The sequence below is a fragment of the Oncorhynchus gorbuscha genome, linkage group LG21 (genome assembly GCF_021184085.1).
Source record: "Oncorhynchus gorbuscha isolate QuinsamMale2020 ecotype Even-year linkage group LG21, OgorEven_v1.0, whole genome shotgun sequence".
Taxonomy (NCBI): Eukaryota; Metazoa; Chordata; class Actinopteri; order Salmoniformes; family Salmonidae; genus Oncorhynchus; species Oncorhynchus gorbuscha.
Genome location: NC_060193.1, coordinates 30,080,453 through 30,224,631, shown reverse-complemented (window position 1 = coordinate 30,224,631; position 144,179 = coordinate 30,080,453). Strand labels below are relative to the sequence as shown.

At 43.4% G+C, this 144,179-nt stretch overlaps 1 protein-coding gene and 1 pseudogene across 12 annotated transcripts; both read left to right on the top strand.

Moving 5' to 3' along the window:
* The first annotated feature begins 7,920 nt into the window (after positions 1-7,920).
* LOC124008282 lies at positions 7,921-25,061 on the top strand (annotated as a pseudogene).
* An 11,438-nt stretch (positions 25,062-36,499) lies between these two features.
* Positions 36,500-142,475, top strand: LOC124008153 (calcium/calmodulin-dependent protein kinase type II delta chain). 12 transcript variants are annotated; one of them, XM_046319197.1, is made up of 20 exons: positions 36,500-36,833; positions 37,865-37,959; positions 92,490-92,549; positions 97,045-97,099; positions 105,615-105,680; positions 107,422-107,494; positions 113,983-114,085; positions 124,278-124,361; positions 126,008-126,102; positions 126,863-126,985; positions 127,128-127,211; positions 127,465-127,507; positions 129,339-129,376; positions 132,122-132,175; positions 133,546-133,593; positions 134,592-134,640; positions 140,709-140,784; positions 140,924-141,018; positions 141,126-141,372; positions 141,776-142,475. In XM_046319197.1, the coding sequence occupies exons 1-19, from the start codon at positions 36,772-36,774 to the stop codon at positions 141,359-141,361; spliced, it is 1,539 nt and encodes a 512-aa protein (XP_046175153.1). In that variant the 5' UTR covers positions 36,500-36,771; the 3' UTR covers positions 141,362-141,372; positions 141,776-142,475. The 12 variants fall into 12 exon arrangements, with proteins under 12 accessions (XP_046175153.1, XP_046175151.1, XP_046175152.1 ...); XM_046319195.1 differs by having other exon boundaries at positions 129,336-129,376; XM_046319196.1 differs by lacking the exon at positions 107,422-107,494 and adding an exon at positions 106,473-106,545.
* Positions 142,476-144,179: the final 1,704 nt, after the last annotated feature.

The window sequence follows — 144,179 nt, the reverse complement described above, 5'->3', positions numbered from 1 at the left end:
AACCAGTCAACTTGGTTTAGGATATTGGGTATTATTTCGACAGGTTGGTGATTTTAGTTTTGAGCTTTGAGTTCCCGAGACAGCATGTGACATAATGAACCAATGGAGTCTATGTGTGTTAGGGCGTGTAGCAATCCTACCTGTTTTTTCCAACACAAGAGCCCTGTTCTCTGCCCAATGTCTGTCCGGATATGCTAAGAGGTCAAAGGTCAAATTTGGCCAAACGGTCCTCCAATCCGACCACAGTGAGCTTCTCCCTGAAGCTACTGAATCGTCTCGCTCTTCTCCCCTTCCTCTCCTCCTCATCTTTCACTCATTTGCCCTGTCTTTTTCCGTCCGTATCGTCCTCACTGACTTGGTCAGATTCTTATCGCCTTCCTCCCTCACACCTTCTCTTGATGTGAGATTACAAACCAGACATTACATGACTTAATATCATCTTTGGCTTGTCGTTTGCTGGTGGAAACGCCGTACTCTTGTTTTTTCCGGCTGTGCTTATTGCTCCAGCAGCATTTGCGACGCAATCGCCTCAGCTGTGTTGTGTGTTGGGGAGAGGAGAGGAGGCGAAGACAAAGACGAGATGAGGGAGATGAAACAACTGAACCTGTAAACCTTAGATCAGATAACACCGGCATGGGTGTCCACTTAGCAGGCATGCCTTTCCCTCAACACCTAGTACCTGGGGGGGCAGCCAGACTGTCTGGAGAGAAACAGGCTATATTTCTAAACGTTGCAGTCCGTCCTTTTCTTCGCCGTGATCAGCACTCTCGTAAGGTGTCAAGCCACGTCCCTTTCTGCTGCCATCTCTGTGTCCATCTTCCTTGCTGCACCCCGAATAAATCTTGTTTTAATAAAGCTGAATGAAATAGAGTGAGTCTATTGGGGAAATAACTACCTCACCGTTGGCTTTTTAAAAGTCATGGAACACTGATCTTTATTTCAGCAATTGAATTTGTATTGGAAAAAAAGGCTGACGACGCTCGATTTTGGCTGTCTTGACAAAGACTCCATTGCAAGTCGCACCTCCGGGTCCCCCCCTTTCTCTCCGTCAACCTCTTGGTGACAGGTGAGACTTTTCGTGCGTTTGTTCTCGTCCACCACCGTAGCAACACGAGCACAGCCAAAACAGTGATTCTATCAGGGAAGGGAACTAAGCATGCCTGGATTCACCAGAGCACGAGCAAAGGAGACCTTTACATTCAGCCGCGTCGGTGCGTTGTCTCGTCTGTGCTGGGGCATGTCTGACATGCTAACAAAGCAATGGGGAGTTGGCTGGGACAGCAGCCCAACGATAGAGGCGATAAAACAAGCATCATTTCCTCATTGCGTCTCATTAAAACACCCTTTACTGAGTTGGTCTACACCCTCTCACATTATAATATCATAGTCATATTGACAACGCCATGCGGAAATAATGACATTGTAAGAGCTCGGACAATCCATATCCCAAGTTTACCACCGTTTCCACTTGATTGTCTGCTCCTGACTAGAACAGTACACTTCTCAAGTTCTCCCCCTTTTCAAATGGAGATGATTGGCGCATTTGGCGGACACAAAGCTCACAAAAAGGCTCGTTTTCGCCCAGTCGGGCCCTTTAAAACACAGGAGCAGGAGCTGGCTGATGATTTGTACTGAGAGGAAAGAAACTACATTTTTCCTGTTGTTTAAACCTGCGTTCATTGGGAACCATGCAGCGCCTGTAGCTCCTTATAACCGTAGCGCTCTGCGATTGGATTTGCCAGCCATTTGGAATGGATAACCCGCGGGGTCACAGGGGTCGCCTGTCTACGCAGTCAAGAGATCAGCTGACTGACTCATTATATTCATCGGAGGGGTAGATAAGTGATTTCCAGATGGTCAGGTCGGCCACTCGATCGGACCCCCGTCGCGTGTGATGAAGGTGCACTCTGTTGAGGTGGAAAGGGTTCGGAGGAATAAAGCTGCGTCACATGTCACAGACTAGCATTGACACTCTTTTAAACCTGTCCCAGAGACTGAGCTTAAGTCACTGAGATCTGGGCTGTGCTCAAAACCTCCATATCAGTTTTTTGTTCACTCCTATTATCATGCCTGAGATCAGGGATGGCTTAACAATGTAGAAGAATCAGCTACAGCACAATAGAATAGTTATCTACAGCACAATAGAAGAATCAGCTACAGCACAATATAATAGTTATCTACAGCACAATAGAATAGTTATCTACAGCACAATATAATAGTTATCTACAGCACAATAGAATAGTTATCTACAGCACACTATAATAGTTATCTACAGCACACTATAACAGTTATCTACAGCACAATATAATAGTTATCTACAGCACAATAGAAGAATCAGCTACAGCACAATAGAAGAATCAGCTACAGCACAATAGAATAGTTATCTACAGCACAATAGAAGAATCAGCTACAGCACAATAGAATAGTTATCTACAGCACAATATAATAGTTATCTACAGCACAATAGAATAGTTATCTACAGCACAATAGAAGAATCAGCTACAGCACAATAGAATAGTTATCTACAGCACAATAGAATAGTTATCTACAGCACAATAGAATAGTTATCTACAGCACAATAGAAGAATCAGCTACAGCACAATAGAATAGTTATCTACAGCACAATATAATAGTTATCTACAGCACAATAGAAGAATCAGCTACAGCACAATATAATAGTTATCTACAGCACAATAGAATAGTTATCTACAGCACAATAGAATAGTTATCTACAGCACAATATAATAGTTATCTACAGCACAATATAATAGTTATCTACAGCACAATAGAAGAATCAGCTACAGCACAATAGAATAGTTATCTACAGCACAATAGAATAGTTATCTACAGCACACTATAATAATTATCTACAGCACAATAGAATAGTTATCTACAGCACAATATAATAGTTATCTACAGCACAATAGAAGAATCAGCTACAGCACAATAGAATAGTTATCTACAGCACAATAGAATAGTTATCTACAGCACACTATAATAGTTATCTACAGCACAATAGAATAGTTATCTACAGCACAATATAATAGTTATCTACAGCACAATAGAAGAATCAGCTACAGCACAATAGAATAGTTATCTACAGCACACTATAATAGTTATCTACAGCACAATAGAAGAATCAGCTACAGCACAATAGAATAGTTATCTACAGCACACTATAATAGTTATCTACAGCACACTATAATAGTTATCTACAGCACACTATAATAGTTATCTACAGCACAATAGAAGAATCAGCTACAGCACAATAGAATAGTTATCTACAGCACACTATAACAGTTATCTACAGCACACTATAATAGTTATCTACAGCACACTATAATAGTTATCTACAGCACAATAGAAGAATCAGCTACAGCACAATAGAATAGTTATCTACAGCACACTATAACAGTTATCTACAGCACAATATAATAGTTATCTACAGCACAATAGAAGAATCAGCTACAGCACAATAGAAGAATCAGCTACAGCACAATAGAATAGTTATCTACAGCACAATAGAAGAATCAGCTACAGCACAATAGAAGAATCAGCTACAGCACAATAGAATAGTTATCTACAGCACAATAGAAGAATCAGCTACAGCACAATAGAATAGTTATCTACAGCACAATATAATAGTTATCTACAGCACAATAGAATAGTTATCTACAGCACAATAGAAGAATCAGCTACAGCACAATAGAATAGTTATCTACAGCACAATAGAATAGTTATCTACAGCACAATAGAATAGTTATTTACAGCACAATAGAAGAATCAGCAACAGCACAATAGAATAGTTATCTACAGCACAATAGAAGAATCAGCTACAGCACAATAGAAGAATCAGCTACAGCACAATAGAATAGTTATCTACAGCACAATAGAATAGTTCTCAGCACCATAAAATAGTTATCTACGGCACCATAGAATAGTTATCTACAGCACAATAGAATAGTTATCTACAGCACAATAGAAGAATCAGCTACAGAACAATAGAATAGTTATCTACAGCACAATAGAATAGTTCTCAGCACCATAAAAGAGTTATCTACGGCACCATAGAAGAGTTATCTATGGCACATACAGTATGGGAGCAGGCTACATAGATAGTTTCACATTCCCTTCAAATCGGCAGATCAGTGATATACACCGAGTGTATATTTCCATGACATAGACTGGTGAATCCAGGTGAAAGCTATGATTCCTTATTGATGTTAAATCCACATCAATCATTGTAGATGAAGACAGGTTAAAGGAGTATTTCTAAGCATTGAGACATGGATTGTGTATGTGTGCCATTCAGAGGATGAATAGGCAAGACACAATATTGAAGTGCCTTTATGGTAGTCGGTGCAAGGCGCACCGCTTTGTGTCAAGAATGCTTCTAGGTTTTTCACGCTCAACAGTTTCCCGTGTGTATCAAGAATGGTCCACCACCCAAAGGATCTCCAGCCAACATGGGCCAGCATCCTTGTGGAATGCTTTCGACACCTTGTAACCCATTAGGACTCCCACTTGCCACATTGGTATTTCCCCCTAACCCAATCTGACATGTCTGACACAATTACAGTGCTGTCGGGTGGGTGCCTTAGATCATGTGGATCCTGCTCAGTCATTGGCTGGCCTATCGGTGACTTCAATGTCAACACCTTGGAGACAACGTGGAGATTGGTCTCCTCTGTACTACTAACAAAACGGGTCATTTCAGTGTCAAAACATTTTGAGTGTATGGAAATATTAACACACTGTACCTGTGCAATGTGGCCATAGGCGTTGCAGCCCTCTATAAGCAGGAAGTCACGTGTAAATGTCTATAATAGTGGGCACAGAGAGTGATCACAAAGTTGGCTGGTCGATTACAGAAACTTCCACAAATCAAAAGACTTTTCCTCTTCCCCTCCCTACGCCTTGTAAAATGAGTCACCTCAAAAATGAGGCAATTACGCAGGAAGACAGCTCAGTGGGAATGTGCTGAGAGGTTGGTTCCTGGAACAGAGACATTGGGTTGGCAGTCCCCGGCGTCTGCTAGTGTCAGTTTGGGGTGGTCTACATGCATGGGCATTTGCACTTTAAAGAGAGGATGATGTTGTTTTCAATGATCCACTCATCCACCCACTTTTGAGAGGTCAGAACTATGAAGGAGGGCCTATGACCTCATGCTGAGTCACATTACTCATCGACCGACCGGACCCACCCACGATGGTGATGCAATGGCACAGGATGCAAGGAGTGTGTGTGTGTGTGTGTGTGTGTGTGTGTGTGTGTGTGTGTGTGTGTGTGTGTGTGTGTGTGTGTGTGTGTGTGTGTGTGTGTGTGTGTGTGTGTGTGTGTGTGTGTGTGTGTGTGTGTGTGTGTGTGTGTGTGTGTGTGTGTGTGTGTGTACAGAAAAATCCCTTGGCTTTGGAAGATTGGAGAATTTTGCAAGTCTTCTTTCCAAAGAATTAGTTTCACAGCGATTTTAAGACTCCAGGGGTTTAACCTTAATGACAAGGGGATTTATCCCCCTCTCATCGACATTTAGTACACATGACGGCTCTGACGACTTCATTCTTAGCCTCTGGTCAAGTTCAGTAACACGCAACATTTAGTTTTTGGAACAAAATGAAATGGACTTTTGCCTGTGTGTCTGTCCAAGTTAGAGGTCTTCAATGGGCCTAGGGTTTTCTCACCCAGACCCCATTTGACCTGTAGTCCATGGTGACAGAGGAAACAGTCAGATATACAGAGAGCGTACACGGTCTCCTGTTCAGGTACATCTGAGAGCGGGTACAGTCACAGTTTGTGCTTCATTACATTCAAACTTGGATTGGTAGACATTCTGGAGTCATTCTCCTAGTTGGTGTCGGTCAACCTTGTTTGCAGAGCAGAAAATGAATTCACGTCGCAGACACCTTCTCACTTGGTCATTATGTGGGTCCATGAATTAATGCTCACTGGATCATAGAAAGTCCCCGTCTGTTTGAGTGACCTTTATTTGCACACAGGCACAAAAACACACTCTACACAACCACACCCCTCCTCCCCAGACACCTCAACTCGCAACTTTTTATATGAGACTCAGTGAGAATCATAACACTAAGCAGTGGTGTAATTACTTTTTTTTTGGGGGGGGGGGTGTATCTGTCTAGGTCCAAAAGGCTTCTTAACAGCTTCTACCCCCAAGCCATAAGACTCTTAAATGGGTACTCGGACTATTTGCATTGTCCCTACCCCACCCCCATTTTTACACTGCTGCTACTCTGTTTGTTATCCATGCATAGTCACTTTACTTGTGCATATTACCCACAAGACACTAGGATGTACCCAAACAAAAGAGCGAGGGTAAACCTCGTAGAACGACACGGGATGAGACCCGTAATACACAATGCACAAAACACACAGCACAGGCTGCGCAAACGCATAGATACTCACATGACCATCGGACATGGGAACAATAATTGACAGCCCAATGGGGAAACAAAGGGCACATTTATACAAACACAATCAGTGACATCCGACCTCCGGAACTGGTTAACAGAATGAGCAGCAGTACCGGGGGAATCCGTGACACAGTACAGGAAAATGGTCCAATTTATCAAGAAAACATCCCTGGTAACTGCCTCTGATCTGGTGGACTCATTAAACACACATGCTTCATTTGTAAATTATGTCTGAGTGTTGGAGATAGCCCCTGGCTGTCCATAAATTCAACAAACAAAAGAATAGTGTCGTCTCGTTTGGTTAATATAAGGAATTAGAAATGATGTATTCATTTACTTTTGATACTTAAGTATATTTAAAGCCAAATACTTTTTTACTTTTACTCAAGTACTATTTCACTGCTTGACTTTCACTTTTACTTGAGTCATTTTCTATTAAGGTATCTTTACTTTTACTCAAGTATGACAATACAGTACTTTTCCCACCACTTATACTACGATTACTTCCGTAGTACTGCTTGGTTTAACCAACTGCTTATTCCCCCTCAGAAAATGAACGAGATAACGTCAGAGAAAGGATTCATTCAGCTGAGGTTAAGTCTACTCCTAAATTGGGAGAGGTAGCCTAGTTCATCATGAGCCATAAGGTAAGCCAGAGGGGAAAAAATACAATACGATAATCAAGCAGTAGGACACATGTGTTCCTGTATGTTGGACTAACAGGAAGTTTTAGCCTTCAGACTAGATTAGTGGTTGAATTATTAAAAAAAAATGTTTTTAAATGATCTTCAAATGAAAAAGCTGTCCTTATCTCTGCGAGTTATTGCCTTCCATAAATAAATGGCATATCTAGACATCAGAGCGTTGGTTGAAGTCTTCATTATGGAATGCTTCCAACTGTTATGTTTTAAAAATGTTAAAATGAAAATACAGACCACGTACGTTTTTCCTCCATTTGCAATAGATGATTATTTATCTCCCCAACACTGTTATTACAAACGTTTTGACTGTCTCCAGGGGCAGACCATACAGTCATTCAGTGCTTTTGTTCTGAATCTATGGACACGACAGTCATTGGTTTTAAATGTTACATTGCCATACTGGCTGGCAATGTTCTTATCCCTTGTATGCTAGCTAGCCAACAACGGCTAATTTACAGTCTAATCAAAAAGTGCAGCCAGAATAACAGCAAAGTAGCTTCATTTGCATGAACTGTTTTCTATTTGGATACATCCATAACAATGAGCTAATGATTCAAGATTTTTTAAATGCTTTTTATAGTGGAGATCAAGTTTATAAATTGCCTGGCTGGGCTGATAAAACAGTGGATTGCGTGATCAGACGGAACAGTGCAAATGGGCATTTCAACGTCATAGATTTAGCCATCGGAAATTTGTGGAATGCGGTTTAAACCAATCAGCATTCAGGATTATACCCACCCGTTGTATAATCCACACTGTCACAACCCAATCAATAGGTTGATCCAAATGCTCTTTGTACTCCCCCATCCATTTAAATGTGTGGACTTTGATGGTGGAGCGCACACACACAGCCCCTACAGCTGCCAGCGGTTGTTTCTAAAACAGACTCATTGCTGAGAGAGAAGGACCTGTCAAATCTCTCACGTCCTAGAAGAAACACAAGTGAGGTTCGCGATTGATGCAACACAGTTTTAAGTGAAGAGTGAAGTTGATTCAACGGTTTTGGTAAGAGGAGCCACGTTTCAAACGAGGAATAGAGCATTCCGACGGGAAGATGTTTTGCGTGGCAGAACTTTGGATGAACGTTTTAATGGTGGGGACTTCAAACACGCGTGTTGCAGCATTTGAAAGGACTGGACTGCTATTCTCGTCGGCTACTGAACACGAACGTTGTCATCGGGCTAGAGTATGAGAGTAGGCCATTGAGGACAATGCTAACACAATTTCCAAGGGCTGCTACACCGGGACATGTGCAACGCTCCACCGCATTCGCTCGTTGTCCACCATGACAACCACTGCCAATAACTTTGTTGCAATGTAGCAAACCAACGATCGCTTAATTATATATATATATATTTTTTTTTACTCAAGACTAACACAATGATTCGAGTGGTTTGGTTTTTGATGCAGTGTAAACGTCGGGGATGAAGATGGTTATCTTCAGTGTCCTGGCGAGTTTATTCGCGTTTACTTCACTGACATGTGGTTATCAGATGTCGTGGGGAAATTGGAATGGCAATTCGCAGAACCGAGTGAGTAATCGTGACAAGACCACTCAACCACACATAATTTTCATCCTGGTTGATGACCAGGGCTTCCGGGATGTGGGCTACCATGGGTCCGAGATCAAAACCCCAACTCTGGACAGGCTGGCAGCGCAGGGAGTGAAACTGGAGAATTACTATGTGCAGCCTCTCTGTAGCCCTTCCAGGAGTCAATTGATGACTGGCAGGTGAGTTGAACCTCCTGTCTCGTGGGTATTCAGTTGTGGTCAGTCAACCTGGTCTTAGAGCATTTCGTATTATTCTGTACGTAAATCCGAGATGCTTCATTTAGTATGACACAGTATGTTACATTTCGTATGGTATGTATTCAATTGTGGATGTCCATTACCCATTTCGTATGATATTTTATGAATTTGAAAAAATGTCCAATCTGTTATGAATTTGCAAAACATACAATAATTTTAGCTGGCTAACGTTAGCAAGGCTAGCGGTTAGGGTTGAGTTTAGGAGTTAGGTTAAAGCGTTAGGGGAAGGTTTAGTTAACATGCACCGTCTTTGCAAAGTAGTAAGTAGTTGCTAAAATTATAAAGTTGCCTGTGGTGAGATTCAACCTCACAACCTTTGGGTTGATAGATGTTCGGTTAGGATGTTCGGTTAGGGAAAGGGTTAGGTAGTGCTAAGTAGTTTTTTTACATTTGATTTATTTGACCTTTTATTTAACCAGGTAAAGTTCTCATTTACAACTGCGACCTGGCCAAGATAAAGCAAAGCATTGCGACACAAACAACAACAGAGTTACAAATGGAATAAACAAACGTACAGTCAATAACACAATAGAAAAGTCTATATACAGTGTGTGCAAATGTAGTAGGATTAGGGAGGTATGGCAATAAATAGGCCATAGTGGAGAAATAATTACAATTTAGCAATTAAACACTGGAGTGATAGATGTGCAGAAGATGAATGTGCAAGTAGAGATACTGGGGTGCAAAGTTGGGTAGTTGGGTGGGCTATTTACAGATGGGCTATGTACAGGTGCAATGATCTGTAAGCTGCTCTGACAGCTGATGCTTAAAGTTAAGGAGGGAGATATGTCTCCAACTTCAGCTATTTTTGCAATTCGTTCCAGTCATTGGCAGCAGAGAACTGGAAGGAAAGGCGGCCAAATGAGGAATTGGCTTTGGGGTGACCAGTGAAATATACCTGCTGGTGCGTGAAATAGGAAGCCGGTCCTAGAAACCTAGGTATTTGTAGTTGTCCACATATTCTAAGTAAGAACCGTCCAGAGTAGTGATGCTAAACGGGCAGGCAGTGATTGGTTGAAGAGCATGCATTTTAGTTTTACTTTCATTTAAGAGCAGTTTGAGGCCACGGATGGGGAGTTGTAATGGCATTGAAGCTCGTCTGGAGGGTTGTTAACATAGTGTCCAAAGAAGGGCCAGAAGTATACAGAATGGTGTCGTCTGTGTAGAGGTGGATCAGAGAATCACCAGCAGCAAGAGCGACGACATTGATGTATACAGAGAAAAGAGTCAGCCTGAGAATTGAATCCTGTGGCACCCCCATAGACTGCCAGAGGTCCGGACAACAGGCCCTCCGATTTGACACACTGAACTCTGTCATTTGAGAAACCAAGGCTGTTGAGTCTGCCGATAAGAATGCGGTGGTTGACAGTCGAAAGCTTTGGCCAGGTCGATGAATAAGGCTGCACAGTATTGTCTTTTATCGATGGTGGTTATGATATTGTTTAGGACCTTGAGCATGGCTGAGGTGCACCCATTACCAGCTCGGAAACCAGATTGCATAGCGGAGATGGTACGGTGATATTCGAAATGGTCGGTGATCTGTTTGGCTTTCCAAGACCTTAGAAAGGCAGGGTAGGATAGATATAGGTCTGTAACAGTTTGGGTCTAGAGTGTCTACCCCTTTGAAGAGGGGGATGACCTCGGCAGCTTTCCAATCTTTGGGAATCTCAGATGATACCAAAGAGAGGTTGAACAGGCTAGTAATAGGGGTTGCAACAATTGCGGCAGATACCTTTAGAAAGAGAGGGTCCAGATTGTCTAGCCCGGCTGATTTGTAGGGGTCCAGATTTTGCAGCTCTTTCAGAACATCAGCTGTCTCGATTTGGGTGAAGGAGAAATGGGGGAGGCTTGGGCAAGTTGCTGTGGGGGGTACAGAGCTGTTGGTAGGGGTAGCCAAGTGGAAAGTTGCAAAGTATCTAACTAACTCATTTCAGTGTCCTGTATGTATGTTTACTATGTTATGTCTAATCTATGAGACCAGGCTGGGCCTATGCACTGAGTGTGTTAAAGTGTTATAAAGTCAAGAGGTGACCATTCCACCTGCATCCCAGGGGAAGGGGGGTTATTGTCTTCTTCAGACTGATTTACTTATTTCCACTAATTAGCCTGCCCTATATATGCGAGGTGATCAATAGTCAAAATGAATTGTGCATGGGAGGCTTAATTGTTGGCTAACTTGCTCGAGACTAAGGTCCATTGGAGCGTTATGACTGTGTTTCACTGGAGCATAATAGAAGAGCCCTTGGAAGTATCCCACGTCTGCATGCAAGCGCAATGTGACTTGAAAGGCTATGCAGACAGACTTCAGTTACGGTGTGTTCTCAAGACACCCAAATGCATGCAACCGCACACAATATAAAGTGCAACAATGACTGCTTTGAATCGGCTGTTTCACTCACTCACTCACTCACTCACTCACTCACTCACTCACTCACTCACTCACTCACTCACTCACTCACTCACTCACTCACTCACTCTCACACACCTGGTTCCTCTCTAGGTTTCTTCCTAGGTCCCTGCACCTCTAAGGAGTTTTTCCTAGCCACTAGCTCTTCTAAATCTGCACTGCTTGCCCTTTTTCTTGTTGAAGGCCCGGTTTCTTTTATAAGCACCTTGTGACAACTGCTGATGTAAGAAGGGCTTTATAAAATACATTTGATTGCTTCAAGATCCACATTTCAAAATGCCCAATTGAGTGCTGGAGAACAAAGATGCACAGTAACAACTTAACTGTCTGCAAGTGGAGCCGCTATAGCAACCGTCTGGGTCCACAGAGGAAAACGCTACAGATGCAGTGCATTTGGAAAGTACTGAGACCCCGTGACTTTTTCCACATTGTGTTACGTTACTTATTCCTAAATGTGTTTTCTCGTCAATCTACACACAATACCCCATAATGACAAAGCCAAAACAGGTTTTTTAGACATTTTTGCAAATCATTTAAAAATAAATACCTTATTTACACAAGTATTCAGACCCTTTGCTGTGGGATTTGATCTCAGGCGCATCCTGTTTCCCTTGATCATCCTTGAGATGTTTCTACAACTTGATTGGAGTCCACCTGTGGTAAATTCAATTGATTGGACATGACTTGGAAAGGCACACACCTGTCTATAGAAAGGTCCCACAGTTGACAGTGCATGTCAGAGTAAAAACCAAGCCATGAGGTCAAATCAATTGTCCTTGGAGCTCCGAGACAGGATATTGTGAAGGCACAGATCTGGGAAAGTGTACCAAAACATTTCTGCAGCATTGAAGGTCCCCAAGAACACTGTGCTCTCCATCATTCTTAAATGGAAGAAGTTTGGAACCACCAAGACTCTTCCTAGAGCTGGCTGCTTGGCCAAACTGAGAAATCGGGGGAGAAGGGTCTTGGTCAGGGAGGTGACCAAGAACCCAATGGTCACTCTGACAGAGTTCCTGTGTGGAGATGGGACAACCATCTCTGCAGCACTCCACCAATCAGGCCTTTATGGTAGAGTGGCTAGACCACTCCTCAGTGAAATGCACACGACAGCCTGCTTGGAGTTTACCAAAAGTCACCTAAAGACTCTCAGACCATGAGAAACAAGATTCTCTGGTCTGATGAAACCAAAATGATACTCTTTGGCCTGAATGCCAAGCGTCACGTCTGGAGGAAACCTGGCACCATCCCTACGGTGAAGCATGGTGGTGGCAGCATCATGCTGTGGAATGTTTTTAGTGGCTGGGAGATCAGTCAGGATTGAGTGAAAGATGAACGGAGCAAAGTACACAGAGATCCTTGATGAAAACCAGAGAACTCAGGACCTCAGACTGGGGCGAATGTTCACATTCTAACAGGAAAACGACCCTAAGCACACAGCCAAGAGTGACTTCGGGACAAGTCTTTGAATGTCCTTGAGTGGCCCAGCCAGAGCCTGGACATGAACCCAATCAAACATCTCTGGAGAGACGTGAAAATAGCTGTGCAGTGACGCTCCCCATCCAACCTGACCGAGCTTTGAGAGGATCTGCAGAGAAGAATTGGGAAAAACTCCCCAAATACAGGCGTGCCAAGCTTGTAGCGTCATACCCAAGACCACTCGAGTCTAACCGCTGCCAAAGGTGCTTCAACAAGGTACTGAGTAAAGGGTCCGAGTACTTATGTAAATGTGATAGTTCAGTTGCGCCTATAGTGTCTGCCTGGGCACCTATTCTGGCAAATTGTGTAAAAAAAGTGTCTCCCATGTTGCCCACTCCACCCACCCCCGTTGTACATATGGAAATGTCGGGGTGTATATACTGTTGTTACCAGGCTACTCCTGAAAGGATGATAGCAATAGTGGTGGTGTTTTAAAAAAAAAAAAAAATAATCTATGTTTTGAAACTGAACAGTGTCCTCCAAAGAGGAGATTAAGGGCCCTTTGTGTGTGTGTGTTTTACTAATGGATAGAAATGTGAGGAGAGCTACGGTACTGCTATGTGCTGTATATTGGAGGGACCAGACTGGATTTCCCTTCCATGCCTTTGCGGTGGGATTTCAGCAGATGTCTGTCCCATGATCCATTCTATAGGGCCGTTAAAATGTCAAGATGTCAATGCTTTTCCCCTTTTGTGGCCTGCAATATAGTAACTTGAATATCGTGCTGAAAGGGCGGTTGTTGTGATCTCTAAACTTTTGCTCGCCGCTTAGGGTCCCTTTTTTGAGGCGTACTTGTTTTTTGGGGGGTTTTGGGCTGGTTGGCGTGGCAATCAACGGAATCTGACGCTCAATTTAAATTCCAGTTGTTATTGTTGCGCCCCAATTGTAAACCACAGCTAAACACCAGAGGGCTGTAGTTTGAATTATTATTTTTTTTTCCAACGGTCTCTAGATGGACAGGTTGTCTTGCCTCGTAAATATTAAGTTCTACCCAGGGGACTGACAGGTCAAAATATCCAGATATCCCGGGGCATGTTGACATGTATGGTAATGAAGAACAAGTCGAGGTAATATCAGCCATTTCCTCCTCCCTTTTCCCTCCCCCCATGGCACCGCCACTGACTGGGCATTGCAGGGACGAGGTGAGTGCGTTATTCTGGTGAGAAATAAATATATTACCATGTGTTTCGTCTGCTGTGTTTGCGTAGTAAGAGCTGTTGTTGAGCCTTTTCGGTGGAAGGATTGTCTGAAGAAAATAATCTCGCATGAAGGCTGATGAAGCCTCTTTCTGGACTGTGTTAGCACTCTCCATTTCAATGTGCTTTTTAGTCCAGGAGTAGGCCTGCACAAACGTCACAATCTCTCTAAACCCCGCTGGGCCCCCACCTACTACCATGCCCACACACTATCATTCCGGTCACTGGTCCTGAAAAGAGAAGCGATCGTTGTGATGGTGACAATGGTCTTTTGAGTCGTGAGGGCTTTCCAGAATCGACTCAATCCACTCGGCTTGTTGTGCAGGATTAGAGATGGCCAGGTCAAATGTTGTCTGTCCCACTCAACCACTCTCCCTTTTGCTTTTAATGCAACACGTGGATACCAGAGAGAGGCCCAGACTTGATCCTTCACACACAAGCGCCCACTGTCTTCTGGCCTCAGGTCCTTCATTTGCAGAGATCAGGTGGTGGCAGCATGCAAGACACTGAAATCGCAGCTTTCTTTAAAAATGTATTTCTGTCTTCACCTCATTAAACTCCATTTAAAATTGTAAAGGCCCTCCTGTGGGCCATGAGGCTGAGAGGGAGAAACTGCAGTTTTAAAGCGAATTTCCTGCAGTACTACACATTTTGCCATGTCTTGCGCTATCTGAGTGACTCAAACATTATAATAAAATCAACAGGGTCCCCATACCATGACAGAAATACCCCTGAATGCATAATTTTAATTTTTGATTTTTGATTCTCCCTGACTGTCGAGCTTTCATTTCAACCTGGTCTCAGAGCATTTTTGTATATTCTGTGTGTAAATTCGAGACACTCCATTTAGTATGGTATGTTACGAATTACAATTTGTATTATATGTTGTGAATTCTAGCTAGCTGGCTAACATTAGCTAGGCTATGGGTTAAGGTTAGGTTAGAGGGTTAGCTAAAAGTGTTAGGGGAAGGGTTAGTGAACATGCTAAGTAGTTGCAAAGTAGCAAAAAATGTGTTAAGTAGTAGTAGCTAAAATGCTAAAGTTGTCCGTGTTGTGATTCAAACTCACGACTTTTGTCCCACCTCTCCACATTCACATTATACGCCCACCCTGATCAACCACCATGTTTATGCCTTAAGTAACCATCTGTCTTATGTTACGCTTGCTATGGTTACATATCATACTAATTTGAGTGTTTCAGATATTTACATCTAGTCTGAGACCAGCCTGTTTTATTTAGTTGATTGTTAGTTCTCTTATACATACTTTTATATAAGTTTACACTCAGAAAATATTCCATCCCAAAATGATATATATATATTTTCTACTGTTTGGACATAGGCGGCCTAAAAATACCCTTAAGCGACCTGCTCAATATGGGGTCAGTAATGGAGAAGAGATGGAGACAGACAAGTGAACCCCATTTGTGCTGCTGCTGTTCGTACAAAGGTAAAGCCCCCCCCAGTGACAGGTGCTGCATAACAAATTGCTACGGCAGCTCTGAATCGAAGCACCTCGACCTCTTCAGTTGAGCATTTGCCTCCCAAGTTCAACAACAGCCCTCGACTTATAGGGCTCTTCAAACCCCATGAACTCTCACTCTACTACTCAGTAATTCACTCCTGGGAAAGTGAGGAGTTGTACCAAGGAAAGGGCATAGGTTGCATTGACCTGGCAGCGGTTATGGCATTCCTTATTAAAGTCTAAGAATGTGGACTATGTCTGTGGAAATGCGTATGAGACTGGCTGGTGCTCAAGACCAGGTTCTCTGAAATAACTTAACCGCCTTGTCTAGCAGATAGGATAGGACATTTTTCTGAAAGTTTTGTAAACACACCCGGTAGTATCAAAGATGTGCGTATTTCACAGCTTGAGAGACATGACGACAAAACGTGTCCGGACAGAGCTGATGTGTGGCCTCTGTCAAAGGTGTTTAGTACACGGATGTGGAATTAGGCATTCATAAAAGACAACTGATTGAATTTTTGCCAGAACTTTGGAAACTTCACAACCTCGCAGCTGTTTGTCAGGTAGTGTTAAAATGGACTTGAATTATGTCTCGTTGCTGTAGTCTACATTCACTATTACATTCTCAGACGCTCCTTTTTATAAAGATTTACGTGACTAGTCTGAATAAAAACTATTGAGAAAATAGCCAGAATACCCCCCCCCCCCTCTATCTCCCGAAACGCTTTCTTTTCTCTCTCACACACCTATCAGTTCCTCTCTTTCTACTTCCCACGGGGGATGACTCCGGTGGAATCGGCGTAAAGCTACATTCTGTTTAGCTATCAAAGGCCCACATCGCCGATGAACCTCCATCCATCAACAAACAAATGATCAGGAATGTGCCCCACAGTGGCTTCTGGGTTGCGTGGAGGACATCACCAATGGATAAAGGCAGCTTCACAAAACCAAACACTGTGCTGTCTTGGTGTCAAGGCGCTGTAAGTTGTAACTCTAACAAACCGCGGGCAGAGCCGTGGTTTATTTGCACAGAGCTACTCTTTTTTTTTTTTTTTTTTTTTCTTTTTTTCTCCCCTTTTTGCCCTCTCACCCGTCAAGTTTCACCTTCCACTTCTCCAGACCCCATGCAGAGACTGTCCACAGTCACCCAGCTTCCCCTCTCACTCACCCATCCCCATGTCGCTTCACTGAGCTGTTGCGCTCTCTTTGTACATCTCGCTCTCCTTCACCCTGTACCCTCACTCTTGTTGCACCTTCTACCCTTTCCTTCACCCTGTACACTCACTCCATCCCAGCACACTGGGTTGCAGAGTGACTGCATACTGGGTCGCTTGACGAAGTGAACCTGTGCATATGTGAAGCAAGGTCAACGTGTGAATAAGGGAATGACGGTTTAAGGGAGGGTCTGGATAAGAGCTTGGGAATCTATAGTGTTTTGAGTCCTGGATGGGTTAAAGAGGACGAGTGCCAAAGAGGGCGCAGCAGAAGTGCGATTGAAGGGGCGGTCCAGTCGGATCAAGTCGAAAGGGAGGAAGGGGAATAAGCGAGGGAACCCACACCGCTCCAAGGCTAAATTTCATTAGCTTTCGAGAGCCGAGGAGAGGCTGCTTATTCAAACCATATGTGGGGAGGACGTGGAACAGTTCCGAGGGGTTGGCACATGGAGCCGGGCCCGGGCCCAGGCCCAGGGATAGTGATGGTTTGAAACCTGGTATAGGCCTAGAACCCAGTGGTTGTGTAGCCTAGTAGTGGTATCCCCGTTGTGCCTTGTGGGATTCTGTGATTGCAAGCTGCACTTGTTGAGTTTTAATGGCTTGTTGTGATTTGTTGGTCCAGTGGCCCAGCGGTTGTGTACAAATAAACCAGGGTGATAGATGGTGTGATTTACAATGGGTGTTTTGCGATTGTGGCTGTAGTGTAATTTGGTTGATATGGACTTAAAGTAGGGAAGAACCATGAGCTCGTGCCATAAGATGTTAATGAGGGTCTGTAAACGGGCTGTATGCGACAGGGTGGGAGGCACATTGAATACGCTCACTACACCAGTCATTATAAAAAAAAAAAATGTACGGGCCCATAAAGACTAGAAAGCAGAAATGTCCTTCAACCACTCAAGACCCACACAAATTCAAGGCCAATGACCCATTCCCTTGAAATGCCATAGATATAGACCAGGATACTTTTGAATTCCAGTCCACGTCAAGAGCTTTTGTTTTAGATGACTGATCTGTTTTAGGGATGAGAGACTGCGTAGCGTGACATTCTCATTACACGCCTGTAACCTTTTGGTATGTGAGCACCAGCATCCCATAGGACTCTCTGGAGGGTTAGGATTATATGGTGAATTCACACACTCTCTCTCATACGTAGATGAATTCGTGCAGTCACACGCATACGCACTCACAGAAACACACATGCGCTCACACACACACACTTGCTCTCTTTCACACGGCACACTCTACCTTTCGGATGAACACATAAGAGACTCTTATATTATACACACACACACAGCGCTGACGTGCATCTGTCCTTTTTCGAACTGTGTTGTTGCATTGTGATTTTGTGTGGCTTTAAAAATCCGCAGAAAAATATGCCCTCAGGGAGACATTGTCCCTTCCTCTCAATCCCAGATTTCAATCCTTGGCTTTTTAATACGAAGCTGGACAAATAAAAACAAATGAAGTTTGAAGGAATGGAAAATCTAATCTTATACGCCAGTGGAATGTATACAAGCTGGTCCACGTCTGGCTGAGAATGAAGATAATGGAGCAGAAAACCTTCCAGAAACGGCACGTTTTTTAATAGACATTTATGGGCAAATGAAGAGTAAACATGGACGTATAATTGCTTGTGAAAAGCGCTAAACGGAGAGATGGCATATAGATGGAAACTAAAGTTTTCTCTGCACATTTATTATCTGCAGTTGTGAAGTCTTGAGTTCACTTCAACGTATGTCACTGACTATATAATGGCAATTGGGGTTCAGATTCAGCTCTAGTCAAAGCCTACGCGTTCGGCGCCAAGTTCCACCATGGACCACCAAAAGAGCTTGCTTGATTGTCTCTCTGGTCTCTACCCAAAGACAGATGTTGCTTTTCCCTTGGCTTATTTTTTTCCATCACTATATTAGTTAATTTGATCCATATTGGATCCAGTTAATGATCGCCCGGGGCAACAATGCCTCTATCCACCCCAGTGTGTTTTGTTGTGGCGATTTTGAGAGGCCCCTACTCAGACCACTAACTGGTGAGACGTGATCATCCCAGACCCACGTGAAAGCAACACACAATCTGGTTGTCATCCCAGATCCCGTAGTAGTGCCCCACTGAATGGTCATTTCTATCCTCATAGATGAATTCTGATTCACTAACATGTTAAATCTTACATCTTAAAGTTTATATAGCATTTTAAACTGCCCACTTCACTTGTTTGCGGCAGGTAGCCTAGTGGGGTGGCAGGTAGCCTAGTTGTTCGAGCGTTTGGACTAGTAACTGAAAGGTTGCAAGAGCGAATCCCCGAGCTGATAAGGTAAAAATCTGTCGTTCTGCTCCTGAACAAGGCAGTGTTTCCACTGTCAGTTAAGAATTTGTTCTTAACTGACTTGTCTAGTTAAATAAAGGTAAAATAAAATACTTTAAAAAAATATTTAAAAAATAATCCTAGGAGCCACTCAGACCTACGTAGGTCTTTCTTGCAGTCAGAATGACCTAGTGGCGTGTTTGTTAAATGTTTTTATACTTGTACATACTTTTATACTTAACAGTTTTGTGATGTGTAATATTGGGACGCCCTATATCTGACATGGTACAGGCGTCTTCCTTTTTTTGTAAGCCCATAACCGTGTGTGAGGTGTACACTCCCGTTTCAAAGTAAATGTGTTTTAAGACTACCAAGAACAACTCTTGTGTGACCCTGATTTTTAGCCCACTGCAGTAAAAGGTTAACCCAGCCTTCTCCTTTGAAAAGACACTAGAGGATCTTTAGGTTTTGGATGCCAGATGTTGGGTGTATATACTCTACTTATGACTCTATCCCTGCGTGTTGCATGTAACTCCACTACAGTCTGCTGGCGATGGGACCAAACAACAACACTGCCAGCAGCACACTGGCTACAGATGTCAATTCAACGTCTGGTCCATGTAGGTTCAACGTAATTGAATTGAAATGACGTGGAAATGGCGCTGATTCACCTGGTGTGTGTGTGTGTGTGTGTGTGTGCCCAGTGGGAGGTGTGTTGTGAACGACATTTTTTACTACCGTAGCGACTGTGCAGCGTTCATTGAGACACATCTGCCATGCAGTGAATTGTAGGAGGAGGAGAAGGAGCTGTTCAGTTCTTCAGTAAGATGGTCCTCCCACCTGAATGACTCCTGAGGCATAGAATACTGTATGGTAGGGAGTTCTGGACTGCCAGAGAGACTACGCCATTACCCTCTCCCGAGGTCCATTAGCAAAACCATGTTCTGTCATTTTAGCATACAAACAAGCACACAGACATACGCACACACGCATGCACAAATAAGCTTACAAACATGCGCACAAAGCGGCTTTACACATACAAACACAGCTTGTGCACACACACACACCAATCATTATGCCATTTTGCAAACTGTTCAGCTTGTGTCTGACCGTTTTAATATTGTGTGACAGTATTAAGTGAATTACATGTACCTCAGGGAATAACCAATTAAGTCTAAAACCTCTTCGAACGTCCCTGTGTTTCATCAACTCAACAGCATTTCTAACTTTCAGTTTCTCAAGGGAATTATTAGCCAGTTTCCCTAAAACTTAGGCTAGTCCATGTTTTTTAAATTATTAAAGTTAAATCTAGGGCAAGGTGTCACTGTAGTGTGTACTCCACAGTATTTGCACTTCCAAGATGCAGTATGCAAAAAAACGCATGCAAAGACCTGTACAGGGCTATGTCCAAGTGTGAATAAGCGAGTTTTTTTTTGGGGGGGGGGGGGGCCGTGGAAAAGTTTAAAAATCAACTCCTGCCGCTTTAACCTGCAGATCCTACACATCGTAAACCTAGCCCAAACTGAACCAGGAGCACCGACCAATGACTTCAAGCGTAGGACGATGACCAGCCAAGCTGTGCTGTGTGGAGGGGATCGCGTGCGTACATGTACATACTCTGTGTAAGCATGGGTTGTTTTTGTGTGAGGGGAGGTATAATTCCACATGAAAAGCATAGATTTGGATCCCCAGGAGTGACTCTGCACAGAGAGCTGCAGTGCTTGCAATACCGCTGTGAAAAGTATAGACCCTGCTAAGGAAGCCTTAGGTTCGATTGTCCACCTCCTGGCTTCCTTCTGGCCAAAGCCTCCTTTTTTTTTTCAAAGTGCACACCAACTTCTTATTTTCTCTACCTCGCCTTAGTGAGTGGTTGCCTAAGTGAGTGGTTGCCTTAGTGAGTGGTTGCCTGTTTTGCCATTGGCAGCAGGAGAGAGGGATGAGAGCGAAGTAAAGGACGATGATGGATTTGAAGTAGCCTGGCTTTCTCCGTCCAAAAGCAGCACAGGAGAGTCGGACGTAATTACTACCGAGACCGGCTCCAATGTCCCAGGCTGCTTCGCTTTCTGAGCCAAGACGGGCCGTCACCTCGAGACATTGGAGGACCCGCTTTTAAAAAAAGACTAGCTTTGTAGCTCCCGGGGTCGAGCATGGGTAACCTCGCCAGGAATCAGTCACTATGTCATTGTACATGAAGGTAGGTGCAGCTTTTGACTTCACGTTACTAACAGAATATTGCCTTCCTTGATTACATTCCCGAGACTTAAGTGCTCAATTTTAAAACCAAATGTTTGCAGTATTTACATGGTCTGATATGACGAAACCGACCTTATTCCCACTGCCAAATACAATCACCGACTGGTTTTAGGTACTCGCGAAGCACAAAGAGATGCTTTCAGAATAAGACGTGTGTACATAGGCAGTAGCTGTGTCAACAAATACTGCACACACAGTAACTTTTGGTTTGTCTGGGGTTTGATCGTTACCACTAGGGGAACTATTACCTCTGGACTTTTTGATTGTTTACTATTTCCTTGCTCATGACAATAGGCAGGTGGTCCTTTTTCGGGAACTCCGGTCTGTTCTACACAAAGCCTCTTGTCACTCTCATAACACCGGCCTCGTGGAGACACCAAGGCAAAGTCTACACAATTCGTCTCTTTCTTTTCCGTCTCGATCGTTGCCAAAATGGCCGTCGCAATATAGAAAGTTAGGAACATCGTTAGTTTCAGGTCACAACTCTCGTTTCCTGGCTTGCCTTGACTCTTGAATGATGGGTTTTCCGTGTTGACACTCTTCGCCCCCAGATACCCACCACTATTACCACGACATCCTCTGGCATATTGCTCTTGGGCATCTCCTGTCAAGCATCACTATGTTCTCTGGTTGCCGGCCTGTGTTAGCCCAAGCAGTCAACTGTCATTTTAAACCTGTCCATTGTAATTACAATTAGATTGCATAATGTGTGTAATCTGTTACGCAAAGCTGTTTTCTGTGCTGTCTCATTGCATTTAAATGGCCTGTGAAAGGATTCATTGTTGTTTTAGAAACTTGAACTGCATGAACTTTTAAATGGATTTACCAGAACCTTGGGAGAGTTTGGTTTAGTTTATTGGAAATGTATACAGTAGCGTGTTGAAATTGTCCAAATATTCTCATCCAATATAGCCTATTATCCCTATGCGGAGCAATTTGTGTGCACATCATATGCCATGAAACTCCTTTACAATTCAAGCGTAGAAAAAAGTGGAGGTAGGAAATGTCCAAACACCACAGCAGAGTCATGGCGGCGTATGTATGAACCTGTCATAACATAATACTGCAACTATATATTATATTCAGATGTAAATGTAAGCAAACGCTTTATGATGTGTGACTTGTTTTGGATACTCTGGCCAGCCAGATGAGGATGGTATTTTTTTTAAAACACTGGTTCTTAATGTTTAGATAAACTAGAAGTGTTTCCTAGCCACTGTCGCCTTGGCTTTCTCTTTGTGGAAAAAAAAGTCATAGATAAGATTTGATTGGTTGATTTGACTAACACCATTTCTTCTGTGTCCCATGCAGGTATCAGATCCACACGGGCCTCCAGCACTCGGTCATCCGGCCCACCCAGGCCAACTGTCTGCCCCTGGAGAACGTCACACTACCACAAAAACTCCAGCAGGCGGGCTACTCCACCCACATGGTGGGCAAGTGGCACCTGGGCTTCTACAAACGCGGCTGCATGCCCACCCAGCGTGGCTTCGACACCTTCTTTGGGTCCCTGCTGGGTAGCGGTGATTACTATAGCCATTATAAATGTGACGGTCCTGGCATGTGTGGCTATGATCTATATGAAGGGGAGGAGGCGGCCTGGGAACAAGATAGGGGCCAATACTCAACCCTGATGTTCACCCAAAAAGCTGTGGACATCCTGGCTCACCACAACCCTCAAAAACCCTTATTCCTCTACTTGGCCTTTCAGGCGGTCCACTCCCCGCTACAGGTGCCCGCTCTCTACCTGGAGCGCTACAAGTCCATCCCTAACTTACATCGTCGCAAGTACGCCGCCATGGTGTCCTGCCTGGACGAGGCCATCCACAACCTCACGCTGGCGCTAAAGCGCTACGGTTTCTATGACGATACAGTGATAGTGTATTCGTCAGACAACGGGGGCCAGCCCATGGCCGGGGGCAACAACTGGCCACTGAGGGGGAGCAAGGCAACTTACTGGGAGGGGGGGCATCCGGGCCGTAGGCTTCGTCCATAGTCCCCTGCTTGTAAACAAGGGGACCCAATGTCGGGCGTTGATTCACATCACAGACTGGTTCCCCACCCTGGTGTCCTTGGGGGAGGGGACTCTGGACGAAGACCTCAACCTGGACGGGTACGACGTGTGGGAGGCCATCAGCGAGGGCCGTCCGTCCCCCCCGACAGGACATCCTACACAACATTGACCCTATCTACACTAAGGCCAAGAATGGATCCTGGAAGGCCGGCTACGGCCTCTGGAACACGGCCATCCGTGCCGCCCTCCGGGTCGGTCACTGGAAGCTCCTTACTGGGGTGCCGGGCTACAGCGACTGGGTCCCTCCGCAGACGTTCTCCAGTCAACTTCTGACCAACCGCTGGCATAACGAACGCATCCGCTGGGACCGAGGAAAGTCCATCTGGCTGTTCAACATCACAGCAGACCCCTATGAACGAGTGGACCTGTCACTACACTACCCACACATAGTGAAGAAGATGCTATTGAGGCTAGCACAGTACAATAGGACGGCCATCCCGGTGCGCTACCCGGCTAAAGACTCCCGCTCCAACCCTAACTTTAACGGAGGGGTTTGGGGACCCTGGTACAAGGAGGAAGAGGATGAAGACGATAGGGAGACTAACCTCTTCACTAACTACCTGGCCAAGAAGAGACGGAAGAAGAAAGCGAAGAAGAGGAAGCTCTGAAAAGAAAGGGGGAGGATTAGACTTTTTTTATTGTTGTGACTTTTTGTGTGAAAGACTTTTAGATGGTCAGATCTCAGGGATTGACACACAATCTGTCTTAAAGGATTGTCCTGCTCAGTGATTTGAAGACTTGAATGGACTGGTGCTTGGATAGTATGGGAAATCAATGGACAAATGGACATAGATTTGCCTCCGAGTAGGCTAAAAGTAGGCTTTATGGAAAATACCCACTTTAAATCACTACTGTCAGACCCAACACCTATGACCTCATGACTATGGGTTAAGGCCTTTAAAAGAATGTTTGTTTTTCTGGTTTTTATTGCATGCTTGAAATCCTGTGACATTCAGATTGTTAATAGATTCATTACATTTCATCAGAGAAAATAAATATAGAATTAATCTTTACAGACAGCGTCATATATTTTGGGTGAAATAAAAAGAAACAAATAAACAAAACAGTTATTAGCTGTTGATTGCAGTGTTTTCAAGAATATGAAAATGTAGGATTTATATCTTGCAGTCGGTCTGAACCTTAGAATAATGTATGTTCTCCCCCCTTATGTCTGTCTGCTGTGGCTCCAGTTCAACTTGAATGTAAAACAAACTAGCTAACGAAAATTTAAAGACCACGATGCAATTTTTTTTTCCATTTGTCTCATTCTGCCACGGAGTCTTTTCTCATCTTTCTCTCTCCGTACTTCCACGTCTCTCCCTTGCGCCATCTCTTGCTCACTTTTTGTCGCTTGATTTCTCTCGCTCTCAATGACAAATTTATCAGTCCCAATTTTGCAGCAGTAACTTTGTTTTGTGTGACAGGAAAGTTTTCTATGTCTGCTGCACATAGTCACTGCAGCCGATGGCATGTGGCTACATACCTTTTTTATTTATTTTAGTGGAAAATACTATAAAGTTGAACTTGGTCCAGTGTGCCAGATTCAACTCATTTGTTGCTTGCCTTGAAGCGCCAGATTCATCAGTCGGTGTTGAACAGTAAAACATAAATGCCATAAATGGAAACAAAACACATGGTTTTGGGCAAAGAAATGTAACTTGCAACCATTTAAGTCAAACAGTATTTTAATTTGATTTTCTGTTGCTTGACGCTGTCAATAAACATACTTTTAAAAAAAATATATATATATGTATGTGGACAGAGCTGCCCTGCTCAACTAAGTGCTGTTATTGTGAAGTGGAAACGTCTAGGATCATAAGTCGCGACGTGGTAGGCCACACGAGCTCACAGAACAGGGCTGCTGAAGCACAAAACGCTTTTTAAAAAATCGTCTGTCCTTCGTTGCAACACTCACTCCCGAGTTCCAAACTGCCTCTGGAAGCAACAGCGACATAACTGTTCGTCCGGGAGCTTCATGAAATGGGTTTCCATGGCCGAGCAGCCACACACAAGCCTAAGATCACCATGTGCAATGCTGGAGTGGTGTAAAGCTCGCCGCCGTTGGACTCTGGAAACGCGTTCTCTGAAGTGATTAATTACGCTTCACCATCTGGCAGTCCGTCAGACAGATCTGGGTTTGGAGGATGCCAGGAGAATGCTATCTGCCTGAATGCATAATGCCAACTGTAGTTTGATGAAGGAGGAATAATGGTCTGGGGCTGTTTTTCATGGTTTGGGCCCCTTAGTTCCAGTGAAGGGAAGTCTTAACGCTACAACATGCAATGATGTTCTAGACGATTCTGTGCTTCCAACTTTGTGGCAACCGTTTGGGGAAGGCCCTTTCCTGTTTCACCATGACACTGCCCCCGTTCACAAAGCGAAGTCCATACAGAAACGGTTTGTCAAGATTGGTGTGGAAGAACTTGACTGGCCTACACAGAGCCACGACCTCAACCCCATTGAACAACTTTGGGATGAATTGAAACGCTGACTGCGAGCCAGGCTTAATCGCCCAACATCAGTGCCCGATCTCACTAATGTTATTTTGGCTGAATGGAAGCAAGTCCCCGCAGCAATGTTCCCACATCTAGAGGAAAGCCTTCCCAGAATAGTGAAGGCTGTTATAGCAGCAAAGGGGGGACGAACTCCATATTATTGCCCGTGATTTTGGAATGAGATGTTCGATGAGTGGGTGTCCACATATTTTTGGCAATGCAGTGTATGTACATATGCACGAAAGCACACTTTGTGATGAGGTACGCACGCCAATGTTTAAAGCACAAAATAGCTGCTATAACTTTGATTGGCCCATAAAATACTAATAAAACAGTCATTTAATGATGTGAAATGGCCCTAATGATGGATCCCTCTACAAAATGTATTTCTATAAAAGTGTGCTGTTATATGTTGCTCTTTACATGAATTTAACATGGTTGTATTAATGTTAGCCAAAGTGCTTGGTGCTATTAGTCATGGCCCTATTACTGAGTAAAGAGACTCATTTCTGTAGCTTTTTATTTTATTTTCCTAATTAATTTAAAATGTCTTTCTGTTTTGAAACATGAATGCTACGATACTGTCCAAATGACAAAGTAAAATACCGGTATTTAAAGCCTAGCTCAGAAAGGTCATAAGTCTCATTCCAACCAACCAACCAGCTCCAGAAGCATGATCCTTCCACACTCCTGCATGGTTCCCCAGCCAGACAGAGGGGCTCACCACTGGAACCCTCCCCAGGGCCTGATGCACTCTTCCCTCATACATAACACCCCGACTCCCCGCCCCCCAACTCAATCCGTGCCTTGTGCCAGCCAAGCCATGACCTCAGGCTACACCACATTAACCCCCTTCTATTGTGGATTTACCGGCGCTAACCGACTGAGCCGAAATAAAGATGGTTCCCCATGACTGTAGACCACTTTAAATCCCCAGCAGGTGAAGAAGTAATCTTGTTATTTATGCCGTGGATCCTTGGCCTCTGGTTCATATAGATGGTTGTCTAGTGAATAGTTTTGACTCATGGGAACCAACTTTTACAATGAAGACTTTTTATCCATATACACTCGGATGGATCCCATGGGTTTAGAAGGCTGCCAGTGTAGAGGTAACAGGTTAAACACAGCCTCACTGACAAAAAGCTTCTATATTAAAGGATCTTGATCCCAACACTTTTTTTTCTCCAGCAATTTCCCTTAATTTTGAGAAACTTAACACAACCAGCAATTGAATTGCCTGATCCTCTTTATGCAGTACAGGTGCTCTGACAAAAACATGAACACATGCTCCAAAAACACCCAAATACGTCCTTTTAGAAATGCAAATGCTCTCAGTACAGTGATGCAGGTCTTTACATGTTGTACTCGTGAAATTATGTCATGCCTAATGATTCGAGCCATTTCCCGTTCTCAGTGTAGCCTGCTACTACAGGTAACTGCCAAAATAAAGGAAACGCCAACATAAAGTGTCTTAATAGGGCGTTGGGCCGCCACGAGCCACCAGAACATCTTCAATGTGTCTTGGCATAGATTCTACAAGTGTCTGGAACTTCCTGTGTGGAAGCACCTGCTTTCAATATACTTTGTATCCCTCGTTTACTCAAGTGTTTCCTTTATTTTGGCAGTTCCTTGTAGAGCGGTATTGCCTGAGTCGCACACAATTGAATATAACGTTGCGGATAAAGTTAGGAATGACAAGATTTCATGAATACAACATCTAAAGAACTGCATCACTATACTAAGGGTATTTGCATTTCTAAAAGGATGTATTTGGGTGTTTTTTGTTGTTTTGTTGAGCTCCCATACTGCAAGATGAGGAATTGAATTGCTGGTTGGGGGTAAGCTCCTCAAACAAGTGAAACCGCAAAAAAAGTGTCTGGACCATTCTATAACATTCCATTTACATATAAAAAAAATAATTTGGCTGTAAAAAAGCTAAATTCGCCTTTTAAAGAGCCACTGAACACGCTGGTTGGTACGTGTGTTTTTCTGTTGCTCATTAGAAAAACGTAATTTCAGTCCTTGAAGTGTTTATCCCCTCTGAGACATTGCAGACTCCTGTTTCACTTCCTCAAAATCTCCCGAATGAATCTTAAGATAACTCAAGAAATCTGTAAATAACTTTGACCTTTAATCCGGGAAGGTTTTATTTTCGCAATCTTACATCGAAGTAAAATGTTTTGTGCAGCGATTCTCAAGTTTAAAAAAAATGGGTAACGTGTAAACAAAGTCGGAGCTGCTGGGCATGTCTGTCTCACTGTCTGCTATTGGATAGAGAGCAATCACTGCAGCTGTTCACCCCATTTTAGTGGGAAAATGGACATCGTCAAATCAAAACCCTACCTTAAATGTCCGTTGTAACGCACAAATGTTCCAAACTCCGTTTTAGACGAGACAAATTTTATGACCAAAATTATCCTATTTACACTTTGTAGTCCATTTTGACAGAATACCCGTTGCTGACTCATAATTAACGAGTTAGAAACAGTTTGTTGCTTTTTAAAGGCAGTCACACTTTTTTAACAGAAGTGAGAGGGGGAGGTTAGTGCATTGTGGGTAGGCTAATATTGGTGCACATGAGAATTTCAAGAAGCTCCCCTGGAACCCCCTCGAACTCATTTGCCAGTGAAACAGTTTAATCCATAACTCTCTTCTGTCTTTCTCTCTCCTGCTCTCTCTCTCTATCTCTCCTGCTCTCTCTCTCTCTCTCCTGCTCTCTCTCTCTCTCCATATTTTCTTGTGATTCTTGGTAATAAATTCCTTCTTTTGGGGACAAAACTGTGGGTACAATACTTCCCGTAACCGAGTTAGGTAAAGTGATACATCAACTCAAGAGGATGCTCATAACTCCTTGATAAACAGCCCATTAGCACCCATTTGGAATAATATAAAAGGTTCAAAACAATCAGTAATACACAGAACTGGGTAAAGTGTTGTAATATGTCATTGTGGTAGCTTTTCATTCAGCACTCGTGTGAACAGCCACGCCTTCGCAGTATGTATGGTATGAGTTTCCGCCTGATCAAGGTGCAAATGAGTCGAATAATGTCTAGCTGACGGGATGGGAAAGCCGGATCGGCTGCCAACGACTACATCTGAACACGACGACTCGGCTAAGATCCTGTTCTGAACCATTTCTCTCTCTACCAGTGATGAAAGAGGATACAGATCATGTCCAAGCAGGAGAAAATACAGAGATGGTAACAATAATCCATGTGAAATCCTAAAAACGCAACCAGAAAACGACAAACGTGTTTGTCACCCTTGCAAAATGCACGCCCACAGAAAACACTGCACGTGTCTTGCACTTCCAAATCTCTTGGCAGGAAGGTCACATTCCAATCAGGAGAAGTCATGGAGTCCTATGGCCACCACCCCCACTCATATTTGTCAATGGTGTAATGTGGCGCCAGGAATTGACCTTGAGGTCAGTGATTGATGTGTCAGGATGTTACATCCTTTGCCTGTGGGAACAGAAGCAGCTGTGCTTTGTTATGATGTTATGATGTAGGAACACACGCAGTCGCACACACACACTGCTTGTCATACCTGGTGCTCGCAAAACGGTGGTAATGCAACATAATGCAACATACACAGCTTATGAGTTTAAGTCCCTTTTTGTAGAGATGTGGGAGTTAGTGTGTGCTCACGTGTTTTCCTGTCTATAGAATGTGTGTGCGTGCGTCTGCGTGTTTCTGTGTGTATGGACTTATGTGTGAGTGTGTGGGGGAAAACCCTCTTCTCTCACTGTGTTGCGATGGACAGATTCTGTTGGCTGGGAGTTCCTTTCCAGCCCCAGAAAGTAGACATGGGGATTTCCTGTAATGTGCAATTTCACTCGTGCACAACTGGAACTGTTCTTGGCAGCCATTAGCTGCATGTGCTCTCTTTCTCCACCCCCCCCCGCCCCTCTCCTGTTTCTCTCTATACCCCATCCTCTCCCATGCCAACTTTCCCCGTCGTTTTCTTTCGCTCTTTGCCCATCTTTCCTCTCTCTCTCTGTTTCTCCTGCCTGCAACCTAGTTTTGTCTGTCCTTCTCACCTCACGTGTCAGTGTCTGTCCCCTGCTCCCCCTCTTTCTCTCTTCCTTGTCAACTCTTCTGTCTTTCCATAGTCTACCCTCACTCCCTTTCTCCCTTTTCTCCCGTTCTAACACAGGTCCAGGCCTGTGGTGGTGTTAGCCCTCTAGCTGTGCTGTCAGCTTTAACCCAACCTCTCTCTCCGTTGATGTCATGAGTGACCCCTTTTTAACCCTAGCCGTCCCTTGACTGTGGCCACTACCCATAGCTGACAATGAGAGGCAAGTCTAAGGGTGGAACAGGCATGTTTCTCAGGTTGAAGGGCAGAATGGAAAACATTATTTCTCTTGCCAAATGACCAATGCTGTAACCTGGGATGGTTGATGATTCACCGGTTTATCCTTCTTTCATCAATCACATGCAGTTTATAAATCAAACACTGACAGTACTACATGTCCATACAGAAATTATCCAAGTCAGAGACACAAAGTCATTCACATTGCAATTGTTCTTGAATTCATCTCCCCATCCAAATTAAGTGTATGAGATCACTCTCTACCGTTTGTTTCTCTGTCTGTATCAAACAGGAAAGCAGGCTGAGCCCTGGCAGGGAGGTTTTCACACCTTTGTCTATATGACTCTGAAAAGAGGAGTACTCTCTCTCTCTCACTCAACTAGGCTTTAATGGTTCTCAGAGAAAGCAGTCGTTTTAATCATCCTTTTTGAGCACACCCTCTATTCACTGACAATCCACGGGAGGATGAGACAACGTTTAACAAATAAATGCATTAAGAGAGTGTGTGCATAGAGGGCATGTGCACTGTACTGCATGTGGAGGGTGCCTAAAGAGCCTGGTCCACCAGGGAGTGCGATGCACCCCACAGCTCTCTAGGTCCTTCTGGAGGCGAGGGCACAGCTGTGGTGTGTCAGCCCCAGCCAGAATCGACATCGCAGGCCATTCCTACCGACTGTCCACCCTTCACCGTTCAGACGAAAACCACTCGGGAGTCTCGTTGCCCCCCCGAGGGCTCCGACCACAGTTTATTTGGCAGCCGAGGTTTCCTACAGATGAAGGTCCTAACTTGGGGGATAGAGGGAGAGATGGGGTAGGAGAGAAAGGAAGAGGGTGAGAGGGAGAAAGAGAGAGGGGAAAGAAAGCGGGAGAGAGAAAGAGAAGAAGAAGGGAGGAAAAGGGAAAAGTGGAGTGGCAGCCCTCCAAAGATATTAGAAGTATGGGTGGCAGGATGGAGGGAACAATCGCTTCCTCATCGTTCCTCCCACATTACACCATTCAGCTGTTCACATCCCTGGCTGTGTCCCAGCGGTTTCCTTTCCTCTCCCCTCTCTCTCCTTTCCTCTCCTTTCCTCTCCCCTCCTCTCCTTTCCCTTTCCTTTCCTCTCTCTCCTTTCCTCTCTCTCTCCTTTCCTCTCCTCTCCTCTCTCTCCTTTCCTCTCCTCCCTCTCTCTCATTTCCTCTCCTCTCTCTCTCTCATTTCTCTCTCTCTCTCTCTCTCTCTCTCTCTCTCTCCTTTCCTCTCTCTCTCCTTTCCTCTCCTCTCTCTCCTTTCCTCTCCCCTCTCTCTCTCCTTTCCTCTCCCCTCTCTCTCCTTTCTCTCTCCTCTCTCTCTCCTTTCCTCTCCCCTCTCTCTCTCTCCTTTCCTCTCCCCTCTCTCTCTCCTTTCCTCTCCCCTCTCTCTCTCCTTTCCTCTCCTCTCTTTCAGAAACACTGATGGGTGAATGGACTGGATAGGTTTCCACCATGAATGAATTAATGTATCCATGATCCTCCACAGATCAGTGATCATGATTAGAGCCATGAGTTTTTTTCTGACCAGGTACCCTGACCAGGAAATACTCTGAACCCTCTAAACCCAACTATAGTTGTAGGCTACCAATTATAAGGCTTTTGGTTTTCCCAGGGTTCTTCTCATGGTATTAGGTGAATGAGGTTGAGTTTCCCCTTTAAACGAGCACTTGGAATCTGATCCAACGACATGAGTTAAAGGAAAATATTGGGAATGCTAGTATACCGCACTAGTGGGCTGAAATGCCTCTCGTGATCTCTCTTCTCTATTCTTTCCACTCCAAATACGTTTTTTTTTTGCAACGAGGAGACCTAGGTTCAATCCCTTCTGGGCTCTAGTGGTCTTTTGTTGACCTTCACACTAAAACAGATGGAAAGATAAGAAGAGCTACGATTCTTTGTGAAGTCCATGTGTGGAGAAGAAATGAAGAGAAATGTGCTGTTAATTAAATGTAATGTCAATTGAAATTTCCTTTTAGATCGTGCATATTAAGATAGGATCATACTGTGTGAGACCACCTTGGAGAATAGAGGGTTTGTTTTTTTAAACGGCAAACTGTCAATCATAATCAAAACTGGCGACTCCGCATAGGATGTTTTGTAGAGTGTGTATAAATATGTCTCAGTTACCTCTTATCTCTGTCAACATATACGTCTCTCTCTTGCCCAAATCATTCTTTAACAAATTATTCACATCCCTTCCTCATATGGTCAGTGCCTGACATTCTGGTCAGTTTCGTGTGTGTGTGTGTGTGTGTGTGTGTGTGTGTGTGTGTGTGTGTGTGTGTGTGTGTGTGTGTGTGTGTGTGTGTGTGTGTGTGTGTGTGTGTGTGTGTGTGACAGTTTACTGGGCATGAAATGTAATGTGGTCGGTTTTGATCACACAGGACACAACCATAATCAGGCAATCGAGCAGTGAAGTCTAGACTGAGCAGTGAGACATGGGGCAGGGCAACGTGCATGCATCTTCCTTACAGATCCACAAGAGGGCGGTGTAAGTCCAAAAATCTTTAGGCCAGTACAGACACCTCAGTCATTCGTAACATGTATAGCTGTGGGTACGCAGACCCACGAGCCACTGCGGCCTCTCATGACGAGTTCCGTTTTTTGCCCATCCTGGTTCTAGTGTTTAGTGCCACTGACCATGGCAGAGATCTGTATATAATGACGAGATGTTCATATCTCCGGCCTAACAATGGGAGTCGTTGTCCCAAAGGAAGGAAGGCAGGCGACAAGCTTAGGTCTGTATATTAAACCCTGACTTGCACTCCTCCCACTTTTCCGTTTTTCTCATCCTAGAAAGTCAATAAAACCACAATAAATACTAATTTAAATATACACAAATAACTTTTAGGCTGCATTTAGACAGGCAGCCCAATTCTGATATGTGTTTCACTAATTGGTATTTTGACCAATTAGATCAGCCCCCTGAAAAATATCTGATGTGATTGGTCAAAAGACCAATTAGAATGGAAAAGATTAGAATTGGGCTGGCTGCCTGTCTAAATGCAGCCAAATATTGTTGAGGTTGTTGAATGACTGTTCAACTGTATGCATAAGTAATGAATGCCAATGAATATCATGAAGGTCAGGGGCGTCATGCACCCCGAAAATCTGAGGAGGCACAAAGTATGTGAGGATGGCTGGGGGGTGGGCTGGAGGGGGGCTGGTCTGGAACCTTGAGAATTTTGCATTTATATTTCAAACATCTGAAACATATTTTTTTCCTAAAATCTAGAGCCATAATCATTATGTTTAATTCTATATATTAAACAAAAAAAGTTCTGCATATCTAAGCATACCTTTTGATCTGTCTGTATCCTCCTGATTTGTTTGGTATTTTTTAAATGAATAAATATGCTTCTCTTTGCTAACATCTGGGTAAATGATTGACAAGAATGTGAGTCTTATTCAGTACATTTAGTCATTTCTTGCTGTTCTAAAGTCTACCAACCTTGCAAGCAGGTATGCCAGCAGGTATGCCAGCAGGTATGCCAGCAGGTATACCAGCAGGTATGCCAGCTAAGATCATTAGACAAGCTAGCTACTCTAACTTCATTGATCACCTGAAATGTCTTCTTGGCAGCTAGTTATGAGGTTGGGAACCTATCTGGGTTAGCTAGCCAACTTCATAAATTTGCTACAGATGTAGGATCTTAATTTGATCACCCTGTTGCAAGTTAACTTGTAGTGTATTTGTGTTTTAAAAAGGTTTCTGACATTTTTAAAATGTCCACATTGAAATTACAGACTTGACTTTCCCTTACAAAAAATGTCCATGAATTATAATCCACATAATAAATCACATTTGCTATTATTGCAGGATTATTTTCCTGCTGTAGCAAACTGGCTTAAATAAAAACAAAACAATTTCAGGACATCTGTGGGGGTTACGTGCCCCTGTGCCCCCTAAGGGCATGACACCTCTGTTGGAGGTGCTTGTACCCAATGGAACCTTTGTGCGTGATGCACGCTGATACAATATGTTGCACAATCAACATGTGTTTCAATTCTCCTATTAACAGGATTTTGGATTTAAAAACGTTAATTCATTCATTAATTCATTCATTCACAAGAGCTAAAAACAACTTCAGTGATAAAAAATGTTCCGACACCCTATTGGTTCCTGGATTAGAGTAGCCTAGACTAGATTATTGGCTAAAAGCGGTTCATGTGATATACACCCAATTAACAGCAGGTGCAAAGTAAACCTCATAATGCTCAACCATGTTCTCCTGGTTTAATTTGTCCAAAAGGCTTCAGAGAGATGACGTGCAGGAGCTTGCAGGGATTTGTAGTCTTGCATGATGTCTACTTTGTTTCATTTTTTTACCCCATTTTTCAGGATATCCAATTACGATCTTTTCTTTTTGCTGCAACTCCCCAACGGGCTCGGGAGAGACTAAAGTCGAGTCATGCATCCTCAGAAACATGGCCCGCCAAACCGCGCTTCTTAACACCTGCCCACTTAACCTGGAAGCCAGCTGCACCAATGTGTCGGAGGAAACACTGTTCAACTGACGACCAAAGTCAGCCTGCAGGCGCCTGGCGTGCAGGAGTCACTAGAGCATGATGAGCCAAGTAAAGCCACCCCCGGCCAAATCCTCCGCTAACCCGGACGATGCTGGGCCAATTATGGGACTCCCAGTCACGACCGGTTGTGACACAGCCTGGGATCAAACCCGGGTCTATAGTGACGCCTCAAACACTGCCATATGCAGTGCCTTAGACCGCTGCACCACTCAGGAGGCCTCATGATGTCTATTTTGATGCTAATTAGCATTTTTTAATCTGAGAGTAAATAGAGCTGAATGTATTGATAAGTCACCTTGTCCGAGAAAGATTTACATGGTTATCAAAATGTCACACCAAGGGTAAACCTACACGAAACAATCTCCTATGGGAAAATGTATGTTGGGGGGAAAAAAACGATTGGAACCATTTCCCTGTTTGACCACTAGGTTTTATGGGTATTATGACACCTTCACTGTGGGGCTATATAAGGTAGGGGTGTCAAATTCATTCCACAGAGGGCCTAGTGTCTGCAGGTTTTGGTTTGTCCTTCGCTGAATGAGTTTGACGTGATTTTAGAGTTCAGCCAAGCGTAGGCTGAAGTGGTATAAAGCTCGCCGCTAATGGACTCTGGAGCAGTGGAAACGCATTCCCAGGAATGATTAATCATGCTTCCCCATCTGGCAGTCCGACGGACGAATCTGGGTTTGGCGGATGCCAGGAGAACGCTACCTGCCCAAGTGCATATTGCCAACTGTAAATTTTGGTGGAGGAGGAATAATGGTCTGGGGCTGTTTTTCATGGACCGGGCTAAGCCCCTTCGTTCTAGTGAAGGGAAATCTTAACACGACAGCATACAATTACATTTTAGATGATTCTGTGCTTCCAATTTTGTGGCATCCGTTTGGGGAAGCCTCCTGATTTGGCACAGTGGTCTAAGGCACTAGCTGTGCCACTAGAGATCCTGGTTCGAGTCCAGGCTCTGTCGCAGCCAGCCGTGACCAGGAGACCCATGGGGCGGCACACAATTGGCCCAGCATTGTCCGGGTTAGGGGAGGGTTTGGCCGGCAGGGATGTCCTTGTCCCATTGCGCTCTAGCGACTCCTGTGGCGGACCGGTTGCTTGCACAATGACACGGTCACCATGTGTACAATGTTTCCTCTGACACATTGGTGTGGCTGGCTTCTGGGTTAAGCGGGCATTGTGTCAAGAAGCAAGGTGGCTTGGTTGGGTCGTGTTTGTTTCAGAGGACACATGGCTCTTGACCTTCTCTTCTCCCGAGTCTGTAAGGGAGTTGCAGCGATGAGACATGACTAACTACCAGTTGGATAACATGAAATTGGGGAGAAAAAGGGGTATAAATAAATAAAAATCATATATAGGGGAAAGGCTTTTTCCTGTTTCAGCATGACAATGTCCCTGTGCACAAAGCGATGTCCATACAGAAATGGTTTGTCAAGATCGGTGTGGAAGAACTTGACTGGCCTGCACAGAGTTCTGACCTCAAACACCTTTTGGGATTAATTGGAATGCAGACTACGAGCAAGGACTAATCACCCAACATCAGTGCCCGACCTCACTAATGCTCTTGTGGCTGAATGGAATCAAGTCCCCCCAGCAATGTTCCAACATCTAGTGGAGCGCAGCAAAGGGGGGGACCAACTCCATATCAGTTCCCATGGTTTTGGAATGAGATGTTCGATGGGCAGGTGTCCACATACCTTTGGTCATGTAGTGTCTATAGGCCTCTGTACCCTCCATGGGGGTCCGTGGTTACAGCTAGGGGGAGGCGTTGTACAGTGGTCACACAACCAGGAAGAGCTTGATAGAAAAAGTCTCGCAGCCTAAGTGAAGTGTCAGTAGGCAGGCACAGAGAACAGCAGGTCTCGACGTCCCTGACAACCCCTAAACTCCCGTGCCAATAACCATTCTTGGATTCGGAAACGGAGCTGGAAGAGTAAATGTATTTGAAGTTTAAAGCTTATTTTGTGAATTTGGTTTATCGTTTGAGCTAGAATATTGTCAATTTGAAACACAGCAGAGAAACTCGAGTGGCTTTTGAGGTTTTACAGTCCTAACCTACAAGAGACAGTCTTCCCTATCCTTTGCCATGGCTTCGACAACCTGTACCAGATTTACCGACGAGTATAATCTATACGAAGAGCTGGGAAAGTAAGTATTACAATGTTTAAAAAAATACATTTTTTAAGCCATCTTGATTGCGTTATGTTTAAGTACTGACGCTCTAAACGATTGGTTCTTAATAAGATTACCTGTTACCTGCGTGGTGCACAGAAACGGCGCCTACTGTATTTACAAGTTGTCTTTAAATAATTATCCTAAACCTGTCCTCTCTATAAGCGTTTAAAAAAATGTATTTTTAATTCGGTTTAATGTTTACGTAGTATTTCAATAGCTCTTGGCAAGTCCCCGCCCTTTCAGTGGAGTAACCATTGTAGTAAGGGCGTTGAAATTCCCAAGTGGTGCGTTTTCGTTTATAAAGGGTAGCGCCTCCAAGTTTATCGAAATACCTTTCTTCAGAAGCAATGTCATCCTCAGCTCTCAGCTAAATGAAAGTGCCCATGTAAATGTGACCTATTGATCCGCTCTTTATTATTATTGCCCAATGCCCACGTGTCATTATGCTGTTCTTGCAGTTGTTGTCAACACATTGATATTAATGATGGTTTATTGAAAGTCCAAGGGTCACCGTTTTAAATTGGCAACAGCCCTCTGTCCCTGTGTGACTGAGAAGATGCCCTTGGCATTATTGACTAGACTGCCCTACTGTACCAGCGCAGGGCGCCTTTGCAGGGGTGGGGACAATTATGTCACTAGCACTTTCTCTGTCTTCAGTGCTATTTTCAGCGACGTGTCAAGAAGTGGTGCGAGGCTCCAGTGCTTGTAGTCTATTTTTCTTTCTTTGGCATTACATGTGCTGGATTATATGCAATTCTTCTCAAATTTGACTAGTTACCCAGGGATCCACGGGGCACCTTTTTTTTTGTCTCACCTGTTTAAAACGATAGAAACAAATGTTTTGATTTGTCACCACTGCCTTTTTTATGTCTCAATAAATGACCATTTTAAAGTCAAGTCAATCAGCTTATTAAGTGTAGCGTAACAGTTAATTATTACCGCACAGGTGATATAGGGATAGAGCCATTGTTTGAGTACTCATCTGTTTTTATGTTTTCCTAAAGGGGAGCTTTCTCCATAGTGAAAAGATGCATGAGGATCTCCAGCGGACAGGAGTATGCTGCCAAAATCATCAACACCAAGAAGCTATCTGCTCGGGGTAGGTGCCTCTACCATGTCTTTGCAGTCTCTGTTGAAAACCACTGAATATCCCAACAACTCCCTGTTGTGTCAAAAGTTTTCAGTGAGATGCATGGGTGGTGGCTTTTGCCTGGTATTTATCTTCAAATTACACGGGAACATGGTACATACGTGGTATGCAAGCGTTTCCCAAAAACGTTGTCCCCGGGACACCAAGGGATGCACTTTTATTTTATTTTTTTACACAGATTCAAATGATCAAAGCTTGATGATTAGTTGATTATTTTAATCAATTGTGTAGTGCTAGGGGCGAAAACCAAGACGTGCACCCCTTGGGGTCCCGAGGACCGAGTTTAGGAAGCCCTGTGGTATGTAGTTGCAGAGAAGCACCCATTGTTGCCACATATTTCTCAGTAAATACCAGAGCTGGGACCAAGTCACACTCATTTGAGTCAAGGTCGGAGTCTCAAGTCAAGTCCCAAGTAGAACGGGTCAAATCGAGCCAAGTCCAAGTCGTACATTATAAAAGCAAGTCGAGTCACTAGTTTTCTTCAAATCAAGTGTATAAAAAAAAATCTATACATGCTAAGACTTCGTCAACTACAAATCTGTGTATTTATTTTGGCTACTAGACACCGCTCTTTTCATTATTTTGCCCTCAACACATTTTGATCATGCAATTTGTAAAAAATGAGGGACTTTGTAGCAGTCGTAAGGGCATGAAATCCGCAGTAGGCAAGGCAGGTTGACGTGCGCAGAGTCTAGATTTATTTACAGGTCTTGGTGATCCAATGGTGAAAACACCATATCATACAGAATATGCATTTAGATTCTCCAAATGTACACGGGCAACAGCCAAAAGAAATAGCCTCTGTATCAGGCAGGCTTCACCTGTCCTATCTAAACACACAGGTAGAGAGCAAGGCTGCACAGCCTCCCCTTGAGAAACCAAATCAGACCTTTCTAACAGGATTACAAACGGGTACATATAAGCAATTGGCCACTCGCAGGACCATACAAGTAACCAAATGGCAATTACAACCAATAAACTGGTTCTACAATGTCCCCCCCCTAAAGGCAATTTCCACAGTCATTGTTACATTGGTACATTCATCTTAATCAGACTTAATGATTATTAATGCTATTTCATCACCATTCATACATGGAACAATCATTTTCTCTTATTCAACGTTCTGACCCCAAAGCCCTCCTATTACGCACCACCAGAATGAGAAACGCAGGACACATGGAACTCTGACATAACCCGGGAAACATGAACAAAGGAAACACACGTTGAGTTAAATGAACAGAACTTAAGTCTTGCGAACGTTCATTGCGCCCTTGAGGGTAAGATCTGGTCCATTTTAAAGGTATCAAACATGAAACAGAAATATCTGTGTTGCAATAAACGGTACGGGATGGAATGTTGAAACGCTAGCAACTATTGTAGGATTAGATGGGATATAGATTGACCAAATATGCATTTAAACGTGTGAAAGCAAGAGCAAACATTTCAACAATAAGAGTTTGGAGAGCGCAAGTGGAGACACGTGTCTGTGGTGCGTCCTGGCCACAGTAATAATTAAATTTGAACAACAAATTCCAAATGTAAGCTTCATAAGTAAATCATCAATTTCAAGCAATTTTGACATACCAAAAGACCAGTAGGCCTATTGTAGTAATTGTTGCTTGATGCCTCATTGCTGGTGAGCTTGCAAGTAATGCAAAGATCTTTATAACTAACCCAAGATAGATCAGAGCCTGTTGTTTCCAATGAATCCTTAGTGGGCAGAACAAACAAAGGAGGTGGGCAGAGCCAAGCGCGAGCTAGTAAGATACAATTGGCACATTCTAGCATTTAACTCAATTCGTCCTTGCACTTCTTCTAAACAACTGAAGTTTTAGAAACTTTGGCATAGTGTAAAGAAGAAGAGAAAGAAGAAAAAAACAGAGTCCACTCTTGTTACAGATTCTTGTTTTGGAAACCGAAAACTGTAGGGCAATCCAAATGTTTCATTGATGAGAAAATGATCTGAATGTAGGCCAAAATCCATATCGCTCCATCTTCCCTCACTGCCGGCACCCTGGGCTTCCTCTCATCACCATATTTGATACAGAGTGGAAACGCCAACCAGATGCTTCACGTTTATACATCCGGTGAAATATGTGGCTCATTGTTCTATCTGGTTAATATTCTTGATCACCAAAGCATTTTGTAGCAGGCAATTTTCTCCCCTTAAAATTAGATGTTTGCACTGACCTCCGATCTTATAGCTGCACAGCAATCTGTTCCCTTGCTCACCCGACCTGTGTTTGACTTTGCTTGTCCAATCAGAGGGCCTAGTGTGCATTTCACTAGCCAATCTGTTGCACGTTTGTTTTGCTAGGGCGACGCTGTGACTACTGTCTATGGCTGCGTGGAGAGTCATGCATGGAGACTCTGCCACACAATTTGTGACAAAATGTTACAAAACCTGGCCGAATATTTTCAAGGCGTCAGCTTCAAGTCAGAATTTGTGACTCAAGTCAGACTTGAGTCAAAGTCATGTGACTCAAGTCCACAACTCTGGTAAATACCAGCTGAGCTAATGTCAGCAAGAAGAATGGCTAGAAGGGATACAGTTTATGTCAGTGACATCACACTCTCGCTATGAACTCGGATTTAGCCAGCATAACTAGCTGTTCAATCTGACACTAATTACATTTAAAAAATATTCTTAATAAATTATTTCAATGGGCAAGAGGAAATCTAACTTGTAATGTTGGTCACCATCTAGATGTCACAGTGACATGCCTAGCTATTACTGCCCTTGGAGTGCATCATGCATGACAACAAGCCGGTGCGAATGGCAAGTGCACCAGTGTTGTATTCAGGTGCTTGCCAATGCGAGTTTCTTCACTCTGGGCAGCTGTATCATTAGGTCTCAGGCGGTAGCTAACATGGTCCACTTTTTTCCCTCCCAAAACAAATTATTCTGGAGTACGATAGCCAGGGCTGGCCCTGGACGTTCTGCCGTCCTAGGCGAGACAAAAATAATTACATCTTAGACATTCTAATGAATCTAAGCTTGGCACTTTCAAACGTTACCTTTCCACTTAGACAGAGGCTCTACTGATGCAGAAAACTGTAAGCTTCAACTGCTGGCTACTCGTCCGTTGTATAACCCAACAACAGTAGTGTTTCCCTAAAAGCTGCCTGGGTTTAAACAAACATCTTTTCAGAAAGAGATGAGATCAATTAACAGGGACAGAATAGCAATTTTTATTTTTTTATTTTTTTAATGTCCTCTAATATTATAGGCTGCAGTTTAGCAAAATCGATATCCCCATATGCATCGGAGTCACGTCTTTCGTGGCCATTTTAGAGCTTGTTTCTGCCATAAGGCATCACCGAGTTAAGCATTGTTATAGAACGCTTGATATAATCTGGATACGTTTTATGTATTTATTTCAAAATATAAAGCAAACAATATATATCCTTTGTTAAAGAAAAGGGCAACAGGGATATGTGATAACCTCACTCAATTCGATCCCTGGTTTAGGTCAAACACAGGTCAAGACCTTCCCAGACACCAAGGTATTTAATCAGTGCATGTGACAATATTGGGAGTATTTGGCTTTACTGACATCTATGGATAGGATAATTGTCTGTCAAACACGTAGGTTTACCACTTATTCTTTGGAAGATGAAGAAATAAACTCCAATTATCTATGTAATTCTGTGTTTAGGCCAATTCCCCTCCTTATCCTGATGTGGCCCAGCCTGCACTAACATATCCTGTAAAGATCCATTCCTATATTTTGGCCACTCACAGGGATCTTTTTTTGTTTGTTGTTGTCTGGGAGTCGGATTTAGCAGCAGCACCACCACTGTCACCGGGGATGGGGAGCAACGAGTCTGGGTCCAAGATTGTAGGGTCTTCGCCGGCATTGTTTGGAGGTGTGGCGAGGCCTGGTGCGAACACCTGTTCTTGTCCAGCCAGAGAGCTGTCATCATCGTTGGAAGTGCATGGTTCGGACTCACCCGGTTTGCCCTCTTAGCTGCTAGAATCAACGAACGGGAGATGGTACTCGGGAAAATAATTGCCTGTCCTCGTTGTAGGTATTTCCACCGCGAATGTTTTTTTAAATTGAACCTTTATTTAACTAGGCAAGTTAAGAACAAATTCTTTTTTTACAATGACGGCCTACACCAACCAAATTGTGCGCCGCCCTATGGAACTCTCAATCACGGCCAGTTGTGATACAGCCTGGATTCTAACCAGGGTGTCTGTAGTGGTGCCTCAAGCACTGAGATGCAGTGCCTTACACGGAACCCAGACCGGCTGCGCGTGTGCACCATCGAGCATAAATTTATTTTGTTCCCCCACACCAAACGCGATCACAACACGCAGGTTAAAATATCAAAACAAACTCTGAAAAGCATTAAACATTTATGGCAATTTAGCTTGCACTTGCTAGCTAATTTATCCTATTTAGCTAACTTGCTGTTGCTAGATAATTTGTCATGGGATATAAACATTGAGTTGTGCATTTAAGGTAAAATAACAAGATCCTCTACTTCCGACAATTAATCCACACATAAAACGGTCAACTGAATCGTTTCTAGTCATCTCGCCTCCTTCCAGGCTTTTTCTTCTCTTAACTTTATAACTTTATATTGCGATTGGCAACTTTTCATAAATTAGGTGCATTACTGCCACTGACCTCGTTCGTCTTTCAGTCACCCACGTGGGTATAGCCAATGAGGAGATGGCACGTGGGTGCCTGCTTCTAGAAACCAATGAGGAGATGGGAGAGGCAGGACTTGCAGTGCGATCCTAGCAGTTATATTTTAACCCTTGGCAACACAGACCCTTGTTGGCGCGCGCAATAATTGAATAACAGATTTGTAAATGTGTTTTGCCACGCTCGCTCATGCGACGCGAGCGGTGTAGTCAGCCTGTTAGATCGCTGCGCCCCTCGGGAGCCCAACTACAGCATTTAACGTCTAAATTTTTTGTGGGGGGAAAAATGTAACAAAATGTAATGATTCTGAACACACACCAAAGTCCCAACTTCGGCAGAAAAAGTTTCAAACTCTCGCAGGAGTTTGACATGAGCTGTATCCCTTCTAGCCAAGCCCAGACGAATGCGGTATGTGGTTCTAGTTTGTTGGTCACTGGTCTCAAAGCTCTGTCAGGCTGTGAGAATTACAATACCCCCTCTGACCTCAGTCAATGACAGGAGAGTTCTTCAAGACTCCTCTTCACTTTTGGGCTTAACCAATTGACCTGCAAACCAACGTCCCCCAATTTGCTCTTTCTCCCTTATCTTTTGAGGGTACAGTGTACATTCATGACTGTATGAACATGACTGTATGAACATGACTGTATGAACATGACTGTATGAACATGACAGTAGTTGGATGTGGTCAGGCGTCTTTTGTGACTGCTTGTCAACGTCTATCTTTACAGTTCCTGTTTCACTTTCATACCCTTAGTACTCCTCGTGGCGAGGCATAAATACCGTAGCTTGTGATTATGCAAGTCATAACAACATTGGTTAATAACCTACTTTGATTTCAGATTAGCAGTACACGATTCACAGTGTTGCCTATTGTGTCACAACCCCAGTCACTATGGGAATGGACCCGTGTTTGAAGCGAAACTACACGTGGTAGAAATAGACATGCTTTCTTTATGACCTTTTGTGTGTCTATTTCCTGGTGCTACTATAGCAAGTCTTTCCTCCTTACATTGGACCGACCTGTCTAGGAAGCAGCTCTCTGACCTGTTTTTTCTCTTTTATTCTCTCCATCCTTCTCTCTGAGGGAGCTTGTGGGTCGTGGCTCCCCGCTGTCTGTATGCCATTATGCTTGTCTGATTTCCCTCCACAAGCCTTTAATGGGCTGCTGACAGACACACTAAGACACACACGCGATGTCTCGTGGGGAATCCGGGGTTTCCTTGCTGCACATACAGTCTGAGAACAGTCTGCTCGGGCGACGGAGGGATAGAGACTAGGACAGGGATGGAGTGAGGGATGAATAGGATTACATTCCTGTCTCTTAGTCCTATCACAGACAGGTGCTAGACAACATGTCTAGAACAGAACATTTAATAAAATAAGCGTGGGAGAACAATAGGGAAGGAAATAACGGAGCTGGAACGAGGAAACGGTAGCCTTTTTCTTACACAATCCCCATTGTCTCTGCTAGCTACATAGAGTAAGTCGACGATTAGATTGCTGAGGTGATGAATAGAGGGAGGCCCAGGGAGGGTTGAGGAGAAGTTTATTGAGTTTTTTTCCCCCATGATTGATCCCAGGCTAGGATTGGCTTGACTGAGTGACTCCACTGAGCTTTGGCTGCCCTTACCTGAGAGCAGGAGAGATCGTGTCTCCCATTTCTGAACTGACGGCCACTTTAGACGGAAACCCCAGCTCTGTGTCTATGCCAGATACAAGGGCTGGAGTAACATACTTAACAGGCTGGGGATCATACGTCACAGGTTTATGTGGTGATAAAACAAGCCACTGTATCCAAGCTGTAAATTTAGCACCAGCATTTTGAAATCTTATCCTGCCTAATGGCATTGAGTAGGCTACTAATAATGAGCAGTACTGTAGAGTAGGGCTGGGAAGTTCCAGGGACCTGACGATATGATATTATCATAATGCCTAGGTGTCGATACGATATGTATTGTGATTCCCGCGATTCTATATGTATTGCAATTCGATGTTCCAAACATATTGCTCACTATGCACTGAGTGTACAAAACTTGAATAACACCTGCTCTTTCCATACCCAGTTGAATCCAGGTAGAAGCTATGATCCTGTGTTGATGTCACTTGTTAAATCCACTTCAATCTTTGTAGATGAAAGGGAGGAGACTGGGTAAAGAACATTTATTTTTTTAAGCCTTGTGATAATTGGGACATGGATGTGTATGTGTGCCATTCAAAGGGTGAAAGAGCAAGACAAAAGATGCCTTTGAACGGGGTATGGCAGTAGGTGCCAGGCGCACCGGTTTGTGTCAAGAACTGCAACGCTGCTGGGTTTTTCACACTCAATAGTTTTCCGCGTGTATCAAGAATGGTCCACCACTCAAAGGACATCCAGATGATTTGACACAACTGTGGGAAGCATTGGAGTCAACTTGGGCCTGTGGAATGCTTTCAACACCTTGTAGAGTTCCATCCCTGGCAAATTAAAGCTATTCTGAGGGCAGGAGGGGTTTTGTACAATCAGTATATGTTTGCTGCAGAGAGACTAGAGCGCATGAGAACCAGTTTTGATCAGTCAAGGAAATGGTGATGACAACATGTCTCACTATTTAAAAAGATTGAGAGCAAACTATAGGATGGAAAATACTGGAGTTTTGCCACAGGTACAGCCGACTAGCGCTAGTTAACTTTACCTGTACAGAAGCAAAATACAGTTGAAGTCGGAAGTTTACATACACCTTAGCCAAATGCATTTAAACATTTAATCCTTGTAAACATTTCCTGTTTTAGGTCTGTTAGGATCACCACTTTATTTTAAGAATGTGAAATGTCAGAATAATAGTAGAGAGAATTATTTCTTTCAGCTTTTATTTCTTTCAACACATTCCCAGTGGTAGGAAGTTTACATACACTCAATTAGTATTTGGTAGCATTGCCTTTAAATTGTTTAACTTGGGTCAAACGTTTTGGGTAGCCTTCTACAAGCTTCCCACAATAAGTTGGGTGAATTTTGGCCCATTCCTCCTTACAGAGCTGGTGTAACTGAGTCAGGTTTGTTGGCCTCCTTGCTTGCACACGCTTTTTCAGTTCTGCCCACACATTTCTATGGGATTGAGGTCAGATCTTTGATGGTCACTCCAATACCTTGACTTTGTTGTCTTTAAGCCATTTTGCCACAACTTTGGAAGTATGCTTGGGGTCATTGTCCAAGACTCATTTGCGACCAAGCTTTAACTTCCTGACTGATGTCTTGAGATGTTGCTTCAATATATCCACATAATTTTCATTCTTCATGATGCAATCTATTTTGTGAAGTGCACCAGTCTCCCTTGCAGTAAAGCTCCCCCACAACATGTTGCTGCCACCCCGTGCTTCACAGTTGGGATGGTGTTCTTCGGCTTGCAAGCCTCCCCCTTTTTCCTCCAAACATAACGATGGTCATTATGACCAAACAGTTTTATTTTTGTTTCATCAGACCAGAGGACATTTCTCCAAAAACGACGATCTTTGTCCCCATGTGCAGTTGCAAACCATAGTCTGGCTTTTTTTATGGCAGTTTTGGAGTAGTGGCTTCTTCCTCGCTGAGGGGCCTTTCGGGTTATGTCGATATAGGACCTGTTTCCTCGAGCATCTTCACAAGGTCCTTTACTGTTGTTCTGGGATTGATTTGCACTTTTCGCACCAAAGTACGTTTATCTCTAGGAGACAGAACACGTCTCCTTCCTGAGCTTTATGACGACTACGTGGTCCCATGGTGTTTAAACTTGCGTACTATTGTTTATACAGATGAACGTGGTATCTTCAGGCATTTGGACATTTCTCCCAAGGATGAACCAGACTTGTGGAGGTATACATAAAAAAAATTTTTTAATGAGGTCTTGGCTGATTTCTTTAGATTTTTCCCATGATGTCAAGCAAAGAGGCACTGACTTTAAAGGTAGGCCTTGAAATACAGGTGCACCTCCAATTGACTCAAACTATGTCAATTAGCCTATCAGAAGCTTTTAAAGTCATGACATAATTTTCTGGAATTTTACAAGCAGGTTTAAAGGCACAGTCAGCTTAGTGTATGTTAACTTCTGACCCACTGCAATTGTGATAGTGACGTATAAGTGAAATCTATCTGTAAACAATTGTTGGAAAAATGACTTGTGTCATGCACAAAGTAGATGTCCTAACCGACTTGCCAACACCATCGTTTGTTAACAAGAAATTTGTGGAGTGGTTGAAAAATGAATTTTAATGACTCCAACCTAAGTGTATATAAACTTCCGACTTCAACTGTACATACTGTACCGGTCAAAAGTTTGGACACACCTACTCATTCAAGGGTTTTACTTTATTTTTAGAGAATGCCAAGAGTGTGCAAAGCTGTCATCAAGGCAAAGGGTGGCTACTTTGAAGAATCTCAAATGTAAAATACTTTTATTTAAAAACACTTGTTTTGGTTGCTACATGATTCCGTATGTGTTATTTCAGAGTTTTGATGTCTTCACTATTATTCCACAATATAGAAAATAGTAACATAAAGAAGAACCCTGTACTGAGTGTGTCCAAACTGTTTACTGGTACTATATATACAGTGCCTTCGTGAAGTATTTCTTTTTTAAACAACACTGAAATATAACATTTACCTAAGTATTCAGATCCTTTACTCAGTATTTTGGCAGCGATTACAGCCATGAGTCTTCTTGGGTATGATGCTACAAGCTTGGCACACCTGTATTTGTAGTTTCTCCCATTCTTCTCTGCAGATCCTCTCAAGTAGGTTGGATGGGGAGCGTTGCTGCACAGCTATTTTCAGGACTCTCCAGAGAGGCTCTGGCTGTGCTACTCAAGGACATTCAGAGACTTGTCCTGAAGCCACTCCGGCGTTGTCTTGACTGTGTGCTTAGGATCATTGTAAACCTTCGCCCCCAGTCTGAGGTTCTGAGTGCTCTGGAGCAGGCTTTCATCAAGGAGCTCTCTGTACTTTGCTCCGTTCATCCTTCCCTCGATCCTGATCCCTCCCGCTGAACAACAGCATGATGCTGCCACCACTGTGCTTCACCGTAGGGATGGTGCCAGGTTTCCTCCAGACTTGACGCTTGGAATTTAGTCCAAATAGTTCAATCTAGGTTTTTTCAGACCAGAGAATCTTGTTTCTCATGGTCTGAGTCTTTCGGTGCCTTTTGGAAAATTCCAAGCGGGCTGTCATGTGCCTTTTACTGAGGGGTGGCTTCCTTCTGGCCACTCTACCATAAAGGTGTGATTGGTGGAGGGCTGCAGAGATGGTTGCCCTTCTGGAAGGTTATCCCATCTCCACAGAGGAACTGGAGCTCCTTCAGAGTGACCATTGGGTTCTTGGTTACCTCCCTGACCAAGACCCTTCTCCCCTGATTTCTCAGTTTGGCCGGGCGGCCTGCTCTAGGAAGTGTCTTGGTGTTTCCAATCTTCTTCTTCCATTTAAGAATGATGGAGGCCACTGTAATCTTGGGGACCTTTAGTGCTCCAGAAATGTTTTGGTACCCTTCCCCAGATCTGTGCCTCGACAAAATCCTGTCTCGGAGCTCTACGGACAATTCCTTCGACTACATGGCTTGGTTTTTGCTCTGACATCCAACTCTGTCCCTTTCCAAATCATGTCCTATCGATAGAATTTACCACAGGTGGACTCCAATCAAGTTGTAGAAACATCTCAAGGATGATCAATGGAAACAGGATGCACCTGAGCTCAATTTAGATTCTCATAGCAATGGGTCTGAATATTTATGTAAATAAGACATTTCTGTTTTTGCTCTGTCATTATGGGCTATATTGTGTAGATTGCTGGGGATTATTATTTTAAAAAATCAATTTTAGAGTAAGGCTGTAACATAACAAAATGTGGAAAAAGTCGAGGGTCTGAATACTTTCCGAAGGCACTGTATATGTGTGTGTGTATATAACTCTATCCCCCCCCTCGTCACTACTGTAGAGTAGTGTATCGCAAATTCAGTTCTCGAGTACCCCCAACAGTACATATTTTGGTTGGGCTCCAGACAAGCACACCTGATTCCACTTGTCAACTAATCATCAAGACCTTGACAAGTTGAAATGCAGTGTGTTGGCCCGGGTTACAACAGAAATGTGTGCCGTTGTGGCTACTGGAGGACCAGTGTTGGGGAAACACTGCTGTAGTGTGACACATAGGGGCAACCTGTCTATGTCCTTACATGGTGTGGTGTTATCAGACTCTACTGAAAGCAGGGAGAAACGTGTACGCGGTGGATTGGCCTTGGTTCACTGCCCTGCACTGTTTTGCTTGAGTTAGCTCATGTGTTATCAAGTCAGTCTGTCCCTGTTCTCAAATACATTTCTGTTTAGTAACTAGTGAGCTGCTTTCTTGTGCCTGTGTGCAGTTGGCATTTTGTCACGATGTGCATGTGTGATATACCCACTCTTATTTCATTGTTTGTCCCTTTCCTGTATCCACCATTTGGCAGCCCACTGCTTTAACAACAGTGATAATGCTTTAACGTTTGAGGGAATTATTTGCAGTACAGTGCTGACATTCAAGGTTGCTTGTCCTTGCACTGGGGATTCCCGAAGTGGGTCGAAGTGTAAGTTCAGAGGCTCGTGCGATGGTGAAACTCCATAGGGACGAGTGCCAACCCACGCTCTTTGACTGGCGTGTGGAGGTGTTAGGTGGACAAGCCTATTTTTCCTCACACGCTTCTGTCAATGCATGGTCATGGGGAGTAGTGCTTTCTGTACTCTCTTCATATCTCTCATTTGGTGATTTTTTTTTCCCCCCTTCTCTAAATTGGTTCATATTTTTCATGCGTATGTTTTTGTACTTCTTTCTGCATGGTAAGATCAGGAAGTATCCGTTTTTGGTGCCAACTCTGTCTTTCTATAAAGTTGTTGCTTAAATTTCTCTCTTGGTTACTAAGCTAGCAACGAAGACATACTTGTAGGTCAAATGCTACTAATCCACAACGGCAAGCTTGTTTGGTTGACAGTTCAGGCCTACATTGGAAAATATCGGCCAGTGGTCGGACATCAAGCCAGCTAATATTTTCTGTTTGTGGAAAAACAGCAGCTCAACAGTCAGTAACAGAGGAAAAGATCAGCTGAAACCCCGCCATCCCAGGGCTGAGAGAATAATCTTGGCATTCCCATGGACACAATGAGATTCATGGGAAAGTATGTTTTTCCCTCTTTGTTCAGTTAGTCCAAGTACTAGCCTGGAGCTGATGTGGGGCCCTATTCAAATCTGAGATGTAGAGAATGTGGATGGAATCACGGAATCCAGACATTAAAACCATAATTCAACAATATAAAAACATATATTGAACTTGGTAGGAAATCAATGAAATGTATTGAGAATTTATTCATTTGCCCAAATTTATTATAAGACATGAACAGAATTCATCAGTGATTTTAATTCGTATTTCCTGCAATTTTAAGAGGAAACGAGAATGTCTGTCTACGTGGCCACATTTACTTCCAGTTCTCTGCTGCCAATGACTGGAACTAATTGCAAAAATCACTGAAGCCGGAGACTTATATCTCCCTCTCTAACTTTAAGCATCAGCTGTCAGAGCAGCTTAGCTATCATTGCAACTGTACACAGCCCATCTGTAAATAGCCCACCCAACTGCCTCATCCCCATATTGATTATCTTTTTTGCTCCTTTGCACCCCAGTATCTCTACTTGCGCATTCATCTGCTGCACATCGATCACTCCAGTATTTAATTGCTAAATTGTAATTATTTTGCCACTATGGCCTATTTATTACCTTACCTCCCTAATCTTACTACATTTGCACACACTGTATAAATATTTTTCTGTTGTGTTATTGACTGTACGTTTGTTTATCCGACGTGTAACTCTGTTTGTGTCACACTGCTTTTCTTTATCTTGGCCAGGTCGCAGTTGTAAATGAGAACTTGTTCTCAACTGGCCTACCTGCTTCAATAAAGGTGAAATAAAAAAATAAAATGTTTGTGGCTACCACTTTCTGTAGCCGTTAGCAATGATGCTAATGAAAAGTCTAATGCTAAGTCTTCTGGTAGATGGAAAGGCTTTCCCAAAAACCTTCTCAATTAATTGTTAACTAAAAAGTAGCCTAACCTGGTAGAAGGATCATGATTATTTGCATCAATCCAGGGTATTTGTTTAGAAACTCTATCATCACGTGCCAACAAAAACACTGCTAAACCATATCGTCTTTCTAGGTGTGCACTTGAATTAAAGGGTAACTACACCAAAATCAAAATTTCTTCGATTTTTATTTCCCCGAGCATCGTTGTGGACTAAACATCCAATTTTGTTTTTCTATTACATTTTTTTTGTTTGGATTGAACCTGAAACTGGGAAAATTCCGAAACCTGGAAAAACAAAACGGAATTAGGCAAGAAATAAAACTGATTCTTTGTTTGAAATACTTCCTTCAGTAAACTTGGCCTTTATGATATTGTAGACTTGTGTCAATCTCCAAACATGCCATCTCTGGCCACTCAAATCACCCTGGGGTCATTTAGAAGCAGATTTAGCACAGACAGTTGCCATCATCTCAGATAGGGTATATATTTCTATATGTTTTAATTAGTAAAATCAGTTTTGACTTGTGCCTATCCTACTAGGCTCTGTCAGGCTCATTCTCTACCAATGAGAGGAGTGTAGACTCACCCTCCGACATGGGTTGATTACCCAACTAGACCTCCTAAAGTCTATCTCCGTGGCCCCATAGCATCTAATTAGCATAATAAAAACATTCCCATAAAAATCTGTTAGTTAAAGCTTGAGATGTTGTTGTTTTGAATGCGTCTCAATCCACCGCATGCGCCGACGATGCACTTCAGCAAGGTGACGGAGCTGGAGCGGCGTTTGTCAGACCATGAGACATCCCGGGAAATCAGTCTTCTCACAAAATCATTTGTAGCGTCCAAACCGCTATGACCCCCTCTATGGAAAGATGACTCTCACGAGCACACCCACGTGCCTCACAGGACTCTCACAATGCACCAGTTTCTTTTTTAAATGAATGGAACTAATGTATGTATGGAGCCAGTTTAGTGCCAAAAGTAAGGGGTTAAATAGAATAAGAATACAAAAAATGGTATCCGGATCTTATCTCTGATTTATAGGACTGCCACTTCAGGACAAACTTTCTTTTGATGTTTGATGTTTTTTTGGGGACTATCTGTTATTCAATGCGTTTGTATGCTCTAATAGCAGGAAGGGCTAAATTACATTTTTCATCAATGCTAATGCGCGCACACACAGCGCCCACCATAAATCAAAATCACACTGGCCTGTGCCTTGGCTCATCCTTCCAATATGGCAGACCTTGGTGTCTGGGAATACCCTCTTCACACCAGCATGAATACAGATGATTCGATCACCCCAAAGACAGACATATCCTCCTCAGAGCCCTAACTTTACCATGACTGATTTGACTGCCTTTCTCAGCGTTATATTTCACACCACTTTCAGTTAGTGAATGGACTTCATTTCTGCTATGGTGAAATGTGGCACTAGCTGTGAGGGATTTGTGTCCCCTTCACTCTGTTCCATGGCTGTATATCACTGTCTCGTTTTCTTTCACGGCCAGGGGGGGTGTTGAGTCATAAACGGTGTTCGTGTCACCAGTGGAGGAGCAGATGGAGTTGTGGTGTTTCATCTCCAGGTTATTTTTGTTTATTCATTCTTTGTAAATCTGAATGGATTTGTGTAAAAGCAAAGCCCTCGGGCCGTTTTAACCCTCATATTCCATTCAAGAGAGTGTGTGTGTGTGTGTGTGTGTCTGAAGTCCACTGTGTTACATCACCTAATCAGTATATCTGCTAGGACATCCTGGATATTATGCTGAGCTAGTACATTCCCAGAGCATTTCTAGAACTGTGGAACAAAAGAAAAGCTACAACATTTGGTATGGTGTCAGGAGAACATTTCCTGTGTGTCTGTGCGCATCCCCCCCCCCCCCCCCCCCCTGTGTTTCAGGCAGGCAGGCAGGCTAAAAATATCTCATTAGACAACAGAGGGGGGAGTGAGAGCAGGAAGTAGGGAAAGAGAGAGAGAGAGGGATGATGTCAGTTGACGAACTATCAGAATGAACAAAATACTCAAGAGCCTTGGCAAAGCGATTTCACATTTGGCTGCATAATGTTCAATGAATGTCAATGAATGAAATGTATTTATATTCCTTCTTATTTCCGTCCTGATATATGATATATGATATATGCTATTGCTATATGTTCCTGTTACGGCCACCCTCGTTCTACCCAGCCGTGACGGGAGCAGTCGTGGGTGAGATGGATCAGGGAGGAGACTGGGAGAGATCAGAAGTGCGCAATGAGACGAGCACAGTGCAGAGGAGCGCACCGCGCCTGGGCCCACATGTGCATCAGAACATCTTATTAGCCACCGTGTCGACGGAAATTCTTTCAACAAAACAAAATGAAATTGCAGAGATGGAATCTGGTGTCGTCCCCGGGTTTGGCATATCATTGGCGGCGTGGAGGTCTCCTGTTCTTTCTCTCCTGTCCTTGATATCCAGGCATTTTGTCATTCATTTTGTCTGTGGCATACCTTTTTGGAATGACTCTCTTGTCATTCAGATGATAAATCCATGAAATGCATGGTTTGTCACCACGGTTGGTCACTTGAATCTAAAGCTCAGGCGATGGGTCCGTCATCAATGTGAGTTGGCTGCCAGTGTCTCATTGCGATTTATAACCGTGATGGATACTTGTGGATAATGTGCCACTGAATCCACACACAACAAGCACTTGTTTTCAAGCTCCAGACAGATCAGTCTCAGATATCCTCTATCCCGTCACTGCTAATACAAAAACATTGACAAACAGGCCGGTCAGGTGTCAGAATGAACGAGGGATTTTGATTTTATATCGTTCTCTCGTTTCTGATCTGTGATCCACGTTGGTTATTTTCCCTCTCCTTCCTTTCGCCTGTTTCCAAGTTAATTTTCCAGTTGGCTAAAACAGCCCTGTTTGCATCGCGTGTGTGTGTGTGTGTGTGTGTGTGTGTGTGTGTGTGTGTGTGTGTGTGTGTGTGTGTGTGTGTGTGTGTGTGTGTGTGTGTGTGTGTGTGTGTGTGTGTGTGTGTGTGTGTGTGTGTGTGTGTGTGTGTGTGTGTGTGTGTGTGTGTGTGTGTGCTGTCTATTTTTAGACCTGACGTACACTCCCTCAGAAGCGCTAGGCTACGCTAGCTAGCTCCATCACCATGCCACTACACCACAGCCTGTCTGGCACGAGCACTCCTTAAATAATACACAGAGAGAGAATCCACAAAAACAGTCATTTGTTTTCTCCCCCCACCGGGGGTTTGGAGGTGGAAGGATTATCAGTGCATGATTGAATGCAAAAGAAGGAAGACATTGAGGGGGGGGGGGGAAATGGACTCTACTCATACCGTGTGATTTTTGCGTAACCACACGCGCGTGCACACCGTGCATCACCTTGAACCGTAACCCAGATCCTATCTATGTAAGCCTAAAGTGCTGCCAAGCCTGTCATCTCTGATCGATCTGTATATTTTTTTTCCTTCTCCTTCTATTTTGGAGGGATAAATGTGAGCTTTCCCCTTGGGCTTCAGTCTAAATCCTTATTTAGCAAAGTAGGCCAGGGAACTCGGGGGGGGAGTGGTACAGGGCTCCCTTAATTATAGCCTTTTTGTCTGGGAGACAGAGACAGAAGGGGCGCTCACACTCTTAATGAACGATGGCACCATCCACCGGGCCTTCTGGGGTTAAGCATCTATGGCCTTTTCTCATTTTGGCAGTCCGTTCTCCACCCTCTCTCCTCAGTCCTCGGTCCTCTCTCCTCCATGACCCGGGAAACCGATAAGTGGTCGAGAAGAATTTCTTAGTAGGCGAACGGAAGAGTGTCCTCCCCTCCTCCATATCCATCTTTCATCGAGGATAGTCATGTGTATCCTTATCAGAGTCCTTCGCGGAAAACTTTTGAAATCTGCCACACCCTCTTTAAATCAGCTATGTTTTTGTCAGTGAAGAAAATCTTGTACATGTTTAAAACGATAAGCAGCACATTTTTCTCTAAAATGTATTGCACAACTAGAGATTTATTTTGAGATCCACCCCTGCTAATGCATTTTTGTCTATGTTCCCTCTCTTTGCTGCCTCTCCTCGATTTATCTTTTTCAAAAGGAGGCAAAAGAGCATGCAGGAGTTGAGCAAATCTAATTGGGGAAAAGGCCATTGTTTCTCTCACTGTTTTTCCTCTTGCTCGCTGAGAAACAGGACTTATGGAATGGAAACTTTCTGGAGATCATTATTTTTCATTGACCTCTGACCTCCTTGGTGTTTTTTGTGCTCCTGGAAGATGGGTTATGTGTAAATGTGTTCTGTGTGTAGGAAGAACAGTGGAAACACACGGCAGTAATGAGACTAATAAATATTGTTTATCGATGGATTTTGACTCTGTCATGCATTCCCTCTGTTATTTTTCCACACAGCGTGCCAGCCGGTCTTACAGGTGTTAGGTGGCTTATTCTAGCTTATGTTCCAAGCCAAGACTGTCAAACACTCTCCTTAATACAAGTGGAACAAGTCCATTCTCCTTCACCTTTCCGCCATCTTAGAAAGCACTACCCTCATCTGTATTCACACATTCAATGGATTGTTATCCCAGCCTTCTCTGCTGAGGTGGAAGGTGTTCTCCCCAGCAGTATTGGGTTTGTCTTTGACGAGGCCGCGCTTTTTGAAATTTCGACAGCAATATATGTGGTTGTGTGTGCGCGCATGCGGAGGGCTCATTGTCATGTAGTAAGAGCCCCCCCCTTGCTGAACAGGAAATGCGTCGTAGGTACTGTATCTATTTTATAGGTGTACAGTGCATTCGTGAAAGTATTCAGACCCCTTCCCTTCCTCCACATTTTGTTACGTTACAGCCTTCATCTAAAATGGATTAAATGAAATGTTTTCCTCATCAATCTACACACAATAATGACAAAGACGAAACGGGTTTTTAGATTTTCTTTCCCAAATGTATAAAAATGGTCTTTATTTACATAAGTATTTAGACCCTTTGCGATGAGACTCGAAATTTAGCTCCAGCGTATCCTGTTTCCATTGTTCATCCTTTTGAGATGTTTCTACAACTTGGGAGTCCACCTGTAGTAAATGACATTCACTGGACATCATTTGGAAAGGCGCACACCTGTCTATATAAGGTCCCACCAGTTGACAGTGCATGTCAGAGCAAAAACCAAATCATGAGGTCGAAGGAATTGTTTGTCAAGTTCCGAGGCAGGATTTTGTTAAAGCACACATCTGGGGAAGGGTACCAAAATATTTCTGCAACATTGATGGTTCCCAAGAACACAGTGGTCTCAATCATTCTTAAATGGAAGAAGTTTGGAACCACAAAGACTCTTCCTAGAGCTGGCCGCCCAGCCAAACTCAGCAATCTGGGGAGAAGGGTCTTGGTCAGGGAGGTGAACAAGAACCTGATGGTCACTCTGATAGATTTTCGGAGTTCCTCTGTGGAGATGGGAGAACCTTCCAGAAGGACAACCATCTCTGCAGCACTCCACCAATCAGTCCTTTATGTTAGTGGCCAGGTGGAAGCCACTCCTCAGTAAAAGGCACATGACAGTCTGCTTGGAGTTTGCCAAAAGGCACCTAAAGGACTCTCAGACCATGAGAAATAAAATTCTCTGGTCTGATGAAACAAGATTGAAATCTTTGGCCTGAATGCCAAGAATCACATCTGGAAGAAACCTTGCACCATCCCTACGGTGAAGCATGGTAGTTGCAGCATCATCCTGTGGGGATGTTTTTCAGTGGCAGGGATTGAGAGACTAGTCAGGATCGAGGGAAAGATGAACCGAGCAAAGTACAGAGAGATCCTTGGTGAAAACCTGCTCCAGAGTGCTCAGGATGTCAGACTAGGGCGACGGTTCACCTTCCAACAGGACAATGACCCTAAGCACACAGCCAAGATAATGCAGGAGTGGCTTCTGGACAAGTCTCTGAATGTCTTTGAGTGCCTCGGCCAGAGCCCGGTCTTGAACCTGATCGAACATCTCTGGAGAGACCTGAAAATAGCTGTACCTTGACGCTCCCCATCCAACCTGACCGAGTTTGAGAGCACCTGCAGAGAAAAATGGGAGAAACACCCCAAATACAGGTGTGCCAAGCTTGTAGCGTCATACCCAAGGAGTCTTAAGGCTGTATTCGCTTCCGAACATGCTTCAACAAAGTACTGAGTAAAGGGTCTGAATACTTATGTAAATGGGACTCGTATTTATTAATATACTCAAATGTTTTTGCTTTGTCATTATGGGGTATTGTGTGTAGATTGATGAACAAAAACAATTTAATCGATTTTTAGAATAAGTAACGTAACAAAAAGTACTTTTTGAACGCACTGTATTAGTTGGAACTGGTTGAGTGTCTAGTTTATATTTATTTATATTCATATAATCTCCCATGGAGCTGACTTGAGTATGATCACACTGCTTATGGCAATACTCAGCAGAAACTTTGTATCTGTCAAACAAAACCCGACGTCTGCCTCACTTTAAATATCCTTGTCTGTACATAGACCAGAGCTGCAGCACCACGTGCTTCTGTAGAGATGTCTACTAGATGCATATGTGTTCTCTCACGTGCATTGTAACATTTACATTTACATTTAAGTCATTTAGCAGACGCTCTTATCCAGAGCGACTTACCATCTGATCCCGTACTGTATATAAATGGCTTCAAAGCTGTGCTCATCGTCACCGCCTCTTATGCTACATTACTATGCTACGTTAGTCCAATAAGAGAGTGTTCTGTATCCCTCGTACAATGTCTATTCTGTCTATTCAGCCGCATTGTCGTCCCAGAGCTTTGAGCTGAGCCTCTGTTCCCTCGTACAAAACGTTACAATTCAGACACCTTTCAGGCAATGTTCCGTCACTAATGACCCCTATGTGGTAGACCGGCCCCCTCATGCTCTCCCTGGGTAATTAACTGTTCACACTGGGGCTAATTAAGGGCTTCTAATGATGCATCACTCACCCAGAGACCAGACAAGCTGTACAAGCTATAGAACAGAACAGTTTGTGACCTAGTGCTATGTGTACCCAGCCAATGTAGTGCCAGAATGTCAGGGAAACTTAGAGCAGGCACGATCACAGTGACCGCTTGTTCTCTCTCGCTCTCGCTTTCTCTCGACTGGGTGTGAGACTAGAGAAGTGAAGTTCAGTCATCAAAGCAAGACGAGCTTGCGTCTGTTAGGGTATCTGTAATGGCAGGTTGCACTCACACCGTTCTAGGTGAGGTTACGCCAGCTAGGTGTCTCTGAGAGCTCATCAATAAATCCGGGGTTATTCAAATCTACAACCCGGTGGGTGACAAGCACGGCCCCTTAACTAGTCATTTTACAGGGATGGTGGATGTAAAATCATATGCTTTTCAGTGATTGCATATCATTACAACTTGTTGGAATACCTCCCATATACCTCCCATATACCTCCCATGAGCGAAGGTATTACAGGATGCTATGACTCCCAAGATGAGTCCAATCGAGAGGATAACCTGAACCCCGTGACAACAACGAAAAAGTCCCCCTTGCTTTGCAAAACCCTGAGAGACCTTATTATTGGGAATTGTCTCTGTCGGTCTCAATGAGGTTCAAGTGGACCCCAATGGAAGGCCTAGTCAGTGATCAGATGAAACCGTAGCGCAGTTTAGACGGAGAGAGATGATGGAGTTGATAAATGGGCAGAGAGCAGCGGATGCAGGTAGACTTACTTACAGAAAGATGAGAAACCATGAGGAGAGGCCTGGAGTGCAATCTCCATCAGACGCAATCTAATATTCATACGCCATCCACCTGCCACTGTCTCCCTACAGCGAGTGGGTCAAGTGACTAAATGCAAAACTCTGAGCCTAGTGTGGTTCTATCAGCACAGACACATAGTGATGAGGAGAGGAAGGATGTTTATGGGTACAATATCTCCTCGGACAGGTGGAAAGGGGGAGGTAGAGGAGGCATAGAGAGATAAAAGGAAGTGTGGGTGAAATGGGATTGCTCTGTAAATGTAACCTAGACTAGTTGTCTCATGGTGAGCACACTAAGAACAAAGAGCATGAGTAGGAGATCAAGAAAGGCAAATCAATAGTTTCTCACGAGAACTAGTACTAGAAAGTGTTTGGTGTGTTTTACTCAGCTTGTTTGCTCGCCGTATCACAGATACCAGACGTCTTCACTTTTTCTTGCCCTCGTGTAAATGTCCTCATCACATCTCTGTTCTGTGACCGTTTGTAGTACAGGCCCACTAATCATTGACTTTTATAGGCTCTCCACTAAGTACACTTGTGGCTAGGGCTGGGAGATTATGGACAAAATATCACATCACAATATTATTCACTTTTTATTTTACAGTATTTTATGTTTTGGAATAATCATTTCTTAATTTGCTTTGTTGTGCATGACCCTAGGGCGGTAACATATACATTCTGAGTGATTTTTCAATGGGGCATTCTCCATTCTGATTTGTTTTTTTATGTTCAATCAAACTTCAACCAAACGTGTATCATTTGAGATCATTTCCAAACTACCACATAGGCCTCATTTTTAACCAACTATTGCAATTTGCAATTTGACTTGTGATTTAGAGCAACACTTGGGTGAACTGTTGGAATCATATAAAATGACAATTAGTCTAAATCCATAGTTAGAATGTAATAGTGGGCACTTATAATAGGGCTTGACATGACAATGAATGATAAAAGCCAGGGAGGCATTCATAGAATCAGGAATTGTAATACTAATGGGATCTCTATGGAGGTGTTAATGTGACAGGGAGGGAAACAAGTGTTGGCCAGTGTTTCACAGGGGAGTGAGACCCTAATCTTTGGCGACATTAAATGTTTTATCTAATACATTCCTGCTTTGCCTATTCCTCTCTGATTTAGAAGATACTGTTTTACAAACAACATGCTGATTTAGGCCTACACCATCACTGGTATCAGGCTGTAGTAGCGAACTACGTTTGCTCTGACTAGGTACATTTATTAGCTAGCTAACTAGAGATTAGCATTAGTGGCTAACAATTTATTTTAGCCACAATTTGCTAAGAAAAGACCAACTTAGTTTGTATATCTAGCTGTTTGACGACACTAATGGTGTAAAATATTGAACACTATGTTTAGCCACCTATGGTTAGCTTAGCCAACACCACATTTTGGAACTATCCTTTGCTATCTGCTGTTGCCATGACCACTGGGTCACCACTTTGATCATCACTTTCCATTGCTGTTCAAAGCCACTCTAAGTAATATGCTGCATCCAGACTCAGACCTCTATATCACAGATCCAGACAGTAAATCTAACATTCCCAGGTTGAGCTCCTTAGAGATGGTGTAAACACACACCACAGCTGGAATGTGCTCTGTGTATTTTAGCTTTAGGTTGTTAAACATTTTTGTTCATATTTCAGCCCAAATGTCCTGCCAAATTCAGTCAGATTGCTGTGGAGATCTGTGATTCTTACAATGTGTCCGTCTCTGCTTTCTAGCGTTGCCGGATGTTCCGAGTTGTGAAATGGATTCAGCTGGCTGGTAGGCCATCCCACTGTGGACCTACAGTGTCATTTGATATTGATATGCCATTTGCCTGTTTGGCTTCAAATGTGCTTATCACTTAAAACCACACTCATTAAATGTAAATGCAGTTTATCTTGATGCTAAAAACTGGGTTATCCTCTTTATTTCGCTCCCTTTTTTTGGCCTAGCTTCTGATGCTTTTTTACATCCAGCCCTCATTTATGTGCTGGCTCTCCGTTTGGGGAACCTTCTCTTTTTTTTATCTTCTTGTATTTAGTTTGTTGGTTGTGAGATCTCAAGGAACAGACTGCATGCTAGCTGGTCGAGCTAAACTCTCAGGTAAACTGAACAGATTCAACACTGAATTCCAGAACAGAATGCAGCCTATGACCTTTGCTTTAAGAACACAAGAGGAGAGAGGTCAGGAATACTGGGAAAAATGGGTTTCGTACATGAAAATGGTCTAATTCAAAGCTCTGGATAAGAGCGTCTGCTAAATGACTTAAATGTAAATGTAAATGTCAATGTAACTAATATGATGAAGGTACGATGTGCACTGCAACTGGCAGATCCTTTTTTAAAACTTCATTTGTACTTTGTGTTCCTGAATCAAAACAAAGTATAAAAAAGAACAGAACGCAGCCAGTGATTTCTGCTTTCCAGTATGTTTTAGAGTTTCCCAAAATGGAATCCCAATGTCCTAGTAGGTGCCTGCCTATGAACACTAGATGTAGAATGTATTTTGTGGCCACTTTCATTAGCAAGTCTTTGAAAACATATTCTGGATTGCTTGGAGTAACTGTGACCCTCTGGCCTTTGCTACAGTATATTTGATTTCAAATTGTAGTAGGAGCATTGGTTATTTTCAGGATATTCTTTTAAACCAAAGCTATAGCTTTTTGAACTCTTTTTTTTTTCCCCCTTCTTTTGAGCCTCCTGACAGAGAATCTCACCAGGTAATTGAGGTCACTCCATGGCAACCTAGCCTTTTGACCCCTAACATCTTCCTCCGATGCTGTCTGTGGTAAAGGAGGGGGTTGAGTGATAAATGGCAGATATGTGAGAGCAGAACTAATAAACGGGCTCTGCCCTCTCACTAAAATGGCCACCCCGATCAGAACTACAGATCACAAAACGGACGACTGCCAAAACTACATTTCCCAGAAGCAAGGGGGAACGCTCAGAAGGTGGGGCCGACCCACAGATAAGGGGTCAAGACAAACCAGGAAGAGAGAGAGGAGGAGCTGGATTTACCGTGTATGAGCTGGACTGTTTGGACTTACCTGTTGGCGTTTGGACCTGGACCTACCGAGAACCCAATTTGTGTACCGAACCCTGCTCTCCTTGACCTCGCCTGCAGCCTGTGTGGACCAGGACTAAGAAGCAAACACACAGCTACTGTCCTGTTCGAAATAACTCTCATTCTGGGGTGATTTTGGTGACTGTTTCCTGCTTAATTTGTGACAAATTCTCCTAATCTTGAAGAGGTTTGTCACATGTCCCAACATCAGACAAAATTACGGGCCACTAAACCTGCTGTGTCTCAAGCAAGAGGGCGCCGACAGAGAGGGTCGCCTCGCTTCTAATCCTTAGGAAACGATGCAGTATTTTGTTTTATGTATTATTTCATACAGTGGGGCAAAAAAGTATTTAGTCAGCCACCAATTGTGCAAGTTCTCCCACTTAAAAAGATGAGGCCTGTCATTTTCATCATAGGTACACCTCAACTATGACAGACAAAATGAGAAAATAAATTGTACTTTGGTGCGAAAAGTGCGAATCAATCACAGGACAACAGCAAAGGATGAGGGTTCTGTCCTGAATGCAAATACTCTGTCCATGTGGTCGGAGAAGAGATTATATGCTAGCTATGCATCACTTACTGTCACACATGAATGGAAATCTGCACTTTGAATACAGAAATAGACTCCGGACAAAAAAATAACGAACCTTTCTGTGTAGCTTTAATGAACAAAAGCAGACTTCGGTGCCTTATGACTCACTGAAACACATTAAAAAAAAACATTTTTAGATTATGGAGACGGAATTTCTCACTTGACTTTAGTCTTGAAGTTATACAGGTCACAGTCAGAAGCAATTTGAGATAACTGAGGTTGTTGCACACCGTTGTCAAGCTGAACAGCCTCCGGTTGAAGGTGACTCAGTTCTGCGATGCCAATGGGAGAGAGCTGGAGGTGTGTGTGCTCATGCACGCAAGTTAATGCACTGCCTGTATTCATATCTCTTTTGATTGGCTTGTCTTATAGGTTATCAATAAAACGTCAATATGGTATAGAGCATTCCAACTGTCTGCCCGGGAGGGGGGGGCTCCGATAAAACCATTGACACCTACATGCCGTTTTCAAGGGTTTGTGAAATAAACGTTACAACTATTTGGTTCTAATATTATCACCTCTCGAAGAGCATAGGTCAAAACAACACATTTCCGATTATTCCACATTCAGCTCTATCATCCAGAGTTCTACAGAAAGTAATGGCATGCTTTTCATGATCAGCAAACATCAATTGATCACGCCATTTCAGATACGGGAGGGTAGCCTATCCATTTGGCATGCAGCTAGCTTGCTATGCAAACGTGTCATTTTAGCTTGCTGCTTCAGGGTTTGTTGGCCTGAGCTTGACATCGGCGAGTCCTCGACCTGGTTAAGTTGTCAGTCGGACTTCTGTCATCACCATACACTTAATACAAAACATTAAGAACACCTTATTTTTCTACGAGACTGACCGGGTGAAAGCTATGATCACTTATTGATGTCACCAAATCCACTTCAATCAGCGTAGATGAAGTGGAGGAGGCAGGTTAAGGAAAGATTTTTAAGCCTTGAGACATTTGAGAGGTGTATGTGTCCCATATAGAGGGTGAATAGGGAAATGTAGGTGCCTTTTGAACGGAGAGTGGTAGTTGGTGTAAGGTCCACCGGTTTGTCAAGAACTGCAACATCGCTGGGGTTTTCATGCTTAACAGTTTCCCAAGTGTATCTGAAATGGTCCACCACCCAAAGGACATCCAGCCAACTTGACACTATTGCGTGAAGCACCGGAGTCAACATGGGTTAACATCCCTGTGGAACGCTTTCAACACCTTGTAGAGTCCATACCCCAAAGAATTCAGGCTATTCTGAGGGCAAAAGAGGGGACACAACTCAATATTAGGAAGGTGTTCCTAATGCTTGGTATACTCAGTGTAGATGGCAAGCAAATCAAACAATATTTGAATATAGCCATCTAGTTTATCCCCTGAAAGTTAGCTTGTTAATAACTAGCCATATTTTGACATATGTTATTAGCTAGCTAGACAATTTGACATAGTCCGTAAGTCAATGTAGCCTAGCTATCATGTCTGTTAAACACTAACTTATTCCACATTGTTGTTACAGCCTGAATTTAAAAAAAAATATTAAATAGTTCTCACCCATACCCCATAATGACAAAGTGAAAACAGGTTTTTAGAAATGTTTGCAAATTTATTGAATGTAAAATACAGAAATGTCTCCTCTTTGGCAGCGAAGTCTTTAAGAGCTTTACACACCTGAATTGTACAATATTTGCACATTTATTCTTTTAAATATTCTTCTAGCTCTGTCAAGTTGGTTGTTGATCATTGCTAGACAGCAATTTTCAAGTCTTGCCATAGATTTTCAAGACAATTTGAGTCAAAACTGTAATTAGGCCACTCAGGAACATTCAGTTTTGTCTTGGTAAGCAACTCCAGTGTATATTTTGCCTTGTATTTTAGGTTATTGTCCTGCTGAAATGTGAATTTCTCTCCCAGTGTCTCTTGGAAAGCAGACTGAACCAGGTTTTCCTCTAGGATTTTGCCTGTGCTTAGATCTATTCCATGTATTTGTTATCCTAAAAGACTTCTTAGTCCTTGCCACTAACATACTCATAACATGATGCAGCCACCACCAAAGAGTGGCACCCAGTGATGTGTTGTTGGATTTGCCCCAAACATAATGCTTTGTGTTCAGGACATAAAGAACATTTATTTTCGTGTTTTTTTCACTTGTTTGCCTTGATGCAAACCGGATGCATGTTTTTGAATATTTGTATTCTGTACATGCTTTCACTCTGTCATTTAGGTTAGTATTGTGGAGTAACTATACTGTTGTTGATCCATCCTCCGTTTTCTCCTGTCACAGCCATTCAACTTTTTAAAAGTTTTAAAGTCATCATTGGTCTCATTGTGACATCTCAGATCAGTTTCCTTCCTCTCCGGCAACTGAGTTAGGAAGGACGCCTGTATCTCTGTAGTGACTGGGTGTATTGTTACCCTTTCCAAAGTGTAATTTATGCTCAAAGGGATATTCAATCATTTTTTAAACAATCTACCAATAGTTGCACTTTTTTGACACTTCTTTGACATGATGGGATATTGTGTGTAGTAGGCCAATGACACACCCATCAATTTTAAATTCAGGCTGTAACACAACAATGTGGAGAAAGTCAAGGGGTGTGAATACTGCACCACTGTTTAGCCAACTGTACCACATTTCTACCAGTAACTTGTAAACATTATCAGCTAACAAATCAAATCAAATTTTACATCAGCAAATGCACCCTTCTGCTGCTTGACAGGCAGAGCCCATAAAAAAGTGCCCTTTTTAGAGATATCCAATCGGTAGTTAGTCTTGTCCCATCGCTGCAACTCCAAGGACCCGGGAGAGGCGAAGGTCGAGAGCCATGCGTTCTCCGAAAAACGACTCTGGCAATCCGCACTGCTGCTTCTTGACACACTGCTTGCTTAACCCGGAAGCCAGCTGCACCAATGTGTTGGAGGAAACACTGTACAACTGGCGAACGAGTCGCTAGAGCTCGCCACGAGTCGTTCGAGCGCGACGGGAAAAGGACATCTTGGCCGGCCAAACCCTCCCCTAACCCGGACGACGCTGGGCCAATTGTGGTCCGTCTCATGGTCTCCCGGTCGTAGCCGGCTACGACACAGCCCGGGATTGAAGCCGGGTCTGTAGTGATGCCTTAGACCGCTGCGCCATTCTGTAGAAATCACTTTCATTTTATATCACTCAAAAATTCAATTAAATTCAATTAATGGCCAATATTGAAAGAGATTGTCAGGCTACACTACTCACTCCATGAAATGCATGCAGTTACTTGTCTTGCTGTATAACTTTGTATAAATGTGAAGTTCTGACTATGCTCTTTAAGAGGTGATATTACAACCAAAGGGTTAAATATTTATATGTAATCCTTGCCTACGAGCATGCAAATCGAACGCTCGGCACCTTGTGACATTTTCTTGATAACGACCTATATGCAAATGTGCCTACATTAGTGACTCTTATCAGTCAAATGAGAACGAAACAGCGAAGGCAATTGGAATTTTGGAACCCTTTCACAACGACAAATGAAGACTTCTCAATCACAGGATACGGTGTGCAACTGTGAATGTGCACGTATGATTCCTGTGTAAAATTGTCTCTTTCACATTGTTCTAATTATAATATTAACCCATTACAAGTGTGTGTGTGTGTGTGTGTGTGTGTGTGTGTGTGTGTGTGTGTGTGTGTGTGTGTGTGTGTGTGTGTGTGTGTGTGTGTGTGTGTGTGTGTGTGTGTGTGTGTGTGTGTGTGTGTGTGTGTGTGTGTGTGTGTGTGTGTGTGTGTGTGTGTGTGTGTGTGTGTGTGTGTGTGTGTGTGTTCTGTAATAAGCCTTAGTATTCTGCCCTTGCAAAAAAGTCCCCTTAAGCTTAGCAGATAAAACTGTAGATTTAAATGATTTATTACCACCACTTCATAGGCACAGTATTAGAAACGGAGTAAAACTGAAATATAAGAAACAACCATAAGTGTATGCTGAATAATAAGCTTACTTCTCAATACTAGCACAGCATGTATTTTTTACCTATGTTATAATATTATCATAAACTCCAACTAAATAATTCACGAAACATGGCGAGATCAATTACATAGCTGCATGGTTGGCGATATCTGTTCTATCAAGAATATACGTAAATCTATTACTTTAAACGATCGTCCTTACAAAATATCATCATGAATTGAAAGGTATGTTATTGTTTTACTTAGATGATGCTTCCACAAAATGATTGCAAGAAGGATGGATTTTCGATAATATCTGCAGCTTTGATAATATATAGTGACCACTATTTGCATCGCTAACAAGGATTCTAGCCTAGTGGTTAGAGCGTTGGACTAGTAACCGGAAGGTTGCAAGTTCAAACCCCCGAGCTGGCAAGGTACAAGGTACAAATCTGTCGTTCTGCCCCTGAACAGGCAGTTAACCCACCGTTCCTAGGCCGTCATTGAAAATAATCATTTGTTCTTAACTGATCTTGCCTAGTTAAATAAAGGTAAAATAAAAATGAATTTAAAAAAGGATATATTAACAAGGATATCGAAACTTAAGAAAACAGACCTTATCAGCGAGCAAATGGAATTGACCTCTAAATATGATCTAGGCACAGTACTTTTGTTAACATCAGTTATCTATTCGAGCAAAAAAGGATGATCCTGAAAGTTGTCTGAAGAGTCTCCTATTAGAGGTGTTTGTTTTTTTTTTTTAAAGGTCTCGCTAATGACATGCTGGTGTTTGTAGCTAACTGAGACACACTTCAGAAAGTGGAGTTTAAAAGGGAAAGAGATGAACAAGGAGAGAGGGATGATGGTGAGACATGGAAGAAAGGCATAGTGATTGTGGTATTTGTTGTGAACTAAAATGCAGATGAGTTTCAATTAATTTTTGCAATTAAAGAAATGGGGAGAGTGAGGGAGGGGGGATTAAACTAAAAGAGGTCAAAGCCACCTGTGCTGCTGTTTCATAGAAGGTGTAATCACAGTATTAATCCCGGCCTCGGCATCATTGCCAGAGCATCACGCAACTCTGCATGTTCTCTTCACCCCAGATGGCTGGATTACACCGTTTTAATTCCTTCCTCAGCATAATCACATTCATAAATCTGTCAAAAGTCTTACGGGACGTGTTTTGAACTAATGACAGGCACGGGCAGATTGGGATGTGTTTGTGTTATTGGCAATAGATCTGAATTGGGCTGCCTGTGTAAACGCATCCTTTGTGTGTTAAGATCATGGACTGCGTGTGCTGCCCTGGGGTGACGTAAAAACCCAGGCTCACACGTTAGGCCTCAGGGTCCACTTGCCTTTTTATTATAGAAAGATTGAAAACTCCCTGGCTGCATTTAGACAGCCCAATTCTGATTGGTCAAAAGACCACTTAGCGGGGGGGAAAAAAATCACAATTGGGCTGCTTGTCTAAAAGCAGCGTCTGAACCCGAGACACTCTATTTCTGTCTCTTGTGCTCTCTATCTCTTTTATTCTGCTGACAAACTGAGCTCTGACTACGTAAGTGACCCAAGATCCACGTACTGTTACTCCGCCTCCTGCCCCCTCCCTCCCTTGTTCCTTCTGGAAACGCCCAGTCAGTGCTAATCACTTTCTCTACTCTAGTCCCACAGCCTGACTCTGACACACGCACTCATAGACGAGAGGATAAGTATGTGTCTCTGTTTGCATGTCTCAAGGGCTCTTTTTGAAGCACATCCAAAAGCTCTTCTATGAAAATTAAAACGCTGGCGTCATGAGGCTCAAATGAAAACCAGTGTCACCAAGTTCAAGTGTAAGTGACCATGTATCAAAGCATGACCCATGAGACAGTATGCCCAGTTGGATATTTTTTATAAATCCCACTGTCCCCACCCAATGTCTTGTTAAAACTGGACCACTTACAGAAAAGTGGCTGAGACTACACAAGCCCAGCTCTGTGCAGTGAAGTGAGCAGCAAACACGTTGACTCATAAAACCAACCCTCTGGTATAGTGAGTCACAGTTTAAACATGCCTCCAGAGAGCAAGCGAGAGGCTGAACACCGCTCGTGCCTTCCCAGCCGAGAGCGCTCTGGTGTGGGGTAGAGGGGTCAGCGCAAAACGGTCTCCCCTGGTTATAACCTGCAAACATGGAGCTGCTTGCCAAGTTCTACCGCTGATTATTAACAGCTGTGTTTGTGTAGCGCTCTCCTGTGAGTCTCGCTCTTTCCCTCTGTTTGATGCACCCACTCCCTTCTCTCGTTCTCTCTCTCTATCCGGCCATACTCTCCCCTCATGGGTGAATCCTCGACCTGTGGCTGGTTCCCCTAGGGGCTTTTCTGTCTCTGCCTAAGAAAACAGAGGGTGGATTTGATCTTTGTCACCACTCTCGAGTACTCTAAAAATGTGTTCTCTAAAACTTCAGGTTAGGCTGTTCAAATGGCAGGCTAATGATCTCTTCTCTTCTCCCTAGTAATATAACACAATCATCAGTATATCTATATGTGAAAGATTCTTGCAATTTTCCTCTTGGGCATAAATATACAATATAGAGACTCTATTTTATTGGAGCTATCCAAGTCTGGAAAATGCTGGGGAGTCGGAATTGCTCTTGTCTGCATTCAGTCTTGTGGACAAGAACTGAATCCACAAATCCCATGTAACTTGTGTAATTTTCTCAAACTCAGAGTTCAGATCTCGTTACAGGCCAGGGAAGAATGTAATGCTCTAAGCATGTGTTCTCCCGAGATACAATATCACTGGGTGCCATTTTGCCAGAATTATCCCTCGCTCTTTCCCCCTTCCATATGTACTACTACATGTAGGACGTGTAAAGGAGATATCGTTAAATCTGTGTCATTGTGAAGAGTACATTTGCCACAGTTTTTAGATTAAAACGCAGAATCGTCCCGAATCCCCATCTACAAGCTTTAGTCAGTGGATCTACAAACTTGGTCCTGGCCTCCAGTGAGCCTTTATAAGCGCCCAACCACCAGGCTCAAAACTCCCTGACAATGCGTTGTGTAGAACAGATTTCGTCAGACACCTTGTTCAGAACACCAGGTCAACAGGATCTGAGACGACACCTATGTGGATGACTTTGATTTTGAGATCTGTGTAGCTCAGATTCTATTAGGTGGGGAACAGGTGGGGAACAGGATTAGATGGACAACCCAATATATATTACCCAAAACCGTACCACTTTCATCAGGCCCCAGATCAGTGCAGCTCAGACACTTGACACATTTTTACATTGGAGGGGGAACATAATTTAATGCAGACTCTGTAGCGGGAGTAGGAAAACACTATGTTCAGTGATAGTTGTCAACTTGTTGTCATGTGCACAGAAGTGTTAGTCATATGTTGTAATTGGGTGCAGGATTGTACACAACATGCTATTACAGTGCCTTGCAAAAGTATTCATCCCCCTTGGTGTTTTTCCTATTTTGTTGCATTACAACCTGTAATTTTAAATGGATTTTTATTTGGATTTCATGTAAATGGACATACACAAAATAGTCCAAATTGGTGAAGGGGAAAAAAAAAAGAAAAAAAATGTTTCAAAAATTTTCAAAAAAAGTGTCAAAATAAAAAGCGGGAAAGTGATGATAAAAAGCGGGAAAGTGATGATAAAAAGCGGGAAAGTGATGATAAAAAGCGGGAAAGTGATGATAAAAAGCGGGAAAGTGATGATAAAAAGCGGGAAAGTGATGATAAAAAGCGGGAAAGTGATGCGTGCAAAGACAAAGTTGTGGAGAAACAGATCAGGGTTGGGTTAAAAAAGAAATCTGAAACTTTGAACATCCCATGGAGCACCATTAAATCTCTTATTAAAAAAAATTAAGAATATGGCACCAAAACAAACCTGCCAAGAGACGGCCGCCCACCAAAACTCACGGACCAGGCAAGGAGGGCATTTATCAGAGAGGCAACAAAGAGACCAAAGATAACCCTGAAAGAGCTGCAAAGCTCCACAGAGGAGATTGAAGTATCTGTCCATAGGACCACTAAGCCATACACTCCACAGAGCTGGGCTTTATGGAAGAGTGTCCAGAAAAAAAGACATTGTTTAAAGAAATAAATAAGCAAAACACGTTTGGTGTTCACCAAAAGGCATATGGGAGACTCCCCAAACATATAGAAGAATGTACTCTGGTCAGATGAGACTAAAATGGAGCTTTTTGGACAATGACCCTAAGCATACTGCTAAAGCAACACTGAAGCCCAGACCTCAATCTAATTGAGAATCTGTGGTATGACTGAAGTATTGCTCTACACCAGCGGAACCCATCCAACTTGAAGGCGCTGGAGCAGTTTTGCCTTGAAGAATGGCCAAAAATCCTAGTGGCTAGATGTGTCAAGCTTATAGAGACATACCCCAAGAGAGACTTGCGGCTGTAATTGCTGCAAAAGGTGGCTCTAGAAAGTATTGACTTTGGGTGGGGGGTGAATAATTCTGCTTTTTTGTCTTATAAGAAAAAAATATTTAAAAAAAATATTTTGCATCTTCAAAGTGGTAGGCATGTTGTGTAAATCAAATGATACAACCCCCCCCCCCCCCCAAATACATTTTTATTCCAGGTTGTAGGGCAACAAAATCAGAAAATGTGAAGGGGTGAATACATAAGAAAGCCACTATTTCCTAGCTCCTGTCTCTTTAAGAACCTATCTTCATGTATTTAATGTGCATTCTGAAAGTATTCAAACCCCTTGACTTTTTCCAATTTGTTACATTACAGCCTTTATTCTAAAAATGTATTAAATTATTTCCCCCCCTTATCAATCTACACACAATACCCCATAATGACATAATGACAAAGCAAAAATACGTTTTAAGAAAAGTTTGCACATTTGAAATATTACATTTACATAACTATTCAGACTCCTTTACTCAGTACTTTGTTGAAGCACCTTTGGCAGAGATTACAGTGTCTTTCACTGAGGAGTGGCCTCCGTCTGGTCACTCTACCATAAAGGCCTGATTGGTGGAGTGCTGCAGAGATGGTTGCCCTTCTGGAAGGTTCTTGGTGGTTCCAAACTTCTTCCATTAAAGAATGATGGATGTCACTTTCTTCTTGGGGAACTCCAATACTGCAGACATTTTTTTTGGTACCCTTCCCCAGATCTGTGCCTCGACACAATCCTGTCTCAGAGCTCTATGGGCAATTTCTTCAACCTCATGACTTGGATTTTGCTCTTACATGTGCTCTCAACTGTGGGACCTTCTATAGACAGGTGTGCACCTTTCCATATCATGTCCAATCAATTAATATTACCGCAGGTGGACTCCAATCAAGTTGTAGAAACACCTCAAGGATGATCAATGGAAACAGGATGCACTTGAGCAAAATTTCGAGTCTCATAGCAAAGAGTCTGAATACTTATATAAATAAGGTATTTCAGCTTTTTATTTTATTTTTTACATTTGCTAAAATGTAAACTTTTTTTGTCATTATGGGGTGCTGTGTGTAGATTGACAAGGAGCATGTTTAATATAATCCATTGTAGAATGAAGCTGCTACGTAACAAAATGTGGAAAAATGCACAGTATGTGAAGGTGTAGAAACGTGAGCAGGGTCTGTCGCTGTGATGGTCCTCTCCTCTCTCTATGCCTTTGATGTTGACCTTAATCCTTCAAAGCCTGGATTGTGTGTGTGTGTGTGTGTGTGTGTGTGTGTGTGTGTGTGTGTGTGTGTGTGTGTGTGTGTGTGTGTGTGTGTGTGTGTGTGTGTGTGTGTGTGTGTGTGTGTGTGTGTGTGTGTGTGTGTGTGTGTGTGTTAAGCACTACTGTATTTGACCCAATTTAATATACCTGCTGCAATGACTTAAATTCTCTGTACAGTGCATTGCATTGTTTACTAGTAACAGCAAAACTACGTATCTCTTTAGTGTAAGTAATCCCCCTTTGTTAAAGAGAAGAGCGTCTGAATCCTCTGCCCCCCCTTCCCGCAGGAGTTCACCTGAAAGCCAGCCTGCTCTCAGCGAGCGAAGGATTAGAGAGGGGGGGAGGAGCGGGAGACAGGGTAGAGGGGAGGGTGGAGGTTCCTAGCCTTAGCCCGCTGGCCTGACGCTAACATGAAAGGACAACGTTCCCTCTGGGTTGCCATGGAGACAGCTGTGTACCACGTCGTTCGCTGCCCACCGCCGTCCCTACCACCACCACACACCCACAAGTTGAGTTGCATTTACCCTAATGAAAGCGGAGAACGTATTTTCTCTGAACTTGTAGCATAGTTTTGTATGGATGTCATTTTATAACGTAATTGTAAATCTACAATACAGAATGTACCAGTCGACACTAGATTACTTCAGCATGTTGGGTTTTTTACCTTCTAATTTCTCCAGGGACCTAAAAGTAATATAACATACTGTATCGTGTTTCTCGAAAGTATGACGTCAGCTTCAATATTTCCATGCAGTTCTAAGAGACATTTTTTGTTTTTGACCACATATCGCCATTCATAATGCTCCTCTAACTCTAGTTGTAATTAACATCTAGCTATTTTACACTTTTTCCATATTTCTGTCAGTGGTGCTTTTTTTTTACTACAGGGCCACAGTGTTACTCCAACTCTGCAGTCTTTGGAATGGCTGGGCCTTGTGTACATTTTAGTGGTCATGGAATGTTGAATGACTGTGATTGGGCCAGCCAAATGACCCGAGTCATCGTAATAAGCATTCGAATTACAACAAAAATTTGAATAAAACAATTATAAGACACATTTTCTGCTGGCCTCCGCTCCAGAGTGCATGTGCTGCTATATAAATATAATTACTAGAACAGGTGTCCCCATTCAAGTCAATGATGACATAATGGGTGGACCTGCGGCCGTTGCGAGGAGCCTAGCAGGAAGTGTACTCATCAATATGTGCTGTGATTTGTTGATTCAACTCAACTGACATTACAAAAAATGCATAACATTGTATGAGCCACATCAGTTAACATCATTTGAATGAAAATTCTACATTTAGTTGGAAATTATTACATCACAATACCAGGCAGCCATACAAGTTGACAAGACATTTAACTTGTTTAATGTAGTCTGTTTGTAACTCCACTCACTACTTGTGGCTGTGTAGTCTGATTTGTGTTGTTGGTCTCGGCTAGCTTAATGTTCCAGTCGCTAGCTAGCTAGCGCTAACTCACGTGGCTGCTAGCTCCGTCATGAAAAGGGGCGTGAGGGAAGCTCTAGAATGTTATGTAGTGTGAATGCTCGGGAGCAGATAATGTTGAAAAGTCATCTTTAGACATGTACTTAAATGTGGTTTTGTAATTCACTAAAACAAGCAGACAAGAAAATTGCGTTTGGCTCACATCAAAAACATAACTTTTTTTTCCAATGGGACAACCACGGGTTGTTTTCCCCACTGGCAGGCAGGGCAGTAACATTCTCCATTTAATACCACCTGGGACCATTGCAAGTGTACTCATGATTTTTACCAGTCAAATTGCCAGGATTAGAGGATCCAAGCGCATTCTAGCCATTCTATTTCTGCGTGCTGCTGCAGGGAGGGGGGTTGCCTAGGCATCTGAATACTAACTTGCTACAGCGCTGTGTTTCAGCAAGAATCAAAAAAGTTTAATCCCATTTACAGTCCATGTTACCACAGAAATGGACTCCACCGCCACGGACTGTAAACTCAGGGTCTTGGACCAACAGGCTCTGAGACCGCATCTACCACCAGGCCATAAGACTGCTGAAAAGCTAAACCTAACTGCCTCCCGTACCGCACCTTAGAGACTATTTGCACCGGAGAGACCATATGACCTTTAGACATTTTTTGCACTGACTACTAGAGAAAGACCATGTTTTTTCGTGCTCGACACTGATAGTTGTTTTTTTTTTTGGGTGGGGGGGGTCAAAACGTACCGATATATCTGCAGCTACACTACCAGTCACAAGTTTTAGAACTCTTACTAATTCAAGGATTCTTTATTTTTTACAATTCTCTACATTTATAGAATAAGTGTTAAATTAATCAAAATATATTTTATGGCCTCCTGGGTTGTGCAGTGTTCTAAGGCAGTGCTAGCTGTGCCACCAGAGCCTGGGTTCGAGACCTGGGGGTCCATGGGGCGACGCACAATTGGCCTAGCGCCGTCCGGGTTAGGGAGGGATTGGCCGGTAGGGATATCCTTGTCTCATCGCGCACTAGCGACATCTGTGGCGGGCCGGGCGCAGTGCACGCTAACCAGGTCGCCAGGTGCACAGTGTTTCCTCCGACACATTGGTGCGGCTGGCTTCCGGGTTGGATGCGCACTGTGTTAAGAAGCAGTGCGGTTGGGTTGTGTTTCGGAGCACGCATGGCTTTCGACCTTCGTCTCTCCTGAGCCTGTACGGGAGTTGTATCAATGAGACAAGATAGTAACTACTAACAATTGGATACCACGAAATTGGGGAGGATAAAGGGGGTAAAATAAATCAAATACATTTTAAAAATATATATATATATGTACACTGCTCACAAAAATAAAGGGAACACTTTAGGAAGCAACACTGATTGACAATACATTTCACATGCTGTTGTGCAAATGGAATAGACAACAGGTGGAAATTATAGGCAATTAGCAAGACACCCCCAATAAAGGGGTGGTTTTGCAGGTGGTGACCACATACCGCTTCTCAGTTCCTATGTTTCCTGGCTGATGTTTTGGTCACTTTTGAATGCTGGCGGTGCTTTCACTCTAGTGGTAGCATGAGACGGAGTCTACAACCCACACAAGTGGCTCAGGTAGTGCAGCTCATCCAGGATGGCACATCAATGCGAGCTGTGGCAAGGTTTGCTGTGTCTGTCAGCGTAGTGTCCAGAGCATGGAGGCGCTACCAGGAGACAGGCCAGTACATCAGGAGACGTGGAGGAGGCCGTAGGAGGGCAACAACCCAGCAGCAGGACCGCTACCTCCGCCTTTGTGCAAGGAGGAACAGGAGGAGCATTGACAGAGCCCTGCAAAATGACCTCCAGCAGGCCACAAATGTGCATGTGTCTGCTCAAACGGTCAGAAATGGACTCCATGAGGGTGGTATGAGGGCCCGACGTCCACAGGTGGGGGTTGTGCTTACTTCCCAACACCGTGCAGGACGTTTGGCCTTTGCCAGGGAACACCAAGATTGGCAAATTCGCCACTGGCGCCCTGTGCTGTTCACAGATGAAAGCAGGTTCACACTGAGCACATGTGACAGATGTGACAGAATCTGGAGACGTCGTGGAGAACGTTCTGCTGCCTGCAACATCCTCCAGCATGACCGGTCTGGCGGTGGGTCAGTCATGGTGTGGGATGGCATTTTTTTGGGGGGGCCGCACAGCCCTCCATGTGCTCGCCAGAGGTAGCCTGACTGCCATTAGGTACCGAGATGAGATCCTCAGACCCCTTGTGAGACCATATGCTGGTGCGGTTGGCCCTGGGTTCCTCCTAATGCAAGACAATGCTAGACCTCATGTGGCTGGAGTGTGTCAGCAGTTCCTGCAAGAGGAAGGCATTGATGCTATGGACTGGCCCGCCGTTCCCCAGACCTGAATCCAATTGAGCACATCTGCGACATCATGTCTCGCTCCATCCACCAACGCCACGTTGCACCACAGACTGTCCTGGAGTTGGCGGATGCTTTAGTCCAGGTCTGGGAGGAGATCCCTCAGGAGACCATCAGCCACCTCATCAGGAGCATGCCCAGGCGTTGTAAGGAGGTCATACAGGTACGTGGAGGCCCCACACACTATTGAGCCTCATTTTGACTTGTTTTAAGGACATTACATCAAAGTTGGATCATCCTGTAGTGTGGTTTTCCACATGGGTTGACAAATTTGATTTCCATTTGATAATTTTTGTGTGATTTTGTTGTCAGCACATTCAACTATGTAAAGAAAAAAGTATTTAATAAGAATATTTCATTCATTCAGATCTAGGATGTTATTTTAGTGTTCTCTTTATTTTTTTGAGCAGTGTATATCAATGCCAAGAGTGTGCAAAGCTGTCATCAAGGCAAAGGGTGGATATTTGAAGAATCTCAAATATAAAATATATTTTCATTTGTTAACACTTTATTTGGTTAGTATGTGACTCCATATGTGTTACTTCATAGTTTTCATGTCTTTACTATTATTCTACAATGTAGAAAATAGTCAAAATAAAGAAAAACCCTTGAATGAGTAGATGTGTCCAAACTTTGACTGGTACTGTATACTGTTTTATACCAGGGAAATGGAAGTGTAATTCTCTAAATTGCCACCCAAAAGAGCAATTGTCCAAGAAATATGCTTCAAGTGTTTGATTTCTTACGTTGTGAGATTAATGGTGAGCATGAGATTCACTTTTACCCCCCATCCTATTTATTGAATATCGGTTATCAGTGGAATTATCGCCCGTAACCGATTATAAAAGGCCAATATAAACCCATAGTATCGGTGCACCAATATATCGGTCGGACTGTACTGACTACCCACACATCCAACCGTTGCACACAACCTTACACCCATGAACACACACACACACTCAGTCAATGCTGCTGTTCTATGATATACTATTGATTCCACGACTCACTTCATTTGTAAATAGTGTATACAGTATATTATTACTATGCATACTACCTCTTGTATTATTGATTAATGTACTGTGTTGAGGGAGCTAGCTCCGTAGCGGTTTGGCTGCACCTTTTATTCCTGCTGTATGTGACGAACACATTTGATTTTAATGCCAGGTTGTCCCGTCTTCAGTCAGCTGTAATTGCGACAGCTATAACATTTAGGGAAACAGAAAGGCATTACATGTAATTATCGGGTAGGGTGAGACCGTGTTGATTTGTAGGCCTTGTTCTCTCTCTTTTTTCTCCTCCTTTTGAATCCCTCGCTCTTTTCCTCTGATCATAACTTTGAACCACTTCCACCTCAAATGGCCCCCCAGGGCTTTGACAGTGAAAACAATGCAAAGCTTGAACCCTCCACATATTTGAATGTGGCTGGTGTTATCACAGGCAATTTGCATGTGCAGACACGAGGGAGGTATCCTATAATAGCCCTTTTAGAAAAACCATCACAGCCTGCTGTCTGTAATATAAACAGGTGTGTGTGTGTGTGTGTGTGTGTGTGTGTGTGTGTGTGTGTGTGTGTGTGTGTGTGTGTGTGTGTGTGTGACAGGGTGTGTGTGTGTGTGACAGGGTGTCAGAATGGAGGGAGACGTGGAGAGGGGTAAGAGCATAGACAGGAGAGGAAAGTGAGAACTTTGAAAGAGTATGGAGACAAGTGTACAGATGGACAACCCTGCCCAATCAATAAGGTGTTTTCTCACTGCTCTGTTTATGCGGCGGGCAGCTGCTGTGTGTATGTATAATCCCATCTCGACAAAACCACTCCATTTCCGCCGTCTCGCAGCGATGACAATATGGATCACTTCATAACTCTGATTCTGTCAAGGACCATTTTTCCAAAGCTAAACATGAATCAACGGTTAACCCAGCTCGATAACAATAGTGATTGCAGTTGGAGAGCTTTTAGCCGAATGGATCAATCCGGTCATGACTCTACTGGATCTCCTCCATTCTCACCGGAGAAATGTCAAATCAATGACGTGATTGTCCGATAGAGGCTTGCTTATGAAACGGACTAGGAGTTTGGGGAGGAAGTGCTGTTCTTTCTACGCCGCGGGATAGCGACACTCCTTGTCTGTTACTGTGTGAAGTCTGTATCGACTCAAAGTAGTTGGGCCACTTCCACTTGGGCCACTTCCAACTACTTCCATCAAAGTAGTTGGGCCACTTCCACTTGAGTTAAGATACGGTGTCCTTTAAAGCCCATACGGTTTGTACTGATATATTTGGATGGAGTTTGTGTAAAGCTCCTCTTGAAGATGAGAGTTCACTTCTTTGGTGAGTTTCCTGATGATAAGATCTATGTTCATGATAAAAGACCCACGGAATAGGAATGTGTCAGTGTCATTCACTGCAGTCCTTCCACCCTTCAGAACTACCCTAACGGGAAACAAAAACGAAAAGAAGCAATTTGATGACTTTGTTCACTTGTCAAGTCTGCGAGGGCCTTCTGCCAGTGTTTTTGACATCTGAGAACTTTCTAGATGTCTTTGACAGAGATGTCTCGGTGTGGAGAGAGAGTGAGAGAGAGTGAGAGAGAGAGAGAGAAAAGAGCCAGATAAAAGACTGAGTGAGATTCTCTGCCTTCTCTCTGGATTGGCAGGAGGCCCATGGGAATTGTGGGCATTGGTGTTTTCACGCTAGCATACCAAAATGAGCTGTTAGGCTGGCTTTGCTTTCCTGTGTAGGCCTGCGGAGTCTCATAAACATGATGAGTTCAAGTTTATGCTCAATTCGTGGTCACGGTCTCTCCATAAACTTCGTGTAAACCTCACCCAATCTCTCACTCTTGCTAAAGAAAGGCCTCTGTGGTACTAATCCCTGGTTAATAACACGTCACTGTACCACAACCGGGCAGCGGTTTACTCCAAATCCACTGCTCTCCATCCAGCATGCAGCTTTATCCATATCGCGCCTCAAACACATGTCCGCTATCCCATCCATACACCCAGTCTGCCAGCGAGAGATAGAACATCTAGAGCCTGGCCAGCTCTCAGCTAGGTGTCACCGCCAGGGGAACACTGTCAGCACTGTCCATGCTATCGCTCACCACCAGACACTCTCTCTCTCTTTTTTTCCCCTGGTGCTGTTGACGTGGATGTGGATTTAAGGCAGCCCCCCAACACCTTTTGATTCAGAGGGGTGGGGTTAAATGCAGAAGACACATTTCATAAGGCAAGGTGTTCATGATCAGTTAACTTAAACCCCGTGTGATGAGGTTAATGCTTCGTCAGATAAGCTTTTTCATGTTTGTCATTAGTCATGCCAATGGAGTTTCCCATTGAGAGCAGCAGTAATATTTCACGGGATTGGTTGATACGGGGCAGTGAGAATCTAGTTTAATCTAGACTAAACTGTTATTGGACTCTCAGGGTTTCACCTTTTCATGTCCCGTACAGTATTTCAGAGGCTGACCGGACCAGAGCTAGGTTTGCCTCACATTGCTGCTCCCTCTCCCCATGGAGCCTTCGCCTGTAGACCTCTATGGGCCGGTCAGTGGAAAGGCTTAAGGATAATCCAGTAGGTACTGTAGAGATATGAGTGTGATAGATACATTTCGCTCTCCCTCCCTGGTTCTGACTGACATTGAGCTGTCAAGGGAAATCTTGTCTTCAGTAATAAAATGTTTCACGAGATGATAAATTAAAAAACAAAGTCACAATTGGTAAAATACACGGAATATCCCTTGAGCAATGGCCCATTTACTGTGGACACTGAGGCTGTACCCGCTTGAAGTTAAGGGTTATGCGGCTTAGTAGGCTACTGTAGATATCTGATCAGAATGTAGGCCTACCAAAAACAATGGCGAAAAACACATTCCGTAACATTTTAATATGGAAATAGCTGTTCTATAATTCAGCCTACAGTAGCAGCTAATGTGTGATGTTTCAATGCCTACATTTCATGAGGCTTTTGGAGAAAAAAAACTACATGCAGGGCTTGACCTTAACCTGTCTATCCACTTGTCCTTCTGACAAGGAGGTGACTGAAAATGTTGTTTGATGCAAGAAACCACTTTATAAAATGAATTATTATTCCCATAACATTATTATTTTATTGCACTTTTTACCACTTTTTCTCCCCAATTTTGTGATATCCAATTGGTAGTTAGTCTTGTCCCATCGCTGCAACTCCAAGGACTCGAGAGCCATGCGTCCCCCGAAACACGACCCTGGCAAGCCACACTGCTTCTTGACACACTGCTCACATAACCCGGAAGCCAGCCACACCAACGTGTCTGAGGAAACACCGTACAGCTGGCGACCGAAGCGAATGTGCATGCCCCCGGCCGCCACAGTCGCTAGAGCCCGATGGGACTAGGACATCTCAGCCTGCCAAACCCTCAACTAACCCGGACGATGCTGTGCCAATTGTGAGCCACCTCATGGGTCTCCCGGTCGTGGCCGGCTTGCGACACACCCCGGGATCGAACCCGAATCTGTAGTGACGCCCTAGCACTGATCAGTGTCTTAGACCGCTGTGCCACTCGGGAAGCCCTCATACCGTTATTACAGAGAATCAGACAAATGATGCTATGATCTGCCTACTGGCTACTTAGCTTATTCATGACCGTCTCAACATACAACACTGCCCCTTTAAGACATAAAAAAGCTCTTTACCTGACTGGCTTTTCAAAGAAGGCTAGAAATGCACACATTTCAACCACTCCACATAACTGGGCTAATAACTCACTAACCAGCAAAGAATATGAACAAGTGTGCAGCTCTCTCTTTGATCTTATAACAAACGCATCTACTCAAGACCACTCATCCTGTTGCCTAAACACAATCCAGTTCAAAGTGAATGGCACAGATCCACATATGGCACTGGTGTACTGCAGCTCTGATTGGTTAACGCACACCGGTCTGTGTAGAGTACAGGCCTGAGTTGTGCCTGTCAATGTAATAAAATCCTACTCCAATGCGCTCTGCCTACAAGAATCTCTTGCAGAGATATTTTTTCATACTAATGCTTGCATAGTTTGTTTTGTTTCGGTGTGTTACATTGAAAGTGGCTAATATTGCGTTGATTCGTTTCCAATTCCCACAGTAGAGCGAAACGTTAATACTGTTAACTAAAGGGGAAAGCTTTAGAAAGTTGAGGGAAGTTCAATCTCATGCTTATCCGAGCGCTATTCAGACAAAATTTGGTTGAATGCATTGTTGTACAACTGACTAGGTTTTTCCCTTTCCCCTATTATCTAGCACCTATCTAATGCAGGCCCATGTGTCTGATTTCCAGTCCATGTAATGTGTGCCATCACTAGTCATTTAGATAAATCATTCAGTTTTCATGATCAAGGCCCTGCAAAGGGGTGTTGTCGTTGGTGCATGATGTTCAGAAAGCAGCATGTTCACATCATTCAGTGGCGAGACACCCAGCAGCCTTGTGGCTAGTTCGCCTCCTTGCTGGACCCAAACCACAAGTGTGCTGCTGTGCTCACGAAGGTGAGGTGTCAAACTGTTTTCACACACAGCCCCTCCAGCTGTGACTCACACACTAAGCCATCCAAGTACTCTTCTACCGTAATGTTGATGAGGATACTGCAGCCATAGATGGCTACTACTGTACAGTACAGCCAGTGTAGGCTTCTCAGGGGAGGACCATCCTAAGTGAATTTCATAACAGTAGTGAAACTGTAGATACAACTACTAAATATATTCACGTCACCAAATCATTGATTTAAAGCACACTGTTTTGCAATGGTCTACAGTAGCCTCAGCAGCACTCTGTAGGGTAGCACCATGATGTAGCCAGAGGACAGCTAGTTTCTGTCCTCCTCTCGGTACATTGACTTCAATACAAAACCTAGGAGGCTCATGGATCTCACTCCCTTCCATAGACTTACACAGTAATTATGACAACTTCCGGAGGATGTCTTCCAGCCTATCAGAGCTCTTGCAGCATGAACTGACATGTCCACCTAATCAAAGGATCAGGGAATGAATCTAGTACTAAAAGTAGAAGCTACAGCTAGCTAGCACTGCAGTGCATAACATGTTCACTCAAAGAGAAAGACAATAGTTGAACAGTTTTGATCAAATACATTTTTAGAGCGATTGTTCACTTATCTTGCGAATGCAGTTGCCTTGTTTATCCTACTCCGAGGGGGATGCTATGTTAGTTATGCTATGGCTATCCAACACTGGAACTCTTCCAAGTGTAACTACTTGCTGACGGGTACACTACTGCATGATTGTAGTGGGTTTACTGGCGCGTTAGATCTAGTAGCTATGTGGACTATGGCGCTAGCTAATTTGGGGACCGATGTAGGATGTGTGTAGCGTTTATGATATGAAGGTTTGGCTTGGAAAGTGTTGTGCACTGAAGTCCACAAGCGAAGGGAAAAGGTGAGAGGAGGAGAGTGCGTAGATGTGAGAAGGAATTATCAATGAGCAAAGTGATCATGCTGTTTTTATGTGGCTGCTATGAAAGTGAACTGTGTTTGCGTGTGATCAGGGGTGTATTCATTCTGCCGATTCTGTTGAAAAACCATTCTTAAACTGAACCAAATGGGGATAAACATACCTGAATTTGTCCAATAGAAAATCTTGTTAGATGTAGACAAGTGTGTGCAAGGCGGTACTGTCACCTTACTAACATTTTCTCGACCTGTTATAAACTATCATTCATAGTCTAGGTTATAGCAATTTCATGATGGTTATAGGGACATTTTGAGTATTATGTAGTAGCGAAGATTTGTATCATGTAGTAGCGAAGATTTAACGAAGATTTGGTTATGGAAATGTGATTGGCCTATGATGTTTACTCACAATGTAATCCCAAGACTTAACTCCTAAGGAGTCAAACGCAACACTAATTGAAATGGTCCCATTTGAGGTGTAAGGGTGTATAAATCTCATTTACATATTTCTTGCTGTGTCATATAATGGTGGCTTGTAATAGGCTTGGGCGCTATCCAGATTTTCACCCTGGGATTTATGGTATTACCGGCATAGCACACAAGGGGGCACTAAAAACAACAGATATTGAAACGAACAATTATAAAAATCAAACTCCAAAAAAGCAAATGACAAATATGACAATGATGCCCCTCCCACATCTGTTCATACTCCTTAGTTTTAACTCCCTGACTCTGTTTACTCATCATTTATCAACACTCGCTTTGAGGGTTAAGATAAATTGACTCTAGTGGAGTTAACTCTGTGATTTCAACTCTGTGTACTAGGTATGCAGGTTTTTTGCTCCAAAAATTATATTATAGTTTTTACCCCTCATTTGTGCTGTGATTTCTGAGGTGGGTTATTTTAATATCTTATCTCCCTTATACACTGCCGCCCACGTCTCTATTCCTACCACAGCTATTCTGGAGTCCTGCTGAGGCTGCCACACAGCTCTCTCTTCATCTCTCCGCTCTCTCTCCGGCCCGTACCTCTCTCGCTCACTCTGCCTCTTTCTCTGTTTAATTGGTCTATTCCGATATTTCTTTATCTATTTATAACATGTTCTGTCGCTGATCAACTGGAAGCAACAGATGGACAGACTCCCTCTTTCCCTCACATCCCTCTCCACTGTCTTTTTCTTTTCCCCCTCTGTCAGTCATTTGTCTCGTTCCAGTCGGTGTGTCACTCTCTCACACCTGTTCGGGTTCTCCTTCCCTCTTCTCTCTGTCTCCACCTTTACATCATTCTTTGGCTTGTTTTAAGATGGTCATGCCATGGATCATTTAGCTATTTGATTTAAAAGTTTAGGACCATGTTAGCTATCCAAAAAAGTAAATACTATTTGATAAAATATTTGGTCTTTATTACTATAGCCCATTGAAACGCATCGAACGAACAGTCACAAATGGCAAAAAAATATATCTAAGAGATATAAGAAAGCTCAGGAAATATATTTTTGGATACATACGCTCTATAGCCTGCTCGTCAAACATCTCTAATTTCCAAAACCATGAGCATTAATATGGAATTGGTCCACCCTTTTGCTGCTATAACAGCCTCCACTATTCTGGGAAGGATTTCCTCTAGATGTTGGAACATTGCTGCGGGGACTTGCTTCCATTCAGCCACAAGCATTAGTGGGGTCGGGAACTGATGTTAGGAGATTAGGCCCGGCTCACAGTCTGCGTTCCAATTCATCCCAAAGGTGTTTGATGGGGTTGAGGTCAGGGCTCTGTGGAGGCCAGTCAAGTACTTCCACACCAATCTCGACAAACCATTTCTGTATGGACCTTGCTTCGTGCACGGGGACATTGTCATGCTGAACAGCAAAGGGCCTTCCTCAAACTGTTGCCACAAAGTTGGAAGCACAGAATCATATAGAATGTAATTATATGCTGTAGCTTTAAGATCTTCCTTCACTGGAACTAAGGGGCCAAGCCCAAACCATTATTCCTCCTCCACCAAACTTTACAGTTGGAACTATGCATTCGGGCAGGTAGTGTTCTCCTGGCATCCCCCAAACCCAGATTAATCCGTCGGACTGCCAGTTGGTAAAGCGTAACTTGTCAGTCTGGAGATTGTGTTTTTACACTGCTCCAGAGTCCAATGGTGGGAGCTTTACACCACCCCAGCCAACACTTGGCTGCTCAGCCATGGAACCCCATTTCATGAAGCTCCCGACGAACAGTTCTTGAAGCTCCCGACAAACAGTTCTTGTGCTGACGTTGCTTCCAGAGGCAGTTTGGAACTTGGTAGTGAGTGTTGCAACCGAGGACAGCACTTGGGTGTCCCGTTCTGTGAGCTTCTGTGGCCTAACACTTCGCGGCTGAGCCGTTGTTGTTCCTAGACATTTCCACATCACAATAACAGCTCTTACAGTTGACCGGGGCAGCTCTAGCAGGGCAGAAAGTTCACGAACTGACTTGTTGGAAAGGTGGCATGGTATGACGGTGCCACATTGAAACTCACTGAGCTCTTCATTAAGGCCATTCTACTGTCAATGTTTGTCTATGTAGATTGCATGGCGGTGTGCTCGATTAGCAACAGGTTTGGCTGAGATAGCAAAATATTAAGGAGTGCCCACATACTTTTAACCACTTGTTTTTGTTGGCACAAAACTACTTCCATTCTTCCATTTGTTTGTATGGCTTACATTCAGACTAGTCCTGTGACACTTGTGCAGGTCACACCATCGTGCTCATGAGTTTCCCTTTCCATAGTGGTGTCATATTAGTTCGTAGCTCAAACGGTTCTGACACTACAGCAGAAGTTGGCACATTAGCATTACCGACTTCAGACGAGTCCCTTGAAACTTGTGGGGGTCGTAGAGAAAAATGGAGAACTCCACCGTGTTCGTGAGAGTCTCCCCTTTCCAGGCCAAACCGTTCAGACGAGACGGATGTTTTTACCAGAGATTTTTGGGATGTCTCGTGGTATGACAAACACAGCTGTAGCTCGGTCACCTTCCACTGCAGACTTGGAAGGCCAGCATATGTGGATGCAGTGGATTGAGACTGATATCTTTAGCTTAAACTGATGGATTTTGATGGGCATTTAAAAAAAATGTTACTTAGATTGACGCACGGCTGCGTCAATAGACTCTTAAGGACTACTACCTGTGATCTGACACATTGCAGGTGGAAGTGGCGGCCGAGGCTTAAGGCCTACCCTTTGCGACACTTTCTTCTCGCTGCCTTGGCAACAGAGCCAAGAGGAGCAGCGAGTCAGAAGCTTTGATGGCATATTGCCACCTCTCCCATATTTCAGCCAGCACTGCTTGTGTGTAGTGTGGCCTTTGTTAAAGTTGGTCTGCTGCTCTGGCCATTGTGTGGTTTGTATCGATGCGACGGTGTGGGCCTGGGCTCAAGATAAGAGAGTAAGATCCTCTTTAGGAGAATGGATTGGCGCTTTAGCCACATCTAGTGTGTGTGTGTGTGGGCATTCAGTGTGTGTGTGGGCGTTCAGTGTGTTTAGGCAGGTGTGTGTGTACACGTGCCTGCCTGCTGGCTGTTTGGAGCAGATACAAGATTGGTGTTTGGTGTCTGGATCTTTGCCCGTCGATGGCTTACTGAGATGCACTACCGGAGTGTGGACTGAATACTGAACCGGGCCGACAGGGAAGGCTGGCCTACCTCACTGTGTGACTGGGGATCACCATCAGTGTTTAGGAAAGGGCCGTTGCCCTCAAAGGATGCAGACACGCATACAGACTCTTGCATAACATTCTGTATTCATGCTAGCATACACATTTCCAGTCATTCATAACATTGACATGAACATAAATTCACTCCATTCATTAATTAGTTCATTAATTCAGCCATTTATACATCCAGTCACTCATTGGCTCATTTGTTCATTTGTTCATTCATTTATTCACCCACTTACTCAAACCATTTGCGTAACTATTTTTGACTACTTATCGCGTTCTACATCTCACCCCCTCCATCTTTGCTGCCCTTCCTGTGCCTCCTACCAGCTCTCCTTTTTTTTTCTCAACACATTTGTTTGTTACGCAAAGCTGTAGCTCTCTGTGTCCCATCAATCCCTCTGCCAAGAAACGGGTGGACATCTTTTTGTTGTTGTTGCATAATGCAGCATTTCCTCCCTGGTCTATGATGAATAACATTCTGTGGCATTAATACACGCTTAGTTTTTTTGCCAGCATCATTACGATTATAGAAAAAGTGTTTTAACTGCCTGTATCCTTAATACGTGCTCCGCCTTTCCCTTCTTGTAATTATAGAAGATAGTTTTATGTGCCTGTAGGTTTAGCACTTGCATACTCTCATATGTGCTCAGAACATTTGTGGCAACAGACCATTGGGCAAAGTTCAGAACGTATGGAAGTGTAGATTTTGAAACACTTTGGAGTGGTGATCATGATAGTCCCCGCTGCCTGATTTTAGTGGTCTGGGTCTGTCCCCGCTGCCTGATTTTAGTGGTCTGGGTCTGTCCGAAAGAGACCGTCTGCGTATCAATTAGTCCGTGTACGGCATAACAGACCGTCTCGCCCCTGGGAATCAGAGCTTTAAGGAGGGGGCTGAAGGAGAGTGGGAAAGAGAGAAAGTGACACACACACACATTGGCATTACATCGACACTGTGCACTGAGTCACTGTTCCTGCCAAGGGTCGAGAGAGCGTTGACTAAGACCACACACACACACACACACACACACACACACACACACACACACACACACACACACACACACACACACACACACACACACACACACACACACACACACACACACACACACACACACACACACACACACACACACACACACACACACACAGGCAGATACAAATGAAGACCCAATGGCGCACACACACTAGAAAAGTCTCTTCCTCTCGATATTCAGTCAAGTCATCTGACAGACACTATATACTGACCTCAACTTGACTTGCCCCTCCCCAGGCCCCTCAGCAACATATTTGAGCGTGTGTACACACACACTTTCACTCATCGTTTACATTTTTTTTTGTCCAAAGAGCTCATAGCAAATGCCATATGCTATATATGAAGAATTGACCAGCATTAGATTCGGTACCTCAATAATGTCTCTCCGATGGCTTAGCTGTGTTATGATGAGGATTCTCGGGTCAGATTCTCACCATTACTATGACTCCTCCCATTGCCCTGTTGTCTGCCAGGATCTGTAAAGTCAGCTGCACCGATTTTAAATGTTTATTCATTTATTTTAATATTTATGATAAAAAATATTATGCGGTTGGATCTGCAACACAGGGTCTTGGGCTGCTGAGCAGCACATTGTCATAGAAAGGTTCATTCACACCCGGAGTAGGTTAGTGCGGCGGAGTCATCTTTACCGTATTCATGAGGCCCGGGGGTACCCAGGTGTGCTCATCTATCTGGGGCGAGCCTCTGGTCTTTAGGGGGATAGGGATGGTAAAGGGAAATGCCGGTCTTCATTTGTATCTGCCAGTGTTTGTGTGTGTGTGTGCGCCATGGGTCTTCCTTTGTATCTGCCTGTGTGTGTGTGTGTGTGTGTGTGTGTGTGTGTGTGTGTGTGTGTGTGTGTGTGTGTGCGTGTGCGTGTGCGCCATAGGTCTTCATTTACATACTTCCCTGCCGCGTTATCGGTTTTATAAAACTGACTTAAGTGTTGGAATGGGGCTTATTTTCAGTGGCAACTGATTCAGGCTTATCAGTTTCTCTTGCAAAGTGTTGTAAAAACACAATTTATTCTCGCGATAAAACGGCGCACCATTTATTTGAATGGACCAGTCTGCATTTGAAATGGCCCTTTTTTTAACGACGGACTACCTCTGCTGCTTTCAGGGGGGCTTGCACTCGTTCCCTCTTTTAAGAAGCTTCTCTCCGTCGTTTGTTTGCTCTCTCGCTTTTAAAGTAGAGCTGTTTTGTTATTTTCTTTTTCTTCGGGAAAATAATTGGCTCTCTATTTTAAACCAGTCTGGCCGTGCTGCCAAGGATGAGACGGTGTAAAGTAAGGTCTCCCGGAGGAACGGGGGAAAGAGGCGAGGAAGTGTCAACCACACACTTCCTCGCATCCAATCAGAGAAGAAAGAAACCGATGGATTGGCCTCTTCAAGGCATTGGGGACTGAGAATCGACTGGACCTGAGGGAGTCAGCGGCACCAGATGCTATGATTTCCGTCAAGTTAGTGACAGAGGGAGGGGTTTGATTGCGGTGAAAATAGCTGCTGCCTGCCCCCGTTTCTCAGGCCTGGCAACACTCTCTCTCTCTCTCTCTCTCTCTCTCTCTCTCTCTCACTCTCTCACTCTCTCTCACTCTCTCTCACTCTCTCACTCTCTCACTCTCTCACTCTCTCACTCTCTCACTCTCTCACTCTCTCACTCTCTCACTCTCTCACTCTCTCTCTCTCTCTCTCTCTCTCTCTCCCTCTCTCTCTCTCTCTCTCACACTGCTCATCTGGGGATGACTGACACTAAATAGGGATGACTGACGCTAAATAGGTCAGCTCCAGGGTGAATCACACAACACTGTTTTAGTTGTGCTGCTAATGTTTAAAATCACACCGCTTCGAGTCGTTAGTGAGAGACTGATGGCTATTCATACTCTTTGCGTGTCACGATTTTATGGTGATTCAGACCAATTGGATCCTCTTATTTACATGGTCGTTTATAGAAATTGGATTGGTGAACTGTAGTGATCTTGAAAATCATGTTTTTGCGTATGTTTGTGGAGAAAATATGGATGCTTACATGGTCTTTCTGTCTAGACCCATTTGAATCCCCATGTCATTAAAAGGTTGTAAATGTAAATTGGGTACCGTAACTCCTCATTGAAATCCATTATCCTTTACATCAGAGCAATTGACTAAAGCCATATGGAATTAAATCAAGGATAGTGAGAATGAAACCTTGGATGGTTGAGCTACTGGAGGTGAGCAGCACTCTAAATCCTGTTATGTCACAGATTCGGCAACGTGGGACAATGGGAGCCAGCCAAAGTCAGCCTGGCGACCGGGATTACCGCCTTGTAAAAGCACATCGGATAGGTGTGATTGGGATTAGACGTTTGTAAAACAAGACGTGATTGGAGGGATCTTTAGTGACGCTCCCTGATCACATCTAGCACGAGTAGCGGGGTTTAGAACCGTGCACATCTGATTTGGAGGAGCACCGATTTTACAGGCCTGTAAAAGCAAGTCTGATTGGAGATGTGGATGTTAGGAAATTGCACCTGATTTTTTTTCTTCTGGGATTAGGATGTTTTGGAATCCGATTGGATGAGAAAGTATCAGAGCCCTGTGAATTTCAGGTTTGATCAAAGACGGTGGATTAGAGATGGACAAATGGTGTTAAATATATCTTGTTATCTCTAGAGAAATCCTTCAAGGAATCAGGCATTGTCGAATATGGCTCAAATGAGGCACACGGAGGAGGCATGCACAAGACATACACACTCACAGATTCCCTGACATATGGGTAGCATTGCTCTGGCATTAACCAATTGGATTGATGAGGATTTGTTAATTGACCCAGTTACACACACTCCCTCAAATACCTGCCTGGCATGCACCAGTGCTGAGCCATTGAGCTTCCTCTGCAGGTGAAAGACTGAAGTGGACTACCCTCCGATATAATTGCCTATGGCGCTGCCTATGGAGTTCCCCATGCATGCACCTTTCACAAGACATGTAACCTGTACATAAACCACTACTCTATTTACCTTCGCCATACATTTCAAATGTCACAGCAAGAAAGGGCCTCTTCAACTCCCTGCACATCATGGTTGACAGTGGCTTACATGCAGGGTTGGAGTCATTTCAATTCGAGAAGTACCCTGACATTTTTATTTATTTTTGAACCACCTGCGCTTTCCTACACCTTTTGTCCCTGTCACTCTGCCGTCGACCTCGGGCTCACACAGAGAAGCCAAGGTGAATGTGTTGTTATGCCAAAGTTTTTCCTCAAACATTAATACACTATATATGCAAAAGTATGTGGATTTGGCTATTTCAGCAACACCCGTTGCTGTCAGGTGTATAAAACTGATCACACAGCCATGCAATCTCCATAGACAAACATTGGCAGTAGAATGGCCTTACTGAAGAGCTCAGTGACTTTCGATGTGGCACCGTCATGGCATGCCACCTTTCCAACAAGTCAGTTTGTCAAATTTCTGCCCTGTTAGAGGTGCCCCGGTCAACTATAAGTGTTGTTATTGTGAAGTGGAAACATCTAGAAGCAACAACGGCTCAGCCGAGAAGTAGGAAGCCCCACAAGCTCGCAGGACGGGACCGGCGAGTGCTGAAGCGTGCAAAAAAATAATCTGTCCTCGGTTGCAACACTCACTACTGAGTTCCAAACTGCCTCTGGAAGCAACGTCAGCACAAGAACTATTCTTCGAGACCTTCATGAAATGGGTTTTCATGGCCGAGCAGCTGCACACAAGCCTAAGATCACCATACGCAATGCCAAGCGTCGGAAAGAGTGGTGTGAAGCTTTCCGCCATTGGACTCTGGAGCAGTGGAACCGCGTTCTCTGAAGTGATGAATCATGCTTCACCATCTAGCAGTCCAACGGAGGAATCTGAGTGGGGCGGATGCCAGGAGAACATTAACTACCCCTACGCATAGTGCCAACTGTAACATTTGGTGGAGGAGGAATAATGGTCTGGAACTGTTTGTCCATAATGACCATCGTTATGTTTGGAGGAAAAAGTGGGAGGCTTGCAAGCCGAAGAACACCATCCCAACTGTGAAGCACAGGGGTGGCAGCAGCATGTTGTGGGAGTGCTTTGTTGCAGGAGGGACTGGTGCACTTCACAAAATAGATGCCATCATGAGGTTGGAAAATAATGTGGATATATTGAAGCAACATCTCAAGACATCAGTCAGGAAGTTAAAGCTTGGTCGCAAATGGGTCTTCCAATTGGAAAATGACCCCAAGTATACTTCAAAAGTTGTGACAAATGGCTTTTTCTTACTAGGATTCAATGTCAGGAATTGTGGAAACTGAGTTTAAATGTATTTGGCTAAGGTGTATGTAAACTTCTGTCTTCAGCTGTATATGAATAGAATAGGTATGTTCTTCTCTGTCCCTTTTCCCACTCAGTAACTTTCCACACACCTAGTTCATCTTTACCCCTAACATGTACATTCCTTATACATGTTAAGTAATTAATAAGTTCTAGTATGGTAACATGAATAAGTACATTTCAAGCTAGAATCCAACAGGCCCTTTCCTGTTCCAGCATGACAATGCCATGGTGCACAAAGTGAGATCCATACAGATATGCTTTGTCGAGATCAGTGTGGAAGAACTTAACTGGCCTGCACAGAGCCCTGACCCCAACCCCATCGAACACCTTTGGGATGAATTGGAACGTCGACTGCGAGCCAGGCCTATTCACCCAACATCTAATGCTATTGTGGCTGAATGGAAGAAAGTCTCTGCAGCAATGTTCCAACATTTTTTGGAAAGCCTTCTGAGAAGAGTGGAAGCTGTTCGAGCAGATATTCGGGGACCAACTCCATATTAATGCCCATGATTTTGGAATTATATGTTTGGTCATGTATTGTATGTTTAACACGTCCGCCATTTTAATTCTACAAACTGGGGTCCTTCAGCGCAGCTCTCTTCAGTTGAATTCAGAATTGGCTCTCCTCTTGGTTTGAGCTACCAGGTGGATATTTTCTCAACTTTTCTTCCGTCCAACATCTTGATTTATCTATGAAGGACACGCCACATTAAACTCTGTGAAAATTAATTTAGTTCATTTCCTGGTTCTGCCGGCTGAATTTATTAACGATAAATAATTCGGTGGTTGCGGCGGTCGGCCTCTTGAAAATTGAAAGCGGAACCTGGGGGAATTGGAGTTCTGTCTCGCTGTGACGCTTGCTGTACAATGAATAACCTGGGTGAATTTTTAACTGTTTTAAGTGGTTCTCAAATACTTACTCGTAGTGACTTTAATAAATGAATGTCCCCGTCATCATGGCGTACCCTACTAGTTCGTTGGACGGGACTTGGATTCAGTAATTGTGTTGAAATTAGTTGCACGTGATATTGACACGTCAATTATCTCACGTCACAAATAATAAACACATCTTAGTGTTAGGGCTGCTCAAAGCCCGCTGTCATACGTGTTGCAGTGATCTGATATCTTGTTGGCAGCGTGATGAGACACCTTATGTAAACAAGATCAGTCTATATTTCTGGTTCAGGAAAGAGGCCAACAAAAAGTGACTCCATTGTATTAGTAATATATAATAACCAGGCATCAACTGTAGCTCATTGATTCTGGATATTTGATCATTTTGTGAATGTGTTGACACTGCTCTCGTACTGAGAAGGGAATGGAACGTGGAAGTAACAGGGAATGTCTTTTTATGTGGTCACAGGAATGTGAAAACGGGAGAAAAGATGACACTTACTCATCCTAACCACAAGGCGAGGGAATGCCACGGGCCCTCGAGGTGAAGATGTGTGCCTCCAAGACTCATGGCTTTTGTTTTGTCTCTCTCCCATAGATCACCAGAAGCTGGAGCGAGAGGCCAGGATTTGTCGCCTGCTCAAGCACCCCAATATCGGTGAGTCCCATGCTGTACAAGACTTATACCTTCAGTGCCCTGTTCCCTCTAACTTCTTCCCTCTCCTCAATCTGGACAATGTGCTAGCTGACCCTTCACTGGCAGCAGTAAGACTAGGGAGGGTATATTACTGAAAACTTTCTAATTCTACCAGTAAACTACCAGCATTTTGTTAACTTTCAAGGATTTTATGTTATTTATCACATGGCATCTATCTAGTGGCCCTTTTGGGTACTTCAGATTCTCTGGACCCTGTAATTATTTCTGGCCCTCTTTGTGGCCTTATCGCATGTAAAATATATACAAATAATCAAATTGAATGACCAAGTTGTAAAATAATTATCCTTAATATAAACCATCCACTAAGTTAATACCATTGGGGTTTAAAATGACGGTTTCAGCATGTTAAACACGAGCAGCACCACCAATATTGAGATGAGTGAGATGCAAGACTTCACTCACACACCGTGTCTGCGCATGTGCACGGGTTCACGTCACACTGTTTACAGCATGGCCAGCCAGGGCAACATAACAGCGGAGAAGTTGAGCCTCACGCTTCAACGCTCTTAGTTGTTGCGGAAATTGTCCCACCATAATGGTTTACTTTAGGAATGCATCGAGAGCATCCCGACCTCTTGCATCGCCGCCTTGCATGGCAACTGCTCGGCATCTGACCGTAAGGCGCTACAGAGTGATGGGTTTGGATTTCTGAGCTTTATTATTAATGATTCGTTTTAAAAGAGACATGACGGGGTGGAGCCATTAATGAAGCTTGGGAGGAGCTGAGCACAGGGAAAATGGTCACATGTGGCAGTACTGATAAGGGGAGGAACCGTTTCAGGCCCATTCAGCTCCCGGCCCAGCAATAAAGATGCAATGTTTAGAGATAAGGAGGAGACTCCACCCAAGGCGGGGTATGGATACTACAACGGGGGAAACCGTGTCTGTGTCTGAATCACAGCTGTATCGACCATTTGGGAAGAAGTAAACTTGGTTAAGCTTCTCTAGTGTCCCTTGAGTTTGTACTCTGAAATGGTGACCCTAACAAGAGGGTAGTGCGTATGGCCCAGTACATCACTGGGGTCAAGCTTCCTGCCATCCCGGACCTCTAGACTAGGCGGTGTCAGAGGAAAGCCCATAAAATTGTCAGAGAATCCAGTCACCCAATTCATAGACTGTTTTCTCTGCTACCACACAGTAAGCGGTACCGGTGCGCCAAGTCTAGGAGCAAAAGGCTTCTTAACAGCTTAACAGCTTCTACCCCCAAGCCATAAGACTGCTTAACAATTCATCAAATTTGTTTTGTACACTGCTGCTACTCACTGTTTATTATCTATGTGTAGTCACTCCACATATACAAATGACCTTGACTAACCTGTACCCCGCACACTGACTCGGTACCGGTACCCCCTGTATATAGCCTTGTTATTGTTATTTTATTGTGTTACTTTTGACTTATTTGACTTACTTTTTTAAATTTTTAACTTAATTCGGTAAATATTTTCTTAACTCTTTCTTGAACTGGACTGTTGGTTAAGGGCTTGTATAAGTAGGTATTTCACAAGGAAGGTCTACACAAATAAATGTTGTTGAGTCTACTTTTAATTGAAAATGTCATTGTTGATTTGATGGTTTTTAAATTAATTCTACTACTTGCTGTTGAACCATATGATATATCCACTAGAAACTCAGGAACAATATGGACACAGATAAAACAAAATCTATATATGAATATTTATTTTTATTTTTATTGAAGTATAAATGACCAAAGTTACCATAGATTGCCATAAATGACCTGTTATTACCAAAGATGAACCCTAAGTAAGACCAATCACACTAGTGTCATAATTGCCTGTGTACTGTCCACACACACACACACACACACACACACACACACACACACACACACACACACACACACACACACACACACACACACACACACACACACACACACACACACACACACACACACACACACACACACACACACACATTGACCATCTGCCTCAGTCATGGCCAGCCCACCGTGCCAGGGTAGTTATTCCCAACCTCCATGGCTAAAAAAGGACAGTGCGAATGGAGCTGCTGTTTTCCTGTAAAAAAAAAAATAAATCCTACTTTACGTATGTCCCCAGGATCTCACACGCATCAGGGGAAGTCACCCCACCGCCACACACATGCCCTTACTTCCTTGAGACTATTCTCATTTTGAAAGCTAACAAACTCGATGACACACAACCATTTCAAATACTGAGTAAATACTGGTTAAGTCTTCCCATGTGTCGTCTCTTGATAGTTTGTGCAGACACCCCATCTGTGCGGCTTCCCCAGCCCACCCCCCCCCACGTAGGCTGCCAAGGGACCCACGGAGGCCAATTAAGACTTCACTAGCAATGTGACCACACTGGGTGTTTTTTTTTTTTTTTCTTCTTTTTTTGCAGAAACGATGATGAGGGGGTGGAAGAACGAGTGGATGATAGGGGGGGGGGTATTTTGTTTGTCTGTTGTCGGTAAGACAGCTTAGTGCTAAAATGCGTGCGAGGGAAAATTGGCAGGAAGAGGGTGCTTTTGGATTGCCTTTTGTCTATTGGCCCTGGAGCTGTTGTTGTGTAATCTGAGGCAGCTTCTGATGGCATGATTTAATGTTCTGGGAGAAGAACAGCCTCCATGAAGCCTCAGTCTCAATGGCATCCCGGGCTCTTTTTATGTTCCCTTAATGTGGATTACGGGACAACACAAATGCCTAGCAGGATGGATACTATCCTGCCTAATTATTATGCCATCAAACCATGTACCTCAATTATCTCAGGTTTCAGGCTCTATCCTCTTAGGGTGATGTCTCAACCTCTACCCCATTTTAACATTTTTTTAAATTGTTATTTCACCTTTATTTAACTGGGTAGGCTAGTTGAGAACAAGTTCTCATTTACACCTGCTACCTGGCCAAGATCAAGCAAATGGATGTCATAAGGTGAATGCACCAATTTGTAAGTCGCTCTGGATAAGAGCGTCTGCTAAATGACGTAAATGTAAATGTAAATGCAAAGCAGTGCGACACAGAGTTACACATCATTTAAGGACTTAGCTATAGTGATAATACCCCAATTGATTCAAATGAAAGAAGACCCAGTTTCTGTATTTCTACAGTATTTCTAGGAGGTCCATCCCCTTTTCTTCTTCGAGGTCATCCGTCTGTTTCATTCTCTGATTGGTGCACGCAGTGATCGCCTCGTTAATGTTCCGCCTCGTTGGCATCTATATCCGACCGGTAGAGCCATCCCGCTCCTTAAGGTCGCCATGACAATAGAAATGTCAGTCAGGAATAGAACTAATGAAGACACGAGTGGGTTCTTAGAGAAAGAGGGCATTTCTCTTGTCTTTCTCGCTCTTTCTCAATTGATTTTGCACTCTTTTCTCACCCTTTTGTGCTGGCTATTTTCTCTTACTCTTTTCCTCTCTCCTTTACTCCCCCCCCCCCCCTTAGCATTCAGATACAAAGGGTCTGATGAGGAAAACCGCTCTGAATAAAGTTTGCTGGGTGTATACGGGAGGCGAAATCAGGTGCAGGAGAGCAGAGTGTAGTTAACAGGCGCACTTTTATTCCGGTCCAAAACGAAAGCACATAAGAACATGAAACAAAAGTCTGGCGCGTGACAATACCCACATAACATAAAACAATTTCACACGAAGACATGGAGGGGAACAGAGGACTAAATACATGCAGTGTGATTAGGGAATGAAAAACAGGTGTGTATGGAACAAGACCAAACAAATGGAAATATGAAAAAATGGAGCGCCAATGGCTAGAAAGCCGGTGACGTCAGATCGCCGAACGCCGCCCGAACAAGGTAGAAGAGCCGACTTCGGCGGAAGTCGTGACATCAACAGGAAATATGTATAGCGTGTACTAGCGTGTACTGTATTGTCTGTCAGTCTTATAGAAATCTTTTGTACATTATGAAACATGTGATATTTATGTGTGATTAAGCGTTCATAATTGATTAAAGTCCATGTTTTAAACACGGGCAACATAAAGGTTTATTGTGGCAATGCAACAGCAAGACATCTCCTGACACGTGGAATGAACAATCACATTTAATATTCCATGCGGAAGATTTAGCTGTGTAGATTTTAAAAGCGAGGCTGCTGTATTGCATTGTTTGTACTACTGTCTGGGTCTGTCTCAGTGAGATGAATGGGAAGTTTGTCTGAGGTCTATTATGGATTGAATATAGTGAGGTCTGGCAGGATCAGGGGCGTTTCAGGGTCATTTGTGTCATGGATGAGTTTCTCTCTTCCTCCCTGACTTTTCTTCTTTCCCTGCCTGCCGGGCACACACACACACCCAGGCATGGACAAGCATCAGACTACACACACTGACACGCTAGCTGTCTGAATAACTGAATGGGTCCGTCTGAGAGGCATCATTTCTAATCAGACTTTTGCTTCCCCCCCCCCCCCCCCCCCCCCCCCCCCCCCCTCTCTTCCACAGTGAGGCTCCATGACAGCATATCAGAGGAGGGATTTCACTACCTGGTCTTTGACTTGTAAGTTCAAACCTGCTTTATTGTGTCACTCTACAAAACCCATCAACCCCAACCATCCAACCAGTGGTATATGTAAGACATGGCTTTGTTTTATCCACCAGAAAAGAAGGAATAAATATTAAAACAAAAATGATGGTTAAACTCAAATATACACATTGACAAGTGTAAGCAACTAATTTCAGCATTACCGCAAAAGTAGGCGAGTGGAAGGGGGGGAAAGGTAAGGAACTTGTCTGTCGGCCCTGCATTAAAGACCAAAATTGGTTAAAGAAAATGCAGATAAATTTAAAAAAGTATACCAGTTTCATATAAGGACCAGAAAATGGACAGCCGTGTCATATAGATTTCAAAATAGTTGGGAAGAGATATTCAGTGTACCAATTCCATGGCACTGAGGAGAGGCAGAATCCTGAGATAATTTGTTTTGGTATTGTCCATATGTAGCTTGTTTTTGGTCGCAGGAATTGCAACATTTACATGGAGCTAACGCTGCAACTTAAACTGCTGTGTGACTTTTAAAAGTCATAGTCAATCGATCAATAGTATAAAAATATATTTAATTTGCAATCTGTAGAAACGATGAGAATAGAGAGGTTCAGAACGTTTGAGACATCAGAGCACAGTTTAAAAATATATGGCAAATAGAAATCGAAACTGGATGGGGTTGAGAGATGGGAGGGATGGGATTTAAAACAAACAAAATATAACTATTGTTAAATACATTGTGTTCATAAAATGTATATAGTATGTATACGCTGGAAGTAGTTACTCCAATTAGGGGAGTAGTGTTAGGGTTAGGAGAAAATAATCAAGGAAAATATATTTACAAAAAAACGCTGGAAGCCACAATCTATCTGCAATATTGAAGATGATCGAACTCGTAAAAAAAGAAAAAGACATGGCTCCGGCTACAATGTCCTATAGTGACCAGAAACAATGCAATCCCTTCCTGGCTTTATAAGATATGTACAGTATCCTTACACACCTAGTTCAGTAGGCCTACAATGCTATTGGCTCTAAAAGCTCTCCTGAGATGAAAGTTAATTGAGTTGAATAGGTTTAGGTCTAGATAATGAATATGCTCACTGTATAGAGCCACAGTTTAGTTATTCAAATAGAAGGACACACACACACACACACACACACACACACACACACACACACACACACACACACACACACACACACACACACACACACACACACACACACACACACACACACACACACACACACACACACACACACACACACACACACACACACACACACACACACACACACACACACACACACACACACACACACACACACAGTGGGGCAAAAAAGTATTTAGTCAGCCACCAATCGTGCAAGTTCTCCCACTTAAAAAGATGAGAGGCCTGTAATTTTCATCATAGGTACACTTCAACTATGACAGACAAAATGAGAAAAAAATCCAGAAAATCACATTGTAGGATTTTTAATGAATGAATGATGTCTTGAGATGTTGCTTCAATATATCCACATAATTTTCCATCCTCATGATGCCATCTATTTTGTGAAGTGCACCAGTACCTCCTGCAGCAAAGCAACCCCACAACATGATGCTGCCACCCCCGTGCTTCATGGTTGGGATGGTGTTCTTTGGCTTGCAAGCCCCCCTTTTCCTCGAAACATAACGATGGCCGTTATGGCCATACGGTACCATTTTTTTTTGTTTAATCAGACCAGAGGCCATTTCTCCAAAATGTGCGATCTTTGTCCCCATGTGCAGTTGCCAACCGTAGTCTGGCTTGTTATGGCAGTTTTGGAGCAGTGGCTTCTTCCTTGCTGAGCGGCCTTTCAGGTTATGTCGATATAGGACTCGTTTTTACTATGGATATAGATACTTTTGTACCTGTTTCCTCCAGCATTTTTACAAGGTCCTTTGCTGTTGTTCTGGGATTGATTTGCACTTTTTGCACCAAAGTACATTCATCTCTTGGAAACAGAAGGCGTCTCATTGGTTCATCCTTGGGAGCCATTTCCAGACTTATTTTCTGAGGTCTTGGCTGATTTCTTTTGATTTTCCCATGAGTTTGAAGGTATGGCCTTGAAATACATCCACAGGTACACCTCCAATTGACTCAAATGATGTCAATTAGCCTATCAGAAGCCTCTAAAGCGATGATATCATTTTATGGAATTTTCCAAGCTGTTTAAAGGCACAGTCAACTTAGTGTATGTAAACATCTGACCCTCTAGATTTGTGTGAAATAATCTAGTATTGGAAAACTTAATTGTCATGCACAAAGTAGATGTCCTAACCGACTTGCCAAAACTAGTTTGTTAACAAGAAATTTGTGGAGTGGTTGAAAACAAGTTTTAATGACTCAAGGCTAAGAGTATGTAAACTTCCGACTTCAACTGTGTGTGGGTGTGTGTGTATATATACAGTCGTATGAAAATGTTTGGGCACCCCTCTGAGGCTGCATAATAATTTACTCTGTCGTCACAGAAAATGATCACAGTGGCATGCCATTCATTTTCTAATAAAAGCTGAGTACTGGGGTATTCTCCAGACAAAGATTTTTAGTGTAGCAATATTAAGTTGTATGAAATTAAATCAGATGTGAAAAATAGGCTATGCAAAAATGTGGGAACCCTTGTCATTCTGTTGATTTGAATACCTGTAACTACTTAGCACTGATTAATTGGAACACACAATTGGTTTGGTGAGCTCATTAAGACTTGAACTTCATAGACAAGTGCATCCAATCATGAGAAAAGGTATTTAAGGCCAATTGCAAGTTGTTGTTCTCTTTGACTCTCCTCTGAAGAGTGGCAACATGGGGGCCTCAAAACAACTCTCAAATGACCTGAAAACAAAGATTGTTCAACATTATGGTTTAGAGGAAGGGTACAAAAAGCTATCGCAGAGATTTAAGCTGTCAGTGACCACTGTGAGGAACATAGTGAGGAATTGGAAGACCACAGGCACAGTTCTTGTTGAGGCCAGAAGGGGCAGGCCAAGTAAAATATCGGAGAGGCGAAGGATGGTGAGAACGGTCAAAAACAGCCCACAGACCACCTCCAAAGACCTACAACATCATCTTGCTGCAGATGGTGTCTCTGTGCATCGTTCAACAATTCAATGCACTTTGCACAAGGAGAAGCTGTATGGGAGAGTGATGCAGAAGAAGCCTTTTCTGCACACACGGCACAAACAGAGTCGTGTGAGGCATGCAAACGCACATTTGGACAAGCCAGCTTCATTTTGGAATAAGGTGCTGTGGACTGATGAAACAAAGATTGAGTTATTTGGTCATAACAAGGGACGTTATGCATGGCGGCAAAAGAGCACAGCTTTCCAAGAAAAACACTTGCTACCCGCAGTAGAATTGGGTGGGGATTCCATCATGCTGTGTGGCCAGTGCCGGTACTGGGAATCATGTTAATGTTGAGGGTCGCATGGATTCCACTCAATATCAGCAGATTCTTGGGAATAACGTTGGAGAATCAGTCACAAAGCTGAAGTTATGCCTGGCCTGGATATTTCAACAAGACAACCTCCCAAAACACTGATCAAAATCTACCCGGGCATTTATGCAGAGGAACAAGTACAATGTTCTGGAATGGCCATCCCAGTCCCCAGACCTGAATATCATTGAGAATCTGTGGGATGATTTGAAGTGGGCTGTCCATGCTCGGCAACCATCAAACCTAACTGAACTGGAGATGTTTTGTAAGGAGGAATGGTCCAAAATACCTTCATCCAGAATCCAGACACTCATTAGAGGCTATGGGAAGCATCTAGAGGCTGTTATTTAAGCAAAAGGAGGCTCTACTAAATATTGATGTGATTTTTCTATTGAGGTGCCCAAATTTATGCACCTGTCTAATTTTGTTTTGATGCATATTGCACATTTTCTGTTAATCCAATAAACCTCATTTCACTACTGAAATATTACTGTGTCCATCAGTTATTTGATAGATCAAAATGAAATTGCTGATCCAAACACCCAATTATTTATAAATGGAAATCATGGAAATTGTCAGGGGTGCATATATATACGATCATATTTACGTAAGTATTCTGACCCTTTACTCAGTACTTTGCTGAAGCGCCTAGAGTCTTCTTGGGGATGATGCTACACGCTTGGCACACCAGTATTTGGGGAGCTTCTCTGTGATCCTCAAGTTCTGTCAAGTTGGATGGGGAGTGTTGCTGCACAGCTATTTTCAGGTCCCTCCAGAGATGTTCGATCGGGTTTAGGTCCGGGCTCTGGCTGGGCCACTCAAGGACATTGAGACTTGTCCCAAAGCCACTCCTGTGTTATATATGCCATTTAGCAGACGCTTTTATCCAAAGCGACTTACAGTCATGTGTGCATACATTCTACGTATGGGTGGTCCCGGGAATTGAACCCACTACCCTGGCGTTACAAGCGCCATGCTCTACCAACTGAGCTACAGTGTTGTCTTGGCTGTGTTCTTAGGGTCATTGTCCAGTTGGAAGGTGAACTTTTGCCCCCAGTCTGAGGTCCTGAGTGCTCTGGAGCAGGTTTTCATCAAGCATCGCTCTTTACTTTGCTCCTTTCCCTTGATCCTGACTAGTCTCCCAGTCCCTGCCACTGAAAAACATCCCCACAGCATGTTGCTCCCACCACCATGATTCACTGTAGGGAGGGTGCAGGTTTCCTCCAGACTTAACCCTTGGAAATTCAAGCCAAAGAGTTCAATCTTGGTTTCATCAGATCAGAGAATCTTGTTTCTCATGGTCTGAGTCCTTTAGGTGCCTTTTGCCAAACTCCAAGCGGGCTGTCATGTGTCTTCCGTCTGGCCACTTTATCATAAAGGCCTGATGCCTGGAGTGCTGCAGAGGTGGTTGTCCTTCTGGAAGGTTCTCCCATCTCCACAGAGGAACTCTGGAGCTCTGACAGAGTGACCATTGGGTTCTTGGTCACTTCCCTGACCAAGGCACTTCTCCCCTGATTGCTCAATTTGGCTGGGCAGCCAGCTCTAGGAAGAGTCTTGATGTTTCCAAACTTGTTCCATTTAAGAATGGTGGAGGTCACAGTGTTCTTGGGGACCTTCAATGTTGCAGAAATGTTTTGGTACCCTTCCCGAGATCTGTGCCTCGACATAATCCTGTCTCGGAGCTCTACGGACAATTCCTTCGACCTCATGGCTTGGTTTTTCTCTGAAATGCGATGTCAACTGTGGGAACTTGTGCAGACAGCTGTGTGCCTTTCCAAATCATGTCCAATCAATTGAATTTAACACAGGTGGACTCCAATGAAGTTGTAGAAACATCTCAAGGATGATCAATGGAAATAAGATGCATCTGAGCTCAATTTCACGTCTCATAGCAAAGGTTCTGAATACTTATGTAAATAAGGTATTTCTGTTTGCGGAAAAAAAATAATTAAAACTGTTTTTGCTTTGTCATGATGGGGTTTTGTGTGTGGATTGATGAGGACAACAAGTTATTTCATCAATTTCAGAATAAGGCTGCAACATAAAAAAATGTGGAAAAAGTGAAACTGTGAACACCTTCCGAATGCACTGTATGTAGAATCGTGAGAATCGCAATAAATACAGTTTCGACACCTAAGTATCGTAAACTCAGCAAAAAAAGAAACATCCTCTCACCGTCAACTGTGTTTATTTTCAGCAAACTCAACATGTGTAATTATTTATATGAACATAACAAGTTTCAACAACTGAGACATGTGACTAACAGAAATTGAATATTGTGTCCCTGAGCAAAGGGGTTGTCAAAAACAGTCAGTGTTTGGTGTGGCCACCAGCTGCATTAAGTGCTGTAGTGCAGATCCTCCTTATGGACTGCACCAGATTTGCCAGTTCTTGCTGTGGGATGTATCTTTGCAGCATGCCTAAGGCACATTCACGCAGATGAGCAGGGACCGTTGGCATCTTTCTTTAGGTGTTTTTCAGAGTCAGTAGAAAGGCCTCTATAGTGTCCTAAGTTTTCATAACTGTGACCTTAATTGCCTACCGTCTGTAAGCTGTTAGTGTCTTAACGACTTTTCCACAGGTGCATGTTCATTAATTGTTTATGGTTCATTGAACAAGCATGGGAAACAGTGTTTAATCCCTTTACATTGAAGATCTGTGAAGCTGTGAAGATCTGTGAAGGGTCCTGAAAAAGGGCCGTTTCTTTTTTTGCTGAGTTTATATATGTCGGGATAATATTGAAATGGCCAGGTCCCTGGCAATTCCCAGCCCTACCTGTTAGCGGGGCATATTCATTTGTAAGCACACTGTACATGTAGTAGTTGCTAGATAAACCAAAACTAATTCCAATTCTATTTCCTCCATGTGTGTCCCCAGACGCTCTTCAGGCAGGACGTGGGAATAACTAACACAGATGTGCTCCGTTGATTGCCTCCTCTCCTAGGTTCTGTTCACCAGTACCATCTTCCCTTCATCGGCTTCCTTTCTGTCAGTTGTCTTTTCTCCTCACCGCTCCCTTCCGGGTGAATTTACATAATCATCCAAAGAACAGAAGGGTTCATCGCAATTACCATTGGTTCAGAGCTGGCCAAGCTTGCAAAGATAGATAAGAAAAGTTCACGAGCTCACACACTTGGTCTGTGAGCAATGTTTTGCATTGTCACTGTTGTTTTGAATATTTTGTAAATGTGTATGTTTGTTCAGAGGTGTCAACGCAGAGTCCTGAGGCATCGCTCGACTCATGCCCCCAAGGATATTTACATGATTCATATTTATGGAAATCTAAGTGGGCAGCTCCAAAGGTGGCCTCGAAGGCAATAATGACGTGCGCACTAGTGCAGCCGTCCAGGCTGTTTGTGGGGGGGGGGGTCCTTATTTTAAGGAGGGCTAAAGGCTGAACGCCCAGCCCTCTCCTCTTCCCCTGATGTTCTTCTGCACAGGAGTCTCTCCCTGAACTTAAACACTCCTGATTTATTCCTACCAGTAGACAGCACTTTATTTTCCACTGGTATTTACTGTGTGTGGGCTGTGTGCACTAGGAAAGGGTGTTGTAGTTTAAAAAAAATGTTTTGCATTGTTTTCTCACCCTCAAGTCAAATTATGTGATGGGCTTGTAAATGACTCTTAACAGTCTAATCTTCTCATAGACTCTGATGTAGTGAGAAATTGGAATATACCACCGCTCTGCACGGGTATTTTAAATAGACTAAACGCCTATCTCCTCCTTTAAGGATTACAAGGTTAATCCATTGGCTGATCAAGTGTGTTTATTTCCAATGGCAGCATGCCAAAACGAACCTTATGTTCCACAGATGTCAAAGTGGGCTGGAAATCCCCGTCTCGCTCTGAGTGTTTCCTGAAACTCTGGGCCCTAGTTAAAGCTAATTAATGCCCCAGAGTTTTCCCTTGGTGGGGGTCATCTGGACAGCGAACAACTCAGGGCTGTAATTTAGAGGGGACACAGTAAAGTATGTATTGGTTTCGAGGTCTGTTGGCCTGGCTCCTATGATGCATCACAGTTAGTTTGAACGCTAGCCTTTTGATCTGAGTGATTTGATTAGAGTTCCTTCCATATAGCTCTCTCCCCAGCAACAATGTCTGTGTTTCTTCATATGCTACTGCATGTTGCATCCATATTTCACCATTTTTTTTGACGCACATCAATATCACTCCAGAAGACAAAACTTTACGTCTACTCTCCCTCGCTCTTTCGAACAGTCCATCCAGCTCAATGCCCATTACTTCCACTATCATTCCATCTCTCTCTATCACTCCCTTGTGTATTGGCAGCAGTTTTTGGCGGTGTTTAATTTGGCAGCTGGAGGGGGAAATCGGTCCCAATTTATTTAAAATGCTGCATTTAATTTGACTAAGGGCTGTTAAAAAAACAAAAAAAGGGTGCCGCTCTTAGGCAGCTGAGATTAGTGAATTGCGGGGATGAAAGCTTCTCTTTCCTTTTACCCAAATAAACCTGGCCAGAAGAATGACGACAAAACGATGAGACAAATGAGGCAAATGACATTGACCGTGAATAAAGGTAAAACATATAGAATTATGTTACATTCACCTGCCTTTATATTTTTAATGCATTACTACGACGTTATATGGAACAAACTGAAAGCATTGCGAGAATCCATTGGACGTTTTGACTGCGGTGTGTTGCACTCTGAACACAATCCATGTACAACAGTCTGGTGTCGTTCCAGTGCCAAGAGTGGTTACATGAAACATTCCCATCTCCTGTGTTGCCCAGTTCCTTGGAATAACACTTACGAATCGGGACATTTAGCTCACTGGAACACACAGGAATGCATTCCAATCTAATATGTCAACTACATGTTTTATTCGAACACCGTTGGAGGGGTGTCTAATGCTGTTCTAATGATCAGAAAGCACAAGCATATTTGCTGTTTTGTCCAAATCGTGACATCTTTTGGTGTCTCGTTTCTCTCCTCGAAAGATGCCTGAAAGGCAGATTTGCATAGCTGACTGCACCCTCGTTCTCCGGGTCTCCCGCTGTTTTCCTGAACTTCTAGCATGGAATCATCACGTCTCCTATTCCCCTTTCTTCCAGGGTGACTGGTGGGGAGCTGTTTGAGGACATCGTAGCCAGAGAGTACTACAGCGAAGCAGACGCCAGGTCAGACTCGCACAGACTCACTTAACTGCAACTAATGTTACTGGTCTAGTCGAACACATGTCAGTGGATGTAAAAAAATATATATATAAAAAAACACACATTCTACTTCACTTAGTTGTACACAATTTTCATCATTAGAGTTTAAAAATGACACAAGTTACTGCCTCAACATAACACATTATGCGTGTGCCCACAATCTGTACTTGTGTGTTTACTGCATACACCCTCGTTCTCTTTGTTACTGTACTTTAGTAATAGAGGTGATGATATCTGTATTCTATCTGCGTGCGTTGTCTGGCATGCATCTTATGGAGATACTCCTCTGTCGTCTGTTTTTCTGTTGCTCTCCTGTCACGAGGCTGCCGTCTGCAGATCCATTTCCCCCTGTATAGCGCACGTCATTAACCAAACAAAGACCTGGGTTTGAGGTCATATCATTTTAATATGGCTAGTTCCTACTCATTCCAAAAAGCCATGTTCCGTTTAAAGTGAGACTGTTAAAAGATTCAGTCCTTTTTGTCATTCCTGATATTGAAAGTCAATTAGCGTCCCTGTGACCGAAATAGCGTTGTCACTCTCCAAAAGATTAAGTGGTGGAACATGATGTGAACTTTACTCTCCTCTCTCTGTCTCTCAGTCTCTCAGTCTCTGTCTCTCTAGTTTTTACTTTTGATATTACAGTTTCGCTTGCCTTTCTCGTTTTTGTCTTTTTTTGTGTGTTTTTTCCTTTTCTTCTTCTGATGTGTGTTCTCTCCTCTTCGCTTCTTCTGGCCTTGTCTCTCTCCTCCACAGCCAATGCATACAGCAGATTCTAGAAAGTGTAAATCATTGTCACCAAAGTGGTATAGTTCACAGGGACATGAAGGTTAGTACACAACAGAGGCTATGCTGGCACCATGCCGGCCCCCCTCGCCCGCCTGCCCACCCGTCCGCCAGAAATTCACCACCAATTAACATCCACCCCGCTCCGCCCCTCCCATTCACCCTGTAACCCCACAAGCCGCTTTCCTCTCTTCCAAACCCAATCCCCTACCAGCAGCCACCCTGACCCCTCCACCAATCACTACTCGTGGCTGAGGTTAGGTGGCCCACGCGGGGGCGGCAGGGCGGTGAGGGGGGGGGGGGGGGGGGTGACACAGCTCACCTTTTCCTCCTTTGTAAACCCAAAGACGATGTGCATGTAGCATCTCTCTCCGGTGTTCGTTTCTCTGCTCTGAACGCCTGCTGTGAGCCTGGGTCCTGGGCGTATTTGATAAGCCCCTTCTGGTTTAAGAGGGGTATAAATAGGATCAATTCCTACACCTCCTTACCCTCCCCAGGGTCGAGCTCACAGCCAGCGGGGAGCTAACACCACTTCTGTTTTGAGACCCGGGGGGGACAGTGAGTGGGGGTGGTGGGTGATGATGTCATAGCCAGATGTCCTTGTTCTTAATGGTCCAATCAGAACACACTTTTGTTTAACTTATGCCGCATTCACTTATTAGAATATCTACAATCTTGCTTTCACCTTATAGTCAAAGCAGTCACATTCAATTGGGTAAATACATTGGCTCTACACTGGAGTACTGGTGTTATAGGGGTGGTAGTTGGAGGGATATTAACAAATCAATGGCCTAAACATCATCCCAACCACCACCTCCACCACCCTTGCTGCCCCCCCACCCCCGTCTCAAGGAGAACGCACGGCACACAGTGAGTGTGAGCTTGTCACTAACCCACGCCCCCTGGTGTTTGCATGCAGTCATTGCATTCAGCAGATCCTAGAGGCCGTGCTCCACTGCCACCAGATGGGCGTGGTCCACCGCGACCTGAAGGTGAGTAGAAATGCCAGGAAGCCAAACACAGCCCTTCCTCTTTTTCCTCTCCCTCCAACTCTTCTAGTTGCACGGAGACCCCACTCATCCTGACTGACTTTCAGACTTTTTATCCGTTTGACTTTGAGGGTTAAGAACTTTGATAGACTGTCTCTGACACGTCTTTTTCAGTTGAGACATGGGAGGCACAGGGTCAAATTATGAGTTTGAACTTTTCCACTGCATTAGTGACTGCTCGGCCAGTTAAACGCTGATGAAATGGTAATTACAGAAAGGAAGTCTTATTTGGGACTTTATGGAAAGGCATGTCGACCTCTTACGTCCACACCTACACTGACGCACCGTGTTTGTCTTCAGAACAGTGACGGTGGTGTTAATAGGCACGGAAATAGGGCCAATTCAATGGCTCCAATTCAATGGTGGATAAAATCAGGCTTGTTAAATAATATATTAATACTATGAGTAGGATGAAATTGTCACATTGTCCAAGTAGAATTTGGAGACTTGCCCTTGTTGGGTCTTTCGACTAATTTAGTGCCTTTCCTTTCTGTCATAAAGAGCAAATGTTCAACTTAATAAAACAACATGTTCCCCCATCTTGAGGCTTAACCAACAAAAATACTATTAAGTGCTTAGTAGGTGCTAAATAAAGTAACATGGTTGTGATTTTATCTTAAATCAGGTATAAATTCCCTTGTGACAGGGGGAATGGAAACTTGTGGTGTGCGACAGGGAGATGCAATTGAATGCAATCTTCACATAAAAAAAATGAAATGGATAAAACATTTCTAGCCTGTCTATCTATGGGTAACAGGGTTGACGTGTCATACTCAACCCACTCAGGAATAGGAGTTTCATCATATTAACATGAGCTCAGTTCACATAACAGGGTTGGCCTTTAAAATGAGGGACAGGTTGGAATCACTAATGACACTAGATAAATAATCATCTTCAGAAATGACTGTCAAAGCAACAAAATATCTAGGAAAACTTGGAGAAATGTTGGGGTTAAGTGGGTTAAAATCTTCCTGGAGGTCATAGGGTGCACAGAGGGACATGTCAAAATGTTGATTTTCTTTTCTTTAGCAAATCTTTATTCATATTAAGAATCGATTTTATTGAATTCTTCATGTGGTTTATATATATATTTAAATCTATATTGGTGCACAGTTTCTACTTAAAATATCAAAAGTCACACATTTCATGGAACGACCTTCTTAGGGTGTACCCTTCTCCAATCCTCCCGGTCATTGCCGTCATGGCAAGTTTCAGAACTCAAATTTGCTAATCAAATGAGCCAGGTGCAGCCAGGAGCACAATTTCACTCCTGAAATAATCACCCTGCGTTTGCATTCGCCGAGGCCCTCTCAGTCAGTGCTCTGATTGGCTGCTACCAGCTTGTTACCATGGGGAGCGGCAGAATAGACAAAAAACAAAACAAATATGAGCAAAACAAAGCATGAAAGAGGCCGATGAAAGGCCATCTCTTCACACTGGTGTGACCTACGTGTGTGTGTGTGTGTGTGTGTGTGTGTGTGTGTGTGTGTGTGTGTGTGTGTGTGTGTGTGTGTGTGTGTGTGTGTGTGTGTGTGTGTGTGTGTGTGTGTGTGTGTGTGTGTGTGTGTGTGTGTGTGTGTGTGTGTGTGTGTGTGTGTGTGTGTGTGTGTGTGTGTGCGTGTGTGCGCGTGTGCGTTGGGGGAGGACCCATATTGACACACACCTGGACACACTCGCACACACTCATGCATATAGTAATTTTGACACACTGCAATTGTACTGAACGGTACCATTGTATCCAACCAACCTAAATTTAGTTGGATACAGTTAAGCAGTTTGCACTCTAGACTGTTTCCACCAGACCACACACAGACTGACTGCATCAGACCAGACATCCCTCTCAAGCTGTTCGTTCAAGACTCATTGACTTCTGTCGGACTCGACGCTGACGGCACTCTGTTCAGGTCTACCTCCTCCTCTTCGTCTCATTATCCCTGCTCATCTGTCCATTTCCTTTTTCATGCCTCATCCTCTTTCCTTCGCTCCTCTTCTGTTCTTTTTTTATTTTCTTCCTGAACTCTTCCCTCTTGTCCTCCTTCGTTCCCTCTGGCCAATCTCCCCTCCTCCTCTTCCTCCCAGCTGCTCTAATCACTGACGCTGTTGCTCTCTCTCTCTCTTCCTCTGCCTGTCCACACGGGAGGTCAGGCCACTCTGGATGATGCTGGTCTGGACGAGTGCATTAGAGACCAGGGCTGTCCCTGTCCCCTCTCTCTCTCCCTCCACTGCCCTCATGTAGATTCCCCGCTCCCTCTAGGTTTAGATAACAAGCCACTGGTTTAAATCCCTGAATTTGAGATTGAGACCGATTTATAGCTAGGAGATTGAGGAATAGTAAGTGAGATATATGTGTGAGGGTAGACGGGTGAATTTGTCAGCGTTGTAGTTGTGTGTGTGTGACTGAAAGCTTAGTGCATCTTTCCCGGTTGCAGTAGATACAGTAAGGCCACCGAGGCTAGTAATAATTACATCTTTATGGCTGCTAGACCTGAATTAAATTAGACTCATTACACAGGAGCCCTGAGGACCGGGCGTCAAACCTGATCACAGTGAGCTAGATAGGTTCCACACACACCACAATTAATTTACCCAGTCCTGAAAGCTACACTAGCTAGGGACTATAGCTCTCATATGTGCGTTTAGATTAGATTACAATGTTTCGATCTGCCCATTTAGGGATTGTTAGACATATTGAGTCTTCCTTAATAGCTATTTGGTTATGAAGCACATTATTACTTTAAAGCTGTTTAGGGATGATGTGTTATAAGGAAGACTCAACTCTGGACCTCGAAGCCAGTTCCACTGCGTTGTTTTCATTGTTACCCTCTAATCAGGGACTGCATTAAGACCTGGCACACCAGGTGTGTGCAATTCATTATCAGATAGAACAGAAAACCAGCAGGCTCTGGACCTGGTAGGGTAAGAGTTGAATAGCCCTGGTCTATATGATGGATGTTATGAGGCTGAGATTTTTTTACATTTTTAACTGGCCCCTTCCAGTCACATCACACAGGTTACATGATTTTCTGGTGGGGAAGGGAGGCTGGGTTAGTAGGGGTGTTTGCAATGACTGCATGCCACTGTTGACTGCACTTACACCCCCCCGTAGCATGTGAGCACCGTCCCCGCCCACTGTTCTGCACGAATCACAATTCACAAATGCTCTACTAACTGCACCAATGAATGATCATGAATTTACCTTGTTTGATTTGATGCTCTATAATGTTGAGGAATTGATTCCTTTATATAGGCCAGTGGTCACCAACCGGTTGATCTCCAAGGTATTCCTAGTCGATTACCAAACGTTTCTGTAACAAAAAACAGTAAAGCCTTGCGTTCCTAGTTTTTGATTTGTTTCGCGCTGTTGGCGGTAGGTACACTGAACCGGGAAGGCAGTGTCCCCATTTTCAACCATTTCACGTGTCTGACGGTAGAACTACCCGACAGGCCCAGAGATTCAAGTGCACCTATAGGCCTACCACTGGCTACACAGTTTCCAGACTGTAAAAATAAACCTTCGAACTCACAGCAACGTTGATACTGTTGAGATTTCAAAACGTTTAAAACCATGACTAGAGAGAGACTCAACGTTTAAGTTATTCAGCAATGTCCCAACACTTTATTTCAAAACTTTTATAAGCCATAAAATGCGTCTTCTCCCTACTTCCACTCACACTACAACCAGCACTGCAGCTGCAATGAAGGAATATAGCAAAGTGTTCCGATAATCATACGTTGTTATTGTTAGCGGCTTGTCTCTCTTAATATCGAGGAATATTTCACTCTCTCTGGTCGTAGGCGTAACAACATGAGTTGGTGCATGAGGCAGAATTCATGCAGTGCGACTTGAGATTCGCCATCAGCTGGAACACTGTGTCCCCTTTTTTTAAAGTGGAGGTAGCGAGAGGGGAGGGACGGTGAGTCGGGTGAGAGGCAGCCTCACCGCCGCTCACTCCCACCCCTCAGACTGACCATCAGATGCAGGCCATCAGTCCAGTAAAAATAAACTAAAGCCAATTATTATGCTCACTCAGCTGTGCCTAACTAGTAATTCAAGCATAACCAATATGCAGTGATAATGTATTGAGCCTATAGCTTACTGCACAAACCTCTGCTACAGAACTGTTTTTAATTGGTTAATGTTGCATAGGCTTACGTTTTAAGTCCCCCCCCAAAAAAAAAATCTAAGCGTTAGATCTCGTCTTGCATTTTTGACTCAAAGTGATCTTGACTCATAAAAGTTTGGTGACCACTGATCTAGGCCATAGAAGTGGTCAGTCCACTGACATACTGTTATTGAGGTACTGTAACTAATGTATTTGCCCCGCAAGCAAAGCAGCTTCGCTCCAAAAAGTGTCTGAAACAGCTTCTACTCACATCTCCTGTTTATTACATTAAGCCTATCTCTCTTGAATATATTTCCAATTTAGGCTCCTAGAAGCCGCTTTGAAAATGTCAGCAACGGCGTTAATCCTCAACCTGTAACCTGTTCTCTAAGCCCCTCCCCTTCCTGTTCGATGTGGACTATGCATGAGTCACTGTCAATCTCAGACATTGTAGCCCCGCACCTTGGGCTGGACGGCAGCCTTGACGGCGTGTGGCTTATTACACACTCTCGTGTATCTTTGTGAAGATCAAGCTGTGTCCAGTCTCTTTGCTGTGTCAGTATCAGTGTCAATCCTGTTACTCAACACTGACGTAGCTGGTGTAATATTGTCCCCAGTGTGTGTTGAGTGAGAGCGTTGAGCTGCTCCCCTAGAGAAGCAGGCTTGGTGACGGTGAACATGCATGGCCCCACAGGGACACGAGGGAGGGGGGGACACGATGGACTTCATTATTACACAGTACTGATAAGTTATGAATGGGTTATAGAGGGGATTGCCATAGTAATGTGCCAAAATATCATTTGGTTAATGGAATTTGGTACTACACTTCATGACCAAAAGTATGTGGACACCTGCTCGTCAAACATCTCATTCCAAAATCATGGGCATTAATATGGAGTTGATCCTCCCTTTGCTCCTATAACAGCCTTCACTCTTCTGGGAAGCCTTTCCACTAGTTGTTGGAACATTGTTGTAAGGACTTCCTTCCATTCAGCCACGAGCATTGGTGAGGTCAGGCACTGATGTTGGGCGATTAGGCCTGGCTCTTAGTCTGTGTTCCAATTCATCCCAAAGGTGTATGATGGGTTGAGGTCAGGGCTCTGTGCAGGCCAGTCAATTTCTTCCACACCTATCTCGACAAACCATTTCTGTATGGACCTCGCTTTGTGCACGTGGACATCATGCTGAAGCAGGAAAGGGCCTTCCCCAAACTGTTGCCACAAAGTTGGAAGCACAGAATGGTTTAGAATGTCATTGTATGCAATATCGTTGAGACTTCCCTTCACTGGAACTGAGGGGCCTATACCGAACCATGAAAAGCAGCCCCAGAGCATTATTCCTCCTCCACCAAACTTTACAGTTGGCACAATGCATTCGGGCAGGTAGCATTCTCCTGGCATCCAACAAACCAAGATCCGTCTGTCAGACTGTCCGATGTTAAAGCGTGATTCATCACTCCATTCATTACTGACCTTAGGCTTGTGTGCGGCTGCCCAGCCATGGAAACCCATTTCATGAAGCTCCCGATCAACAGCCCAGCTGATGTTGCTTCCAGAGGCAGTTTGGAACTTGGTAATGAGTGTTGCAACCGAGGACAGAAGATTGTAATGCGCTACGCGCTTCAGCACTCGTATCATTACATGTTGTAGCGTTAAGACTTCCCTTCACTGGAACTAAGGGGCCCGAACCATGAAAAACAGCCCCAGACCATTATTCCTCCTTCATCAAACTACAGTTGGCACTATGCATTCGGGCAGGCAGTGTTCTCAGGCAGATTATTTTTTATGTGCTTCAACACTCTGTGGTCCCGTTCTGTGAGCTTGTGTGGCCTACCACTTCGCAGCTGAGACATTGTTGCTCCTAGACATTTCCACTTCACAATAACAGCACTTACAGTTGACCGGGGCAGCTCTAGCAAGGCAGGAAGTTGATGAACTGACTTGTTGGAACTGTGGCATCCTATGATGGTGCCACATTTAAAGTCACTGAGCTCTTCAGTAAGGCCAGTCTACTGCCAATGTTTGTCTGTGGAGATTGCATGGCTGTGTGCTCGATTTTATACACCTGTCAGCAACAGGTAACATAACTGAATCCAATAATAAAAGGGGTGTCCACATACTTTTGTAGGTATAGTGGGGATCATACCATTTGTCAATGGTGAGATGACCCACCGTCTAGGTTTTACAACCCAGTGTGGATATCACCCCAAATACTATACAGAATACACCTACTGTATAATATATTATTGCGGACATGTCCATTTTCACGTATGTTGCTATATGAGAAGTTATGAAATCCTGTCTCTCTCCCATCTCTCTCCACTCCAAGCCTGAAAATCTGCTCCTAGCCAGTAAGCTGAAGGGCGCAGCGGTGAAGTTGGCAGACTTTGGTCTGGCCATCGAGGTGCAGGGAGACCAGCAGGCATGGTTCGGTGAGTACCAGTCAGTAAGAAAACTGTTCAAATATCACCAAGGATCCCAAACTTTGTTGTTCATTTGAAGACTTGTTTTAAATTTCCAATGCAGCCATTTTTTTTATCTAATTATTAATTAATTTCTAGGTAACAATTAATGTGATTGTTTTCAATTAATTATTTATTTATTTATTTTATTTTTTACAGAACTTCTTAGCAAAGAGCAGTTTTTCAAGCACAAATGTTGCTAGGACTGGGAGTGGTCTGAGTAGGGAGGGGGAATGAACTGTTATTGGCAGAGTGGTTTGGAACTCTTTGTTATTAGTCTAACTCATTTGGTGATGACACCAGGCAGACCAAAACTCCATCACAGGCTGAAATTGCAGGCGGTCTTTTCAAATGGCTCTTACACTAAAAGGCGTTATCATACATTTCACAGTATTATTCTCTCTATCTCTTACACATGAAATCTGCACCAAAACGATTTAAAAAGTTGTAAATATTACTTACTCTTTCTCTACACTAAAATAGTCTAGAATTCCAACAGGATGATGCAATTAAAAATGGCCTCACCTGTTTGAAGAGAGAACTTTCTCTAGCACATTTTACAGCAGAGATGTATGTAATAAAAACTAAAACATCTGTCTTTTTGGTGCCAATTTCAGGAGTAAGTGGTACATTTTAAAAACTTTTCGCCCAACACTCAAAACGTATAAATGCACAGGTGGATCTGTTTTCTTGCCTTAATTTAGCAATACTTGAAGGGCCCAGTGTCGTCAAAAACATGACTTCCCTATCTTTATATATTTTTTCACCCCTATGAAATATGTTGTTTTACTATATAGCCCCAGGGTGTAACTAAGCATGTACTGTGCTTTACAGACCAAGTTTTATTCTAAACAATATCTAAAGACACACGAACTTTAAAAGTACTTTGGTATCAGCTGTTCCAGACAACTGTGTGATCACGCTCTCCTTAGCCAATGTGAGTAAGACCTTTAAACTAGTCAAAGTTCACAAGGCCGCAGGGCCAGACACATTACCAGGGTGTGTACTCTGATTATGCGCTGACAAACTTGCAAGTGTCTTCACTGACATTTTCAACCTGTCCCTGACCTAGTCTGTAATATCAACATGTTTCAAGCAGTCCCTGTGCCCAAGAACACCAAGGTAACCTGCCTAAATGACGTCTGTAGCCATGAAGTGCTTTGAAAGGCTGGTCATGGCTCACATCAACATCATTATCCCAGGAACCCTAGACCCACTCCAATTTGCATACTGCCCCAACAGATCCACAGATGATGCATTCTCTATTGCACTCCACACTGCCCTTTCCTTCCTTGAAAAAAGGAACACCTATGTGAGAATGCTATTCATTGACTACAGCTCAGCGTTCAACGGCATAGTGCCCTCAAAGCTCATCACTAAGCTAAGGACCCTGGGACTAAACACTGGTGCCCCCGCACATTGACTCTGTAATGGTTACCCCAGTATATAGCCTCGCTACTGTTATTTTATTGCTGCTCTAATTATTATTTTACATTTTTTAATCTTCAGTTGATTTTAGTAAATACTTTCTTAACCAACAATGCAGTTCAGAAAAATACATGTTAAGTGCTTGTAAGCAAGCATTTCACTGTAAGGTTTCACTGTAAGGTTTCACTGTAAGGTCCACTTAGATTCAGTACTGGTCGTGGAGACTTAAATAACAGCTGTAGACCTGTTGTATTCGGCGCACGTGACAAATAAAATGTTATTTGTTTACGTAGTTTGTTTACCTGGTTAATGTGTGAGACGTGAGACTTTGAGGTGTGTCAGCTCTCTGGGTTTATAGTGCAGGTTTTATTAGCTGGATAAACAGGGCCATTTGCCTGCTTATCCCCACAGGATGGCGGACTAATTATCCTAATACCCTGGGCTGGCTGTCACCTGAGAATCATCTACCCAGTTCATTGGTGTTGCCCCAGGGCATGCTGGGAATTTTAGTTCTTTAGAGAAGTAGGCTGCATTCCACTGGCGGGGAGCCACACCACGTTCCCCAGGTGGCCGTTCCAGTGGGAAGTTTTGGAAGCTTGTTAATTGTGGCCCATAAACATTGCATTAAGGATTCATTTGACCTCTAATAGGCTGTCTCTTAAACGAGACACACAGGGGTTCCAGGATTATCTCCAGCAACATTGCGAACAGTTTTAGAGCCTGACGGCCTGGGTCTATTTGTGCTCCAATCCTACCTGTCATAATCAGCAACAGAGGACATTGAAAGTCCCGTAGAAATGGTAGTACGGTGGATGTAAGTAACCAAATGTATGTTCCTCTAACTCCCCTGGATATTTCTGTCAATCTGATAGCTATTGTCTGCAGTAATCCTGTGCCTATAAACCTGAATTACACTGTTAGCACTGAGACAGTTTGCCTTAGTAGGAATCCCTCTGTAAGCAGTTAACCCTGCACGATCAGCTCAAATGTACTGTAAAATATCACACAATATCATGCCTACTTCTACGCCAGTAAAGCACAAAAAAACAAACAAGCAGCCTGGATCAGGGCAAAAAAATGGCCCACATTAATATACAGTGCCTTCAGAAAGTATTCATACCCCTTGACTTATTCCACGTTTTGTTGTGACAGCCTTTAATTCTAAATGGATAAAATATGTGTTCTTCTTTCATCAATCTACACACAATGCCCTAGAATGACAGTGAAAACATGTTTTCAGATTTTTTTGCAAATTTGGTGAAAATTTAAATACAGAAATATCTAATTTACATAAGTATTCACACCCCTGTGTCAAAACTTTGTAGAAACACCTTTGTAGAAGACTCTTTCTGGGTAAATGCAAGAGCTTTCCATACCTGGATTGTGCAAAATTTGCCCATTTATTATTTTCAATTTTTGTCAAGGTATCCCAAATTGGTTGTTGGTCATTGCCAGACTACTATTTTCAGTTGTTGCCATAGCTTTTAAAGCAGATTTAACCTGTAGTGACACCCCATCCCGTGCACGGGACCGTTTTCATCATCTGACCCTAATTAGCATAACACAACGGAAATAAATCTTCCTAGAAAATATTCCTATTCATGAAAATCACAAGTGAAATATATTGAAACACAGCTTAGCCTTTTGTTAATCACCCTGTCATCTCAGATTTTCAAAATATGCTTTACAGCCAACGCTAGACAAGCATTTGTGTAAGTTTATCATAGCCTAGCTAGCAGCAGGCAACCTTGTCACGGAAATCAGAAAAGCAATCAAATTAAATCGTTTACCTTTGATGAACTTCGGATGTTTTCACTCACGAGACTCCCAGGTAGACAGCCAAAGTTCATTTTTCCCAAAATATAATTTTTGTTTCTCTCTCGGAGCCACCATGTGACCACTTACGCAATGTGGCCGCCTACGGCTATTCTTCAACAGAAATGCATAAAACTACGTCACAATGCTGTAGACACCTTGGGGAATACGTAGAAAGTTGATGGTACATTCACAGCTGAATAGGGAGTCATTGGAACGCAGCACTTTCAAAACCTGGGGCACTTCCGGATTGGATTTTTCTCAGGCTTTTTCCTGCAACATCAGTTCTGTTATACTCACAGACAATATCTTTACAGTTTTGGAAACGTTAGTGTTTTCTATCCAAAGCCTTCAATTATATGCATATTCTAGCATCTTTTCCTGACAACATATCCCGTTTAAAACGTGAACGTTTTTTTTTCTCCAAAAATGAAAATACTGCCCCCTAACACCAAGAGGTTTTAAGTAAACTGTAAGACTTGTAATTCAGAGAAAAAGTTAATTGCTTTGTAATATTGTTTTGCATTATTACTTTAGTGCCTTGTTGCCAACAGAATGCATGTATTGGAAGAAAACAATTCTGCACAGGCTTCCTTTTTTTCACTGTCAATTAGGTTAGTTTTGTGGAGTAACTACAATGTTGTTGATCCATCCTCAGTTTTCTATTTCCACCCCTAGTTAAACTCTGTAACTGTTTTAAAGTCACCATTGGCCTCATGGTGAACATCCTGAGCGGTTTCCTTCCTCTCCGGCAGCTGCAGAGCGCCAAATTCAAATGCAGCTGAATTAGGAAGGACGCCTGTATCTCTGTAGTGACTGGTTGTATTGACACACCATGTAATTAATAACTTCACCGTGCTCAAAGCGATATTCAATGTCTGCTTATAAAAAATATTGTATCTACCAACTGCGCCACCCGGGAGGCCCCCCCTATTTATTTTACCCCTTTCTTCTCCCCAATTACGTGGTATCCAATTGTTAGTAGCTACTATCTTTTCTCATCGCTACAACTCCCGTACGGGCTCGGGAGAGACGAAGGTTGAAAGTCCTGCGTCCTCCGATACACAACCCAACCCAGCTTCTTAACACAGCGCGCATCCAACCCGGAAGCCAGCCGAGGAAACACCGTGCACCTGGTAACCTTGGTTAGCGCACACTGTGCCCGCCTCGCACAGGAGTCGATGGTGCGCGATGAGACAAGGATATCCCTACCCGGCCAACCCCTCCCTAACCCGGACGACGCTAGAGGTCGGGCAAATATGTATTGAAGGTTTCGTTCAAATCAAAAGGGGTGCTGTCAAATTATTGAACACAAATGGATTTACCCTACTTTCAGTGCCTCACGTAAGAGAAAAACTGCTGATCCACAAGCATATTTCGAAATTGTACCTTCTATTCTAACATTAAGTTGAGACCCTGCATCCCACAGATAAAATGTTTTATTCGTGGGCCTACAAAATGGGGGGTCAATGTCAAATGCTGTTGAAGTAATATGGCTACCTGCCTCACCTAAAGCCTATTCTTGTGGGTAATTGCAATAGACTAACTAGTGCTGACAGTCAGTATCTGGATAAAATATGAAATGCTTGATGGTGTATGTCAGGGATATTCAATTATGATCTTACAGGGGGCAGATGTCAAAAAGGTTAATTGCAGGGAGGCCGGACATTTTCTACATGCAATTATTCTTCGGAAGAAGTGTATTAAAAAGCAGCGCGCGCACACCAATAACGCACTTTTCTTCAAATGAAATGTTGCAAAAAGATATTAAGAAAGTGGAGGGCTCTCAACTAGAGGTCGACCGATTGACTTTTCAACGCCGATATCGATTATTGGAGGACCAAAAAAATCTGATACCGATGAATCGAATGATTTTAAAAATGTTTTTTTTTTTGTAATAATGACAATTACAACAATACTGAATGAACACTTATTTTAACTTAATATAATACAATCAATTTAGCCTCAAGTAAATAATGAAACATGTTCAATTTGGTTTAAATAATGCAAAAACAAAGTGCTGGAGAAGAAAGTAAAAGTGCAATATGTGCTATGTAAGAAAGCTAACGTTTCAGTTCCTTGCTCAGAACATGAGAACAAATGAAAGCTGGTGGTTCCTTTTAACATGAGTCTACAATATTCCCAGGTAAGAAGTTTTAGGTTGTAGTTATTATAGGAATTATAGGACTATTTCCCTCTACCATTTGTATTTCATTAACCTTTGACTATTGGATGTTCTTGTAGGCACTTTAGTATTGCCAGTGTAACAGTATAGCTTCCGTGCCTCTCCTCGCTCCTCCCTGGGCTCGAACCAGCAACACAACGACAAATAGCATGCGCTAACTAGCTAGCCATTTCACTTCGGTTACACGAGCCTCATCCCGGGAGTTGATAGGCTTGAAGTCATAAACAGCGCAATGCTTGACGCACAACAAAGAGCTGCTGGCAAAACACTCGAAAGTGCTGTTTGAATTAATGTTTCCGCGCCTGCTTCTGCCTACCACTGCTCAGTCAGATACTTAGATACTTGTATGCTCAGTCAGATTATATGCACCACAGGACACGCTAGATAATATCTAGTAATATCATCAACCATGCTAGCTATCAACTAAACTTGGCTTACTACATTTGCGTAACAGGCAGTCTCTTTGTGGAGTGCAATGAGAGAGGCAGGTCGTTATTGCGTTGGACTAATTAACTGTAAGGTTGCAAGATTGGATCCCCTGAGCTGACGAGGTGAAAATCTGTCGTTCTGCCCCTGAACAAGGCAGTTAACCCACCGTTCCTAGGCCGTCATTGAAAATAAGAATGTGTTCTTAACTGACTTGCCTAGTTAAATAAAGGTATAAATATTTTTTTTTTAAATTAATCGGCAAATCTGCTCCCAAAAATACCGATTTCCAATTGTTATGAAAACTTGAAATTGGCCCTAATTAATCGGCCATTCCGATTAATCGGTCAACCTCTACTCTCATCCGATGTGTGTCGAGGTGCAACCAAAACATTTGGATAATATTGAAATGGAAAAACCACAACGCTCACTCACCAGTTTTTATTTTATTTGAACAACTATTTAAAGCTTCTTAAAAGTAATTGTCATTTTAAAATCACCTGAAAACTAAGTATCTCAATAAATAATACAAAGATATGTCAAATCAGTTAATACCAAATTCCAGTCTGAAGGAAGTATGCTTTGAATTAATTTCCCTCTGTCATCAGGGGTGTTTGTTTGTCACTCTCCCTTCTAACGATTCCTTATGAGCATCTACGTGTTCCTGATAGTCGTAGTTTTCTGGAATGGGGTCATAATATCTTGGCGTTTACACCATTCAAATGCTAGAGCAGTCCTTCTCAAATACTGGGGCGTGCGAGGGGGGGCGCCACATGCTTGTTTTTGCCACAGGGAGTAGGTTTTTTTCACCAAACAAGAGCACACAGCAGGAAATATGAAGTGCAGATAACAAACCCTTAACAGGGATGAAAAGAAAGGTGGAGAGAGACAGAGATAATGAGACAAACATAAGTCTCCCGAAAGCGAAGACGAGGAAATATGACGAAGCGTATGTAGCGCTTGGCTTCACTGTGACTACGGTGGAGGACGAGGAAAGACCGGTATGTTTACTGTGTCTATAAATGTTGGCAGCGGACAGCATCAAGCCAAATAAATTAAGGCGTCACTTAAAGACATTTACACCCCAATCACGCTGATAAGCCGCTTGAGTTTTTTCAGCGAAAACGTGCAGAATATTGCCAATATCCTGAAAACAGTTCCCAATATGACTGGGTCAGAGATCCTTTCAATGCACCAACTCCAACTAGTTTCAGCTCTGCAGAGGAGGACCAGTTCATTGATATGACGTCTGACTCCACATTGAGACTGAGGTTCACATCACAGACACTGAGTGAATTCTGGCTGAGTGTAGAGAGGCAGTATCCACTCTTAGGGCAGAGGGCCATGGGCATTCTTCTTCCTTTCGCAATGTCTTATCTTTGTGAGACTGGCTTCTCTGCTGTTGCAGAGAAGGGGTAACCAAAATTATTGAGAAGCACTGCGCTAGAGCAACATAGGGGCTAGAAATGGCAAAAAAACAACACAAGAAACACACTAAACACACTATACTAATATATAACACACTGATGCCTCCTTGCAGCATGCCTAATGCACATTCACGCAGATGAGCAAGGGACCGTGGGCATCTTTCTTTTGGTGTTTTTCAGAGTCAGTAGAAAGGCCTCTTTAGTACCCTAAGTTCTCATAACTGTGACCTTATTTGCCTACAGTCTATAAGCTGTTAGTGTCTTAAAGACCGTTCTACAGGTGCATGTTCATTAATTGTTTATCGTTCATTGAACAAGCATGGAAATCAGTGTTTAAACCCCTTACAATGAAGATCTGTGAAGTTATTGGATTTTTACGTATTATCTTTGAAAGACAGGGTCCTGAAAAGGGGATGTTTATATTTTGGTGAGTTTATAATATCTGTATCTGGTCTGTTGTATGTAATAAGGAGCAACCAGATGCCACACTTGACACATTTATGAAATTGCTAAGAAACTAACTGTAAAAAACTGCTAAATTACTATGGATTGATGAGGAATTGAAAAATTGTATGGTTGATAGGGACGAGGCAAAAAGAATGGCAAATAAGTCTGGCTGCACAGACAATTGGCAAACGTACTGTACATTGATAAATCATGTGACTAAGCTAAACAAAAATAAGAAGAAACTGTTCTACGAAACAAAGATAAGTTATATAAAGAATGAAGGTAAAAAGCACTGTAAATTATGTTTTTTTGGGGGGAAAGGCGAACTCTCATGCTTCATGGACTCAGATGGCTCAGTTATTACAAAACCCTCTGATGTTGCCAAATACTTTAATGACTTTTTTAATTGGCAAAATTAGGTATGACATGCCAACAAACTATGAACCTTCGTATCATGCAAACAGAAATTATGAAAGACATTTTCATTTTTCATTCTGTAAAGAGAGTGTGCTAGAGTATACAATATATATTTTTTAAATAATGACAAACCACCTAGTAATGACATCTTTCGTGGGGGAAAAAATGCCTTCTCTTCAATCTAAGCCTACAGGAAAGTGTGTGCCCTCAGGCCAGGAGGGAAGCATAAGTCGTTCTGCTACCCAAGAATAGCAAAGCACCATTTTACTGGTTCAAACAGCCAAACAATCAGCCTGCTACCGACCATTAGTAAACTTTTGGAAAAAAATGTGCTTGACCAGATGCAATGCCGTTTCACAGTAAACAAATTAACGACTGACTTTTAGCATGCTTATAAGGAAAGGGACTCAACATATAATACACTGACGCAAATGACTGATGATAGGCTGCAAGAAATTTGTAATAAGAATTTAGGAGCTGTTTTGTTAGACATCAGTGCAGCTTTTGAAATTAGCGATCATCGTTTTTTCAGCAGCAGACTGTTATAGCTTTGCATCCTCTGCCATATCATGGATTGAGAGTTACCTAACGGAAGCGCATCTAGCGTAAACCTGGTATTTTTGGGGATACCTCAAGGCAGCTGTCTTGGCCCCTTTTTTCTATTTTTTTACTAACGATCTACCACTAGCCTAGAGTAAAGCCTGTGTGTCTATGTATGCTGATGACTCAAAATGATACACGTCTGCTACCACAGCAAGTTATATAAAACTGCAACCCATAATGTAAGCCTAGATTGTAAACTGACATGGTCAAAACATATTGATGAGGAGAGGTTTGTCTGTGACATCACAATCGAGAAAACAAGTCCTACAGGCCCTAGTTTTATCACACCTGGACTACTGCTCATTTATATTGTCAAGTGTCACAAAGATGGACATAGGCAAATTACAGTTGGCGCAGAACAGAGCAGCACGGTGGCCCTTAAAATATAACATGCATGTCAATCTCTCCTGGCTCAAAGTAGAGGAGAGATTGACTGCATCACTACCTCTCTTTTGTGAGAGGTATTGGCATGTTGAAAGCATCAAACTGTCTGTACAAACAGCTAGCATACAGGTCAGACACCCATTCATATTCCCATAGATATGTCACCGGTCTCTTCACAGTCCTCAAGTCCAGAACAGACTCTGGGAAATACACAGTACTACATACAGCCATGACTACATGGAAGTCTCTTCCACATTAAGTACCTCAGTCGAGCAGTAAAATCAGATATAAAAAAGCCTGTATAAAGTAACACCTCACACCACAACGCGGACTGTGAAGAGACATAGACACACGCACACACACTACACAGACCCACACAATATTATCATGTTGTATTTTAATGTGCATTTAATTCTGTGCATTTGTGCTATTGGAGCAGGGTACATACACTACCAGTCAAAAGTTTGGACACACCTACTCATTCAAGGGTTTTACTATTTTCTACATTGTAGAAAAATTGTGAAGACATCAAAACTATGAAAAACACATATAGAATCATGTAGTAACCAAAAAAAGTGTTTAACACATCAAAATATGTTTTATATTTGAGATTCTTCACAGTAGCCACTCTTTGCCTTGATGACAGCTGTGCACATTCTTGGCATTCTCTCAACCAGTTTCATGAGGTAGTCACCTGGAATGCATTTCAATTAACCAGGTGTGCCTTGTTAAATGTTAATGTGTGGAATTTCTTTCCTTCATAATGCATAGTAAAAATAAAGAAAAACCCGTGAATGAGTAGGTGTGTTCAAACTTTGTGAATTATACATACAGTAACAGTCAAATGTTGAGCAAGCTATTGTTTCACTATGATGTATTGTTTTATTCCTGTTTGTACTCCAGGAAGAGTAGCTGCTGCCTTTTCAGCAGCTAATGGGGATCGTAATAAATGCAAAAAACAGTGGGATGTAAGTGTACATCTATCTTGGGAACTGTAGTTAATTTACATGACATCTCATCTCTGTTCCAGGTTTTGCGGGAACCCCAGGCTACCTGTCCCCAGAGGTCCTGAGGAAAGACCCCTATGGGAAACCTGTGGATATGTGGGCCTGTGGTAAGGAACTTCCCAACATGGAACAATCTATTTGGTCTTTGAGCTAAAGGCTAGTACCAACTACAAAGGACCTACATGGCTCTCACACAGACAATGAGTTCATCCAGTTGAATTAATCACGGCAGCCCACTCGTTACATAAACTCAAGGGCCACCTGGGCTTTAATGTCTACCACACACTCATTCACAACCTGTGCGTCTCTGAATTTTGGGCCACAATGACTTATTTGTGTCATTAGTGCTCTACTGACCAACCAAGGGCCCTTGAGCTCGTCCCGGTAACCTACCAGCAAATGAGCAACACAGTGCTGAAGTGCTTGGATAGTTTTTGTAACCACAATGACGGTGACATGATGAAAATCCTTATAGTGGGAGGAGTCTATGACGTGGGAGTCCTTTTCTGTCCTCTCTTGATCTCCTCACCCGTATAACAATGAAAGCTGTTAACTTGTGTTAAGTCCAGCAGATGTGAGTGGAGCTGGGAGCGAGGAGTGGAGCGTACCCAATTTGACTGGAGCGTGGAGCTAGTTTCCCAAAAGGCTGGCGCGTCGGCTCCAGTAGCGCTCACTTCACGAGCTCAGGGCACGTCCGGCCCAGCATGCATTTGTCGTCTACTTGTGTGCTACTACAACCCCTTGCTTTAGACACGGTCGTTTAGGGTGCTAAATATTTTCATAAAGAAACTGATCAATCAAGGTGACTTGCAAAGATGAGGAGGACCAAGAGCAAGAGATGATGGAGTAGGTGACGTAGTGTCTAATCATTTTGGAATCTGAAAAGACGGGTATCACGAAAGCATGATGGTGTACTTACCTGCTAACAGAAAGGAATGTGGGTGGGTAGCTAACTGAGTGTGTCATTGTAGCAAAGTATTTATAAACTAAAAATGTTCATTTCCGTTCTATTATCTATACAATATGCCATCATTGAATAGGCCTGGCATATTACCTTTTTTTTAAGGAGCTTTCTGTTTTGTTAGGGTTATTTTACCTCAAAATCTAGGCCTACCTACAGAAAAATAAAAAACAACTACACATCCCTGCCCAGCATGGAAAGAGTGGTCCGAAAGACGTTTATCATCCACAGTGGCTCTGTAAGCGCTGAGAGGTTATTCTCCACTGCGAGCCTGCTCTCCAGGCTCCATCGCATGAACCAGGAAGCTTCAGACTCTGGCCATGTTTCTAAAAATGCATTCAAAGGCACTGTAGATGGAGCCTAATAAGGCATTTATCATTTAATTGGATTCTAAGTAAGTCACAGCCTGTGTGTGCAATTTATAGACTGTAATGATTCAATACAACAAAAAGTACTTTTCATTCAAATATGGTTTGGTTTCAATACTTCTAAACTAAATGGTAGGCCCAGGTGGTCACAAACATAGATGATTGTTGGTTAAATTGTGGATAAATTTGATTTTTTTTTTATTTAATTTTTTGAGGATTTGTTTTTAGTGGAGCGGTTGGAAAGTACGTGGAGCGATGAGCGGTGCTCACATTCTCTGATTTAAGTCACTAAAAGCCATTACTATTATTGGGTCATACTGATTGTACTTTCTCCTCTTGCTGAGATTTGAGTATCATTTATGAAATGACATTCATTCATAATTGGTATCATCCTGATGACATGTTTGTGTCTCTGTCTCATCAGGTGTGATTCTCTACATTCTCCTGGTGGGCTACCCTCCCTTCTGGGACGAGGACCAGCACAGACTGTACCAGCAGATCAAGGCTGGGGCTTACGATGTTGAGTACTGACACGACACACACATACTCTGTCACGTACAGTACGTGCTTTCACACAGACACATTTATCTGTTTGCCAATCTGTCAGCAGTGTTTGACACTTACTGTGGAAATCTATTTGGCAGAGTCTCACTGGCTTAAGGTATCACCGGTGGTGGAAAACGTACCCAATTGTCATACTTGAGTAAAAGTCAAGATGCCTTAATAGAGAACGACTCGAGTGAAAGTCATGCAGTAAAATACAATGGAGTAAAAGTCGAAGTATTTACTTTTAAATATACTTAAGTATCAAAAGTATACATTATATCAAATTCCTTATATTACGCAAACCAGACGGAAACATATTCTTGTTTTTGTATTTATTTATGGGTGGCCAGATGCACGCTTGAACACACAGACATAATTTACAAACAATGGCAGCCCTCTCCCTGCTCTCCCCAGTCAATCCCAACGCCTGTCCCAGACAGATTGAGTTTTCGAACGGGACAGGGACAGGGAGGAGAGCGGCAGGGGGGGGGACAGCCCACTGCAATGGCTCAAGCCCAACTTGGCTCTGGAGACGAGCACCTTCTGCTCAGTGAATCTGTTTTTTTGGCAACTATGCAATGTTTTTTTTTGCCAGTTTCTCCAAGGACACATTTTCAAACAAAGCTGAATGGAGGGAGTGAAAGAGTGAGGGAGGGATGGGAGGATAGATGAGTGGATGGATGGACTGATGGATGACGAGCCTCATTGCCTCTTTCAATTTTCTCCCCGTCAGTTTCCGTCCCCTGAGTGGGACACAGTGACCCCCGAGGCCAAAGACCTGATTAACAAGATGTTGACCATCAACCCTGTCAAGAGGGTCACCGCCACAGACGCACTCAAACACCCCTGGATCTGTGTACGTCTCTCTCACTCTCTCACTCTCTCACTCTCTCACTCTCTCACTCTCTCACTCTCTCACTCACTCACTCACTCACTCACTCACACACACACCTACAGACTCATGACGTTCTCCCCCTCTCCCCCTGTCCTCTCTGCAGCAACGCTCCACGGTGGCGTCCATGATGCACAGACAGGAGACGGTGGAGTGCCTGAGGAAGTTCAACGCCAGAAGGAAACTCAAGGTGAGGGAATGTTTCTCACAGGACTTCATCAGATGTCGTGAGTGAGACTTTGAGAAAGTGACAACTCAACTAAATCCGAGCCCCATGCTTGTCATAGAGTGGACCCTGAGCACTAAATGATTTGGTCGTTAGCATCACAATCTATCCACCTAATGTTGGACACACTGTGTTAGGAGGGTGAGGTGACGGTGTGCCAAGTATTACAGCCTCGGAGGTCCGTTTTTCAACTCTCTGTTCCTTTTCCCTTCCTCAGGGTGCTATCCTCACCACCATGCTGGCCACACGCAACTTCTCAGGTACGATGCATCTACCTACTGTGTTGTGGTTTCTTTCAAGGTGTCTCTCTTTTGGCTCTGTATTGTCTTGTGTTTTTGCTCCTTCTCTTCCTCTCGCTCGCTCACCAGATCAACATTTAGAATTCTCCCATCAGCTGCTGCTTAACAATGCAGCTGGATGTGTTATTTCACCGAAACACTTGAGGAAAACAATGGGGAGGGATAGAGGGGCAGGTGTTAAAGGAAGGACTGACTGCGTGAGAGAGGAACAAGGACGAAAGAAAAGCACGAGAGGATGGAGCGACTAAATGTAAAAGACGCATGAGTTGTAGGGGAGAACTCCAGGATGAATACGCTGGCCTTTAAAACTACCACTATCAGCCTGCTCTCAGTTCATGTCAGTAGAGACTGCCTGGAGACCAGTGGAGCGATGCTGATCGATGCGGTTCAGAAAATCTGGGCCTCTTAAAGGGCAATACTTTAATATATTGTCTGTTAGTTAAAAAATATTGATTTTCTCTCGGGTGATGAGTGAAGGGGAAGGGGATTAGGGTCAGTTGGACAACTGAATGCATTCAAAGGAAATAATATTTAACCCAACCCCTCTGAATCAGAGTGGCGACTGGAGGAAAGATGTGGACTTCACTTTCTCCTGCTTCCTTGTATTTATTTGGGCAATTTAGTTCAGGCAAGAAAAACACATTGTTTAATCTCTCTCTCCCTGTCAAGACTTTGGTTCTCTTGTTAACAGAAAATATTTTATTTAAAAAGTACATTGTTTTACATTTTCATTCCATATAGCCAATACTTTTTTTTTATTCAAGAGCAAGACTTTACCAAGACCAGTGGTATTCAAAGTCGGGGTCACAACCCTTTATGGGGTCGCCCCACAAATAAAAAAAACCTACAGATTATTATATGGGATTCAATATACAAACTTTTTTGAGAAGGATGTTATTGAGTATGTATTTATTGGTTTATTTTCATTTTGATAGAGATGAAAACGCTATGAATCTAAGGTTATTTGGTAATGTAGAAATGTACTGATTTTCAAGGTTGTCATTTGATTTGGAATGGGGTGGGTATTCGCAAGGAATTATTTTGGGGAAAAAAACGGGGTCCCCAGAAATTCTGGCGGAAAAAAAGGGTGTCCTCGCTGAAAAAGTTTGAATTCCACTGCTTGACACCTGTTTTATTTACCTTTTGTTTTTTCTCCATTCTGTCTTTGGGATTGTGTAACCTTGTGAGGTAAGAGTCTCTGTCATGGAAAGAGGCATGCCTTGGCACTGCTCTCTACCCATGTGCCCGTCTTGGTAACTTGCACCCCTCTCAGACAAAACGTTTTTCCAAACACCTTCTTCCCTCTCTCATACACTCTTCATACACTGTGTGGCTATTGTGTGACATCCCTGATCACTTTAACCAATCACTGAGCTTTTCCACGTGCCAGGAACCTCATCATTCTACCCAACCAATCAATTAGCTCGCTCCATGCGTGGACTATATTTGCATGTTGATTTAGGAGTCGGTGCTAACGTGTTCTCTATTGGGGAGTTGTCATTAACATGATTGAGTCTTCCATAAGCAATACAAGGTCTCTATTTACAAGTGGGTGTGTTGGTAGAGGACATTAAACCTCAATTCTGTAGGACTGTCACAGTTTGCCCATAATTGGCTGTCTTCACTAGATTTAGGTGTGTGTGTGTGTGTGTGTGTGTGTGTGTGTGTGTGTGTGTGTGTGTGTGTGTGTGTGTGTGTGTGTGTGTGTGTGTGTGTGTGTGTGTGTGTGTGTGTGTGTGTGTCAGAGGTGTCCTCGCTGACCTTGTCCCCTTGTCCTCTATCCTTACAGCAGCCAAGAGCCTGCTCAACAAGAAAGCTGACGGCGTCAAGGTAAGTTATCTCATCGACTTCTGGGATATTAACATCCGACAACGCACATTGACACACACACACCTTTTAGTTATGGACTCATGTAACTTATATTGTAACTGACAGTCTCGGAAGAGAAGTTGGAATATTTCTACAGTACGTTTGTTTCAGCTGCCAGCAGTGAAATGGTGTCAGTTTGAGTGCTGCATGACTAAGAGCAGGCACCAGACTCGATTAGGACACGCAGGTTGAAGTGTCAAAACGAACTCTGAACCAACTACAGTTGAAGTCGGAGGTTTACGTACACCTTAGCCAACTACATTTAAACTCAGATTTGTACAATTCCTGACATTTAATCCCAGTAAAAATTCCCTGTTTTCGGATCACCACTTAATTCGAAGACAGAATAATAGTAGAGAGAATGATTTATTTCAGCTTTTATTTCTTTCATCACATTCCCAGTGGGTCAGAAGTTTACATACACTCAATTAGTATTTGGTAGCATTGCCTTTAAATGGTTTAACTTGGGTCAAACGTTTCAGGTAGCCTTCCACAAGCTTCCCACAATAAGTTGGGTTAATTTTGGCCCATTCCTCCTGACAGAGCTGGTGTAACTGAGTCAGGTTTGTAGGCCTCCTTGCTTGCACACACTTTTTCAGTTGGGGAATTTCTCCCATTCTTCTTTGCAGATCCCCTCAAGCTCTGTCAGGTTGGATGGGGAACATCGCTGCACAGCCATTTCTTTTTAGGGCCATCGAAATGTTAGCTATTAAAATCAGATCCAACCATATTCAAGGGACTAGAAATCCAGGGCTTAAAAACAAAGGCGTCAATGTATGCCGATGACTCAACTTGTCTTGAATTTGTAATATGGATCCCCTGCACAGTCATTGAGGATCTAGATAGCTTCTTTAACCTCTCTAGATTAAAACAAAAGAATGGAGGACAAAAATAACTTATGTATATTCTAAACACATTTTTACATACATGGATTTTTTTTTTTTTTTTTACACAGTAGTTACATATTGGTCTTTTGAGATACATTACTTTTAACTACTGTGCCAAATATGTAAATGTAAATACCAAGTTTTTTTGTCCTCCGAGGAGGGTTGATGGATAAACCAATATATTTGATAACACCGTTACCCAAGGTGCTTATGGCAGGCGGTTTAAGCAGCTGTAGGAGGTTTAGCATCTAGGTACATTTATACCTGATATATTTGCCCAAAAACTCTTTCTAAATCAGTCTATCTGCAGCCGTGTGAGTCATCGGTGTGTTTTGAAAGCACAGCAGGCAGCTTTTGAAGGATTATTTCAGGTTTAGCGCAGGGGTCCAGCATGTTACCCTCTTAAATGTCACTGCCTCTGAGGCTGTGTTGAAGAGTAGATAACCTAATGGACTGGGGAAATGGCAGGCATTACATTATTTAGTCCTGCCATTAATTTTGGTTTCCGTGTATGCTAAATCTTTAATGATTACAAATGTGTGCGGCAGGTAGCCTAGCGGTTGAGAGCGTTGGGCCAGTAAACGAAAGGTCGCTGGTTTTATTCCGGACTAGGGAAAAAATCTGTCGGTGCCCTTGAACAAGACACTTAACCCTAATTGCTCTGGAAGTCGCTCTGGATAAGAGTGTCTGCTAAATGACTCAAATGTAAATGTGTTTGTTGTAAAATAGCCTTTCTCAAAGAGTGTACTGTTAAGTCTAGGGTCTTGAGTCTTGACACATACTGGTTGTGTTTTGGGGTTGTGATATTGGACCCAGTTTGTCCTGTTCTCTTTTGTGTTCTGTCTGAGACTGAGCCAATGCCAATATTGCTGGTATTCCTGTCCCTACTTTTTGTCCAACCTTGCATCTACCACGGGTTTCCAGTTATGTGGTTGATTATAGAACACACAAGTGCTGTCTAGTGGTTGGTTTCAGGGTGGTTCAATCGGCCATTTGTAGATCCCTGGCCAAGGATAGTTGTCTAGTATCTTGGTTTAATGAGCAACCCATTGTATAAGCCTCTTGATGTGTAATTTGAGTTTCAAGGCTAGCTCCCCATATCTCCCTGAGGAGAACCTAGTTCTATGATCAGGTGCATTCCAGTTGACCTATATTACCTAGTACTTTAAAAGAAATGTACAACGTCAGGGCATGCAGTTCACAAAGGAATAGCATAACACTTTTTGACCTTAATTTTGTCCCCTGACGTGCTTCCGATTCAGACGATGATGTTCCTGCTAACAGTAAAAACCAAAAACTATTGGGCTGTCACAACGTCGTTTTGACTTTAAATTTCAACAGCATTGGATAATTGCATGACTACTGAATTTGTATTTCTCATCTCTGGTTTAGAGCCACAATGGCACTAATTCGTTAGATTTAAGGTCTCCATAAACGACGTTAATAGTGGCAATTTAGGCTTCCTGAAAAACATTTTAAAAAGTAGAGTGGAACAGCCGATCGCTTTCAAGTTCATGTTTATGAAGTTCTGTTTCAGCGAGGAACTCCTTTGCATGTTTATTCTGCTTATAATCCTCCAGAATAATGACGTACCGCTACAGGCTTGGAACCCACAGATTTGTCTCATGAACTGACTTTCTCTCACTCCTCTTTATACCCTGCAGAGTATTTGCTCGTTAACTCCTAACATTTTCACTCCCGCAGCTGTGTATTCCGGGACACCTCTCCTGTCTCTCTCCCTGCTTGGACCACTGGGTCCTTTGTTCCTGATATCAATCGCTGTTTCTTGTCTCCGTCTCTGTCCACTTACCTTTTTTAGATCAACAACAACAAGACCAATGTAGTCACCAGCCCCAAAGAGCCCCCCACTCTGGTACACTGTCTGTCTTTCTGCCTGCCTGTCTGTCGTCGGTCGGTCTGTCTCATCCTCCATGCTCGGGCTGCTCGCCTCACTCTAACAACGTCTGTCTTTGTTTTGTTCCCAGTGATGCCTCTTTTTAATATTGAATTTTTGTTTTATTTTTTTCATCACACACAGGCATTTACTTTTACTATGGACCAGTAGTCATTGCAGTTGGCATGTGCACTTTTTGCTTCTGCGTGTGTGAACAACTGTACATCCCGGGGTTTGTGTTTTTACTTTCACTCCACTTAAGCCCCCCCCCCCCCGAAGTTACCAAGGAAACCAATGAGACATGCTGGTTGAAACACGCATGCGTGCTTCCCAAAATAGACCTCGCACACTAGCAGTGAAACGCATCCTAAGATTACTCCGCTAGTGCCATCCGTGTCACCCTGTCACCACACATGAGCTTCAACGTGACCGTGCCATGGCATGCCTTATGACAGTCCACCTGTCGGCACTGCTCTGAGGGAATCGACCCAGACTTACCGCAGTTTTATCTACGCGTGTTAGACATGTCAGGTCAGCCAAGAGGCCTGTACTGTATTTAACCAGCCCCGGACAGAACCGGAGACTCATCCCTAGTATAATGTCACCATTTGTAAATGCATACTAAATATTAGCTTAGTTTTTCCATCCCATTATGTATATAATAACATGGTAATAACCTTGTGGCTTTTTAACAATGGCTATTACACTACTTCTAAAGTGATGGGGTTATGTATTTCTAGGTGTTAGAAATGTGGCATGTTGATGTTCACACACACACACACACACACACACACACACACACACACACACACACACACACACACACACACACACACACACACACACACACACACACACACACACACACACACACACACACACACACACACACACACACACACACACTGTCTGGAGTCAGCTCTAAGGGTCAACTGCACGCCTTGCTTTGGCTGTACACACGTAAAATACCTTCCTGTAGATTATATCCAGGAAGGTCCTGGTGACTAGCATGCTTCCTACTGCTGTACACCTCCCATCCTGTCTTGGTTGCTTGTGTGTCTGTTTTAAATATGAATATCATCGCCTTGTCTTCTGATGCCTTTTATATTGCACCAAGTTGACGATTCAAAGATTTCTCGTTTTCATGGAAAAAGTTGGGCGTGCTGCATTACAGCCCTTAGCTATAGCCTCAGTGGTGCATCGTTTGTCCTTGATTTTTACCCCCAAACTTGCCTTCTCCGAGGTTCCTTTGGCCCTTTTTCCCTCTTTCTTATTAACTATTTACCACGCCAATTTCCTGTCTATTTAACCCCTTCTTCACCCTCTTCCTCCTCCTCTCTGTGAACCAGGAGCCTCAAACCACTGTCATCCACAACCCAACTGATGGAAACAAAGTAGTGAGTAAATGGAACAGTAGTACCAAACATTTAGGTGTTTGCTGTTGTCCTCTAGTTAGCAGAGTAATAAGCTAGTTTGGTTTTTAAGTTTGTGTTTCTTACAAAGCCTTGTATAACGCTGCATGCATGGCGCCTTGGTGTGTATGTCCTAAATGTTTGTTTCATTTGTGCTTCACACAGACACCGGACTTAGGACTTTGTCGACATGTTTTATCTCACATTAAACAAATGTGCATGCTGTATTTATACACGGAGTATATAAAAACATTAAGAACACCGTAAGAAGGATTTTTAAGCCTTGAGACATGGATTGTGTATGTGTGCCATTCAGAGGGTGAATGGCCAAGACAAAACATTTAAGTGCAAAGGTTTGTGTCAAGAACTGCTACGATGCCGGGTTTTTCCACGCTCAACAGTTTCCTGTATGGTCCACCCCCCCAAAGGACATCCAGCCAACTTGATACAACTATAGGAAGCATTGGAGTCAACATGGGCCAGCATCCCTGTGAAAAGCATTCGACACCTTGTAGAGTCCGTTCCCACGTGCTAGAATGCGATCCGGTTTGACGAATGTGGATCCAGGGATATGTCTCCTTTAGATATGTTGTTGTTATAACGCTTTGTGCGCGAAGATGTGCATTCGGTTTTTTCACTATCTGAGTGTTGGATTAGTACTGCTAGTGGCTTGCTGTTAAAATTACATAGTTCAAAACTAGGCCCTACGGCTTGTGTGACCAGAGTGAGACGTCGACCTATGTTCAAATCTGTTCTGCCACAATGTCAATGATGATATTTTTGTTTGTGTAACTATAGCCCAAAAGAGTATGTTTAGTTATCCAAATCTGTTCTCTCAGCGGTTCCGAAGACAATCAGTTTCCTTTGCCCAAACTATTTTACTCATCCGACAATGCGTTACTTCTCTTGTGCTCCCCTTCTTTATCCAGTTTCAACAGCCGACAGGTGTTCATTGTTCTCAGCTGTTTGTTCTTGTCCAACAGGAGTCCAGTGAGAGTGCCAACACCACCGTGGAGGATGAGGACGTGAAAGGTAGGAGCACACACCTGTATTAGGCAAGTAGCTCGGTGTTGGCTGTGCACAGTCTAAGTGAAAGGGAATGTGTTGTTCTCACAGCACTGACGTGTTGGCATGTATGTTTGTCCTACTGATTCTGCATCAATATGTACTGACACACACACACACACACACACATCCCTGTTTTTCTTTTGTATCATTTTGTTTGTATGAATTCATCAGGTGTTTATCCAGGCATCCATTCTGCTTTTTCATTTAATATGCTTTAATTAATCCACTTCATCTGTCCATCGTTATTTATTTTACCCCCTTTTCCTGCCCAATTTTGTAATATGCCATTGGAATCCAATTGCGATCTTGTCTCATCACTGCAACTCCCCCAAAGGGTTGAGCCATGCGTCCTTCGAAGCAAGACCCGCCAACACGCGCTTTTTAACACCCGCCCGCTTAACCCGGAAGCCAGCCGCACTAATGTGTCGGAGGAGGAGGAGGAAACACTGTTCAACTGACGACCGGAAGTCAGCCTGCAGGCGCCCGGCCCGCCACAATGAGTCGCTAGAGCACAATGAGCAAAGTAAAGCCCCCCCGGCCAAACCCTCCCCTAAGCCGGACAACACCTGGGGCCAAATGTGCGCCGCCTTATGGGACTCCAGATCACAGCCGGTTGTGACACAGCCTGGGATCAAACCCAGGTCTGTAGTGACGCTTCAAGCACTGTGATGCAGTGCCTTAGACTGCAGCTCCACTCGGGGGAGGCCCCCTGTCTGTCTATCATCTGATCATGCACTGCCATCCTCCAAACTTGTAACGCCAGAATGTCTTTCTATATCAATACATTTTAGCTGCAAGACTTTACTTGCACTGTCAGTCCTGTGAATGATGTCATCTGTCTCACCGTGCATTTTCTTTTTATGAAAGTTCAATTGATGTCGTCCTTCTGTTTACACTGTGTTTGTCTAACATTTGAGTCATTTAGCAGACGCTCTTATCCAGAGCAACCTAAAGGAGCAATTAGGGTTGAAGTGCCTTGCTCAAGGGCACATGGACAGATGTTTCACCTAGTCGGCTCGGGGATTCGAACCAGCTACCTTTCGGTTACTGGCCCAATGCTCTTAACCGCGAGGCTACCTGCCAAGACCAATGGTATTGGAAGTACAATGGGTGAATTGTGGCCCAACTTTGATTGTCAGTGCTGCATTTTACACCCACTCTGCTGAGCTAGTTAGTGACTCATTAGTGATTTGGAACTGTGTCTACAGTGGGTTGTGGGACTAACACAATGAGAGCAGGCGGAGTCTACAAAGAGAAGCCATGGGGGAGGTGTGGACACTGTGTACAGTCGTTTAGGGAGCCAAATCAGGCTCTGCTGCAGGCCTTGCATGATTTCCCATTTCGCTGCTGCCCTGTTGGCCCACTGAGCCAGAACAGTGTGTGTGTGTGTGTGCATGAGCAACACCATTACAGATAGTCATAAGTAGCATTTGTTCACCTTCCTCTTCAAATGGATGGTTTTGCTGTTTTTTGTTTTTTTTAGAAACCCAGAGGGGCAACATTGCGAGACTACCGGGAACGCTTGCAAAGCAGACCAGGCTGGGGTTTGGGGTTGGAGAAGTCGATGAGAGAAGTGAAATATTCTTCCATCGCTGTTCATTTTCTCGAAATCTGAAGGCACGACCTGGATTGGAGCCAATGTCTTAAGTAGTCGAACATGTTATTACATGTTATTACTCCAACCTCGTGAAAGTGACAACCCGACACGCTTTCACAAGGAGTGCCTTTGATTTGACGGCCTCCACGTGCGCAGTTCGGCGCGAGACCACCGTTGGACCCGATTGACGTGTTTCTGCGCACGAGCTTAGCTAGCTAAAGTCGCTATGACATGGCTTACAAGTGTGATCGGGGATTTCCTTGTATGACGTCATGGCATCTGGGGAGGGTGACGATGACCCCGATCACAATGATTCATCTCCTCACTCTACATTCCTCCTTCAAAAGGCCTGAGGCGGGGATGCAATTTCACTGGTCCATCTCATGCGCTACCTGCTTTGAAATTGAATAAGGAAATCTCATGAGCTACCTGCTTTGAACAGTCATTCCTAGCTCCTAGTACTCCTAGCTATGGCAGTTTGTGTGGAGAGAAAATGATGTTTCATTGCATTTGAGAGTTGCTTTCTGTCAACGTTTGCATTCCATGACGGATGATTACTGATGGGTTCTGGCTTTGTGCAATGTGACACGTCTCATTACTGTTTTCTCCACCAAACGTGTCTGTGTTGCGGCTGTTGTTTAGAGACTCGTCATTTTCATATTCCCTTTGTTTTTCTTCGTTTGAAAGATGAAGGCATTGCATTTCCCAGTTTGACGTGGTCGTTCCATCACGTTGTGCGTGTGTAGGAGTTGGTAGACTGTAGGATGTGGGTTTTTGCATTGTCTCGCCCTGTATTTTCTACTGTTCCGAATAAACAAAACCATGTTGCTGGCCACAGCACATTCTGAAGCACCAACCCTACACACAGGAACCTATCACTCACCCTGTAACATCAACACTTGCCAGAAAGAGGAGGCCATCCCAGCATACATTTTTCATCTGTTTTTTTAAATTAACATTTGTCATGACTTTCCTCCTCAGCATTTTGTTTCCAGATCTCCCACTGAGGACAAGGCAATGTCACTCATCCTTCATTCATTCAACCTTTCATTTCTTTTCTCCATTTTCCATTTTTGTTTTCAATCCCACACCTCCATCCATCCACGCACCACTCATTACCAATAACCCTTGTCACCCTGACATCCTCGCCCAAGTCTCCCGTCCCTCCTCCCCACGCTCCCCTTGCTTCTGGCGGGAGCACTCAGGCTCGTACCACTCCTCCTCCTCTTCCTCATCTTCCTCCTGCTGGTATTCTCCCAGTGTTTGGCCCAGTAGGGAGGAGTTGTGCCACTATGTGCTCAGGGCCCTGGTCACCTGCTACCTGCTCCTCCTCTTCACCTCCTTCTTTGTGGTCTTATTCTCCGTCCACCCTGCCGCCCACTGTGGACCCTACCACACCCACACTCAGGGGCCTCAGCACCCCCTTGGGCCCCTGCCTAGCCCAGGCCCCAGCGACATGCAGTGTAAGTTTGCCCAGAGTGAGGGAGAGGGCACAAACTTAAAACAATTTCCCCCCAAAACCTACTACCCTCTGTGCCCCACTTCCCCTGAACGTCCCTCCATATCCTGTTGACCACTATCAGATGTGCGTCATTTGAAGTCCACATTTGTTTAGGATATGACTTTTGGGCTCATTTGGTGCATGTGTTGAGTGAAAATACATGCAAACAATTCCCTCATTGTACATGGCACTAGATATCAAAGACTAAACAAAGGCACGCACCCTGTTACTGTTTGTCATGGATCCCTGTGAAGAAGGGTCCTTAAAAAGTACCCGTTTTCTGAGGTTGCATGTTGTAGGTTGGCACGTTGTTGCACTCTGCTTCAGTGGTGCAAAGCAGCGTGAGTCTCCCACAGAGCCATCCAGTATGTGTGTACTCTGCTGCCCTCTGGAGGTCGTGGTCTGCCATTGGAGTAGTCAGTCTAACCAGGGGTTGCCAGATCATAACAAGGCAGTTAACCCACTGTTCCTAGGCCGTCATTGAAAATAAGAATGTGTTCTTAACCGACTTGCCTAGTTAAATAAAGATTAAATAAAGGTGTCTAAAAATAAAAAAATCGGCAAATCGGCGCCCAAAAATACAGATTTCCGATTATTATGAAAACGTGAAATCGGCCCTCATTAATCGGCAATTCCGAATAATCGGTCGACCTCTAGTTGATACGTACGTACGTCGAGAATTAGACTGTCGTCAGCTCCAGGGTTGACTGTGAACAGTCTAAAGGAGTGGGAGTACACTTTAAGGACTAGTTTTGATATATATTTTTTTCTTTGCACAGACAGCACTGAAGACTTCCAGGAAAGGAATGGTTTCATTCACCATTAGTCTCTACATTGACAGAGCGTTTGATTAAGTGGATTGCATTTTGTGTGGAGAAGGATGAAGACTTCCCTTCGGTAGAATCAGAGTGATCTGGGCTATTCAAACTGTCTCGCTTCCCCAGCTGTAGACAGCGTGCCGTTTCCTCAAATGAGGAACCTTTCATTCTCATTAGGCTCAGACAGAGGCAGTCGGTCAAACAAAGAGCCTCTAGACGGAGGAAAAAAAGTACTAATGTTTCCTAAAAGAAGCCAATTTGTCAACACAGCAAAATTCTGTTTTGTTTGCCGAGTCCCATTTCTTAGTTTCTGAGAAAGCCGTTGATCTATTTCTGATGTAGAAAATAACTGACGGGCAAACACAGCTTTGTTTTCACTCCGTGTGCTTATTGAGTGTTGTCAGGGGGACGTACCGGCTGTATTTCTGTATTTTTGAAAGTTGTATATCTTGAAAACGTGATTGCTGACATGCAAAGCATTTTGCGACTGTATCAACAACGGACTAATGAAACAAATACCAAAAGAGAGTTTTTGGGGTGGAATTTTCCTTTAGGCTTTCCACTTATGGAGGAGTTTTATTTCTTAGCAAACAGACTGCTAGAGGGCAAGGTGACACGGCAGCAGGTTTGTACGTGTGGGACGGGGCTGTATCAGACGAACTGCCAGACTAGTAGCCAATCACTGGTGGCTTATGTAAGACCCAACTGGAGTGTTTTTTATTTTCTTCACTGGAGTCTTCCTCACATTAGTGAACAACGTTCCGACAAGTACACAGAACCTGAGGGCAACCGTTACTAATTTGCATCCTTTGTGCTCTGTCAGTCACGGCGATTGGAAGTGTCAGAAGGGACAAAAGTGTCGAAGGTAAAGAGTTTACGAAAGAGCATTGATCTTTTTCTCATTCCTGGGACTTTAATTCTCTACGTTTAAGTGCATGTTACGCTAAAAAAGTACTAACAGTCAGTTCACTACCATTCCATTTGACATCTACCTCAAATAACAGATTCTCTAAACCACAAAACCTTTGCTTTGTTTTTCTTTTACATCCATTACCTCTGACCTTGGCTACTTAACATGATTTCATTACCTTTGAAGTTATCTGTGGAAAGGTTGTTGAAACACACACTCTCCCCTGTGTGTGTGTATGTGTGTGTGTGTGTAAATGGTGAACCTTGGCCCCTGAACCTATTGACTGTGTTGTGGGTCATATTGTCACCACTACTTCAAATTGTATTGTTCACATACTGTATTTAGCAGATGTTGTGGGTGTTTCCAGTCCTGTCTGGTCCAGCGACGATGGGTTTGTGCCCATAGGCGACATTGTTGCCGGTGATGTCTGGTGACGGCCTGCCTTACAACAAGCCTACAAGCCCTCAGTCCAGCCTCTCAGCCTATTACGGACAGTCTGAGCACTGATGGAGGGATTGTGCGTTCCTGATGTAACTCGGGCAGTTGTTGTTGCCATCCTGTACCTGTCCCGCAGGTGTGATGTTCGGATATACCGATCCTGTGCAGGTGTTGTTACACGTGGTCTGCCACTGCGAGGACGATCATCTGTCCGTCCTGTCTCCCCGTAGCGCTGTCTTAGGCGTCTCACAGTACGGACATTTCAATTTATTGCCCTGGCCACATCTGCAGTCCTCATGCCTCCTTGCAGCATGCCTAAGGCACGTTCACGCAGATGAGTAGGGACCCTGGGCATCTTTCTGGATGATAGCGGGATGAAGAGGCTGTGGCTCAGGTGGTTGATGTCCTTGATGATCTTTTTGGCCTTCCTGTGACATCGGATGCTGTAGTGTAAGTGTCCTGGTGGGCAGGCAGTGTGCCCCCGATGATGCGTTGGGCAGACTGCACCACCTGGAGAGCCCTGCTATTGCAGGCTGTGCAGTTGCCGTTCCAGGCGGTCATACAGCCCGACAGGATGCTCTCAATGGTGCATCTTTGGTTAATGTAAATCACTCAAACTGCTCTAAAGGGATTCATTCACTCCCTTGATTACTTAACACATCAGAGGTGTGTTACTCGAATCGCCTACGGTTGTGGGACAGTTCACTGTTAGGTTTGTGGCAACATGTGGAAATGTGTTTTTTTTTCTTCTCTCGCTCCCCCTCTCAGCTCGTAAGCAGGAGATCATCAAAGTGACTGAGCAGCTGATTGAGGCCATCAACAATGGAGACTTTGAAGCCTATACGTTAGTGATCTTGCATTTTACCTACAGTGATCTACAACAGCGATTGCATACAGAGGACCTACAATCTATATATTTATCCATATACCAACACTGCACCATTTGAAAACGTAATTGTTTGTGTTCCCCTTCTGTCTCACAGGAAGATCTGTGATCCCGGGCTTACATCCTTCGAGCCAGAGGCTTTGGGAAACCTATTGGAGGGAACAGACTTCCACAGATTCTACTTTGAGAACGGTAGAGCCCCTGCATTCCATTACGCACCAATGACTGTAGACGCTTTAATGACCTTGATTGTGTGCTGATTCTATCCATTTCCCTCCAATTCGTCTTCTCTCATCCAGCTCTGTCCAGGGGAAAGCAAGGGCCCGTCCACACCATCCTGCTCAACCCCCACGTGCACCTGATCGGCGACGACGCGGCGTGCATCGCTTACATCCGCCTCACCCAGTACATGGACGCCAGCGGCATGCCACGCACCATGCAGTCGGAGGAGACCCGCATCTGGCACCGCCGCGACGCCAAGTGGCAGAACATCCACTTCCACCGCTCCGGCTCGCCCACGGTGCCCGCCAAATAAATTGACTGGAGGTGGGATTATAGCCCTGTGCTGGCCTGGCCTGCTTTATCCAGTCATTCTGGAGCTATGTAGCTAGATTGGTTGTGCTTTGGCCCTGCTATCCCCTACCTGGTCCCTGTCCTGTATCTCTAACTTGATCCGCTCCGCCATGTAGCTGCTAGCCTGCTAATGTGTGTAGTGTGGTCTGCCTTTATTCTGGTGTAGCCCTGATCATCCCTAGTCTAGTCAAGGTAGGTGACTAGGTGCGCTTAGTCCACCCAACCTGCTTCATCCTGGAGCTATGTAGCTAGCTGGGTCTGCTTTGGTTTTGCTTTGGTCTTTCTCTACCTTAGCTGGCCTCAAGCACATTTTTTACAATGCAAGTTACTAATTAGCAAGTGTAAAATGCGTCAATTCTTCATCTTTCTGTCGCAGTTGAGGAGCCCCTAGCCTACAGCTGTCAGCTGACCTGCGGAATTTGCCTACTAAGTGTGTGACATCCTCGCCCAATCCCATCGCTACAACTTCGCCCTCTGAGTGTTGTTTACATATCGTCGCTGCTGGACTGAAGATTCTTCTTGTAAAATATAAAAAGGAAACAACAATCTTGACGATATAATTTTATAGAGAAAATGTTGGTGTTTTATCGCATTGTTCCATTCTTCTCAGTCTCATCGCAGGACATTTATGACTGAAACATATATATTTTTTATTTTAATACAATAATTTCCTAATTTTAAACATCTTTTAAGTTTGAATGCCGTAGGAAAATGAATAGAGTACATGCCAGAGTTGTTGACGATATGTGAAGTTTGCAAATTTGTGGGTTTATGAGATATATCTGAGAGATTTTCAATCTTAAATAATATACAGTAATACAGTGTCGTCCGTAATTATTAGGACAGTGAAGCATTGTCTTCTTCTTTTGAAATCGTGGCTGAAGTTTAGAGTGCAGACTGACAGCTTTAATTTGACGTTATGTTCATCCATATCGGCTCAACCGTTTGGAAATTACAGCACTTTTTGTACACAGTAGTCCTCCCCATTTTAGGGGACCAAAAGTATTGAGACGAATTCACTTGAATGTGTATTAAAGTAGTAAAAACTGTGGTCTCATATTCATAGCACGCAATGACTACATTAAATTTGTGGCTCTACACATTTGTTGGATGCATTTTCTGTTTGTTGTGGTTGTTTCCGATTATTTTGTGCCCAATTAGAAATGAAGAGTAATTCATGTATTGTGTCATTTTGGAGTCACTTTTATACGGATAATCCTGAATGAATCGTGAATAGTGACGAATGAGAAAGGTAGACGCACAAATATCATACCAACACACGCTAACCTCTCACCATTACAATAACAGGGGGAGGTTAGTATTTTGGGGGAGGGTATGATATTGTGTGTCTAACTTCCTTACTCATAATTATTAACGATTCATTTGAGGTTATTCGTAATCATAGTAGTCTCCACATGAATGCAGAAGTGTTTAGAAACATTTTCCAAAATGACACAATACATTATTTACCATTTAATTTCTATTGGGCACAAAATAATCTGTGTGTGGGGACGACGACGACTACTGTGTACAAAAAAGTGCTGTAATTTATAAATGCTTCAGCCAATTAGGATGAAAATACCCTCAAATTAAAGATGACAGTCTGCCCTTGAAGGTCACTGTTCGTTTTAAAATCCAAACTTTGAGTATAGAGCCAAAAGAAGAAGAAATGCTTCACTGTCCCAGTAATTATGGAGGGCACTCTATACGGCTTGGTTTTCCAATATTATCAGGGTCGGGGATATGCGGTGAACTGACAAACTCATGAGTGCATTCATATGATCTCAGTATTGCACATCGGTCACAATGACAAAAGTGATATTAGTTAAGCTTTACAGGACAGTGACCAACATATCGCAGTTTGTCAACCCTTTTTTTAAATGTCAGTTTTTTGTGCAGAAATGGCTATAAAAATCTATGAGAACATACGTGAACGTCAAAACATGAGCTTGCTTCTTGTGGTGATGTATAGACTCGTGATTGAGTGAATCGCTATAGCTTCGCTTAAACTCTGTGGAGTATTAAACTGTTTAAACATTAGCTTAGTTTACAATCGGTTGACAATTCAAGTTCACTTGTTCTCAATTGGTTTCATATTAATTATGATTGCTGGGAATTTCAATTGACAATTTATGTTAAGGGAAAAATGGTACCTATGTTTTGCTATGATATGCGTTTGGCAATACATCATCACGTGAGAACTGAAGTCTCAATGATGGAATGTAAAACTATACTGTAGATATAATGTCCACGTATATTACTCGAGGCCATTGTATGACATATGGAACACTGTTTTAAAGTCAAATGATATTTTCATCATGATGATGATAATTATGTGAATTTTATTGGTTATTTTTTCTCTTAATTTTATAATGTTGAATTGATAAATTGTCCCTTATTGGATTATTGTTGATCATTTCTTCCAGTCCCCCCCCCCCATGGAAGAAAATAAAGAGCCTTTTACTTACCCCTTTTACCACTGATGTGTCCCTGTGTGTTAATTACTCTCTTTGACAAGTAGCAACACACATTGTTTTATACTGAGGAGAAGTGAGACTGTTCTCAAGTATGGATTCACCTTGTTCTGTCAGATTTTCCTACTTGGTAGAGATTTATTAAATGGGTTCGTTTGTTTTGCCAATGGATATGTAAGGGAATTACTTGTTATTAAGTTGAAATGCACTATGGGACACGGTGTATATTGTTGTTATGAGGGAAAAGGACTGATGTTTAAATGTTTAAAAAATAACTATTAAAATGTGTGATTTATACCAAATTTC

Excerpts from the sequence above, each read along its gene's own strand:
- LOC124008153 (XM_046319195.1), top strand. The coding sequence starts at position 36,772 with ATGGCTTCGACAACCTGTACCAGATTTACCGACGAGTATAATCTATAC. Across the intron at positions 107,495-113,982 it reads TGGTCCACCGCGACCTGAAG|CCTGAAAATCTGCTCCTAGC; the intron begins GTGAGTAGAAAT and ends CTCCACTCCAAG. Across the intron at positions 114,086-124,277 it reads AGACCAGCAGGCATGGTTCG|GTTTTGCGGGAACCCCAGGC; the intron begins GTGAGTACCAGT and ends TCTCTGTTCCAG.